The sequence below is a fragment of the Talpa occidentalis genome, unplaced genomic scaffold (genome assembly GCF_014898055.3).
Source record: "Talpa occidentalis isolate TD23 unplaced genomic scaffold, MPIMG_talOcc4v2.1 talOcc4.16, whole genome shotgun sequence".
NCBI classification, from domain to species: domain Eukaryota; kingdom Metazoa; phylum Chordata; class Mammalia; order Eulipotyphla; family Talpidae; genus Talpa; species Talpa occidentalis.
This window is the reverse complement of record NW_023601653.1, coordinates 79,702,075-79,838,484: the sequence shown is the minus strand read 5'-3', so window position 1 is coordinate 79,838,484 and position 136,410 is coordinate 79,702,075. Positions and strand designations below refer to the sequence as shown.

The 136,410-nt window shown below is 56.9% G+C and overlaps 8 protein-coding genes across 16 annotated transcripts; all 8 read right to left on the bottom strand.

The window, feature by feature from the left end:
• Positions 1–30,111: 30,111 nt before the first annotated feature.
• HOXC4 (homeobox C4) lies at positions 30,112–67,142 on the bottom strand. 3 transcript variants are annotated; one of them, XM_037514883.2, is made up of 4 exons: positions 67,105–67,142; positions 32,865–32,981; positions 31,778–32,222; positions 30,112–31,270 (listed from the first exon to the last, which is right to left on the bottom strand). In XM_037514883.2, exons 3-4 carry the CDS (start codon positions 32,214–32,216, stop codon positions 30,918–30,920), a joined length of 792 nt encoding a protein of 263 aa, XP_037370780.1. In that variant the 5' UTR covers positions 32,217–32,222; positions 32,865–32,981; positions 67,105–67,142; the 3' UTR covers positions 30,112–30,917. The 3 variants fall into 3 exon arrangements, with proteins under 3 accessions (XP_037370780.1, XP_037370781.1, XP_037370779.1); XM_037514884.2 differs by lacking the exon at positions 67,105–67,142 and adding an exon at positions 46,749–49,932; XM_037514882.2 differs by lacking the exons at positions 32,865–32,981; positions 67,105–67,142 and having other exon boundaries at positions 31,778–32,858.
• HOXC5 (homeobox C5) lies at positions 50,308–53,559 on the bottom strand. Its single transcript, XM_037514888.2, has 2 exons — positions 51,218–53,559; positions 50,308–50,546 (listed from the first exon to the last, which is right to left on the bottom strand). Exons 1-2 carry the CDS (start codon positions 51,669–51,671, stop codon positions 50,332–50,334), a joined length of 669 nt encoding a protein of 222 aa, XP_037370785.1. The 5' UTR covers positions 51,672–53,559; the 3' UTR covers positions 50,308–50,331.
• On the bottom strand, positions 53,975–70,193 carry HOXC6 (homeobox C6). 7 transcript variants are annotated; one of them, XM_054696679.1, is made up of 3 exons: positions 70,174–70,192; positions 55,885–56,230; positions 53,975–55,174 (listed from the first exon to the last, which is right to left on the bottom strand). In XM_054696679.1, the coding sequence occupies exons 2-3, from the start codon at positions 56,036–56,038 to the stop codon at positions 54,867–54,869; spliced, it is 462 nt and encodes a 153-aa protein (XP_054552654.1). In that variant the 5' UTR covers positions 56,039–56,230; positions 70,174–70,192; the 3' UTR covers positions 53,975–54,866. The 7 variants fall into 7 exon arrangements, with proteins under 7 accessions (XP_054552654.1, XP_037370783.1, XP_037370784.1 ...); XM_037514886.2 differs by lacking the exon at positions 70,174–70,192 and adding an exon at positions 67,105–67,142; XM_037514887.2 differs by lacking the exon at positions 70,174–70,192 and adding an exon at positions 65,187–65,297.
• Positions 70,194–72,511: 2,318 nt separating this feature from the next.
• Positions 72,512–75,288, bottom strand: HOXC8 (homeobox C8). Its single transcript, XM_037515383.2, has 2 exons — positions 74,696–75,288; positions 72,512–73,353 (listed from the first exon to the last, which is right to left on the bottom strand). Exons 1-2 carry the CDS (start codon positions 75,129–75,131, stop codon positions 73,061–73,063), a joined length of 729 nt encoding a protein of 242 aa, XP_037371280.1. The 5' UTR covers positions 75,132–75,288; the 3' UTR covers positions 72,512–73,060.
• Positions 75,289–81,368: 6,080 nt separating this feature from the next.
• On the bottom strand, positions 81,369–84,392 carry HOXC9 (homeobox C9). The gene is made up of 2 exons (XM_037515382.1): positions 83,686–84,392; positions 81,369–81,953 (listed from the first exon to the last, which is right to left on the bottom strand). Exons 1-2 carry the CDS (start codon positions 84,221–84,223, stop codon positions 81,709–81,711), a joined length of 783 nt encoding a protein of 260 aa, XP_037371279.1. The 5' UTR covers positions 84,224–84,392; the 3' UTR covers positions 81,369–81,708.
• Positions 84,393–93,897: 9,505 nt separating this feature from the next.
• Positions 93,898–98,993, bottom strand: HOXC10 (homeobox C10). Its single transcript, XM_037515380.1, has 2 exons — positions 98,161–98,993; positions 93,898–95,027 (listed from the first exon to the last, which is right to left on the bottom strand). Exons 1-2 carry the CDS (start codon positions 98,909–98,911, stop codon positions 94,750–94,752), a joined length of 1,029 nt encoding a protein of 342 aa, XP_037371277.1. The 5' UTR covers positions 98,912–98,993; the 3' UTR covers positions 93,898–94,749.
• A 9,543-nt stretch (positions 98,994–108,536) lies between these two features.
• HOXC11 (homeobox C11) lies at positions 108,537–110,876 on the bottom strand. Its single transcript, XM_037515379.1, has 2 exons — positions 110,089–110,876; positions 108,537–108,905 (listed from the first exon to the last, which is right to left on the bottom strand). Exons 1-2 carry the CDS (start codon positions 110,765–110,767, stop codon positions 108,673–108,675), a joined length of 912 nt encoding a protein of 303 aa, XP_037371276.1. The 5' UTR covers positions 110,768–110,876; the 3' UTR covers positions 108,537–108,672.
• A 16,283-nt stretch (positions 110,877–127,159) lies between these two features.
• On the bottom strand, positions 127,160–128,704 carry HOXC12 (homeobox C12). Its single transcript, XM_037515378.1, has 2 exons — positions 128,098–128,704; positions 127,160–127,398 (listed from the first exon to the last, which is right to left on the bottom strand). The coding sequence occupies exons 1-2, from the start codon at positions 128,702–128,704 to the stop codon at positions 127,160–127,162; spliced, it is 846 nt and encodes a 281-aa protein (XP_037371275.1).
• Between the last annotated feature and the right edge of the window lie 7,706 nt (positions 128,705–136,410).

Genomic DNA, 136,410 nt, shown 5'->3' with positions numbered 1-136,410 from the left:
AGTCACACCCTCAACCATCTGGAAGCCCATTTTCTCCAGGTGGACGATGTTTCCTTAAAGGAAAGTAAATAAAGAAGCTGCTAAGACAGTTTCTCCCTCCCCCAAAGCCAAGGTAGAGCCTCCCCCACCCTCCATTTTCCTCTGTGCTCAAGTTTGTGGCCATTAAATAGAAGAGGAGAAAGTTTGAACCAGGCATGAAATATTTATCAGTTAATTACAATATGCAGATTCTGTTCCTGGGGGTGATTTATCTTTTTGGAAATATAGGAAAAGATCCTGGAAACTTGTATCCTAATTGCTTGGCCTATTATTGTAGCAACCAGGTAGAAATTCCATTTACTATGTAACTACAAATGTTCCCTAGCTACACTAGCTGCCTCTGCCTCTGTCACCAGTCATCTGGGGACCGTACAATTTTCTGATGAGAGAGGAGCCTCTTAGAAGTTTATTCCCCTCTTTCCTCTTAGGGTCGTCCCCGTCTAAATTCTGATTGTTGGGGCCTCCCTGGTGGCACAAGGGGTTAAGTCACAGCACTAAGAAGCTATCTGCAGCCACTGCAGCATGAGTTCAATCCCTGCCCAGGGAGCTACCCACATGGCACAGCAGACCTCTCCTGTCTCACCCACTGCTCCCCTCAGCAGTATACTTCGGTCAGTCTGCCTGTTCTGCTCCCCACTCTGTCTCTGGTAAATCCTTTCACCTTCCACACCTCCGGCCTATACCCCAGTTTTTGTATGCATAAATAAATACATCTTTTAAATAAAAAAATAAATTCTGATTGTTGAAGGAAATGAAAAGGATGAGAATCTTCCAGATTCTGAGACCTCATTAGAAGCCAGTCCCAACTGACACCCTCCGTCATGGAAGCCGTGGAAGAGAGGGGGGCCCATGTACAGAAGCCGGCAGCTTCCTCTCCTTCCTTCCTCCCTTTGCTCACACACAGCAAGAGGGATGAGGCACCTCCTATGAGGCTACATATTGGCATCAACTGAGGAATATTCAGGAGCCTGGGCACTACGCCAGCTCCCCCAAACTCGAATCTCTGGAGGTGGGACCCGCACATTAATGTTTGTAGAAGTTCCTAGGGGTTTCCAAAGTGCAGCAGGAGAGGGGACCCTATCGGGCTCCTAAAGAAGATGGCTGCCTGGTAAAGGTGCTGCCTTGGTGCAAGGCTGTCGTTCTCACTCCCTTTTCCAGGTGCTGGAAGAGGCAGTTCCTTCACTTTTATTGGAATCTGAAGAGCATCCTTTTCTTTCCACACGAGAAGCTCCTCATATTAATAACTACCATTTATCAAGCCCCTGCTGAATGCTTGGATCTATGCAAATAAAATTTAATCTGATCCACACAACAACTCTGTAAGGTCGCTGGGTATGTCCATTTTATGGATGATTCGGAGAAGTGAAGTCATCCACGTCAGGCTGGACAGGCAGCAAGTGACAGGTCTGGGATTTGAATTCAGAACCCACGCCCGGAGCCGGCTTTCCTCTGCCTCCCCAGGCTGGAGGGGAAGCTTCGCAGGCAGTGTCGGAAAGGAACATTCTGGGAGCGGAAGGAATTAGAGGCAAGGACCATAGAAAAGCTACCCCTGGAGGGGTCAGGGAAGCCAGAGGTTGGGTGGGAGAAGCCACCTGTGGCGAAGCCGTGTGGGGGTGGCACCTGGTGGGGGTACTGCCAGGGAGACGTGTGGCGAAGAAACAGGGCGGTGGCTGCGGAGAAAACCGGGGTACTGAGTGGGAGCTGGCGTGGAACATCAGGACGGGTGAGGTGTGCCCACCGTGGAGCGGGCAGCTGGGTAAGGGCAGGGACCTGGGTCAGAGGAGGGGTCTTTGTGAGGCGCGGCAGTGAGGAATGCCCCTCCATGAATACTAAGGGCAAGAAGAAGAGAAAGGCCAGAGGGGGCTGGGTGATGTTTAGCGGCTGGGGTGATTAATGGGGGTGACTGGAGGGTGAAACTCAAACCCTCCGAACAGAGAAGGTGGGGAATGGTTGTCTAAGAACAACAGTGCACTGTTTCATCGGGAAAGCCAGCGTCCAGAGGAGGGGGCCGCTGGAGAGGACGCCAGGGAAGTCGCGGCTTCTCCTTCCCAAGCTCGCCCCTTGCCACCCAGCAGTAAATTAAAATATGCTCGCCAGCTCCAGAGGACCCTCTGGATGGGCTTCCTTCCTGCCTCCTGACGTGGGGGACGCGAGGGCAGCTTGGTGGGCAGACGAGCAAGAGAGATTTGGGCTGATGGCCGAGAGGACTTCATGGGCCACTCCAGGGCATGACGTGGTCATGTCCTGCCCAGCCACGGCTGCCCTGTGGACCAGGGAGGCGCTTTGAAGGTGCGTGGGGGTGGGGGTGGGGTGCGGAGGGAAGGCGGCCATGTTATTAGAGCAGCCCAGGCCTCGGGAGGGCAGGCGCCTCCGCCTTGAGAGCTGGGGGAGGTGGACAGAGGGCGCCTGCAGGCGCTGGGATCTGGTTCGTGAGCTGGGGTTGACTTGTGCTGCTCCTCTCAGTCTGGCTTCTCTCTCTCCCCAGGTGCAGCTGCTGCCTGGATCCCCCAACAGCATTTTCAGAGGGCAGGAGAGGCGGGGAGAGGGGACAGAAAAGTGCCTCACTGTGAGGGCAGAGAGCTGCAAGCTGGCTTTAGAGGGAATTGATCTTATGGGATAGGAGTGATTTTCTCCCTCCAGGCCTTTACAGATGTGAGATAACAGCCAGGTCCCGCCTTCCTACCCCCAACCGGCCCAGGGTAGGGTCCATCTTGAAGTCTCAGCCTCCTACAGGGAAGAGAAGGGAGAGCAGGAGAAGAGCCAGGTGCGTGTTTTCAGGGGACCTCAGAAGGCTGAGGGGTTCAAGCAGCTCCTTAGGGCAGGATGCCCATTCCCAGCCCCGCCCCACTGGGGGATGGTATCTGGGCATCCGGCCACCAGGCCCTCGTTCCTATCTCCACACAGAGCTTGGCCAAGCTGCTTCCCTAATTGGGATCTCACTCCATGCCCCCACTTTATCTTTCCAAGAGCCCAGCCTACAAAGCCCTTTGAAATCTGGAATTAGTGGGAGGTGGTTTATGAAGTACAAATACTCTGTGTGGTACAATATGACTTGACTGGTAATGAGGCAGCCGCTGCACTTAGGGGTCGAGTTCAAGGGCTGCCTTCAAGTGAGGCTGGGCCTCAGTTTGCTTGTTACGGGGCACAGGGGCGCGCAGAAACTGCCCCGTGCTTTACCGAGGAGGAAATAAATGTGCCCTCTGGAGAGCAATGGTCACAATCAAGTCTTAATTATGAATTAATAATTCATATTATTCCAGACTTGCAGATAAGCACAAGCCTGCTGAAATTATTTCCCAGAGAGGAACATAGTTGGAGGGGGTGGGGAGGGGACTCTAGCGCAGCCATCATTTCTAGAGGCCCTTAAGTTCATTCTTCTGCTTCCCAGCCACAAACTGAAAGAGATTCATGAGCTTCTTTGGCTGATTCCTCCAACAGCTACCAGCCCGCCAAGCTTCTACACACAGTGCCATACTGTCCTGTTCTGGATGCCAGAGGGCATCAAAGTGACTTCAGAACTTGGATTTCTGGAATCCTTCTGCTTCCTGCTGTCTGATCTGTTTATATATGGGGTGTCCTGGAGGAGAGGCTGGTGTTCCCGGGAGGTGTGGTCATCTTCCTGGCTCTTTCTACCGGGCCTTCCTCCCCTCTCATGGGGACTGCCTAGGAGCACTCATATCATGGTGGAAGGTCTGCCAACTCTAGGGAAGAAGAGAAACAGGAGCACCCCTTGTAGCGCGGATGCCACTGATTCCAGGATCTGGGCTTGTGGGGTGGATTGACCTCCTGAGAAAACATCTACCTAGCATGGGTGATGGAGCTCAGGAGGCATGCCCTGTTCCAGAGCCAGCTCTCTGCGGCTCACCCCCTCCCAGTCATTCCCACTCCAGGGTGTTTAAAACTATTTTAAAGGAACTTCAAAGAGCCACTCAGGCCCTCCAGCTGCAGGGGATCTCACTCCCTCTCTAGGAATCTGAAAACCAGAGATTCTTATTCCAAATACTCAAAAGCCTTATACCACAAAGGAGCCTTATCTTCTGACCATCAGGAGACCCTCCAACACCTTGTCTTTGTGGCACCACCACCTCCAAATGCTAAAAGGAAGAGGAGGCCATGGGCCAAGGGCCCTGGCACTAGAAATCATAATACAACTTCCATCAACCTTGTTATTTGCATCAAATAATGCATGTCAGGTTAAATTTCTGGGCTAAGGGGCCTGAAAGCACCCCTTTCCAAATCTGTGGGTACACGAGCAAGCTTGAAAAGCTGCTGCCTGGGCCAGGTGGATGACCAAACGCACCAGGTAGGCAACTCCCTATTCTGTTTCAACCCCATCCTTCACCCCAATTCTTTCTTCCCTGGCCCCACTTTTTGTCTCAAGAGGAGCATCCCTTAGCTGTGCTCCAAATTATCTAGAAAATGAACTGTGGAAGCACAAGTTTTATTTCCTAAATCCCACTCCTTTTGGCCTCCAAAGATGAGCTCTTTAACCCGCGTCCCTACCCCTACGTCTCCTTTTCCTTCCCCCTCCTCAACATACACTCCCCCAAAATGCAGGGGCGCAAACTTTCCTGCTCTCCTCCACCTGCAAGCCCTGTCCCCTCCCCCCGAAATTTGTTTTTCTCTCCTGAGCCTCCGCTCGTCTCTTCTTTAAAAAAAAAAAAAAAAACGAAGAAGAAGGAATTTTCAATAGTCCCACTTGTCAAGCGAAGACCATCTTTTAACCTTCAACAGCAGCGAGAGCCGTGTGAACTCTCGGTGAACCAAGATTGAAGCCATAAATCACGCGTACAAAGGCGGCTGCGGAGGCTGGCGCGGGCTGCTGCACCTTTAACGCTTTCTGGGGCTGACAGGCGGCGGCCCCGCTAAAGTTCACAGCGCCCGGGGAGGGCCCGCCCCCGCGCCCCGCGCCCCGCGCCCCGCGCCGCGCCGCGCCCCGCGCCCCGCGCCCCGCCCCCCGGCCGGCGCAGGAGAGGAAAGTGGGTGTGTTGGGGGGCCCGGCTATTCCCCCCACCCCTTGCTGGCCCTTTCTTCTCTGCCCCGGCCCCGCCGCTCGCTGCGTTTCAACAGCAGCTACATCCACGCGGACGCGCCCCTTTAGCCTGGTTGGTCTCTGGCATTTTCGACAGGACCCCAGGAGCTGGGCCTGCGCCCCTCTTCCTCCCTCGAGAAGAGGCGCCCTCGTGTCCGTCCACGCGGGCCCAGTTATGCAGACCCTTGGGGTGCGCCTGGCCGGGGCGCCGCGCTCCGCAGCCCGGGGGGCTTTCCTCCCTGCGGCCGCCCCGTTTCCTCTCGCCTCCCTCCCCCCGCCGCTTTTTTGTAAAGACAGGCCGGGGCCAGCCGCCGCCCCCCGCCCCGGGCGGAGCAGCCGGGTGGGGTGAGGGGCGCCCTCCCGCGAGGCCCCGCCGCAGCCCCTGCGCGCCCCCGGCTGCCCCGCGCCGGAGCCGGGACGCGCGCCCTGCCTGGGCCGCGGGGCCTGTCCTCGCCCGCCTCTCCTCCCCCACGGCTGCGCCTCGCTTTAATTAAAGTTCAGCGACTCCACTCGCCTCTCGTCTCCTTTCTCTGGGAAAGCGGAAACCTGTCTCCCCAGCGACCGCGGGCACCCCCGGGCCGCACCCCCGGGCCCGCCGCCCCGGGACGGGGCTCCCCGCCCTCCGGCCCCCCGCAGGTGGGCGCCGCTGGCGGGGGAGGGCCGGGAGGGGCGTCTCCGTCCCCGAGGCCCCCAGGGTCCCTCCAGGAAGTTTGGAAGGTGGGGGCACCCCAACTCAGGGATCCCGCTCCCCCAAACCCGTGGCTGGCTGCCCTGACGTGACAAAGGCCCGTGATGGATCTGCCGCGTGCTAATGCGCGGTGCCCTCGCCTCCAGAATTTAACTGTAAGTTAATACACACCGGAAACCACGCGCAAACACGCTCGTTAATGGGCTTAGGTATTAGCGAGCCCTAACGATGCATACAAATGCGCGCGGCGCTCCGTAGGCCCCTCAAGATTTATGGGCCTGGAGCCTCTGAAGCTGTAAACAAGGAGGGGAAAAGGGAGAGAAAGCCCGAGTCTGGGGGAGAGACCGAGGCCCGCGGGCCCCGCCGGGGTGTAGGAGAGAAGGGATCTCCACAAGTGGGTTTTTCTCTTTTCCTTTCCTCGCAGGCCGGGGGGTGTTTGGGGGGGCAGCGTGGCGTGGGCGTGCGTGTGGCTGGGCCGCGAGCGCAGCCGCCTCCCGTGCGCGCCGCGCAGGCTGCTGGAGCTGGCGCGGCCCGCGAGTGTGTGCACCCCGCGAGGGGTGTGTGTGCACGCGCATGTGTGAGAAGCCGGCCTCCCTCCGGGTCAGGCGACGGTCCCTTGCACCCGGCGAACAAAGCTCCGACAACAATCATCGTAACGATAAATAATAAATAACAATAAAAACCGTAGTTAGCAGTCCCTCCCGACCAGAATAACAGTAAAATGCAAGAGGAGGCATTTTAGGCGGGGACAGGGGAAGGAGTTATGGTCAAGGCATCCGAGGGGCGACCAGAGAGGAAGTGAGCGCCTTCCTATGCCCTTGGGGCGCCGTGGGGACCCCCCTCTGCAGACGCAGCCCCTGGGCCAGAGGACAGGGAGAGGCAGGAGGCTGTGATTTCTTGCTTCTTTTCCTCCAGCTTTTGCTTTGTGCCATCGGGGCAGGGACTCCACCTATGGGGAGGGTTAGCGGTTTGAGGGACTCTCGGGGAGCCCCTGTTTTAAAGAGGAGGCCAAGCGTGCAGGGTCTGCCGGGGCAGGAGGGACGAGGTGGTGGCCGGAGTGTGGGGAGCGGCCGCCGGCGGCAGCGGGGCCCGGAGGACCGAGCGGCCGGCAGGGACTGAAGCAGAAAAATATTTATGGCCGCGAGAGTTGGGGGGCGAGGCAGCCAGGGGGCCGTGGGCCCAGGGAAAGTGCCCTTCTGGGGTCTTTGGAAAAGAAGGGTTGGGGCGCGCTGGATCTTCCTTCGCGGGCTTGCAGCAGCGCGGATTTCCAGGGAGAAGAGCCCCAGCCCCGGATCCTCCCGCGCCCGCCTCGACCCGCCTCCCCCAGGTACACTTTGCTCCTCGTTTTATTCATTTGTTTATTTGGGGGAGGCGGGAGTCAGCGGCGGAGCGAGCGGCGCCTTTCAGAGAGGAAGCAGCCCTCGGTTTCGGGTCTAACGAAATCACCCCCTTCAAAAGCAATGAAATCCCCCCCAAAAAATCAGAAAGGAAATAAAAAGGCACGAAGTAGCCAACTTTTGAAAAGCGAAAGGAAAGATAAGAAGAGAAAAGAAAATGACCGCAACAAACCAACGTGAGAACTTTTAAAATATTTAAGTCAGAAACCTTTTCAGAGGTTTGGAGTCTCTCTCCACGGCCATTTGTTTGGTCTGAGAAGAGACGGGGAGACGCACCCTGCACCCCAGCCAGCCCTTCAGGCCAGGGCACTCACGGAGATCTAGGGACCCCTGGGGGGCCTCGCTGGAGAACCCTCAGGGAGGAGGACCCTCCGAGCACCCATCGGACAAAATAGCAATGAAAGGAAATAAAACCGGCCCGGGCGCTCCGAGAGGGCCGGGGTCTCCTTACAGTCGCCGGCCCGGGCAGAGCAGCTCCAGGCTGCGGGGCTGGGGTCTCGCCCGCCGCAGGCCACGCACCTCCGGCTGGGCCCAGGCCTCCCCAGCCCCGCCGGCCTGCAGCCTTCGCACCCTCCTGCCCGCTTGGCTCAGACGCAGGACGGCCGTTGGGGCTCTCCGGGTGCTCGGATTTGGGGCCTGACAGAGGACAGGACAAGGGATGGCAGCCAAACTCTGCTCGTTTTCCTCCCTTAGGCCGCTCCACTTGCCCGGGCCTTCAGCCACCGGGAAATGTGAAGAAGAGGCTTCTAGGCTGCCCCCCACCCTTTCCTACGCGGCCTCCCCAAGTCCAGCAGCCTTCACAACTCTCCTTAGGGCACAATAGCAGCGCCCAGGCACCTCTGCGCCCCCACACAGACAAAGGTGCTCACTTCAGGAAAATCTGAGCGAGAAGGAGAAAGCGCTTAGCCGTGTTTACATTCAGTTCTGCTGATCCTTTTCCATCTGGAGAGTTTATTTATCACCCCCACTATAACTCTCTCTGTTCCCAGCTCTGGCGGCTCTATTGACAGACTGATGTCTACAAAATATTGCTCTATCTCTAACCACACCTAAATGTGCTGTGGTTGTATTTACAGATTTATGTTGGAGGAAAATATAATTATTTCCATTGTGTTTGTGCATATACAATAGTTATAGGGGAAGATTTATATATGGGGAAATGTACGACACTCTTAGAGCCATCCAGTTTTATGGACATTTGATATCCTGACAGATTGATATCTCTGCACAGCTATATAGATAAATGCATATCGTTGGAATTATGTATCAGGAGATATGTATTTATTGATTGTGATATAGAGTAGTTAGAGCATTCACTTAGAGCCATATATGGCTGGGGAGATATTTCTATATTATTATCACTATATATAGGCATATCTATTTATAACTACGTAGTTATGAAAATAGACATAAATAATTATAGTCCTATAGGTACAGGCTAGCTCTCTCTAGAGTTATAGACACTTGCGAATATAACTCTATAGAGATATGCGTATGTATATAAGGGTGTAATTATCTCGTGATGTGTGTGTATTGGGGATGAGGCCCGTCTATCTCTGCACAGACATATTTATATGTAGGGGATGGAAGGGAGACTTGTTCACAGAATAATTTCTAGAGGACCAACTGGAAAGCTGCATCTGGCCATTGAGCGAAGGAGCTAGTGGAGTTCTTTATTTACGGAGGGACAGAATTACAAAAGGGTAAACAAAGCACAGGAAACCTCAAGGAGCCCAGGCAGATGGAGGTGATTGGGGCTTGGCAGGGACAGACAGGGAGGAAGAGTAAATGCTAGCTCCCACCCGAAGGCCGGACATGGGCAGGTGAGGGGCCGGTGAGGACAGGCCTGAGCACAGTCTTCTGGGAAGGGAGGAGTGAACAGTCCTACACCCCCAGACACCCTCCACCGAGGGAGAGCGGGCCCGGAGTCAGCCATTGGTGCCTGAGCTCAGCTCCCGGCTAGCCCCTGTCGCGTTGCTAACACATTTCTCTTGAACCATAATTTTGGGGTCTCACAGTTTCAGAGGTGACGCGATTTAGGAGGGACATGGCAGGGAAAGAGGGGAGAATGCTTTGACCGCTGCTGCTTTGTGATAACATGGCCAGGAAAGCTAGGGAAGTGGCCAAGGACAGCTCGCTTTTAGCTGTAACTCCTAGGCCCCAGGATGAATCTTCCAGAGTAGGCTGGGCCTATTCTGATGGGGGCTTCCGAAGGCCTCCCTTACGCTCTTCTCAGGGGGGTCCTGTGCCTCAGGACCCTAGTCCTGCTCCAGTGGGTCACACCTCTGTTGCTCCCCAAATTTGGCTTCCCTCTCCCCTGGGTACAGAGGGTCTCTCCAGCTCCCAACCGCCCTGCCCTGGGCCTTTATGGGGAGAATTTGACTTTAATGCAGGGAATGTGAATCCAAACCTCTAGACCTCACCTCTCCCCTCACACCTACAGGAATCTCTGCCTGCACCCCGGGCACCTCTGGGCCCAGGAGATACAGTTCTCCCTCTGCCACGGGCCCACCCCAGAGGGAAAAAAAATAATCCCAGTTCTTTCTTTCCTTTCTTTTTTAAAAAGATTTGTTTATTCATGCATACAGGAACCGGGGCACAGGCCAGAGGTTCAGGAGGGCGAGAGGATTCACCAGAGCCAGAGCGGGGAACAGAACAGGCAAACTGACAAAATACACTGCTAAGGGGAGCAGCACGGAGACAGGAGAGGTCTGCCGCGCCATGTGGGTATCTCCCTGGCCCACTGGGATCAAGCCCACACTGCAGAGGCTGTGGACAGCTTCACTGTGCTGCGCTCAACCGCCTGAGCCACCGGGGAGGCCCACTTTCCTTCCTTTTCTTTTGCAAACAGAGTCTCAGGCACCTTTGCTGGATGTTTGTATGAAGGGGTTTCCCTGCATTGGGCCTCAGTGGCCAGCCAGGCTTCCAGGATCTCAGGACGCCAGGAGGGGAGTAGAGAGCCCGGGGTCGGGATGCAATGCCAAGCGCCAGCCTCCACGTACCCAGGAGAACAGACTGGAGCTCCTCCAGGGCAGGGACTGGCTGCTGCTGGCACAGAGGAGCTGCCCAATTGATTGCCAATCAATCCAGAAGTATTTGGTGGAGGGAGTTTCATTCTCCGTGGCCACCACCCAGCTAGTAAGCACCTGGGTACCCCGGCTGGAGCCAGGCTGGCATCCAGGCTGGGCATTACCCTGTGACTGACTCCGGTAGTGCTTGCTGCTGGGCAGTGGTTAGTGTCCTGGTGAGAGAGCCGTCCTGTCTGAGGTGGGAGTAGAGGTGGAGTGAGGCACATGGGGCCAGGAATGGTGAAGAGGATAAGGCAGCCTCTGACTCCCCAGTATGCCTCTGTCCATCGTGCCCGGTCTCCTGGCTCCCCAGGGCCCCAAGTCTGTGAAAGCTAAACCAGAGTGAAACACAGGCTAGGGAACTGCCTCCAGCCTAAGAGTCTACAGGGGTGCCTCTGCTTAAGAAATACACAAGTAAAACAAAAGTAAGTCAGCAGAGGCCAGACAGCTTGGCTGGGAAGTCCTCTCTGTGTCCCAGCCTTGCTCTGAGGGTAACAGTGAAAGTATCAGAATAATGTTTAAAAATATTAAAAATTTTTGGGCCTCCCTGGTGGCGCAAAGTCTCAGCACTATGAAGCTATCACCAGCCACTGCAGCACAAGTTCGATCCCCAGCCAGGGAGCTTCCCACATGGCACAGCAGACCTCTCCTGTCTTGCCTGCTGCTCCCCTCAGCAGTGTATTTCAGTAGATCTGCCTGTTCTGCTCCCCACTCTGCCTCTGGTGACTCCTCTCACCCCTCCCCCACACCTCTGGCCTGCACCCCAGCTCTTGTATGCATAAATAAATAAAATAAATCTTTAAAAAATATGTATTTAAACTTGTTATAACTCACAAATATTTGGATGCAGTAATACCCCTAGTTAGATTGTTTCAAATGGTTATTTTTAAAAAATCATTATTTCCTCCCCCCTCCCGCCAGTCTGGTCACCATGGAGTAGCGCCTTCTCATAGTCTCGGGACAGCTGGTCACTGGCAGGGGGCAGACAGGCAGCTCTAGGGAGGATCCTGGTGTGCAGGGGAGGCTTGGCATTCCCTCCTCCCATCACAACTTGAACCTAAATTTGTTTCCCCCCCCCACCCCCACCCCAAGGATCCTTAGAGGTGAACAGCCCTGTGTCCAGTGAGGAACGGAGCTCCACAGAGCGGGCTGGGTTAAACCCGGGTTCTCATTTTAAAGGATCCCCCCCAATAAATACACCACTGACAGCTTTTTCCTCAGTTGCTTCCAGCCTTTCCCTCTCCTCTAATACCTAAAGCCCCAAGAGAAGGTGGGTGCTTTCCTTAACTAAATGCTGATAAGAGCACTGGGGGGGCCTGTATTTACATGTTTGCCTGAGCCAGACACGGGGCAGGTGTCTGAGCTACAGCCAGGAAGAAGGTGCAGGGAGAACCTGGTTATAAACCTCAGAAGATTTGGGGTTCAGATAATGATTATTCTTGGTCAAAGGAAGAGACACTGGCCATTCATTGCTGAGCTTAGAATACGGGGTTCCTTTGCCTGGGTCAGAATGACTCTTAGCTGTTTCGGAGTCCCAGACCCCTTTGAGAAGCTGATTAAAACAATCTGCCCTCTCCAGAAAAATGCAATCTTGTTGAAAGTTGCTGGGATTATGTAGACCCTGGAAGCTTAGAGTCTCCCCAATATTGGGAGTAGATTTCCCCCTTCTTTCTGTGACCCATCCCTGATCGTTGGCCTTTGCTTTGCCCTCTCTGAGTCCCCTTGCCTGGGAGTCTGGAAGTTCTCCCCCAGGGATGAACCCTGCCATGCTTGCAAACCTTCATTCTTCTTCCCTCACTAAAGCAGGTCCCCGGGCAGAGGCCTCACTTGCTTGTGCTCAGACTTGACCTGCCCTTCTGCAGAAGCCAGGAAGGTAGCTGTTGGCGGAAGCCCGACTATACTGCCCCTTCTTCCGCTCCTTCCTGGAGGTGGGCAGAGTGTGGAGCCTTCCACGGCTGTAAGGGGACCAATTCCCATCTCTATTGGAAACTGGGATGCAAGGAGCAAGCTGCAATTGCTGCACCAATAGTCATAATAATAACAATAATAATTTATTTAGCATATCATTAGATGTGTATTTACCGTCTTCCCTCTGCTTTTTTTTTTTTTTTCCCCCACAAGCGTCTCCTAAGGAATTCTCACAACACCCAAGGGGAACAATAATCAGCTAATTACCGCCCTCCTTTTCCTCCTTCATCCGCAAAGCCACCCTCTCAGAGATGGCGTGTTTGCAGAACCCTCCGTGTTTTACACCTGCTTCATGCAGCCCCCCTATTTCTAATTCTTCCTCTCTCATCCCCAGTTTTATCCATCCCTGTTAGGAAAGTTTCCCCATCATTTGGAGGAGGAAACATTGAGGAGGAGAGTAGCTGAGGCCTAGAGTGATTGGCATTAATAGCATTTCCCTGACATATTAATGATATTTAGGAGAATGTGGGAGACACCAAATTCCTACTTCTGGTTGCTCCACTGGGGACAGCAGCCCCCCTGGAAGGGTGTGAGGTTAGAGAGGAGCCTATGGCTCCATGATGCCCACACATCTGAGGCAAGTGCGGCCAGTCCTGCAAATGCCACGTCCACCCAGAGGCTTTCAGATCGTTTAGGCCAGACCCCGGAGATGCCCTGCCTACATGTTTCAGTCACCTCCTTTGGAGATGGGAAGGAAAGAAGAGGGGGAGGGAGGCGTGTGTGTGCATGTATAGAGAGATACAGATTTATACACTTAGTCACAACATATTTTCTCCTGACTGACAACTATGACAATGAAAATATTCATTTCTTCCTACCCTTAAATAGAAATTCATATCTTCTCAGAGATTATAATTAAAACACAAACCAGACACATGTTCCTAGATGACAGATTCTAGGTGGACTCTTGGACCCCTTAAGGGCCGCAGGGATGCGCAGATCATGCCCTTAGCTGTCCATTCCCTTGGCCCTGACCGAGGGAGACGTCTTGACCATCTTGGTCAGAGATAGCGCTGCTTGGCCTGTCACTGGGATCTTGGGTTTTGCTGCTCAGACACAGAGGCTGGCTCTCCACCTCTCTGACTGAGCAGACAATTACTCCTAGGAGGAAGCCCCTCCCGGGCCAGAGGTGGCCTGGGGAGTTGGTATTGCTTGGTGGGTCCCATGACCCATTTCTGCCTTCTACAGTCCTCATGTACATTCTTTCCACTATAGGCCTCTGGCCCTTTGTACCCTCAGTCCTATCAAATCTTGTCCTGAGTCCCAGTCTCTGTGGGATAACAGCCAGGTCAGAAAACCAAGGCACCAATATGTTGACATGCATGTTCTCCTGGCAAGCTGTGCTTTGGGGCGGTGGCCTTGCAGAGCCCTACCCAGGCAGAAGGAAATAGTTGTAATGATGGAATTTCAGAACCATGGCAGGTGGCATGATATAAATTTGTATGAGGGTGGTTCATTATTTTTCTTAAACCATATCATGGAGGCAGCCACCATCCTGTCTACGAGTAAGACTATTCTTGCCCCAAACCTGAGATTTCCAGGCTACCTGGAGGGGTCCAGGACTCTTTCTGCTTCTACTATCACCGGATATGGAGCAGCCAAATTAAGTTAGGTAAGAAGACAATATGCATTGATTATCAGGGTGGGCTTCTGGTTGGTTCTGGACATGGTGATCATGTATTCCACAACTTCCTTCTAGTTCATGGACAGTGTCCTGAAGCTCCCTGAATCCTCATAACTGTACCAGTTTCCATTTATAACAGACCACCACATGCCAGGCACGTTATACTGAATTTGATGAGGAAATGTAATCTCAGAAAGGTTAAGTCACCTGCCCACGTCACATAGCCAGGACTGAAACCCAGCTGTGTGTTTCCCCAGCTGCTAGGTTTTAACACTTCCAAATCCTGCTTCTTGGGTTGGATAAACAGCAGATAACTGTGGATGTGAAATTGATTTTTTTCCTGATCTCCTGACTCCTGATTTCCTGTCTCCGGGAAGCACTTCCATCCTGCCTTCTAGAGTGGCCCACCCAAATGCGTGTACTCTCTCGGAATTTTCATCTCCCTGAGTTCAGTTTTACTGGCAACTCATGTGATTTTTCAGCATGTGATTACCTTCGCCACTTTCCCAAGACATGTATCCATAGTTCATGTGTTGTTTCTAGGGGAATCCTTGAGCTCCCCACTTCCCCAGGCAGAGCCTAGCTTACTCACAAGGGTCAGTCAGTGTACAACTGAGAAGTATCTAGAGATTAATCTTCAGAGCCCCTCATCTGCCTGAGCATCTCCCCTAAGCACTTCTTTTCTGGTTCTGTCCTTCTTTGATAAAGTATCCCAGAGGTGCTTTTGTATCTTAAAGGATGTGATCTGCAGAGGACTGCACTTAACACCATGTGCTCTAATGGTGGAAGTTAAGGCATTTCCCTGGCAGGATAATTGGGGAGGGCGGGGGAGCAAAGCCTTCCCAGGGGCTTTAAACTGCATCACTGCATAAGGCTGATCCTGCATCTCATTATCCATTAACTTCAGATGAAAGGTATAAAATCGGACCCCTTTATTCTCATATTTGAAACTAAACAGAGAGTGGGGCTGATTTCTCTGCTTTTACCTGACTGCTGGCACCCCCAGACTCCTTCCCTTCACCCTGCCCTTGTCTTAGTCTCCTTCCCCTCGGGGCCAGGTCCTTAAGGGAAACAGCCCCCACACCATGGTGTGTCTTCAGGAGCCCAGGGAAAAGATTGAGTTGTCAAATGAGGAGGCACCACCGCTAAAACCCCCCTCCCCACCCCCACCTCCAACTCCTGAATGAAGATGGAGAGTTTTCTGTGCCTGGTTTGGTTCACAGAGACACATAGTTCATCATTTGATTTGCTACAAAGAAGATTCCTTCCCTGCCCCCCAGCATCCTCTAGTTTTTGCTTAGCTTCTCAAAGCTGGAAGGATCTTAGTGATAACCTAATTGAACCCCTTCACTGTGAAGGAAGGGAAACTGAGGCTCAGACAGGCCAGAGTCTGATCCCTAAGCCAGCATTCTTCCTAACACCAGGCCGCACCTGGCTCTCTCTCTCTTTCAGGTGGATGTGCAACAGGGAACCTCCCCCTTTCCTGGGGACCACCCTGTTGCAGATACTTTGGAACCGTTCCTTTCAAACCCTAGGATCTAAGCTCGCTTTCGTGGCAGAGAACTCTGGCACCAACTTCGTGAGAACGTGGGCCCTCCTGCCAGTTGTGGCCACCTTCTGGCTCAGCACACTCACGCCAGGCTCCATAGTCCACTGCAGTTCCTCTGTGGTTTCTGTGAGGTTTGAGGGCCTCTCCTTTCTGCACTTCCATGTCTGCTGACCTCAGTCTACTCTGCATAGCTGGCCAGGGCTTAGAGGGGGGCTGAAGGTCTCAGGGCGTGGAGCATGGGGGCAAACACAGCTTTATTGCCTCTGATTTCCCCACCCCCACCCTCAGATGAGGAGAGAAAGAGACTGTCTTGACTAGAAAGTTTTCCTTAATAGGTTATCAAGCCTTCTTCAAGCTTCAAGGGGAAAGCTCTCTTACTGTCCCGTCCTGAGGACTGGAGGCAAGAGGAAAGGGCTCGGCCTAACATGAAGAATGTAGATAATATCTAAGAAAGAACTTGCCAGCCACGAGGATCCTGGGACACCTGTGTTCTCCAGATACCCCAGGAACGTTCTCATCCCCCTGAGATATTCAAGACAACATCACAGGGTTCCTTCTAGTCCAAATATTCTGGTTAGAAACTTTCTGTTTCCCATGTTTGGTGATCTAATTCCTGATTTCTCAGATGTCCTCACTCAGTTTCCCACTGGGAATTGGCTTCAGGAAAAAAATTTTTTTTAAGATTTATTTATTTATTTATACAAGCACTGGGTACAGTCAGAAGCGCGGGAGGGTGAGAGAAATCAGCAGAGCCAGAGCAGGGAGCAGAGCAGGCAGAAGGACCGAGGTACACTGCTGAGGGGAGCAGCGGGTGGCAGGAGAGGTCTGCGCGCCATGCGGGACCCTCCTCCGGTGGCCGGGGAGCAGCCGGGGATCGAACCGGCGCTGCAGAGGCTGTGGGCAGCTTCACAACCCAGCGCTCAACTGCTGTGCCACCGGGGAGGCCCAGGAAAAATTTTTTAAATCTATTGGCCCTCAACAACTTTCCCATCCCTAAAAATAAAATAAAAAACAAACCAACTAACTAACTAACAAGCAAATAAATGTAAAATTAGGAACAAAACCCACCACATCACTTGTAGTCTGATACGGGCACAACAGCAGAGCCTGGGTGTGTCTGAACTATGTCCTCCCAAAATTCCTGTTGGGCCTCCCTGGTGGTGCAAGGGGTTAAGTCACAGCACTATGAAGCTATCTGCAGCCTCTACAGCACAAGTTGGATCCCCAGCCAGGGAGCTGACATGGCGCAGCAGACCTGTCCTGCTTTGCCCACTGCTCCCCTCAGCAGTGTATTTAAGTCAATCTGCCTGTTCTGCTCCCCACTCTTGTCTCTGGTGAATCCTCTCACCCCACACCCCTGACCTGCACCCCAGTTCTTCCATGCATAAATAAATAAATCTTTAAAAAAAATTCATATGTTGAAGTCCTACCCCCAATACCACAGAAGGTGGCTGCTTTTAGAGACAGGACCTTTAAAGAGATAATTAAGGTAACATGAGGTCATGGGGATGGGCCCTAATCTAATATGACTGGTGTCCTTATAAGATGAGATCAGGACACAGGCTGACACAGCAGAAAGACCATGTGGAGACCATTTGTAAACCAAGGAAAAAGGCCTCAAAAGAAATCAACCCTGTTAACACCTTGATCTTAGACTTCCAAATTTCTGTTGTGTAAGCCACCCAGTTTGTGGTACTTTGTTATAGCAGCTCTCACAAACTAATACTATATCTAAATTTGTCTCAGCCATTCACTTGCTATGTGACCTTGAGCAAGTCATATAAAAATCCTGAGCCCTAAGGTCCCTTTAATCCAGAACATTCTGGGGGCCTCCCTCGTGGCCTAGGGGTTAAGGTTCAGTGCTACCACCGTGAGAGCCACCGCCATGGCCTGAGTCCTGTCCCCCAGCAGGAAGTTGACCCACTGGGCGCAGCAGACCTTTCCTGTCTCACCAGCTCTTCCCCTCAGCAGTGTAGTTAAGTAGATCCTCCTGCTCTGCTCCCCACTCTGTCTCTGGTGAATCCTCTCACCCCCCACACCTCTGGCCTACACCCCAGTTCTTCTACACAAAAATAAATAAATAAAATCTTAAAAAAAATAACATTCTTGGAATCAATGTCCCTGGTTATACTACACACCTTTTACTTTCTTACCAACAATGTTAGTTATAAGTGAACACAGTTCCAGAGGCAGGTACTCAGACAATCACACACAGCCTGTGTCACTACTTTGACCTTCTCATCACACAGTCACTTACACAACGCCTTCCCTGCCCCAGGCATTAGTGAAGAGCCACCTTTCAGGCAGGCACACCTGGGTCTCCTGACTCCCAGCTGGTATTGCTGTATCTCAAGAAACGGTTTGAAAAATGAGAACATTTTAGTCAGTTTACTGGTGTGGGTGAACATGGTTCCAAATAGCTCCACTGGTATCTCTCTACTTAATTGATGTATCTTTTTTCAAAATTGTTGGATTCTTGCATTCTTTTTGATTCGCAATCACTCTGTGGCCATGTAAGGCCTAGACAACAACGTGACCCCCTCGTTCCCATCGCTGTTATTCCCAGAATTGATCAGCGTGTTCATTTGCCAGAATCAAACCCAGACACCGGACACGGACTCACTCAGATCTCGAGAACGCATTCGTAGGTGATGTCTATGTGATGCCAAAACTCCCTTGTGGGTCCAGACATTCAGTAAAAAATCAGCCCAACTTAAACCTGTAGCACAGGGGCCTCCCTGGTGGTGCAGGGGTTATTGACAGGGCTATCAAGCTACTGCCAGCCACTACAGCATGAGTTCGATCCCCAGCCAGGGAGCAACCCACATGGCGCAGCAGACCTCTCCTGTCTCCCCGCTGCTCCCCTCAGCAGTGGATTTCAGTCACTCTACCTGTTCTGCTCCCTACTCTTTCTGGATCCTCTCACCCCCTGCACCTCTAGCTTATACCCTAGTTCTTGCATGCATAAATAAATCTTAAAAAAAAATAAACCTGTAGCATGGAGCAGGCAAAGTAGTGCCCCCTTTTCAGCCTAAGGTGACTTTATACATAGTTAGCGCCCAGTTGGCTTGTTAAGACAAAGAAGTGTGTGGGCCCCCCTGGTGGGGCCGGGGTTAAGTCTCAGCACTATGAAGCTATCTGCAGCCTCTGCAGTTTTCACCAATATTTGGCCCTTTTGATGGGGTAAGAGGGAAGGGGTCAGGTAGAATGGGGTTTGGCCGTGTTAACTAGTTGTGAGCAAAAATGGCCCAACATGTATTTGCCTGCCTCTGGGCTTTTGCATTTGGCTTTTTATATTTTCATTTCCAGACATGCACATGTGTGTCTCTGTGTCTTCACATACATCTGACTGTTTGGGTTCGTGTCTCTGTTTTCCCACATGCCTGAGTTTGCTGATATGTACTGACACATTTGCATCTGTCTCTGAGTACTTGCATGCGTTTGCACGTGATATGTGTATGAGCAGGTGCATTTGCCTGTGCCCCTACCCATACCTCCTTTCAGGGGATGCTACAACATGTGTCTGCACATCTTTGGAGATCAGTGACTCCAATGAGACTTCAGGCATCTCTCAAATGCCAAGGATGAAATCTGATGCTGGAGAATCGTTGGGCAGGGCCTCCCTTCAGAGCCCGTCAGGTTCAACAATTATTTTCTTCCAAAATAAGGTGTGTAGTATCTTCTAGGGGCCCCTTCTGACTGTTTCCCCCACATCCAGACCTCCACGATTCCTTCTCAGTTCATTTTAACGGAACTAATGAGTAGAAGGGAGTTTCTAGAGGTGAACTGGGATTTTAAGATGAAAATAAAAAAGGAAACTTCATCCTTTATTCCCCATTCTTATTTCCCTTATTAACATTCATCAACCCTGAGCATGAGGCACAGGAGAGTCAGCTACTCTACATTTTTTAGACCTTTATCACTCTTTAGAAACTGAAAAAAATTTGCGAAAATTTCTTAAAGTAGGTATGATACTCATATTGTGGTTATATTGTTTAAAAGAATGTCTTCCCCCCTTAGAGATATTCACTGAGTTGTTCACAGAAGAAATATGTTGTTTCGGATTTGCTTGAAAATATATGAGGTTGGGTTGGGATCATTCTAGAAAAAGCACGAAGGCTGTGGGTTGATCAAGCATCCCTGGTGGCGCAAGGGGTTAAGAGGCAACCTATGAAGCTTTCCGCAGCCACTGCAACACGAGTTCGATCCCTGGCCAGGGAGCCACCCACATGACACAGCAGACCTCTCCTGGCTCGCCCGCTGCTCCCCTCTGCATATGCTTCGGTCAGTCTGTCTGTTCTGTTCCCCACTCTGTCTCTGGTGAATCCTCTCACCACCCCCCATCTCTGGCCTGTACCCCAGTTCTTGTATGTATAAATAAATAAACCTTAAAAAAAGAGTACAAGAGTGTTTGATTACACTATCCTCCTTAATATTTCCATAGCAGAAATGGATCAAATTCACTCAGGCATCTCCTACTCTTTCCCCACTGTACTCCCTTCTGGAGACGGAGCTGAGATTATAATGATTTCCCCCCATTATGTGGATGAGGAAGTGGAGGCTCTCACTGGGTAAGTGATTTGCTGATGGCTACTGGGAGCAGAAAGCTCCGACTAGAAGGATTCAGGCAGCCTGATTTCCCAGCGAGAGTTTTTCTCATTGGATCCTGCATAAACATGAGCCTCGTACAGCTATAATATAGAGAATTTGTGAATAAATACCTATCAGATTAATGAAAGAACCGAGACTCCAGTTGCTCATACATTTTCATGGGGCTCACCTAGACAAGTATATGGACGCCCAAGGGTTCCACATTTGCATCTGCAGAGATACACACAACTGCGATTTCCTTGCTCGCACACTTGTAGATCACATCTTTTGAAAAGTGTGTTAGACATGATAGACAGTGCAAGAAGAGGGTTCAATCATTACCCGCCGGCAGGCCCGCGAAGAAAAGGCACCAACAGGGGACCGGAAGGGAGATGTGTCCCTGACAGTGGACAGGTCAAGCCCTGGACCACAGACACATAGACATTTTGGTGAGGAACAAAAACACTGATACCTGTGTCGCTCAACAAAAGTGTGCCTTTGCACGCAGATCCGAGCTTTTACTCCCGACACATAGACACGCTCTGATAATACAAGCATCACTCATGCCCCTAAACCACTCGTGGCAGGCTTGTGCCCAGCTCCCGGCTACACGCGAAGCGGTCGTATTTCTAAAGGAAGGGATTCTGGGCAGGTGAGCACAGGTGAGTGCTGGACTTAGAGGACAGGGGTTCTAGTTGTGGCGAGCATGTCATCTCCCACAAGTCACACCACCCCTGCTTTGTCTCAGTTTCCCCTTTTGAACCACAAGACTGATATTCAGAGCTAAGCTGCACATCTCCAGCAATGCTAACTATATGAAATTAATTTTATCAGTAAATCTATATTTTATTCTATATATTGATGTCAAAAATAACAAATATGCACCTATGACATATGGAGCATATCTATGAACTATTTAGTTTTTTTATGAGAGAAAAATGGAGGAATTTGCCTAAGATAGCACAATTCAAATACGGCATGGAACAGTGAAATGATGGTGGCTTTGGGGTTAGAGGCATTACTTCAGAGATAAGACGGTGTCCAATATAATTTTTTTTTTTTTGTGGGACCCTCACTGGCAGCCGGGGAATGAACCGACGCTGCAGAGGCTGCTGGCAGCCTCGCAGGCCAGCGCTCAACCGCTGCGCCACCAGGGGAGGCCCTCCAATATAATTATTATGGAGTGGCTTCTGTTGGTTATCTCTTTGGTTAAACCAGCGGTTTTTAAAGTATGGTCCAAGGATTGGGGCTCACAGAGACTCTCTCAGAAGCTCTGCAAGGTCCTTCGTCTTCCAAATATGTATCCGCAAGAGGGTATATGTAGTCCATTTACCCAACCAAAATAGCATACCACAACAAATGCAGAAGCAGACATGAGAATCCTGTGTCTTTTATTAAATTAGACATTAAAGAGCTTTGTCTAAATGTAAAATAATGGCATTCCTCTCATAAGTTGTTTTGGAAAATATATTTTTCTCCAAAAGTTAGTTATTATTATTAGTTATGTAATTATTATTAGCTATATAGCAATTATTAGTTATTGTTATTATTTTTAAAATATTTTAATGTATTCTTATTTGTTATTTAAAATCATTTTGAAAGGTTTCAGCTTTGACTTCTAATAAGGTGAACACTGATAGATATAACCAATATAAAGAAGGATTTTAAGGGCCTCCCTAGTGGTTATCAAGGGTTAAAATCTCAGCGTTATCAAGCTATCACCAGCCACTGCAGCATGAGTTCGATACCCGGCCAGGGAGGTGACCCACATGGCGCAGCAGACATCTTCTGTCTCCCCACGGCTCCCCTCAGCAGTGTATTTCAGTAGATCTGCCTGTTCTGCTCCCCACTCTGTCTCTGGTGAATACTCTCACCCCAACCCCTGCCCCGCACCTCTGGCCTATACACCATTCTTCTATGCATAAATAAATAAAAATAAATCTTAAAAAAAAAGAAGGCTTTTAAGAGTGTAAAGGGGTCCAGAGACCAAAAGGTTTGAGAACCACTGGGTTCAAACCTGTTGTCAATTGGAACAAGGTCCTGCCGAGCAGCGAAACCCAGGTTACTCTAGTTCCTGCTTCCTTCCACCTATGCCTTCCACACCCTCACCACAGCCCCATGCTAACAGCCAGTGCCCATGTCCAGCACCAGCAAGGCGCTGCAGCCATTTGGGCACCCACTCTGGGGTCCTGGCTCTGCCTGTGGCATGCTCATTGTCTAAAATGAGAAAACACCAACTTCCTCACAGTGTTATTACCAGCTGGAAGAGTTAATGAATTTAGCACAGTGCCTGGTATGTAGCAAGCCCGTAAGAAAATGCCTAGCCTTGTTAACAATCACAATAGATAGCACTTACTGAAAACTTACTGTATGCTGAGCGCTAACCTAAGTGCTTTTCATACATTAGTCCATTTAATTCTCCGGTGCCCTGACAACCTTAGGAGATAGTTACTCTGCAGCTACTGCTGTTTTGCGGTGGTATTTGTTTCCTAGGTCGTGCTCATGGGTATAATAGTATAGACTGGAGCGTCAGAGAAGTGTTTGTGCCTTAATTTAACTTTGGCATAGAAATGAGAGTGGTAAGTGAAGAATCTGATCTTCCAGAGGCTTCTGACTCCCACCTCCTAGCTACCCCAGGCCTTTACAGCCAAGTTGCATGATGAAAGGTGGGTCCTCAGGTCACATGGTCTGTAGCAAAGGGGCAGGCCTTCTAGAGCAGTGCAGGGGGGAAAGGGACAGCAAAAGCTTCTGTCACCTATGACATCGTGGTAAGTCAAAGAACCTACTTCACAGGCTCTCTAGCCAGGGTATTATTCTCTGTCACTCATCTCTCTCACACACACACACACACACACACACACACTGCCTTCAGCAAAGTCACCTACCCATGCATTTATGAACAGAAGAAATGAATGAGATCCTTGCATGCATGTGTCACATGTGTTTTGAGGGTTTGCCTCTAGATAAATATGTGTAGGAAGAAAGGACTGTATGAGATTATAGACAAGAGGGAGGGACTCTCTCCCCTGTATTCCCTCTGCCATTCAGACTAATTAGTAAAGATACTGTAAGAAAATGCAAACACCTATATCCTGTATCTTTCTTAGGTCAGATTCCCCCAGGGAATATTCTGTGTAGTCTAGCTCTGTCCAACAGGGTTAGGGTAGACAAGGGAGGGGGAGGCCAATGCTCAGTTACCTCTTATTGCTATGGAAACTGAGTGGCAGGGGAGCATGAACCTGGGGTTCCTGACCAATCCCCATTCTTCAAGGAGAGAAGAGAGGGCAGGATCCCAGGTAGGACTGAATCTCAGCATAGCGCTGGAGAGAAGGGAGGTGAGTAGGGCTTACTCTTCCCTACCAGTTTTCAGCTGTAGGCTCTCTGGTGAGGGCCTTGGGGTTCTTGTAGTCTGCTACCCTGGGATATCAGGTGGGTTCTCATTCGAGACAGGTCTCCCAGAGTTTGAGAGTTTTGGACCTGAATTATTGAACTCAGACATCACTGGGTTGACTAAGTGGGGGAAAGACAGGCCGTTGTCTATTGTGTTTATGTTTACCACCCACTCCTTCCAGCTTTGGAGACCACATGTTCCTGGATATGAGTGAAGGAAGGAGAAAGCAAGTTTCTTTTTTATTTTTTGCAAGAAGATTAGAGAACCTCCAATGTGCAGGGTGGACACTGCTTTGCACACACAGAAGGTCCCAGAAGTCTGGAAATGGGAGGCAGTGTAACCTCTCAAAAAGTGACTTCACCACCAAGGGATGGGGCAGGAGAAGGTGATAAAGAATGACCCGATAGAGCAGTTAGACAGGACCATCTCTCCTCTAGGACCAGAATGTGAAGATATATTCAAAACCTGGAGCCCAAAAGAATCTAGCAGAGAACCAGCTGGGGATGGGGGAGGGGGAGGGGATAATCTAAATAATTCAGCACCAAAGCTTTCAATCGGATTCCTTGCTTTTACCTGAATTTAACAGATAACTGTCCTAGTAAGAGAAAAGACTGGTCTTTGGAGGCCAAAACTCCAGTTGTGCAATTCCAGGATACTCTCCAGCGGGAAGAATGACATGGAAGTGACTGGGGGCTGAGGCAGGGTCTCCGGGTTTGTCTTCAAAGGTCTCTGGGCCTGAGTTAGCAGAACAGCCTAGAAACCAGAGTCCCTCCATTTGGGGGCTTCTTTGACTGCTTGAGGTGCAGGAAGGGGAGTAAAGGGGAGAAGAAGGGCGTGGGGGGAGGGGCAGGCAGGAACAGATGCTTCCAGATCTAAAGAAATAATTTGAGGGGGAAAGGCAGGATCAAACGGAGGGGAAGGAGGGGGAGGGGGGAGGAGAGAGAACAAAGGTATAGAGGGGATTGGAGCCTCTTTGGTGGAGGAGAGATGAAGGGGAATCCGGGTGACATGGCTAAGCCAACATCTGCCCTGGGCTGTAAAACACTGTTCTATTTGCTGTGGCCCAGGGGCTGCTCTGGCACAGTCAGATGGGCCGGTGAGGTGGCTGGGACTGGAGGCTCAACCAGGAACCTTTGAACTTAGCTCTTCCTCCCAGACTATCCCCCACCCCCACCACACACACACCTTTTGGTCCCTCTTTGTCAGTTGGAAGGAGCTTGAGGGGGACGCCGGGGCTAGGGGTTGTCCCAGAGCACTGCTGCAGGATGAGAAGAGCCAAGAAACAAGAATGTAAGGAAAGTTGGAACACAGAAAGCAGCAAAAATGCTAGGCACAGGCCTGGAAACTACTGTTCAAAGACAGAAGAAGCTGGAGACGGCCACACTCCAAATAGTGAGAAATCATGGGAAAGGCTGAGTCCATGAGAAATAATTTCCGGCTGGGAGCCCACATCTCTCCATGTCCCCATTTGAGCCCCATTAGGCAGGGTTAGGATGGGGGGTGGGTGCTGGGGAAGCCCACTAAAGGCCGAAGCACCTATAGGTCGGGAACAGTCCACACCTCTCCCACTTCCTCCTTCCCACAAGCTGCCATGCTCCCCTCCAGAGAGGAGTCGATCCCTTCGTGGTAACCTTGTTTTCCAAAGTCTGTTCCAGCTGAGCAGAGAGACCACAAGTGCAAAGTTACAAACACCCTGCTATTGCCCAGGGGACAGAGTCACACAAAAGAGCCAGGTGATCATCATGGGGTGGGGAGAGAGCGCCCTAACAAGACCAAACTGGTTGGGGGACATCTCCCAAGTGACTCACTCCCAACCCCCAAAGGCTAGTCAGTCCCTACCCTCAGATTAGAGGATGTCTTTCCCCTCCTGCACATCTGAGCCCTCACCCTGGCCTAGCACAGACACAAAGGCAGGGCCTAGAGAGGCAGGTTTTGCTGCGGCTGGGGGTGGTGCTGGGGAGGGACTTCTTGGCCTGAATTGGCCTGATGGAGGAAACTGCCGGCTTGATGGTCTGGGATCCCTCAGAGTGGCCGAGTCCACTTTGGAAAAGCTTCTACTAACAACTGGATCCCGCCTCCCGCTCCTTCCCCGCAAAAATCCTGAGAGGGTTCCCGCTGCCTTATTCTTCTAACTTGGAGACAACTCTCCTTGCCTTTCTCAACAAGATGAAATCTCCGCATTTTGTGGTTTGCGGTGGTGGAGGAGCTATTAAGAATCTGCTCAATTTCCACACACAAAAAAAGGAAGCTGGACCAGGGGAAGGAAAGGGAGCTGGGGCTCCAGCGAGCAGGACTCCCGAGGGGCAGCGGAGTTCACCGCCCCATGAACCCAACCCGCCTGGCCACGCACCCCTCAGTCCCGCCCCAGCCCTATTGTCTGCGGCCTGAGCCCAGGGTCGTGACCCACTGGAGGGGGCACCGTGCCCGGAGCTCCTCACACTGGAACCTTCAGGAGGAGCCGGTGGCGCTGGCAGGCTCACCTCCGATCTGGGATCTCTGACCTCCTCACTGCCAGCACTGGCTCCCCTTCACCTTCTGGAGACCTCCCTGCAACCCGAGAAGGGGAGCTGGTACCCCCAGATGAGGGCAGCTGCGTTGAGCGCCCATTCGCTCCTACTCGCTCCCACCCCCGCTCGGGTGGTGTCTCCTTCGTGTTACTTTTAAGGTTTCAGTGTTTCTCCACCTGGAAGTTCAAATACACTCCCGGCTCTCAACCTCCGGTGTTGGCAAGACAGGGTCAGAAAGGAGCGAGGAGAGCTGAGGTTTCTTTTGCCTTGACCCTGGCTCCATAATGGCTGGCAGAAGAGACCCAGAGGATCACGCGATCCGGGGAATCTGGCCATTGCTGATGGGGACTGGAATTTTTAAATTCCCCTTCCCATGTATTACACTCTGTAACCCTTTGCACCCTCAAACATTCCGCAACCCTCCCTCCCCACCCCGGCTCCTGCGTCTCCTGACCATCAGCCAGCAGGCCTGCAGGAGCTGGGAAGCGGGAGATGGAGCTGCACAGGCCTCACCCCTGCTCGCATGAAGTGGGTCCACCCAGCGCTCAAAGGAGCTGCAGAGCAAACACCAGAGAAAAGACAAATCCCGAGGAGGAGAGGAGGCAGGGCCAGGCCCCAGAAAGGGCTCAGGGCTAGAGGGCAATGAACACAACTTGGGGTCGCTTTTAGGTCTGCTTGGTTCCCCAGTTCCAAAAGGGATCTGGAGCTGCACAGATTTTCAGGTGTCCGAAGGGCCCCTTCAGGCCCCAGCTTCAAACAGTGTCCACTGCCATTTTTAATTCCCAAGGGGCAGCTGAAAGTCGGATACCCCAACACAGCCACACGCTGCAGAAGAAAGTGTTGCATGGGGCTAGCAATAGGTGTGCAGAGCAAGCAGGCCCGAGGGGGTGGTCAGTTCTCTGAGAAAGACAAAGCCTCCTCCCCACCCAAATCCCCCAAATGTTTGTTTTGGTCCCCTGCCCATCCAGATAAATCAAGCTAACAGATTAGGAAGTTCATAAAATTGTATTCTTGGGTAATGATCTCCAGAGAGGTAATAAATATTCCCTCTGCTCTGGTGGCTGTTGGAGTTGGGGGTTCCTCCGTCTCTTTTATCAAGCCTGGGGAGGGTCTCTGGAAAGGGGATTATTTTAAATTACAATTAGCTTTCCAAGATGGGATGCCAGATAAGGCTGATAGAAACCACCAGCAGCGGCTGTGAAGGCAATGCCTGCTCCCCAGGAGTGGCAAGAGCCAGGGAAAGATGGTGGATTGTCCTAGCACCATGTTCCTCCCATCACAGCACCCTGGATTTCTCGGCTCCCTTAGGAATCAGTCCCCCCTGATCACAGAAAGGCAGACAAACAGGCCCAGCAGGGGACATCCCAACCCCAAGCTCCGAGAACCCCGTCATTGTTCTGTCTTCCCTGCCACTTCCCCAAATACACACATCTACACGCATCTACACGCATCTACCCGCAGGGAGAGGGCTCTGGGTTTCAATCCACAAGTCCACACATGAAAAAAGCTGATGCACCAATTGCAGAGAAAACTTTGTAAGAAACTTCACACAAGCAGCAGCAAGAGGCCCTGAGCAAATCGAAGACCCCAGGCCTCCCTCCCCCTCAACTTTCCAGGCTCTCTCACGCAAAACCCCTCCATTCGTGATGAGCGCCCCGCTTCCTCCCCAAGATGGGGAGGTGAGACAAAAACTGAATGGCGAACGGAGGGGAAAGTGCGGGCGCCTCATCCCCAGAGCAAATGGAGGACTGACTACTTACACGGCAAGGGGTTTTGGGTGTGGGGCTCTCCCGGTGCTTGAAGAAGGACCTGGAAGGTTGGCGCTGCATTTCCACCCCGTCTTCTTTTTACTTAGCCATTGGCGAGAGGGCCTTACAATGCCTGGCAGGCATTCCTGCGCCTCGGCTCTTCCATTTCTCTGGGCGAGGAATCCCAGCCCCACAAAAGCAGTGGTGTCCTATCTGGAGACCAGGGGCTGAGCCAGGGCTGGCTCGGGAGGGTCCGCGCTGGGGGTGGGGGAGAGGTCAGAGGCGCTGCCGAATATAAAGGCGATGGGAGAGAAAATGCTGTGTCCTCCCCGTGAACCTGGGCTGCATCCTCCCCGCCCCCCCACACACCAGCCTCTCCCCACTGCTCAACCCAACTTCAATAAAGCCTGCCCTCAGCTTCCCAGGGAGGCTGGAGTGGCCCCGGGTGGAGCAGAAGCAGCACAGCCAAGACTGCAGGAGCCCAGGCCTGTCCCGGGTTGGCCCCCACTCCCCACGCCGCCCCCACTGCCTGATCCGTCCCAGCCGCCAGGTCCAGGCAAGGGAGCTTGGGGGAAAGAAGGGGATGGGGTCTGCTGGGGGGAAGGTCAGGGCTCAGCCCTTCCAAAACTCACATATGAGTGTTTAGGATTGTTTAATTCGTCGAGAATTCTGGCTATCTGATCTTTCCCCTTTTCAGACCAAGAGGGACAGAGACACCCACAGAGAACGTGTGTGTGTGTGTGTGTGTGTGCAAAGAGGAAGGAGAGACAGAATCCCCTAAAGAAGGGGAAATAAAAGACTGTCCCAACCCCTTTTTGCTGCTTTTCCTGAACTAAAGCCTTCAGCAAGTTCAGAGAGACGCTTAAAATACAGTGATTTCCCCCTTGCTGGCTTTCATGTCTTCCACTTTGGGGAGCAGCAGGGATAAAGCCCCCTAAAACTAAAAGTAAAAACTTAGGAGAGGACTGATCCTCCTTCCCTTCCATTTTAGCTTCCTTACAGGCTTGACAAGAAACCCTGGTTCACCCCTCAGACTTTCCTCCTCTTTTCCTAAGCACAACTAGGCACCCCCTCCTTTTCCTGAGTCAATTGTCTCAAGATGATAGGAGCTACAGTCAGGTTTGGCCCCTAACTCACTAGATTACATAAAGTGACTCCGGTGATTGCTGGCCTGCTTCCTCACACTCTAGGCAGCATGTTTTCTTGTCTCCTGGGCACCATTGAGCAAGGAGAAAGTAGACCTGCAGGATCAAATGATTCTCCCCAACACACACACACACACACACACACAACCCCCTCTAAGTACCAGCCAGCCAGTGATTCCAGTGGAAATAAATTCACAGTACATTACAGCAAACAGATTCCCACAACGTGGTTCTGTTGTTGTCTTTCAACAGACATTTGGGGAGAGAACACAGGGGTATCCCTGGCTCCCCTACAAGTCCCAGCTCCCTATTCCCTCTCTTCTACTTCTGACAACCTTCCCTGCTGAAATTTGGGTATATTGCGTGAGAAACTGACCAACTGCCCGCCTCTCCTACTTTCTCCCAAGGAACAAGCAACAATTTGAGCAGGCCTTACTCAGGGCCTGGCCTTAAATAGCAAAAGGATTTGAGAGTCTTTGGTTTAAATTAATCTTTCAGGTAACCCAGGCCATATTTTCTTATTTATTTATTTTTTAAATTTAAGCCCCGACAGAATAATTAAAAAATGTATTTTTTTTATATTGCCAGAGCAGCTTGTTTATGCTGTCCCCCAGGCCCCGCTGGGTGCTGGAATATTATACGAAGAGGGTACTCCCTGCCTCTCCCTATGTCTCTTCTCACCTGGAAGGTCCATGTTAAAAGTTAGGGGAAAAGAATAAAAGTTCTTCATTCTCTCCAGGCGCAGGCTTTCGGGCCTACCCAGGCTAGGGGGCCTCCCAGGCCTCTGGCCTCCACTTCACCCTTCTTTCTCAGTCTAAACAAACAGAGAAGCATCCTGACAGGTCACTTTGCTGCCTCAGAACCACCGTTCAAAATATTTTATCTTTTTAGGAGAACAGGCCTTTGAGGGGACACCTTCCTTCATTTCTCACCCCAAAAGAGCCCTAAAAGATAAAACTCTTCTCCTGCCCACTCCCTAAACTTGCCTTCTGGTCTGCAAATTAGGCAGGCCTACCCAGCAGAGAGAAGGGAGAAGCGGGGAGAAAGAACTAGATAAAAACACAGCATCACACCTAAACTAGAGCAAAGTGAGTCACCTCCCCCCCAGCTCTACCATAGGTTCTCCCCAAGAAAGTCTGGCCTCTCTGCACACTCAGAGGGAAGAGACAGCAGGAACCAGCGCTAAGCTTCTACATCCTTCTCCTGAAGATCCCTTGCTGGTTCTTCTAAGGTCACTGGAAAACTGGAGTGGAGAGTTCAGACTGGTGTGTTTGCTCAGAGTAAACTTAAGCAACTATAGCAAAGGTGGGATGTCACTAGGCCAGAGGAGAGGGGGGGATAAAAAGAAACCATCAGACATTGACGTAAAACTAATTCACATCCACTGGTTTATTATTGATCACGGGGCATTTCACATCGACACTAAAATTCTTTATTGCAAGTTTTACAATAATCAAGTAAATTCAGTCCAAAGACACAATAACCACGACGGGGGTGGGGGTGGGGTCCTACCTATAGCCTGCCTCTCTGCACTCAAAGTTCATTTTTATTTTCTTTTGGCTCTCCAAACCAACAGCTCTGAGAGGCTCTCCAGATGCATTTAGCTTTGTCTGCTGTCTTCCCCCTGCGCCTCCCAGCCCCCCCCAACAATAATACAAAAGAACTTCATAGCTTTGTTCTCCTTAAAATGACTTCCCCTCACTAACCTCCCCTGGTGCATTTTCAATGCAAACGGCCTAAGGAAAGGGAGGGGTGGGGGGGATAGGAGGAGGAGGAGAATTGGCTTAAAAATCTCTTTCCTTTTTTCTTTTCCTCATTTCCCCTGAAATCCACCCAAACCAGACCATCGCACCTGGCAATATATAATTTTTACAGCTTTTTTTTTTCCTTAAAAAATAAATAACCCCCCAAAATGGCCTTTAAAAAAAACCCAGCAGGTACCATGCTAAGACAATATCACATGCTCACAAGGGGCCTTAACCGTGGAAGGGAGACAAGGGCTGGGGGCTTGTTTGTTTATCTGTTCTGTCTGTTTGGAATGGACGAGGGAGAAGGTGGCAGGAGGAGAGAAAAAGAACCAAAAATATATATATATTAAATTCTATAAATAAGAGTCAATTTGTGTGTGAGGAGGGGACCGGGCAGGGGTGGGGCAGGGCGTGAGTTATGTCTTATAACCTGGTGATGTCCTCTGCCCGCGGCTCCGGCGGCGTGCTGCTCTGGGAGGGGTCCTCAGAAGTGCCCGGCGTGGCCGCCGACAGGGTGCTGGGCGCAGCGCCGGCCGGGGGCGCTGACCTGACTTTGGTGTTGGGGAGCCGGTGGTCCTTCTTCCATTTCATGCGCCGGTTTTGGAACCAGATTTTGATCTGCCTCTCAGAGAGGCACAGCGAGTGGGCGATCTCGATGCGTCTCCTCCGAGTCAGGTAGCGGTTGTAATGAAACTCTTTCTCCAATTCCAGGACCTGCTGCCGGGTGTAGGCTGTCCTCGAGCGCTTGGGTTCCCCTCCGTTATAATTGGGGTTCACTGGGAGGGGGGGAAGCGGGAGAGGGGGGAGAAGCAAAGAGTGGGGTTCAGAGGCAGCAAGCTCCCCGCCCCCCACCCGCACCCCATCCTCAGCTCGGGGGGCACCGGAGGAGGTTGGGGGTGGGGGGGGTGGAGATAAAGTCCTCAAGCTCGATGGGTGCTAAAGAAGTTGCAGGAAGCCGGAGACTTTGTGGTGGCATAAGAGGGGAATCCTCATTGTAACGACACTGAATTATTTATGCGCCCTTAGAAAGCGAGCATAGTTTTCACACATACATAACAGATCGCAGCACATGGCTCGGACTGCCCAGAGTAGCTAAGCCATAAAATTTATGGGGGATGTAATTACCCATTCTCGCTCGTAAATCCAGTTCAATTGTGCTAACCCAGAGTCGCTCCTGGAGAGAGAGGGGGGCCGAGGAAAGGAGCACCGGGCCAGAGGGGGCCGGGCGGGCGGGTGGGGGGCGCCGGGGAGAGGGAGGGGGGGCAAAAAGCAAAGTTGCCTACCCGTGCTAACGTGGATTTTTTTCATCCATGGGTAGACTATGGGCTGCTTGCTGGCGGCGCTGGAGGGGTGGTCGGGGGCCGGCTGGCTGCAGGCCGGCGGGGCTGGGGACGGGGACGCGGAGGCGCCTGGCAGGGGCGCCGGCTCGCAGAGCGGCTGCGATTTCTCGGGGTGGTGGTGCCCCGCCTGGGCCGGCCCGTGGCCTCGCGCGGCGCCCGGGCCCTGGAGGCTGGTGCAGCTATACTGGCGCTCGGGGTAGCTAGGGCGCGGAGGCGGTGGTGGGTACAGCTCCTGGTGGTGATGCTGGAATCCCGATTCCCTGGTCCGGCCGTAATATTCCGGACTGTGCTCAGGGATGTAGCTATTTTGCGAATATTCTTCGCATGGAGGAAATTTCGGATCGATGTAGTTAGAGTCCATCAAATACGAGCTCATGATCATTAATTTCTGGAGTGGAAAATAATTTTTCTCGCTTTGTCGTTTTTCTGCTCCATAAAGCCCTCCTACTAGCTAGCGACCCTGTAAAGTTACTTTCACCATGTGACCGCGCCGGCCAATCACACGGAGCAACCCAGTCCCCGGATAAGGAACCGAATCGCTTTATTCAAAATGTATCCAATTTTTTTGTGTGTGTGGTGGTGGTGGTGGTGCTGGGGTGGGGGGCGGTGATGTGGGGTGAGCCGGTAGGGGCCGGGGTGCCCTCGGCCGACGCCCCGCCGGCTGACAACCCTCCCCTGCAAGAGGAGGAGATGGGGAGCCCCCAGCCTCCCTCCAAAGCCTGGGCTTTGGGGGGCTCTGGGAAGGCTGCGGTGCAGCCCCTCTGCCCAGCTCTCCCCTGCGGCGTCCAGGGAGGCCCGTGGGCCTCGGCTCCTCGGCTTTGCCCGAGGCCTGCGGTCAGGCCAGCCCGGCTCGGTGTGCAGCTCACCCGGGCAGCTCCCCTCTTTCGCAGGAAGAGGAAGTTGGAGCAGGACTGGAGTGGAGGTTGAATGGGGAGGGGCCCAGGCTGAGCCCAGGAGGCTGGAGAGCCTGGGGGGGCCCCCTCCCCATCCAAGATGCCAGAGTCCAGCCCCCATCCCCAGACACACTCACCCAACCCTCTGGCCATGGGGCAGGCGAGGCTGGGTCCCAGCTGGACCGGGCAGGTGGAGGCAGCGGGATGCAAATGATTCTGACGTCATTTCTGGAGGTCTGGGGGTTGAGCCCCCGCTGAAGAGAGACAGGAAGTGGTTGGCAAAAGCAGAGTTCAGAAATCGTGCCCTCCCCCCGGTGCCCACTGGCCCTCCCGGCCCCAACCCCAGGGCAGGGGCTCGTGCACCGGCCTGCTGCTGGCGCCCCAGGAGCTGGGGGCGAGGAGGGGTCGGTGCCCTGCCGTGGTGCCCAGCCAAGGCCCTGGGAGTCCTGCTTCCTCCATCCCCCACAGAGGGCAGCCCTGGCCGGGGCTGGAGGCCTGAGGGGGAGCCTGCTCGCAGGCAGGGCTTGTATCCGTGTAACACATGTGTTTACATGTAAACACACGCTCCCCAGCGCCAGCTCCAGGCTGCCTTCCAAAAACTGAGGGGTGAGCTCACCCCACTGGGGAGGCTGGGGGGGCTCGGGGGCTCTTCAGCCCACTCCCGTGCCCTCCCCAGCCTCTCCGCCACCCACCCACAGAAGGCCTCTCGGAGGGGTGGCAGGGTCACGGCGCGGGGAGGAGCAGGCAAGGGCTACCTCCCCACCTCTCCCCAGCGAGGGGTGGCCACCTCGGGCCACCGATTCCAACGACCTGATTCCATAACTCAGAGTTGGGGGGTGGCAGAAGGGAGAGCCCAGGGAGGGAGCCGGGTCCCCTTGTTGTACTTGATAACAATTATAGTTTAAAATCATAGCTTGCTGGGGCTCGGCTATATTTTACTTGATAACAATAAAAGTGACACATAAAGTTAACTGTTTATGTTTTATTTATTAGACTAAATCTGCCAGCGGTGGTAGGAGCGCTTGCCTCGTCGCTACAGCTTTTATAGGGCTGTAAAACGTCATAAATCAGTCTCGCGGAATCGCCCGCACTCTTTGTGTCGGCGGCGCAGGGCTGGCGGCCGCTGGCTGCCTGCTCCCTCCTTTCCACGAAAAGTCGTAATGTGATTTTTTTCCCTCTGATTTTATTATTATGATCGCCGCCGTGATTAGTCAATCTACCTTTAATTCGCCGCCCTACGCTGCCTCCTCCCAGCCCAGCCTGGTTGACACTTGAATAAGTACCTTTTAAAACGGCATAACAACTATTTGAGGGTTTAATTAGAACATCTACAATTAAGGGAATGAGGAGGGGAACGAAAAAAAAAATAAAGCCCTTGCGAGAGGGAGAGGAAGGCGGGAGATTTTCAACCTGTCTCTCCCCACCTTGGGGCTGCGCAGAGGCTCTGGCTTCTAAATCAGGGCTCGCCCTGAGGGCTGGAGTGAAAGGGTGGGCTGGGCCCTCGCCACCCTCACTGCTCCAGCACTCAGGCCCCCCCCCCCAGCCTCACCCCAGCCTCAGAGTGGGTGCTGAGGGGCAGGGGCTGTCCCCATGCCCACTCCCCCAGAGAACAGTGTCCTGCCCCTCCTGCCCCCAGGCTGGTGGGGGAACAGGAATTCCCTGGAGGTCAACCAAATCTCACAGGAGATCCCCAAATTTCCAAACTTGTCTGAGAGAACCCCTGTCCTTGCCCGGCTGGCCTGGGAGGACTGGCTGGTCTGGTCGGGAGAGGGGCTGGTGAGGAGGGCACGGTGGCTGCTTGGTGGACAGGGGTCTGGAGTGGGTGAGGGTTTTGTTTTTCATCATTTTCGATAGTGGGGGTTGTTAGTTACAAGTTGCTAGAAGAGGCCGAGGGAAACCGATCCTGAATGCTGAGTGCTGACCTAAGGAAAAGGACTGCCAGGTGGGGTGAGTCAAAGCTCCAGAGTGCCCAGGTAGGGTAAGGAGAGGGGTGAAGAAGGAGGTGGGAGCCCTCCATGTGCACCCCAATCCCCAGCCTCACTTCCAGGCCAGCACCTGGATCAAGCCACTCCACCCCATCCTAGCCTAGAAACTCTCCTTCCCACCTGGGCAGGTGAGGTCTTGGCCTGGCTCTCCCCGTCCCAGCCCTCATGGCCACCTTCTACCGGTACAACCCCTGCCTCAACGCCCTTTTCTTCTGGCTCTTTACCTTCTTGGGCTCGATAGATAGATCTTCCCAAAGCTTTGCCCACCCTAACCCTCACTCCCCAGGACTCTGAGATGCTGCAGGTGAGAGGAAGATTCAGGAACAGCAAGCCCACTCGTAAATAGGTGCGGAGAGGTCAGATGCCTCCAACCCAAATGTCAAGTCTGTCTTTAGTTATTACAACTAACAAATACATCTGCATGCAAACCATTCCTATTTATCAATATATGAAATGCCTCCTTATGCAGTCATACACATGGGAGGTCCTCATCCGGGTTAGCACAGCTAATTCAAGACATCCAGAAAGTGAGATCTGGGAGATCCCCCTAATATGCCCACGCTCATCTATATCATTTACCCAAAAAACTCTCTTTGGGCTCCTATAGCTTAATAGCAGGGAAGCCGCTTGTCACATGGGGAAAATAGCAAGCCATGCTCCACCACACACACACACACACACACACACACACACACTAATATTTTCACCTGGATATTTTTGCAAGCACAGAAATAAAACCCTTTGGAGGGCTCCGGCACTTGGCTTAGGTGGTGGGGGGGGGCACCAAGTGACGCTTGTTGTGATGAATCCTTGTATCTGGTCCCCTCTCCTTTTGTGCTTCCCCTCTTGCCTCCTGCCTTGCCAGTCCAAGGCTTTCCACCTCCTCTCTGCCCTCTACTTCTCTCTGCCCCAATTTTAATTTTTATTTTTTCTGACCGCCCTTTGCCAACATGCAAACACTCTCTGAATGCCACCCCCCCACCCCATCTCCTTTCTAAATCTCGATCTGGTTTCTCTTTCGGAAACATGTTTCAGTACAAAGCGCTTCCCTTCTGACACCACTGAAGAAAAATATGTGTCCATTGTGTGCGAGGCCTTATTGTGCCCGGATTACCATACTGACCGTTGGATAACCCATATTCCCCCTCCGCAGTAACAAGCTGCCGACTGAGAGACCTCAGCGGCTCCACAGATTCTGTGCTGCATTAAAATCTCACCTCCCAGGCTCCCTACATTTTCCTAGAGAGAAAAATAGATGTGAGAACCAACTCAGGATTTGGAGAGCAAAGGAAAGGAAAATGAGGGTCATTTCTTTCCCCACTCTCCAAAGTGCTGGGTTTTTGTGTGTGTGCGCGCGCGCGTGTGCTGCTTTGTTATTGTTTTAGAGATTAAAAATTGCAACATGTCTCTTTCCTCTTCCTCAAATAAATTGACTTTTAAATGGAATGCAATAAAGCAATTTATTTCAATTTTATTTTTTTCTCCAAGCAACTTGAAACTACCAAACTAAGGCAAGACTCTTACTCCATTTGTGTCGATGTCTCTCTGTGCGGGTTTGTCCTTTCCAACGCCAGCAGGCAGGGCTAATGTATGCAAAGGCATATGCAAATGCTTAATTGATTTTTTTCTTAAATCTCTTGTCAGTAAAAGTAATGAATTGTTCTAAAATGATTTTAATAACCTGGACATGTCACCAGAAAATACTCAACCTTTTTTCCCCTCCTGGATTCGCTTATAGTCTCAAAAAAAAAAAAAAAGCAATCATGGAATGTTAATTTGTCCCCCTTTAAAATATTAAAGATGAATTTCTCTTGTTTGTTCGGAGACCATAGGCAAGGTCTTCTTGTGGATTTCCCCCGCCTTGCTTTGCCTTCCTTGGAATTCAATTTTCCTCAAATCTCGTTTAAAGTGGCTTTTTAAAAAGTGGCCGCATTTTAATATTGGTTAGACAGAGTGACCTGCATTTCACCTCGGGTGTTTGACTTGTTCCAATAGGTCACTGCCATGGGGTTATTGATGGGGAAACTCCATTGAAATTTGTCTCTTCGCAAATGGCCTTTAGATCTTCCAGCGAGTTCAATAACTAGTTATAATGTGGAAGGGGAAAAATGAAGGCCCTGGGCTAACGAATTTGATGTTTCATTTTTATGCTGGAGAAATTGTTAGTTAGAGGTTGGGTTCCCCACCCCCTCCTTAGCACATCCTCGCCTCACAGACCCCTGCTCCAGTCCAAGCCTGCTGGATTGTATCCTCTTTAAAACTTGGGCTGGGGTGGCCCTTTGGTGCAAACTTCAATTCTTATCATTGTGAATTTTGTTGTTGTTATGGAAAATTCTGACTTAGCCGCAGGAACCTTGCACTGCTGGAGATTTCTAACTTGAATTTTCCTGTTAGAGGAGGGAAAGACCTATTACTTTTAAGGAGCCTAACTGTAGTTTTGGAAGACCTGGGAATGAGGCTGGCTTTAGAGCAGTTCATGGAGCGCTCCATGGCCTGTTGCTCCCACAGTTGAGGAGAGGACAAGAGTCTGGGAACCCTTTAGAGGTTGATAAGGGCACCTGAAGATGCCTTCATCTTAGTGTTCTTGGCCTCTGAGCTGCCAGAGACTCCTGGGATCAGGCATCCAGGAGCACCCAAGGCAGACGCTGGGAAAGGCTGCAGATAGAGGGAGAGTTACAGGGTCAGAGGCAGGATTCATGGGGATGCGGTCGTGACCGCTTGACAACTGCTCCCTTGTCAGAAGAGCGTTCCCGGGAAAGCCCAGCCCCCGAAAATGGCGAATTTTAGAGGAAAATAATGGGCAGCAAGGTGGATTTGATAAGGTTCACCTTTTTCTGGAGTTGACAAGGTATGGGAGGGGGTGGGGTGGGGGAGGGGGGGAGGTCTTTACTTTACTCTTCCCAATTACAGCCAAGTTGGAGAGCCCCGGCGTTCTCCCCCGAAGCTGCCCTGAGCACAGGCTGCGTGGGACTCTCTCCCAGCTGGCCCAGCCTTGCCTGATCATTAGCATCACTAACCTCAATAACAACAAGACGATCTCTCCCTCACTAAACAGAACTCCCTGAGGGCCTTATTTTCTTCTTCCAGGAATTGTTCTCTCTCCTTTCCTGCCCCAAAGTGTCCAGTTTGCTCAAGCCCAAGTTTCCCCTTTGCTATGCCCACCTCTCCTAACCCCTTCCTGGCCCGGCACCCAAGGGAGGGAGTCCTTCCAAAGGCTTACCTCAAATCCTGGGCTGGGGGCATCAAGGGCATCCAGGCAACATGGAAGTGCCTGAAACTAGGGTGTCACCTCCCTCTCACCCCTCAAACCTCAGAGCAGCATCTTGGTACCACTTGGGCTTTCAGACAAACTTGCCCAGGCAGCTCCGAGGCACCACTGGGATCCCGGCAGCCACCTGAACCGCACACCGCAGCCCCATAAAATGGGGGAGTCCCAAGAATGTGCCATGGACGACTTCAGGGTTAGGCCCGAGTGCACCCACACCCTGCTCTTCCCAGCCAAACGGGGATCCACAGCGACCAGTCCCCAAGTTCCCCCGCAGCCCCTGGGGCTCCCTCCGCAGCTGGGGTACCCCTTCTCTGTCTCGGCCTGCGCACCTGGGCCGGCTCCTCCGAACCCTGGACCCCAGCTTCCAGTTTCACCCTCTCCCCGTTTTAATTACTTGATTGATTTTCGCTTTGGCCGCGCAGGGACGCCTCTGCCTCCGACTGTTTAAATCTTTCGCTCCCTTTCTGGGCTTCCGAGTCCCGCTGACGAGCTGTAATTCAGCGCCTGTCCCCCGGGCCGGCCGCGCGGGTCCGGCTGCGGCCTCGCCCTACACTCCAACGAAATGGTCCCCCCAAGGCTTTCGGCCCGGCGGGGTCTGCAGCCGCCCCACCAGGCGGGCCGCGAGCCCCTGGCCCTGCCCCTTCGCCTCCTGAATTATTTTGTGCTCCATTCTTCTCTGGGGGAACAGGCTCGGGGCCGGAGCAGAGCCTCGATGCCTGCGCCGGGGGCCGCGCTCCTCGCGCGCGGTGCTTTCTCCTCCCCGAACGAGGTGCGCGTTGGAAGGTCTGGATGGAGCCCGAGGAAGCGCGACGCCGGGCTCCAGGCTGCGCCGGGGCGCTCCGGGCTCCCCCCGCCCCCCAAGACCCGGCCGAGCGGGCGGGGAGAAGCGCCCGGAGAAGCAAATTCAGCCACAACTTTACGCCACTCGGAGGCCCTGCGCGCGCCCCCCGAAGTCGCGATGGGGGTGATCTGCGCTCCCCGCCCGGGACCGAGGCCCCTCGCCCGGCCAGCCCAGCAGGCACCGGAGCCCCCAGGAGCCCCGGCGCGCACGTCCAGGCCCCGGCGGCCGGCGCCGGCAGCGGAGCCCGCACTGGAGGTGAGGCGAGAGGGAGCGCAGAGGACCTCCGGCAGATTTGGGGTGGGGGAGAGGCAGGGGTCCCCGAAATCCGGAAAATAGCCCCTTCTTCCCGCGCAGCCGGCCTTTCTCTCTCCTCCGGAAGGAAAACCTCCTTTTCCTTTGCAAACCTCGGGTTTTCCGCTTAATCGCTCATCTGTTTACAGCTAATAAACAGTCCTCTGCTGACCCTCCCGCGTCCACTTCATTCTTTGGTTCTTTGCAACGAGGCGAGCAATAGTTACTCCTAGCAGGGTTTATGGGAATGCCTTCCCCTTGGGGAGAGCAGGGAGTGGGGAATGCCTTTCTCACTGGGGAAGTTCCGGGAAACTTGGATGGGTCACAACCTGCTGCCTGTGCTCGGGCAGAGGGCACCCCAAACTCGGCTCCCTTAACCCCCTTCTCCGGCAGCAATGTTGCCGGGTAAATAAGAGTCCGCCCGCCTGGCTATTAGGATGCTGGAGACGTTGGCATCTGTAGCAATCATTAGTCAAAGCCGCGGAAGCCAAAGGAGCCGAGGAGTTGGACAGAAAAAATCTTGGAAATGATATACAGGAGCCGCGGACGCATCAATCCCAGCCGATAAGAGGGCGGCTTCGGCCGGCGAGGCGGACGCTTAATTGGGCCCTGGGTACCAAGAACCACTGGGGAGGCGGCACCTATGGGCCTGGATGTGGCCCTGGCACCATTTGGGCACCTTACAAAAATAGCTGGGGACTTCACTACCTTTTTTTCAAAATTTCAAAGGCTCAGGGTTTTGGGGGGAGCCTGGGGGAGGATTCTTTTAGGCCTCTGTCTAGCACCCACTTGGGATGTACTGCAGGTTTGGGAGCCTGGGCGAGGACTTCAGGACCCAGGGACAGCCTGGAGAGAGTCTGTAGTCCCTAGAGAAGGTCTTCAGCAGGCCCGCTGGATTTGGAGATAGCAGCAGAATCATTCGCTTTAATAAGCAGGATATCCAGAAGGTGTTTGGTCCCTGTCCCCACTCACCTGATATATTTATAAATCACAGAGAAAGAGGGGGGCAGTAAGTTATAGCTTTTCTAGAGGGAGAGCTATGCCCCTACCTACAAATATATGCATGATGGAACAATCTCTAAACATGTGTTCAAATATTTAAGTTGCAGCAAAACTGCAAAGTCTATAAAGATCTCCAAATACGTAACTTCAATAGGTAGCTATTTTATAAGTGGACACCCTTGTGTGTATCTAAATAACAGTTTCAAAATAGAAACCGTGCAACACAACGTAGTTTTTTCTGCGAAAAAAAAAATGCTCATCTAGATATTTAGAGAGAGCTGTGCCAAAACATCCCAGTATATACATCCAGCTACCTTGGAGAGATTGGTAATGTGCACACAGGAATTCAACAGAGGACTGTTATGTTTACTGTGGATCTACAAATCTAAAGATCTATAAATCTGCATTTAAATGTTGAGTAGAGAGGGAGGTAAAACATACACCCTGTTTTTAGACATAGGGCTATCTATAAATAGGTTTTCACATATGCAGCCAGAGGAGCACCCAGCTCTCCTCAAAGATATGTGTATTTGCCTGGAGACCTAGGAATGAGGGAGATTCTCTAGTGTTTGTGGATTTGGGATGCCCCAGCCCAAACTTCTCTGGGAAATATATGAGGATAAACTGCACAAGTGCCGAGGCCCAAGATTTCATATGATGTACAGTCTCAGTTCCAGCACAGGGGGGCATTTCTCTGGATGCCATGGGTTGGAGCCTTGGTGTCTGGGCCTGAAAGCATCCTGACTTGGGGTAGCCTGGTCTGCACTGAGCCAGAAGTGGAGGCTTTTTACTACTTTTCCCTCCAGTTTCCCAGCACAAGGCTCAGAGGAGGGAACGAGGGGAAGCTGGGGTGTCTTTGGGAGGAGAAAGCTCATTAATATTACACAATGAAGCCATTTAGATAAAAATAGGATTTTGTTTGCCAACAGTTTGGTGAGAGCGATGTGAGGAGGCTGTGAGCTTCCACATCACCCCACAACCATCTTCATTCCATAAAACCCCCATTACAGACTTCAGAGAGTTCTCTCCACTCAGACATGCTAGGTGGGGTCTCTATGCGGCTCACTCCTGTGCCCAATCTTCATGAACATTCCCATCTACACCTGAACTCCCGCCTTGCCAAGAAGGAGCTTGGGGCTAAGAAAGGGATCGCGGGGAAACAGCAGCCCCAGAAGTAAGTAGAGTCCTCGGGAGTCATGGGATCTACCTCCAGGCTCAGAAACTAATTGCCCTCAATGTTAATTCCTCTTTCATTTAATTGAGAGGTTGGGGGGACCGAGGTCTGCATAGGCAAAGAAAAAGAAAGATTACACAATTTTGAAATCTGGAAGCTTGAGGGAGAAAAGTCAATGAGCCCTTTTCTTTTTAGAAGTCGAGGATTTGGGGAGCCTGGTACTTTTTTTTTTTCCCCCTTTGGTTTACTGGGGAATGGCAGGCAAGGAGGGACCCCAGGTGGGCTTGGGGAAGTGCAATCCAATCTCGCTGATCAGCTTAAGGGAGAGTGATTTACAAAGCAAAACCTCAGATGCTACTTCCTGAGAAGTCACCAGATCAAAACAGCCTCCTCTAGGCTTTTATGACCCCGTCTACTCCCAACAGGAAAAGCACCCTCAATAAAACCTCCACCGCACCCCCATCCTCTACTCAGAGGAGGTGGAGAGACACAATCAAAAATGAAGGACCTGACCTCTCCTCCTTTCATTCACAAGCACATGCACAACCCCCACCCCCGCCACACACACATACACGCACTGCGTTTTCCAGGCAGAAAGTTGACTTTTTAAAGAAATATTTACTAGACAAGAGTTTCCTCTACCGTCTGAGTAAAGACGCACACCCAGGAGAGTTGGAATTTGAGGCTGGAACAGCAGGTTCCAGGGGGGATTTGATCAGATAAGATCAGGATCTGGCTGTGGCTCTGCATTGCCTTCCAACCCCCACAACTCCAGAGGCCAAGAGACACCAAAGGTCACAAGAGTCTGGCTGCTGCCATCTGTGGGGATGCTCCAGGCTTGGGTTTTCCAGGAGGCAGAAGGGAAGAAACTCAACTGTTGTCCAGAGCTGGAGGGGCAGGGGCCGGTGGGGACAAATGGCCTCCTGTGGGCAGCACAAGGAGGGGGACGTGGCTCACTTCTGGTTAATTGTGTCCAGCTTGACTTCTGGCCACTTCCTCCCTACCGTGTACATACGTGTGCTTCTGCATGGCTAGGTGCTCTGTGCTCAGGACTGGGGGCTGGGAGAAAGTCTTACAAGGGCCTCACCTCTCTGACAGCAGCTGTGGTGGCACAAGCAGCCTAAAGCTAAGGGCCTTCAGATCCCACCCAGCTCATGTGGAACTGCAGATAATGGTAGATCTTTCTCTGCATATATCTGAGGCTCCCCAGCATGCCCAGAGCCTTCCATTAACCCCTCATTATTGCTTCTAAGGCCTGGTCATCAGAGGCTGAATATGGTCAGCCTTATTTTCCTAAGTTTCAAATTGCATCCTATTCCTCCCTCACACACACACACACACACACACACACACACACACACTGATTCCTTCCTCCTGGGTATCTCTGTTCCTATTTTGCCTTTCAGTGAGCCTTAAAAAATGGGAGAAGGAGATGAGTCCCAGGATTCTATAGTGTTCAAGGATAAAGAGGTGTTTATCACTCCAGATCTTTAGTCCAGACTCCTGGGCTCCAGAGAGATATCAGAGTAGACATACCATTCTGGGTTATAAGGATTCAGTACAAAGGGATGGAGGAAAGGGATGTGATTTCTTGGCCCCTCTAACAGTCTAGTTTCTTCCTTAAATTGAATCTCTAACCCCAAAAGCCCCAGCTTAGGTTTCTTCACCTCAAAGCATCTCTAGGCCACCAGCAGAAGAAAACACAAAATTGAAGACCAGGACAATGATATTTCAGCTCAAAAAGCAGCCCAAAGCAATTCCATGCAGACAGGTAAAGTCAAAGAAGCAGCTAAAGTTTACTTGGCCATTGGGAGGGGGTGAGGCAAGAAAATCTCTCCTCCTGGGGCCTCCTCATCCCGTTTCCTCTGCAAGACTCCCACAAGACTTGCCAGGGGAAAATAGGTGTGTGTTATCACCCTAACTCATAGAAAAGGTAAATGAAGCGGTGTGGGAGAAGGTGAGTGGGAGCGCAGTGGTTTCTGGGAAGAGCTGCCCTCATTCTGGCTTCTCATCCTAATCCTTCCCACCTGGCCTGGGGCATTGTCCCCAGATCAGCCCTACCTAGAAGACAAATAAGCAGGGGGTGTTGACAAAGCCCAGCTCACACTGGGTTACCCTTCCCACTGCTGCACTCTGGATGCCCCTGACAAAGTCTTAGAGGCCTGGGTGGCACAGCCCATCAGACCTGCTTCCCTGAGTCAGCTCAAGGAGGGCTGGAGACCAGCAGAAGAAGGGGAGGAGGGGAGAGGAGCTCAACCAGAAAATCAACCCCAGTACAAAGCCCTGGGCACTGAGGGGTGGGAGGAGCCATGTCTGGGTCTGGACCATGAGTAACTTGGCTCAGGGCCCAGCCCGAGTGTTCAGGAAACACAAGTACTTGTGTCATAACATGCACACTCCCTGTGACACGAGATGCTCTTGCTCAGAAATAGTTTTTTACCCAAGGCTTGTTCTTACTTCACCCATGTAAACACAAATGCCAAACCCACACCTTCAGTGCTGTGTGGTCTGATACTGACCAAAGAACAGGGTCATCACTTAGACCGCCACCATCACTACCATCACCACCAGCACCACCACCACCACCACCATCATTTTATCTTGTTAAAGACACGGGAAGGGGTTAAACAAATGTGTCAACTATTTGGTATGGGGAGGGGAGTCCTGATTTTCTGTGCTCACAAACCTTTTTCAAAATCCTTCTTTCAAGTAGTTCAAAATTATTCAATAAACTGAAGGTAACAAACACAACTTTTACTCCCTTTCCCAACCATACCTGAGGCAGTTTGATAAAGCTAATGCTTCCTGGAGCATTTCCAGAAAGAAATCAAAGACATCTTTTCTAATCATCCCACCTGTTCTCATGTGGCTCAGGAGGGCATGAAACATGCAAGAGGTAAGTGTTTGGAAATAATTGTGGTCAGAATTTGAACTCAGGGCTGGAGTTCATAGGCATACACCTGCTCTATAGTCTAAAGTCCAGAATTGGGGAGGACCATGCTGGAGAATTAGGGGAATAATTCAGAGGATACCACCACAACTTCAGATATCTGTACAGCTGAATTTGACCTTAAGGTAGAACTTTCTTAGAACTAGAGGACACACATCAAAGACTCCTCAGGGAGTTCAGGGTTCAGAGGGAGAAGGCTAAAATAGTCCCAGCATCTAGGGCACACCCAAGAGTTATAAAGGGTGATGGGGAGACGGAGACCCAAGTGCTTTTTTGACTGATTGGTCAGTGGGAACCATGTGATCCTCCCGAACACATTCCTGATTGGTTACCTGGCTTCGGGTAGGGTTGAAGACTTAGCAACAAAATTAAAAGCTTTCCAGGTGGGCTGGGACACCTTGGCACCTAATGGACTGTTCACCCTCCTGCTCTAGGGCTACCCCAAATATTTGCTGGGGGAGGAGGTGGGAAATCAAGAAACTCAGACCACTGTTTCTATCTGTCCTACTTCTGTTGGTAACTGTCCTACAAAACAGTACCAATAATAATAATAATAATTTGAGGGGGAAGATGGCCTGTTATTGCCAGGTGGGAGGAAGAGGTGATCTCTAAATAGACCTTTTGAGCCTAGGAGACAGAAGAGGGAATGAGGACGTCATAGAAACAGCCCTCCAAGAGGTGCTGTGGAAGTCTGTCAAACAGAAACACACTCATTCCCCATCACAGGCACGAAGGGGGTGAGGCTTGCTAGGGTTTGGGGAGTCATGGGGTCTTGTCTGGCAGGGAAGCTTTGGCCCTTGCTAAATTCTTGGTTAAGACCATCAAACTTGCTCCCTAAGGCCCTGGGGAGGGAGAAGGAAGGGAAGAGTCAAGTCATAGACCAGGGGAAACGCCGTTCTCACTACTGCTTCCTGGGAAAGTTCTCAGAAACCCTCAAAATCACAGACTGCAGGGGAGGGGAGAGTGCGGGACAGACAGGGAGGAAGGGAGAAGCTGGCAGTTAACTTTTCCAAAGGACTGTTGGGGATCCTGGGATCCTAAGGCTCTCCCTCCCACCAATAAATAAATAAATACTTAAAGGAGTGGGGAGAGGGTCAAGGCCAAGTCTTGAAGCCAAACTGAGCCCCTGGAGGGAAGGAGGCCACAGGGCTGCTGCTCACTTAGGGGCGAGATCGCTGGAGCAAGGGATGGGGCACTGGCTCAGAGGCCTCTTAGCCCAAGGCCTCTGCCACCCCTCACACTCCCAGAGCCTGGGCTCTCCAACTCTGCTCCCTTCCCTCTCCTGGGCCTCCCTTGGAGGGCAGGGGGCACGCTGATATTGCCCTTTCCCCATCCCCCAACCAGCCGCCCCTCTCCACCAAGCCAGTGCCCAGACCCCCGGGTATTCCCAGCCAACCCCTCCTCCTCTGGGAAGGCACATGCCCCCTCCATTTTCCTCCCCTTCTCCTCCCCACCCCCAGACCTGGACGAATTGCCTTCCAGAGTTCCCCTTTCACCCGCCACCCTGCTTCTGCCTCAGTCCCTGGGGTTCAGAGTCAGTCCTTCAAGGAGTTCATTAGCTGTGGCTTTCCTGCCTTAGGTCCCGGTGAAGTTTGGGGAGAACACACTGGAAGGTATGGAGGGCACAGCCTCCCACGCCCCAAGCCTCTGCTGCTCCTTCCTAGAAACCTGAAGGAAGCCCCAGGCTGAGAGGGGCCCCAGGGCACGGTGCCCATACAGGCCCTGTTGGCTCCTGGCCTACAGGCTCTGCTCTCTTTGGACTGGGGACTTCTCTGGCCAGCCTACTAGTGACTGTGCTTCCAACCCCCACCCATTGATCCTCCGCCCATAGGAGGAACCTCTAGGCTTCCTGGGTCCTAGTTTTTCCGCAGGCTAGGCCTAAGGATGCCAGGAAAGACCCCAACAGTTAGAGGGCACTGGCCCCAGACAACTAAGACCCCAGACTATGGAGGCTGAATCAGCTGCCCACCCCAGAGCTCAGTCAACTACTTTTCAGATGCTTCTGCCTTTTCAGGTCACAGCCTGTGGCCTCAGAAGTCCCAAATCTCCCCATCCCTGCCTCCTTCCCCAACTGCCTGCCCTGCCTGGGCTCTGGGCTACCAGCCAAGGACTAAACTGGCCCCTCCCTGGATCAGGGGCCCCAGAGGCACTTTGCGCTTGCGCCTGGAGTTTACAGGCTCCTACAAACAAAAAACACCCAAGCGCCTCCCAACTGAGGAGGGAACAGCGGTCAGGAAGTCCTAACAGATTCCTGAAGAACCCAGGCCTCTCGGTGCCCCAGTGGAGCTGCAGCTGGAGGGACTGAGGGGCTGGGAGGAGCGGGCTGGTCTGGGAGAGGCAGGCTCCCCTGCCCTTCCAGTTCCCAGCGGCTTCTGCTCTTCCTCTGCCACCAGCCTGGGCAGGCCGAGGGAGGCCTTCCTTCCCGCCCCTTAATGAGTGGGAACTGCCTCTAACCCGGAGAGGAGATTAGGTAAACGGGAGAAAGGGTCAGAGAGAGAAAATTAACTTACAGCATTCGCCTGGGATTCATTTGCGAAGATGTAACCTCTCTCACCACCATCCCCAGCGCCGTAATCCCCTCTAACTGCCAGGCCCTCTGTCCTAGCATTAAACCTCACCAGCAGCTGCGTGGCTGGACAGTTAAGATTATATATGATGTAAATATATTGTGGGTTTGTCAGCTCTCCCTACACCATAAAACTTGGTTTAATGACATCACGTGGTCCCCCAAGAGCCACTCACGGCCTTGCCTTCAGGCCATTCACATAAATAACCTCCAAAAGTTTCAAACTCCTAAATTCACATAGAAGCCATGCGTGTTTCTCTAATGCTCAGTGACACTAAAAAGCCCGGGTGCTCCTCCTTGCCCCACCCCCACACCCCCCCTGCAGGGTGGGGGGGGAGAGGGTGGATCCTTATTTATTTATTTACTTACTAACTTATTTCCATAAGGACCTGTCGCCTTCGAGGTCGTGTTGATATTTTTTTCCTCTCATTTTTCTCCTCCTCTCTCCTCTAATTGCTCAGAGTGGGCGGTGTCCCCCCTCTGCCCACTCCCCCAGGAAGGTAAGTCACGCTTCTTCCCCTTTTTTCTCAATACCAGAGTGGGTGGGTTTCAGGGCAGCGTGAAGAGGTCTCCCTGGTCTCTGTTTGGGACTCAGAAGCCCCTCCACTAACTTCCTCAGAGCAGTTCCAAAGCCTGGAACTTGGAGAGTGTTCTAGGAGTCTGGCTGGTCGGGAACCACCCCAGGCTGCAAAGCAGAGGCCTTTGCTCAGAAAGGAAGAGAGGGTGTGGGGGCCAGACCGACTCCCAGTGCTTGGGGCAGGTCGGAGGCCTCTGCCTAGGCTGTGGCCGCTGTCGCTGCGGAGGCAGAGGCTGGGGCCTGGGCGCAGGCCTGCAGACTGTGGCAGGAGTGGGAGACTGGCAGGCAGGACTGCGTCTTCCCCTGCCTGGTCAGTGAGTCAGTATTCCAGCTCCTCCAGGAAGAGAGGGCCCAGACCCTGCCAGGAGGACACTCTGAGTGCCTGGCAGGGCCAAGGCGCCCTGCCCAGTGGGTCTGAGCAACGTTGCCCTTACCCCTGGCACAGCCCTCGGTTCTTCCGGGGCAGTGAGTGCCCTGGGGAGGAAGCGCAGGGTCTCCGCAGCCAGGGAGGCTGGCGCGGGCCGGTCTCAGCCTCTTTCTTAGTTAACTGTTACCCATTGGAGACTCCAGTCCTTCTCCTCGCTTCACTGCCTGCCCAATAGTTTTACTCAGCATGGAGAAAAAATTAAAATAACTCCCTGAAGAAAATTACACATTTTATTAGAGAGGGAGGGAGGGGGGGAGAGAGAGAGAGAGAGACAGAGAGAGAGAGAGAGAGAGAGAGAGAGAGAGAGAGAGAGAGAGCAGGAGGTGGAGATGAGTTGGCTGGGCTGACTGCTGTGTTCAGAGCAGACAGGACCATTACTGGCACCCTAACCTTTGCTGGGTGCAGTGTGAAAGGGGAAGGGTGGTGGCAGGGGGCACAGTTCAGTACACAGATGTGGCGAAGTCCTAAGTGTTAAGCAGGGGCTCAGGCTGGCAGGTCTTTTAAAAAAGGGCAGCTGGGAAGCTTAGACAGTGGGATGCAGAGAAGTCAGTCCTTATAATAAATCCAAGGAACATCAGCATTAATAATCATAAATATTCCCCCTGCCCCTCCCCAGAACCTCTCTGCTCCCTTTCCCTCTTGCTGCGGGAGCAGCCTTCTAGCCAGGCTCCTGAACCCTCCCCCCAACCAGTGTGGGGGGCCTAGGCTTGGCTCCAGGAAATTACCCCATTGTGGGAGGCAGGAGAGGAAATGCAGTAAAGTTTTATGGACCCTTCCCACATTTGTTTCTCCTATAAAGTACTTCCTCCCCCACCCTGTCCCAGGAGCCTGGAGCAGAGCAGAGCGTGGGCCTAGAGCAGCCTCGGGCACCACCTGAATTATCTGCCTTTCCCCTTCCCTCTAGGCCACCCTCCCCCTCCGCACAAAATCTCAGAGACTGAGATAAATGACGGTGAACAGACGACTCAGGCACTGGTCTATGCAGTTTCATTCCCAGCTAATTGTCCTGCATAGCCCTAGGCCCTAGAAGGTGGGGGAGACAGTCTGGAGGCCCCCTGCTAGACAGGTACACGTTGCAGAGTGCACTCCGTGCGCCCCTCTTACGCATCATTTCAGAAAATTGAGACACACCTCCATCCCCCAGCACCCTCTCAACGGAACAGTGCCAGCTCTTTCTGAGGGTCCTTCTGGGACCAAAGGGACCCTAGGCTGAAGGATCAGCCCTCCCTCTCTGTCCAGTGAAGCCCCACAGGCACCACCCAGTCCTTCCAGACACCGAAAGAGGCCCAGAAGGGCCTGACTCAGAGCCCTGCCCTGCGGAGCCACCACCATCCCTGGCAGATGCACGCTGGCAGGCCGTGGGGGCCGCTGCCAGCCTAAGAGTCTGATATACGCAGCCAAGGTGGGAAGCGGGTGTGGGGCCTGCTGCCTTGGCCAGCGCAGCAGCTCGGGGGGCCTGCACAGATGGCTTGGGCGCCCTCCCCTGCCCCCTATCCCAGGGATCAGGAAAGAAGCAAAATTTTAGTCCCTCTTCTCAACTCCTAGAAGCTCCTCAAAATGCTCTTAAAGGAGAGGCTCTAAGGCTGTGCGCCTCCCCCTGCACCCCTCTGCCCAGGTAGCCACTTTCACCCAATCCGTGCCCCAAACAGAGAGGAGTCCTGTGTCTTTCGTCCTGTTCTCTCTTTGTCTTTATTTGATATGACAAAATATAGTTTCAGGAAAAACCCGGAGTCAATAAATAGTTGGACAACAGCAAGGGGGCAGAGGACAGAGTCGTGGCGGGGACTACTGGGCAGCCAAGAGTCTCTAGGACCTCTTGCTGGGGTTCCGTGGCAGGGAACCCCAGTCGTTGAGCTAGCTAGTGTTCTCAGGCTGGGGAGCAGAGAGGGCATGCAGGGGGCGCAGGCCGGAGGGGCTCCCGGGCTCCTGGAGGGTGGGAGAAGATTGGAGGGCTTGGGGCGACCGAGGGGGCCCTAGCAGAGGTCCAGCCAGCTCCCCCTTTCATATGCAAATTATTAAAAGATGAAGATTGAATTTGGTCGCTACAATGCAGCACCCCGAGAACCCGAGAACCCGCCGACTCTGCCAGGCACCGCCAGCCTCTCGGCAGCCGGCAGCCGTGGCGACCCGGCCGGCCAGCCGCGAACAAAGGACAGGGCAGGCCGGAGGGCCGGGGAGCAGGCCGCGGCGCCCCGGGGCCCACCTGGACTCCAGCAGCCGCGCGGGGCAGGGCGCCCGGGGGGCCCGGCCCTGCTCGGGGGCTCCCTCAGCCCCCGCCCGCCCGCCGCGGCCCTCCGGGGCGGCCCCGCCGAGCGCGCCCGGGGCCCGGGCCGGGCCGGGCCGGGCTGGGGGGAGCCCCGGCGCGCGGGCCGCCCCGCGGGAGCCTGGGGTCGGGGGTGCGGAGGGCCGCGGGGTGGGGGGGCGCTCGGGTCCGCGAGGCCCGGGGCCGGCGCCCGCGGGGCGGACCCGGGAGGACGCGGGAGAGCGCGGCCGGCGGGCTCGGGCGCGGCCCCGGGCCGGCCTCTAGAGAGCCTCTTTGCTTTTCATTTTGGAATCTTTCTTCCACTTCATCCTGCGGTTCTGGAACCAGATCTTGATCTGTCTCTCGTTGAGACACAAGTTGTTGGCGATCTCTATGCGCCGGCGGCGGGTGAGGTAGCGGTTAAAGTGGAATTCCTTCTCCAGCTCCAGGGTCTGGTAGCGCGTGTAGCTGGTTCGGGACCGCTTGCCGTCGGTCTCTGGAACACAACCCCCCAAGCCCGCAGGGGTGAACCGCGCGCAGCGCCCCCGCGCCCCGCCCGGCCGGGCCCCGGCCCCACCCGCGCCGCGGGGCGAGCGGGCCGGCGGGGAGCGGGCCGGGCCGGGCCGGCCGGGGGGCGCCGCCGCCGGGCCGCGAACTTGGCGCCGCGGCCTCGGCGCGGCCGCCGGAGGGGCTGGGGGGCTGGGGGGCTGGGGGGAGAGGGAGACCCGGGCTCGGACCGAACAATAACACCCTCGAGATCCGAGCACGGGGGACCCCCCTCCCGCCCCTCCCGAGTCTCTGGAATCCTCCGGCGCGGCCGCGCCCGCCGAGCCGACTCCGCGGGGGAGGGAGGGAGGGAGCCGCGGGGGGATCCCCGCGCCGGAGCCCCGCGCTCCTCACCCTGCAGATCCCTCTATTTTTTTAACTCCCTCCCTCTCCCCCAAAAATTGAATATTGCCTTTTATACACGTTTTGTTCCTATGATCCAATTATGTCGTCGTAAATTTGGGCGCACACAGCCTCTAAGCCTTTTAGTGGACAGTTTTACGAGCCATTGATGCCTGGATCGTAAAATTTATGGCCGCAGGTTTTTTTTCTTTATTTGCCCCGCATGGCCTATAAAACCCAGGCGGACCCGAGCGCGCAAAATGAAGTCCTAAAGTTTACCGTGGCTCATGTGCAGTTTGGTCATCCACGGGTAAATCTGTGGCGGGGCCGGTGGCTGGCTCAGTCCGGCGGGCTGCCCTGTCTGCGCCTGCTCCTCTTTGATCTCCCCACTGCTCTTAGCTCGCTCCTCCAGCGCTGGGCGAGCCGCCTTCTGACTGTACATCCCGGGGTTCAGAGGAGCCGCTTCGTCTCTGCCCAGAGCGTGTCCCGGAGCGGCCGCGGCGCTGCAGGCGGGGCGGTCGGGGTGAGCCCGGGGGTTGGCAGCCATGTCTACCCCGTGGAGAGAGTTGGAAGGCGCAGGCGGTGGGAAAGTGATGCTTAAGTCCAATCCGCCGTAGCAGTACCTGGATGCCTGCACCTCTGAGGCCGATCCATAGTTCCCACAAGTTTGCATGTTATAGGCAGGGATATTGGGGCTCTGCTTATAGAATGAATTGGCTACGTAGGAGCTCATGGCGGGGAGGGCCCAAAAAAAATTTCTGCACCCTTTTTGATTAAGGGTGATTTGTGACTCTTTGAAGTTGAGGGGTTTTTTGTTCTCCAAAGTGCACAATTTATAGGTGGAGATATCTCTTTCTTTATCCTATGCGCTCTTCCCAAATAAGGGAGCCTTAAATAGAGTCACGTGACTCGAGCGGCCACTCATAAATTTGGCTTGATGACCTCCGGGAGGTTAGTGATGGAAGCCGGCGAAACGTATCTTGATATGTTGGCAAAGCCCAACCAAGGGGGAGAGGGAGAGAGAGAGAAAGAGAGGGAAGGGGGAGAAGAAAAAAAAATGGTTCTTGGTATTGGGGGGTAGCCGGGACAACGAGCCCACAGCGACACCTGGTGTCTGTTTGTAGGAATTGCAGCCTGGCGCGCAGGCTCGCCGCCGGGCTCGGCCCTGTAGAGGAGAAGCTGGTTGCTGCTGCACCAGGGCCCTGCAATGGGCTTTTCAGCTGCAGTTAATTTTAAGGAAAGAGGAGGCGTCCTTTCGGGCTCACAGAGGGGATTTTGGTAACGGAGAGCCCCACTTTCCCTACCCCCAGGGCCTTCCACTCTCCAAAAACTGGCTGAGGGCAGGGGATTTTGGTAGGATAAGGTCCCTGCCCTGGTTGGAAAAGGTGTGGGTTCACCTCAGATTCTCTAAGCCAAGGGTCTCTAGGTCCCTTCTTTTCGGAGGCCCCAAGGCCTTGCTGCTGATCAGGAGGTGCCTGTCAGTCAGGGAGAGTGAACCCAGCCTCTGGAGAGGTAGAAAAGAGGCTCAGGAGGAGGGGTTCTGGGGGGGCAGAGCTCGATTGGGGGGGGTCATGAGGCTGAGAGTGTTGACTCTGAGATGTCTGGAGGTGAGGACCCTCGCTGGTCCCCCACTCCCTCCTAGAGTTAAATAGATCTCCTCACCATGCCAGGGGCTTCAGAGTGACAACAAGGCAGTTTTCAAATGTGTGTGGGGGCGTGGGGGGGTAAAGAACCAGGCACGTTCGCTGGAAGAGCGCTCGCGTGCCCTGCGTGGCCCTTGTGTGGTGCCTGTGGCACACGTGGGACCCAAGCCTAGATTTTGAATAGGAAAGAGACATTAACTGGAGGCCTGCAGAAGCAAGACTCAAGCCTCCACAAATATTAAGCAGAGCAGGGCAGAGGAAAAGGCTTGTTTTGTGCCCTTTGGGGAGAGGCCTCTGGACCAGGGTCCCAGGGACCTGGATCCACAAGTTTCACTGGAGAGCAATTTCTAGGCTATTTGAAGGCTTGGAAAGGACCTGGCTGAGGTGGGGTGGGGGATGGGCAGGGCAGGCGCCTGGGCAACCTTCACAGCCTGCGGCCAGGGGCTCCGCAGCCACTGGCCCCTTCCTGATCCTCCTCTGGTAGCCCCAAGCCTTATTCTTTCCTGCCTGTCTTTCCCCAGGAAATCTCCGCCCCTGCCAGGAGCCCCCTCCCGCCCGCTGGCGGAGGCTCTGGAGGGGGCGCTGGCGGGGATCTGGGAGGTCTGGGAAACTCTGGCGATTTTTCCCCCCTCGGGGAGACCCCTCGCTGCCTCATCCCCTGGGGCCACTCCAGTTTCTCTGGCGGCGCTTAGGGGAAGCAGGCCCAGGCCGGGGAAGGGGTCGGGCCTGGCTGCGCTCCTCACCCGCGAGTGCGAGGGGAGAAGAAAGAGTCGGGAGCCAGGCGGGGCCTGGGCTGCAGGAAGGAGGCATTTTGTCCCGGCTCCGTCCGGCGTCCCAGGGCAGGCGCGAGCTGGGTTTCTGTTTGGTGATGTCCTTGAATCGCTCAGTCCCGGCCGCAGGCTCCTCTCCAGCCCCGCGGCCTGCTCTCCCCTCGATCTCCGCCTCCGCCACGTTTCGCAACAGTCGTCCTGGCGCAGGCCCGGGGCTGCTCGCGCGCGCGCCCCCTCCGCGCGCCGGGGAGTGGGCCCGGGGCGCAGGGAGGGGGCGGCGGGGGGTGACCCTGGTGCTGGGATCATGCTTCTTTTCTGGCCTTTTGGGGCTCGGGGTCCCGAAGCCGAGGACCCCAGATAACCACAGGCAGGAAGAAAGGCCTGTGTGGGGCTGGGGACCCAGCCGGCCCAGCCCGGCTCACCCCCGCCCCCCCACGAAATCCTAGGCGGCCTCTTTTGTGGGGTGAGTGTGCAGCTCTGCGCAGGGCGCCCAGAGAGGCCTCCCGGCCGCCCCCCTCAACCCCAGAGCGGTCGCCAGGAGAAGGGGGAGGCCGGACTCCACGCCCCGCGCCGGGAAGGCGAGCCCAGGGGCCGGGGCGGGCAGCTGCCGAGCGCGCCAAGCCTGCTCCAACTTTCACCCCAGGTCGGCGGGCGAGCGAATTCACAGAAATCCCGATATAAACTTTTAAAAATAATATCAGTTTTATTAAATATTCGAGAACGGATCCAGAGGTCGGATTTATACAGGAGGGTAACACGAGGGGATTTTTTTAATTTATTTTTTCTCCTACTGGCTAAACAAACGTCATTCACTTTTTTTCTCTCTTTTTGTAATTTTCCCTCTTTTTTTTTTTTTCCTTTTTCAAGATGGGCTTGGGACACGGACGGTGCTAAACATAAATATAAATACAGAGACCACAAATACAGCTAAAAATATTCACACAGAAACGGTCACAGTTTGTAATATGCCATAATGACCCCCAGGATTCTTTAAATACAATTTGCCTGGGCTGGGCATTTGCTGGGGCGGAGGGCAGGGGCTGCGGCTGGGGTGGGGGGCGGGCCGGGGGTGGCTGTGGGGCCACGACTCGCCCTCCTCGGGCCTCCCGCCCTCCCCGGCGGCCTGGCCGGGCCCAGAGGCCCGGAGTGGAGGCCCGGGACCCGGGACCCGGCTCTCTGCGGGGAGAGAGGGGGGCGCCGAGGGGGCTGGAGGCCCAGGTCTCCTGCGGAGGGAGACGGGGGCTCCGCAGTGAGATTCAGGGGCCGACCCCCGAGGCCTCGGCCGGGAAGGGGCCTGCAGACAAGCCGAGCGAGCTGGGGAGGGAGCAGGGAGCAGGAGGCGCGTGGTGGCGAGAGTTTGTGCGGAGGGGGGGTCCAGAGTTGACTTTCAGGTCCACATCTGCCTCCTCAATTTGGTTTTAGGGAGTCAAAACACAGCCATTGTGCCAGTGATAAATACGGAGTGTGTGGTTCTGGAGGGGTTCGGGGCGAGGGGCGGGTGGCGGGGCGTCCCGGTCACTCCTTCTGCTTCTCATCTTCTGTCTCTTCCCGCTTCTCCTCTTTTCCGCCCAGGCTGTCGGCCGAGGCCCCTCCGCCGCCCCCTGAGAGCGTGGACGTGAGGTTAGATTCTTTTTTCCACTTCATGCGGCGGTTCTGGAACCAGATTTTGATCTGCCGCTCGGTCAGGCAGAGCGCGTTGGCGATCTCGATGCGCCGGCGCCGCGTTAGGTAGCGGTTGAAGTGAAATTCCTTCTCGAGTTCCAGCGTCTGGTACCGCGAGTAGATCTGGCGGCCGCGCCTCCGGTCCGCTCCGTAGCCGACCCCTGGAGACCCGGGCACAAAACACACTAAAAACAATCAGCGAGGCACCCCCTGCACCCGGCTGCGCCTCGCCCAGTCCTGACCCTCCCAACTTAGCCAGCAGTGGCGGCCTCCCTCCGGCTCCAGCCTGCTCCCCTGCCCCGCCCCACCCCCACTGGGGCGCCGCCAGGAGCCCAACTTCATTCAGTCCCCCACAGATGGGGCGATTGGGGGGTGGGGGGGGCCGCAAGAGCCTGGCTGAAAACTGTGAGCCTAAAAGCTAATTTTTGCAAAATCCCCAGCCCTGGGGATGAGGGCCCCGTTCCTCTAAGACTGGGCACCCCCACCTCCCCCGGCACCCTAGCTAGCTCCTGGGAAACTTCTCCCCACTTCTGTGCCCTCTCTTCTCCCCCGCCCTTCTCCCTTAGCCTGACTTGACTTTGGGGGGCTCCTCCACCCCTGCCCCCTCCCCTCACCCCCTGCCCTGCTCCTGCCCCCTCAGCTCGCCCAGAGCCCTCCAATCCGTCAGGGGCCGAGGGGGCCAGGCTCCTGCGAGCAAGCGGGAGGCGAGCGGAGGGGGCAGAAGAGGGGCCCTGTCTCGGCGTCGGCGGGGAGACGAGCGTGATTGTTTTTATGGGGCCATAAAAAACTCTCTCCGCCCGTTCTTCTAGGGAAGCCGGTCATAAAGCCAGTTCAGTTTATTTAATTTATATCTCGGAGCTGTAAAACTCACCACTGTGCGAATTCATTCGCTGCATCCAGGGGTAAATCTGGATACTGGCTTTCTGGTCCTGGGGCGCAGTCCTGCCCTGCTCAGAACTAAAATCCTGAGCGATTGAGGTCTGTGTGTTATGTCCTAAGGTGTTTTGTCTGCAGTTTGAGAGCATGTCTTTCTCCTGGTAAAAGGAATTAGATCCATAGTCATACGGCCCCCGGCTGGAACTGAACACGACATTCTCCTGTGGCGAATAAAAGGGAGTCGAGTAGATCCGGTTCTGAGCAACGGCAGCTCCATAGGTCGAGAAATGCCTCACTGGATCATAGGCGGTGGAATTGAGGCCGACGCTGGGGAGAACGTCCTGGCCCCCGGCGAGGTGGCAGGATAGGGAAGGGTTAGTGAAGTAGGAATTCATCCCTGTGCCTTTACCTGGTCGGGCTATGATTTCTTTAATATTTATTTCTGTCTCCAGTTTGTACTCGGAACTAGATGGTTATAGGGACGGCTCCAATCCAGGACAGACAAAATGACAAAGTCAGCTGACCCTCTTGCAGCCAATCGCGAGCCAGATGTCAAGAAGGGGGAAAAAAATCGCTTCTGCTTCTGTTGATTCCCTAGTTGAGACTAAGTGTGTGCTTTGAAAGTAAGACTTGGGTTTCTTTTTTAAAATATATATGGAAGAGAACTGATTTGGAGGTGAAGGAAGGGGGACCGGCGGCGAGCAGGGCCCTGCGGCCAAAGGCAGGCGAGCTGCACGCCCAGGAAGTCCCTCAGCCCCAGCAGCTAACTTTGCTGTGCTGTGGCCAGAGTCAGGGCTGCAGAAACCCCTGTCTGTATTTTTTTTTTTAATCTGATTTCATCTATATTTCCCCCCTTCTAAAATCACACCCTGATTTCTCTCTGGGAGGAGATCCCTCCCTACTCAGGGGGACCCCCAGAAATCCTACCAGAAATCCTGCTTTGACACTCTTGGAGTGATCTTCATCACTAAATCATTTCCCAGCAATTAAAAAAAAATCAAAAGTAGAAAGAAATGGAATAAAACGTGGCTTTCAGCGGAAGGAGAGTGTGACTGAGAGTTTGGGGTACAGGAGGGATGTGGGAAACAATGCAGACTAAAGGGGTGACAGTGAGACTTTGAGGTGCAGTGGCAGAGCTCAAGTGGACACACAGGCTATACATTTGCTTTCCTTTTCCTCCTAAGCCCCTCTGCCTCCTCAGGACCCCCGTTTTTTTTTTTTTTTTTTTTTTGGTGGGGGGAATCCTACAGCATTTTTGCCTACAAGGGAATAATGTACAAAAATACAATAGAAAAAGGAGAGAAAGCAGTAAAGGTGGGAGAGAGAGAGAGAGAGAGGAAGAAGAAAGAACTCTGAGAGTCTTACTAGACACATCAACTCCTGTTTATGTTGGTGAGAATTTATGATTTAGAGGCAGCCAGGGCTGGTGGGGTAATTCACAGGATCCTGCCAGAGAAGGCTGGTGGGGCTCTGATGGACAGTTAGGCTAAAGCCCCTGCACAGGTCAGAAGCCCCCTGGCCCCTCCAGACCCTGCCCTGCCAAGGGAGGCGCCCCAGGACCAGAGCTCTGGGGCTGGGAGATTCCAGCCAAGGGCTCTCACCCAAGGACCCGCCACACCTGGTGGGGCCCAGCCTCTCAGCAGCCCCTACCCCCATGTTTTCCACCTTGGGGCTGAGAAGAAGGAAGAGGAGGTTAGGGAAAGGCAGCTGAGGCCGAGACTTCTCAGGGAGCCGCAGGGAGCGAGCTGAACCAGCGGAAGGTGTGCAGATGGGGTTTTTCTCCTGATTAATCCAAACTTAATTTGATATCGTGACATAGGCTGAAAATGCTTTGAGTTGACAAAGAATGGGCGATGGGGCGAGGAGAGGGAGCAAGCAGTGAAAGCTCATATTTTCCCCTCCCATTTTTTTTGGGGGGGACTGGCTATAACAAGAACCCGGATGTCGCCGGATTTTATGATCTTTTCCTTCTGTGTAACAAAGCGGAGTAATCAATGGGTAGCAATAAAGCCATAAACGGGACTACGCTGGGAAAAAACTCGTTTATTCATCTTCTGTAACGTTAAGGTTTCCCTGGAGTGTCGCTAGGGGGGAAAAATAAAGTTTTGAACCCAAAAGCAGACAATGTGTAGGAGCTGGTGGAGACAACATGTTAGTTAATACATGAACCTCGTTATGGAATTGAAGAGTCTTCCTGCCAGACGATTTGTGTTGTGTCTTAAAACTACATCCCCCATCGTGCAGCAAGGAGGGGAATTTGTTGCCATTAAAAAGGGTGGGGGTGAGACCCCTATAATTAGAAAGGTTCCTCCTCTTAGACCATACTTTGTTCTCCCCGAGGAGATGAAGGTAAAAGGGTAGAGAAGCTTCTTAAAATAAGAGGGAAATTTTGAGATGTTATCTCATATTGGGGGTGACATGGCAGGTACACAAACAGACACCAGCGTGAATGGCTTTTCGGTCTCGAATCCAGCTGTCCTCGAATTCATGGCATGCCTGGGCAGAGGTTTCCAACAGCTGGCTGGGGCTCCAGGCCCCCTGGAGGGCAAGATGCAGAGGGAGAGAGAGCTGGGCGAGAGAAATCCCAGAGGGCTGAGCTAAGGAACAAGTCAGTGCACCCCTGGACACAGGCAAACCCTCTCAGAGCTCCCAGCCTCATTTCTGCCCTAAGGGGGAGAGGTAGCATGTGTAGAACAGGCCAAAAGAGAGAGTAAATTCCACCACCACCACCCCCATTTCGGAGAGAGATTGCTAGAGGGATAAATCATGTCAGTGATATTTCCTTCAAGATATTAAATTGTTGCAATGTTCAACAAATTGAATGATGGAAGATAGGATGCCTTAATGAGGTTTTGCTTTCAATGAGTGTTGATTTTCTACGTATTTTTAAATCTCTTTCATGGGTGGGTGGGAGAAGGAAAGACCTGGGAAGAAAGAAGGGGCTTCTGCTGCAGCTCCCTAGCAAGGATGCCTGGGAGAGGGGCATCCTCCCAAGCCCAGTCTGCAGGGAGAGGGGGCGGCAAAGTTGGGGAGAGTCTCTTTTGGGGCCTAAAGGCACTGGTCGTGGGGGTGGGCAACCTGAGGAGCAGAATGTAAGTCTCAGCCCCAGAAAGTTAAGTGTTTTATGACGTCCCTAAACAGAGGGCAGAGACCGAAAGGTCTTGCCGGTTTATAATGAACAGAAACCAGCTGCTGGGGGAAAAAGGCAGAAATGCTGGAAGGGGGAGACAAGGGGAAGCAGAAATACAAATAAATTCCCCCACTACTTAAAGACTCAGTAAAATTAATTTCCAACACATCCGTCCCCCTCACCTTCGGCTCATGAGGAAAGAAGTCTCCTCTTTCAGTTACATCTTTAATGATGCAGCTGAAATGTGCTGGCAGGATTCGCTCCAAGGGGGGAGAGCAGGTCAAATGAGTCCGATCTTCCCTCTATAGGGTTGTATTTTCCTTTTCTTATTTCACGTTAATTCTATTTTGGGAGCAAAAGAACCACTTTCTATGGGGGGAAAGCTAGGATTGGGGCTTTTAAAAATATATATTTATATTTTCCTGTTAAATTTGTCTGAAAACAATTATGGAAACTCATCAGCAGAAGCAAGAACAGATGTTTTATTAAAACTGCAGTTGAGCTCTGTAAATATGCTCAAGTCCTGGCGGGTGTGTGTGTGGGGGGAGAACTTGTTCTTTGTTTCTATAAAATGAGCCAAGAGAAATCAGAGAACACCCCCCATCAGGCCCGCAGGTCTCTGAGTTGCTCTGCCCCTTCGGCCTCCCAAATCAGGCATTAGGAGGGAACTGGCGGCAAGAGCAGATTTTTGCTTTCCAAGTTGTAATTAGTGGATTCAAAAACAGAATTCTAAAAACACAGAAAAGGAATAAAGGGGGGGGGGAGTTGCTGCTAGCTGCTCCAGTTTACACCCCCCCCATCCAAAACACATGCTTTTCTTGAGCACTAATTATAGGAGAGGAACTCACTGCAGGCGCCATGGCCTGAGTGGGGAGCAGTCACTGGCCTGGAGTCCCCAATGCTGAGGGTTGCCCTGGACGCTGGACACTGGGGGTTTCCCGGGGCAAGTCTCACTGTTCCTGCTCCAACCTCACCCAGCTCCTGGCTCAGGAGCTGGGGCCCTGTGTAGCTCTGAACTGAGGCGGAGGTAGCAGGACTGGCCTCTGGCCCTGAAGGGGTTTATGGACAGGCCTCACCTTGCCTGTCTTTGCTTTCTACTCTGTAGTGGGAAATCTATCAATTTCGTGGGGAAGGGTGTCTGATATGAAAGGGAGGAGATCTGGAATTTTTATTTGGCGTCTGTCTTTTCTAGAGGTCCCCTTGGTTTGCCTTCTGGTGGTCTACTCTCTCTCCTAGATCCCCCAACTCTGCGTGGACGCTGTGACTCACCCAGCCTCGCACACAGAGAGACACCATTCCTGGCTGCCTGGCTGCCGGCGCCACCAGCAACAGCCCGCAGCCTCCGGAGGCAGCTCAGGGGCTCGGACACTGGAGCTGCAGAGCTCAGAGGTTGGCCTGGGTGCTTAACAGCCTGGAAGCCACTGCAGCCACATACCCCTCTTCCTAATTCTGGATTTCAGGGCGGGGAGAGGAGCGACTGCCCCACCGGCTGGCCTTTTTTTGTGCCACTGGGTGAGGCTGAAATCCCTTTTGCAGAGAAAGCCGAGTTTCATTAATTGTTCAGCTCACCTTGCAATCGCACTGTTTGATTTAGGCTTTGCTGTTCTAAAGCAACTGCTCAGTTGGCCGGACTGGCTTATGATTAGATGGTTTTATTTTAAAATTAAAAAAAAAAACCTACTCTAAATGCCTAGTGTTTTGTGTACAAGATCCTTTGATCTCCACAGAATCCTGAGTAAAAGGATTACAGAGTCTGCCAGAGAACCTGAACGCGGGGAACTGGGTCTGCTTGGAGCTACCAAAGCACAGCTCACCCAAGAAACCCCCAGTTTTTCATACATTTGGTGGGGGAAGTTGTCTGAGCACCTCGCTCCCCATACACAAGCTGCATTCCAAAAAAGAACATTCCTCTTTTCAAAGTTCAGACGTGGTGGACACACATGGAGAAAAATGAAATTCAACATATCCAACCTGGCAAAGGACCCCATCTGGGGCTGCTGATAGTTTGGGGACAGTATCAGAGGCTGGCCAGCTGAACAAAGTTGGGGGTCAGTGGGCAGGGGGGAAGGAGGAAGAGGCCAGATGGGGCATGGCAAGTGCCTGAGAACTGCCCCAACACCTCAGAGGCCTGGCTGGGACCCATCCTTTGAGCTGAGAGCTTCAGAGGCTGCTCTAGCTGCTTTTACTTTATTTGCAATTAAACAGAGAAGAAAGGTACGTGGAAGGCGCTGCTAACTCCTGTCATATTTTCTCTCCTCCCTCTCTTTCCAGATTTCTGCCCGACCTTGCCTTACAGCCACTCTACTTAATGCTGCTACTACCATCAGCAGACACAAACGGCCACATCACACTGGCATTTGTTTGGCTTCTCAATTCACTTCTCTGACCGAAGGTTAAAAAGTAAAATAGGTCCCAAGCACTCTGTCCCAGCCCACTCAGCCTGGGACTCTTAAGGCTCCCTCTGGGAGAAATCATTTCTGGCTTTTTGGGTCCCCAAGCCTCCCACCTCTACCCCAAGTAGCTGAGGATCAGCTGAGGAGAAGGCTTGCGGACAGCTTTGGAATGGGGAGGGAGCTCAGACGATGAGTGACTCTCGGGGATGCAAAGCCAGTGGTTTTGCTGAGGCAAGGAGGAAAAAATTAAAACCCAGAATATTCAAAATATTTTTGGTTCCCAGAATGAGGCCTCAAGAGAGTCTCAGATGAAGAAGGAAAGGCAACCCGGGCATGATGTTCAGTGCTGGGCTAAGGCTCCCCAACTTCCTGGCATGTACTACACCCCTGCACACAGAGCTCGGCTCAGACCCATCCCCACCTTGGAGGGTTCTAAGAATTGCAAAATTCAAGAGCGAGGCACTTGTGACGTCACAGTGAGTTGTCAGGCGGAAATTGTAAATGTCATCAAAGTTATATACAGCAAGAGTTTTGGGTGCGGGTGCCCTGCTCCCCCTCGCTCCCCCTCCCTTCCCCCTTCTCCCTCTGGTCTAAGTTCTCCCACTTGAAAATAAAATGTTATTATGTTCTGGAACAATAAGCTAACAATGAAACATAGTCCTCATTTCCCTATAAATAATTTTATCCTTTATTGTTTGCAGATCTGAAAGAACCATTTAATCTGTGCTGGCGAAAGAGGGAGAAAGACGGGGAGGGGGAATTAATTTCAGAAACAGGAATATGACTTACTTCGATGATACTCTTTTAGATTTGATAGCCAGGAGCAAAATTAGAGGCGAACAGCGGCCTCTCCGACTCTACACCTGGCGGGACTGAAGATTTATAGGATCTTTAGTGAAGGGGCAATTTAATTTTGTAGGATTTGCTTAAATTCACTGCTATATTGGGGGGCTGAGGAGAAGGGAGGGCGAGGGGAAAGCGATATGCTTTATCTGGCTTTGTGAATCAGCCAACATTACCCTGATTTAAAACCCAACAACCTGTATCTCCCAGACAACTCCTGGGGGAACGGGGCAGTGAGGGGGGCTCAACTTTCTCAACGACTGTGGGGGGGCCCCCCAACCAAGCAGTTGCAAGGGGGTAGGAAGAAGAAAAACCCAGGCAAGAGGAGGGCTGCTCAAGTCTCTCCACCAACAGGCCCCCTGGGGGTTTATGGTGTCCCCATAATTCCCCAACCTTATAAACAGCTGCCCTATTTTAGGACAATTTCTGCTTCCTTCTCTTGGAAAGGGAGAATGAGGGAGGAGGTAATGGCGGGAGCGGGGGTGCCGGAAAGGGGAGGGAGTTCAGGATAGCGCTGCACTTTGTTCTCCTGGGTGAGTTTGCTGGTTTGGCGGGTTTCTGACGCAGGGTGGCAGCAGACAAAACAAATAAACAACTCACAGACACAATAAACAGGGGCAGCTGAGGCACTGTAGCAGAGGCCTTGGATCCGGTGAGGGGTACAATTTGGGGGTCATGTCACCCCAGCACCCCTGGTGGCTGAGGTCCCCAAGCCTGAGAAGGTCTTTAGTGTCTGATGGGCAGCAGTGAAGAGAAGGCAGAAGAATGCTGAGCGCCTCAGCACCAGCACTGGCACCCCCAGCCTTTCTGGACAGGAGAGCATTGGGGGGAACCCTATGGCCCTGGAGTCAAGGAGAAGCCCCAGCCCCTCTCCTGTCCGTCCTTTCTTTCATGGGATTTTTCACGGACATTTGTATCCTCGCCTTCCCATCCAGTCTGCCTTTCCCTGACTGCAGAAGGGAAGGAGGCTAGGAAAGGTGCCGGTGAATGCCCAGTGTTCACACCCACCGAGGTCTGCGGGGTCCACAGGCCACTGACTCAGCTTCTTCCTGGCACTGACCGTCTGTCAGCCTTTCCCCCATTTAGGTAGCAGGCAAGAAAAAACACAGTCGCACCAGTAACCAGATCTGGGTATTTGGGGGAACTTAGAGAGCCCTTAATCTGCTCCACAGATGCAGGCAAATCTGAGGCCAGGCGAGCAGCCAGGGCGAGCAGGGGTGGGGGATAGTTGTTCTCCGCACCCCTACACATTCTGGCTCACCTTCTCCACTGGCCTCTCCAAGCACCCTGGCTGGCAGTTGCCCCAGATCCCAGCTCAGAGGCCACCTTATTAACAACTCCACTCCCCTTCACTACGCCAGCAAGGCTTCTGGCACCAGGACCCAGTCAACTGCTCAGAACCGCTTGAAGGCCCATCGCACCCACAGAGAGACTTTCCACAGAACTCACTTTCAGTACAACTGGGTTCCCCCTGGTGAAAACAGTCTCCAAGTTGGGGAAGTTTGGGGGGAGGTGTGGAGAAAAAACAGAAGATATTCAGTATTTCCCCAGACAGCTGCTTGGGCAGCGGAGGCAATAGGTCTGAGAAAGCCTTTGTGGCATCCGTTGGTTCCTGGAACCCGCATACTCCGATTCCAGCAAGCACACACTTCCAACAGAGCATGCAAGAGGGCCTTCCTGGAGTGCCCAGTGCCTCCTTGAGCTCACTTGCTTCTATTGAGAGCTAACAAAATTTCACATGCATATAACACGGTGTTCGAGCGAATATAGGCATGGTAATACACAATTAACCACCAAGGAAATATGTATCTGCATATATTCGTGCGGAAGTCTGCATCTGTGCATTTGAGCCTGTATATAATAAATGCAGAAAGCTACTAAGCCTGGTTTTGGAACACAACAGCCAACACAACAGGCCGCCTTCTCCAAACAAGGTCACATTCTTCGTGGGGCTCACAACTGTCAGACCAGGGAGAGAAAGGGTTTGCTCTGCCCATTTCTCCTTAGCTAGGAACTGGCGCATGAAATACAGCTGATGGCAGGGCTGACAAAGCCGTAAGGGGCAGTCCGAGGGTGCCCAAAGGGTGGGTTCAGAGGGCAATGCTGGGGGCCCTGGGCTGCAGGGAGTGCTGCAGACCCTGACCCAGAGAGCCCGTGTCTCTGCCCAGCATTAGCCCTGGGTGTGCAGAGGCCTTGAGCCAGATTCTATTCTCAGCACCCTGGCTATTATTAGATAATCACAGCAGAGCTCCTCTGCACTCAGGACCAAGTCTACAGGGAATTTGGCCTGCAAGGAGGCTGAGGGTTGCCACTGGTGGCCCCTCTTGTGCTTCTGTTTGAGCACCAGAAAGGGAGAGAAAGAAGAGAAAGAAAATCGAAAGTAAGGAGGGAAGGTGGGGGCTGGCGTTTGGGGCCGGGTTTATCCCTTGGCCAGAGTAGCAAACTGGAACACCAAAGCCAGCCACTGCTGCTGTGCTTTCTCTGCCTCCTCTGTCTCAGGAGGATGAGCCCAGGGGTGAAGGGCACGGCCTGCAGCAACCTAGCCAGGAAGGGACAATCAACTGATAAAAACACTACAGACATTTCAGGATGATGTCTCGAATGCATCAACCCCAAATCGAGCCCTAGCACCCTGGCATTTCCACAGCAGCATATTAAATCAGATCTCTGGAGGCCAAAGGAGGTACCCCAGCCTCGCCAGGCCCACCCCTCCGAAGGGAGGGGGGTCCTTGTAATATCCCAGGTGAATCCCCTGAGCGTCCTTCTGCAGAAACTGCGTTCCTATGTGTGTGTGTGGGGGGGGGTTGAATGGGGGGCGGGCGAACAAAGGATATTCGTGCCCTCCCCAGGTCACTGCAGCCACTGCAGGGGCGGGGGCAGAAAGCGGGGGTCAGACAAAATACACGCGAAAGAGAGAAACAGAGGCCTCACCGGTCGGCGGCTCCCACATTACGCCAGGAGAAAGGTCCCCATTTTCAGGTCTCCGGGCCCTGCACCGGCCCGCTGCAGCCCCTCGCACTTTCCAGGTCCCGCAGCCTCGGGACGCCGGTGGCCGCGGCCTGGTTCCTCCCGGGCGCCGCCTGGGCCGCGCAGCGCCGGGAGAGCCGCGGCAGCCCGAGCAGGCGGCGGGCTGGGCCCATTTGGGGAGAGCCGGGCGCTTCTCCGGATCGTAAACAAGGAACGCGAAATTAGCCCCTCGGCAGCCGCCTCTGCCGACACTCAAGCCCTGTGGGGTGGGGGGCGGGCGGGGGAGGGAAAATGCCATTTCTTCCCTCGGGAGAATACCTCGGAGGCCTTTATGTCGGCTGTGAGCGGGGAATTTTGGGGGGGCAGGAGAGGAAGGAACGGCTTTGCGGGGGAGGGGGCGAGATTCGCCGTCGACCCGGGCCTAGGGGGCTTGATTTGACCGCAACCGAACTCGATATTTTCAGAATTTGATGAAAACAGGTTCTCCGCTCCCGGCCCTCCCCCCGGGCGGCGGGTCAGGGTTTAAACAGGAAACCGAGGAGCGCTCCCCTCCCCCACCCGGCCCGCGGCGCCCGGACGCGCCTCTGGAGAGCCCCGGGGGGGGGGCGGGAGCTCCGGGCCCGGCCGCAGGGGAGCCGGGCCCCCCGACTCCGACCTCCCCGGGGACCGGCGCCCCGGCCCGGCTCGGGCGCGCCCGCGCGGGTCTGCGGGCGCCGCGGCCCGTGCACAGCAGCGCCCAGGGCGCGGGGCCGCGCCGGGCCGGGCAGGGCGGGGTCATCTATCAGGCGGCAACACATTCAGGGCCACGTACATTTGGAAGAAATTAAGCCACTGTGTTAGGGAACCACATGTGTCAGGGCAGGCCCCGCAACGCGCCTTTAGCACCAATTATCAGGGCGATCCCGAGCGCCGGGACCCCCCCGGCTCCCGGTTCCGCCCTGCGGCCCCGCGAACCGGCCGCCCGAGACCCCTCAGGGCGCTGCTCGCCCGGGAGGCCCCCTCCGCGCGGCCCGCGCCGGTCCCCACCCCGCGGGGCCTCCCCGGTGGCCACCGCCGGCCCGCGGCGGCCGCGGGGGGCGGGGGGCGGCCCGGGAGGCGTCGGGGGGCGGCGGCAGGTGGGGGCGGCGTCCGGCCCGGGCCGGGAGGCGAAGCGGGCCCGCGCCCCGGGCGCAGGAGGGCTCGGAGCGCCCGGCCCCGGCCCCGCCGCCCGCCGCAGCCGGCGCCTCCCACCGCTCCCCGGCGCGCGGGGGGCGGGCGCGGGGCGGGGGCGCGCGCTCCTCGGCTGACGCGCACCAGCCAGCGGCCTCCCCCCTAATTGCCAATTAACAGGCCGCGCCGGCCCCGCCGCGCCGCCGCCGGCCCGCCGCGCGCCCGCCCGCACTGCGCATGTGCGAGCCCGGCCGGCGCCGCGCGGAGGGAGGGGGCTGCGCGCGGGGAGGGGCGCGGAAAGTTTGTCGGGAGCGGGGGGCGACTCGGCGGGGGACCGCGGGGCGGCCCGCTGCTCCTCGCGTCTGCCCCGCGGCGGGAGCCTCCGGGCCCCTCGCCCCCGTCCCACCGCCCGGAGGCCGCGGCCCTCCGACAGGTGAGGACCAGGTGGGTCGGCGCGGGGCGCCCCGGCCGCAGCCCCCCGGGCGCGGCCCTCCGCCCCCCCGCGGCACCCCCAGCCTCGGCGCACGGTGACATCAGGACACACACTCCCCCACCGCCATCCCGCGGCTTCGCCCGGTCTCCCCCACCCCCAGCCCCCCACCCCTGCGCGCGCCCACCCTCTCCACGGTCCCCGCTCCGCCCCGGCCGCACCAGCCGCGGCCGCCCTTATCTCGCAGCCGCCACCAGCCACGGACCATTAGTTACGTATTTGAACCAATAAGGAGACACTTACCGGGCGCTGCTGTCACTCGCCCGCTCCCCCTCTCTGCCTCTCTCCCTCTCTGTCTGTCTCGTCTTCCCCATCCTGGGCCGCGGCCGGGCCTGTCTCGGCTCCACACACACTTACACTTTATGGCAATGCAAAAATAAAAAAGAACAGTCCCAGCCAGCAAAAAGCCAAATAAAAGCAAGGCGAGGTGCGAGCCGGGCCCGGAGGGCGAGCGGGCGCGGGGAGGGGCCGAGGCGGCCGCCGCGCCCCGGGAACTCCTGCTCCCGCGCCCCGCGCGCCCCTGGGGGGGCTCGGGGGTCGGGGAGCGAGAGCGCGATTCTCAACTCCTGCCTCTCCCCCAGCCCCCCCGCCCCGGGTGCCCCCAGCTTCCGGCGACGCCACCTGGGAAGAAAAAAATGAAACGGGGGGAGAAAATAAGTATTCGTCGGATTAATTAAAAAAAAATATACTGGGGAGGAAGGGCGCGCCGCGCAGGTTTCCCTGGCAATGTTAGGCGCTTACAGGGAGGACGGCTCTGCGGAGCGCTCCGAACGGACAAACCACAATAAAAAGTTCACGTTCATGGATGGAATCCACATGACTCCTCGTGGCCAATCCAACTTGTGAGTCGATCGTAAACTTTTATTACTCAGCTGTAAATTTTCTGCAAACAACCGGGAATGCGATGCATTTGTGTAGCGTGTGCAAATGGGCGCCGCGGTCGCCATGTTTACCCAATTCTCCGGGCGAGGGCGCATCCCCGACCCCCACCCCCACCCCACCCACCCCGCTCCCCACGGACCCGCGGCTCGCGGCCAGCGCCGAGAGGGCGCAGGGGGGCCGAGGGAGGCGGCCAGGAGGATCCCAGCGCCGGGCCGCTCGCCTCCCCCTGCCCAGCCGAATTTTCAATATTTTCCTTAATAAATGGGGTAACAAGGTTGGATGGGGGCATGACCGTTGGGAGCCTTACAGAGATTCGTGGCATTGGGGCAGCGAAAGCCGGCGGGTGGAGGCACTGAAGTGGGGCGCACCCCCTACCCTACCTTTGTGTTTAGGGAGAGAACAACGTCCTTCCAAATGGGGTGCCCTGGCAGCCCCCACTCCCCTCCGGCCCACCCCAGACAGGAAGGCGCGGAGAGACAGGCCTCTGGAAGCCTTGCAATCCAGCCTGACCTAGCCCTGGTCTGAAGAGCAGGGCGGGCTGGCACCGCCCTGGGCAATCCTGCAGAGGCAGCAGCAGGGGTGAGAACTGGGGGGTGAGGGCAGCCTCCAGAGCCCCCAGTTCCTTTCTTGGAGAAAATGACTTTTTTTCCCCCCCAAGAAGGTCCCTAGTCTCAGGCCTCCTCCTCAATTCCTAAGTTCAGACGGCAGCTTACTCCCAATATTTTCAGAATTAAAAACAAAACTAAGGCCCCAGACCGTGGTCCCCACGCCTTTCTCCTCTGGATGCAAGGTGATTTGAAGCCTTTTCTGCCTTGTCGGGTTGCCCCCACACACACGCGACTGCCTTTTACAGAAAAATCCCAGTGTCTGGGCATCTGGGACACACCTTGGGGTCCCTGAAAAAATAAAAAAAAAAAAGCCTCATCCCTTCCTGAATTCCACCTCTGATACTACATTCCAAGCACCTGAGGCACCTTTGCTTTCACCAGATTTCTGATGCTGGTGACCATGCGGGGTGGGGGAGCCCAGAGTCAGTGCGCTCACAGAGGCTATTTGCCAGCCCCTCTCCCCACCAGCCAGAGATGTGAAGGCCCAAAGCCCGCCCCTGGAAGGGGCATCGAGCTGGTATGGGGACTTCCCGCAACTGGGTGCCCCACCCCAACCAACAGGGGGCCCTTCACCCCTCCCCAAACTTCCTGCACAGTAAGTGAAGTAGTTCCCTCAGCCGGATGCAGGGACCTCGTTTCTTTTACAAACCCACCCATAAATTTTATAACAGGTAGTTAAAAATTACGACGAGGAAGCCCTGGCCCTGCTTTTCACAATGGGCCGCAGGGAGAATGGGACAGCGCTGCGGGCAGCTCACCGGATATTTTGCCTCCAGTCTGTGGCACAACCTGTCCCAAGATCGCTGGAGCGGGGCGGGGTGGCCGTTCTCCAGCCGGCGGGCCGCAGCCGCGGGGGCATCGCCTTTGGGGAAATGAGGCTGGGGAGGCCAGTCCACTCTCCCATCTTAGGGTTCCCCCAAGAAGCCCTTTAGGGGACACACCACCTCCCTCCCAGCCCAGATCCCCTGCAGGCCCCGCACCTCCCCTGGCCTCTGCCATGAAGGGAGAAAATGCCTGCCGATCACTTTTTTTAAATCCAGAGAAACGAATTTGCCCCCCAACTTAATAGCTGCATTATCCCGTCTCTATGGTTGAGATTAGAATAATAAATTCAAGGCGAAATGAGCGAGATGCTTCAACTCAGCATTTTGAAAGATACTATTTTTCACAAATCACAAATAGCTTTCGGAAGCCACTTTGATTGGCTAATAAAAAAGTAAAGAATGGGAGAAAGTCCTATCTGCTGCAGCCGAATGGTCCCCATTCCGGTAATGGGACGGCGGGAGCATTTGGGAGGACGCGTTTCTAAAGAGAGCGCATCCCGCTCGCAATTAAGTTCCCCCATAAAACGGATTTTACCTCCTTTTCTCTCTTAACGAGCAAACAGAGGCGGTGGGCAGAAGGGGTGAGGGAGCGGGTGCTGCAAGAGGGGGCGGCTGGAACTTTCTAGGCTCGGCCCATCCGATGTTTCCCATCTCAAGCGATGCCGGCGGCAGAAGCACCCCACCCCACCCTCCGACGCCGGGCTTGGGGCCACCGCTCCGCTGAGCGGGACCAGGGACGCGCGGGTCATTCGTGCGGGGGGGAAATTCTGCGAGGTCCTTTGGAGCCGCCTAGTAGGGGGCTCAACCCACTTGGCCACGGGGTCAGCGATTTTTATTAATAGCAATAAGAATAATTCCACGGTTAAAAACGAAACGTCCCTGAGCCAGCCCTCGGAGTCGAGAGGGGATGCGCCGAAGGCCCGAGGTCGCGGCCAAACACGCTGTTTCTGGGGCTCCCCTGACAGGCAGTGGGTGTCTCCCCAAGCAAAAGGGGTTACCTGGCTGTCGCAGCAGCTCGCCCCGGGGACCTCAGATCCCGAAAGCTCTCCCCTAGAGCGGCTGGAAGCTAGCTACCCGGAGCCTGGGCTGCCCAGCCACAGCCTCTGCGGACCCAGGAGCCGCCTGTCAACGAGGCCGGAGCCGAGCCAGTGCTACGTCCAGAACCACTTCCAGGGGGACCCGGACCCAGTCGCGAGTGCAATCACACAGAACAAAAGTCGGCTGGGCCTCAGTCTGGGAAAATCATTGACCAGAGGTGGGGGGTTGGGGGGGAGAGACAGAGAGAGAGAGAGAGAGAGAGAGATCTGGCCTCAAAAATATTTCAGCCTTTGGGGGTCTGGTTTTAAGACCAGAAGATCCCATCACTTCCCCTTGTGCCCCTCTCCTGGCTGAGTGAGATGACTTGTATCTCTGGAATTTGGTATTATTCCACCAGAACCTTGCTGGCATAAACAGATTTCTGTCTACCCTCCAGAGTGGCGTGGACACCCCTTTGCCCCCCAGAGTCCCTTAGCCTTTGAGCCTTTAACTGGGGGGAATAAGAAGGTCAGTGAAGACTCTCCTTGCCCTGCTGTGGCAGGGGCAGAGGACTGTCCACTCAGAAGGCCACTCCCCCCCCCCCAGGTCAGTGGCCTACACTGAGGGCAGGCCAGTTGCCAAGGTGAAGCTGGGAGCAAGCTTGAAGCAGCTAGAACAGAGGCTGGGGTGGAGGCAAGTGGGCTGCTGACAGTTGATGGCTCTGTTCCTGCCAAATTCCAGTTTCAGAAGGTGGCCCTAGGCTGCCTGACACAGCAGTTCCTTCCCCTTCCCCTCTCTCCCCCCAGGCTAAGGCTTCCTCGCCCCCACCCTTGGCAACCCCCTTCCCCAGGCATCTTCCAGCCAGCTGCCTTGAGATTCACATTTCTCCTGCCCTGCTCACTGTGCTGGTGCTGGTGCTGGTGCTGGTGCTGGTGCTGGTGCTGGCTCAAGGGCTGGCCCTGAGGTGCCTGTGGAGACCAGAGTTAACCCCATGACTTCATCCTTAGCCCAGGCCCCAGAAGGAAAGGCCCTAAATGCAGGCGGGGTAGGGAGAAGATTCTTTGTCTGTGCCTACCCTGGGATGGGGAGGAAGGTGGTTATTAAGTGGGAGATGCCTTTTCCCCACTGGGGTCCTCGCATCCTCTGGAAACCTACTTTGTCTGGAGCTCAGGTTCTCCCAAGAGCGGTTTGCTCTTCTGCTCGCTCTTCTGCTGGGCTCCCTCCCCCCATCACCTGCCCTCCTAGCCCAGGCTGCTCCCAGTTCCTCACCCTCACCCTCGCCACGTGAGCTCCCCCCCACCTCAAAGTCGGCTCCGTGGAGACCTTTGTCCAGGTGTGGAGAGGGAAGGGTGCAGAGGGAAGAGGGGGCAGGGAACTCGGGAGTGGGGGGCGGGCATGGTGAGCAAAAAGCAAGTCATTCCAGCTTCAAATATTTTTTCTCCTTTTTTTTTTTTTATTATGACTCACGTATACAATACAAAGTACTTGGACCAGGAACAGGGCTGCCGGACACAAAATCTACATTCATAGCTGGACATAAAGACAAATGACCAAAAATTATTATTATAGATATATCTTTAACATTTTTTTCTTTCGAGCACATTGCATAAACAGAGGATTCAAGACAGAGTTAACTATACATTCAGTGCAATTTAGTTCTACTCTACTGGGGTTAGAAGCACAATAAAAGCGCACAGGACCGGCGGGCTAGGCAGTCTTAGTTGTTGGGTTTTTCTTAGTGAAATAAGCAGCAACAAACGACAACAAAACGGCATTACGAATACTCTCAAAGCAGGATTTCTCTCTATAGGTAGTGATAAAATACGCTGGAGGTTTCTTTCTTTTTTTTTTTTTTCATTTTCTTTTTTTTTCTCTTTTTTTCTCCCTATGAGGATTTTTTTTTAAATGTCTCTTTTTTTTTTATTTTTTCAAGATTATTGCAGGTTCCCTTTAGGTAGTATGTTAAAGATTTATTAGCAGTATTATTATTATCATTGTTATTATTACGTTCATGATTAGGGTGATTTCTGAGCGCTCACACTAACGCGGCTCAGAGGAAGCTGGGCCCAGCAACAGAAATCACACAGCAAAGGGGAGCAAGGCAGGGGCCGAGTGGCCGTGGGGGGCTAGGTAGGATTTTAGCGGTGGCTGCAGGCTCCAGAGCTACTCAATGGGAGGGCGAGGGGAGGGAGAGACCCACTTCTCTCAGGTTTCCATTAGGTTCCTAGAGAAAATCCAGGGGGTCTTTCTGAATGGGGAGCCCCAGGGAGGGAGAGGGACTATTTCTTGCCATCAGGTTTGTGTGATGGTTTGTTGTTGTTGTTGTTGTTGTTGAATTTCTTTGAACATTTTTCCCTTTTCCTGTCTTCACTTTTTCTTCCCTTTGGAAAAGAAAGTAAATCTAGATCGTCCATCCTAGCATAACAACAAAGCCAGGAGAGTCTTCATCCATATTTGAGGGGCTCCCCTCTAAATAAATACCAGAGAAGCAGGGAGGTGGGAGTGTGTCAAGAGGGGGCCGAGGGGGTGAAGAGGCCACGTCTCAGACCTTCGAATCCTGGCAGGACTGGGAAGGGCAGGGAGGGACAAGTGTGACCTGGGGCCAGGACTGAGACAGAGTCCAAACTTTCCGCCGTGTCTGGGTCTCCCCCCTCCGGCCCCCAAACAAATGAAGATGGGGGAAGTCCAAAGGTAATAAAATCAGAGCTGCAAGTATCTGACAGGTAGTTAGGGTTGTGAGTGTCATTCTATTCTCTATAAAAGCAAATGACAGTCGTAAACTTCTCAATTTATCCGCTACCATAAAACGAAACTTCAAGGGAGTTGCTGGGGGGGGGGGTCCCTCTTTTTTTTTTTTTTTTTTTTTGCTTAGTCCTTGTTTTCTTCCTTTTCCTCTTCTTCTTTCTCCTCTTCCTCATTTCCTTCTTCCTCCACCTTCTCCTCGTCCCGGGCTCCAGGCAGTTTATCCTTGTTGTTCTCCTTTTTCCATTTCATCCTCCGGTTCTGGAACCAGATCTTCACTTGTCTCTCGGTCAGTCCCAGGGCGTGAGAGACCTCAATCCGGCGCTTCCGTGTCAAATAAGGATTAAAGAGAAACTCCTTTTCTAGTTCCAAGGTCTGATACCGGCTGTAAGTTTGCCTTCCACTGCGCCGCCCCGGAGCTGGACAGAACAGAACCCCAGTCTGGTTACGTTCGGGTGGGGGCTTGGCTTTCCCTTGTCACTCTTTTCCCCCTGGAGTCCCCCCCCTGAGCTCCCGGGTTCCCTCCCTCCTGCGGAAAGGGCAGAAAGAGCGGAAAGCAGGCAGGGGCAGCAAAGTTTGGGGGACTGTCTGCTTTGGCTTCACCTTGGGAGGTGGGGTGGGGTGGGGGGCAGGGACTGGGGTCTCTCTGGAAGCTCGGAGATTGCAGGGGGCCGGGGAACACTGCAGAGTACCCCCCAGGCCTGCAGTCCCAGGAAGCTGGCCCTTGCAGCTTTGTTTACGAGTGCAAAGTGGCATTTGGTGAGCAGGGCTGGGGACAGGGTCTCCTTCCTAGAAAGGAAAAAGGTCTTGGGGGTGGGGGGAGAGGAACTCTGCTCATCGCCCCCTCCTTGAGGCTCTCTGCCTAATGCTGTTGTAGTAAGAAAAGTCATTGATCTCCTGGAATGTATCACCGGCTTGGCCTGATGGCTAACTGGAGACCAGCAAATAAATCACAGGCCATCCCCGCTGGAACTTGTCGCTTTTTCTCTTCCCCTTTTACTTCGAAATTGGGCCACGAGGGGCTGCCTTAGGACCCTGAGCCACTCTGAGGGTCCTGGGGAGACCCCACAAGCCTTTGAGAGGGGCCCCGTGCCTGGGGTCCTCTGGACCCCAGAGCCTCCTGATCTGTGTGGCCTCTCTCCAGCACTCCTTTCCCTCCCCTCTGCCTCTCCCCTCTCCCCTGGAGAGAAGTGAAGGAAAGTTAGGGGATGGCCCTGAGGCGGGCTCCCTGCGAGGAGGCAGTGGGCACCCCCAGAGAGCTGGAGCACCTGTCCTTGGGGGTCTCGCCACCCTCTGAGCCAGCTCAGGGAGGGAACCAGTGGTCTCCCTCTGCCCCAAGACAGCCTGGCCCCTGTCCTGGACGCAGCCTGTCTGCCTTCTGGAGAGACTGAATTGCTCCCAAGGCTGGTCACCTCTGGGCTCTCGGCCCCTTCCCAGCCAACTCCCCAAGTCTGACTTGGAGAGGGCCGGAGGGAGCCGCAGACAGACAGACAGACAGAGGGGGAGAGAACGATTTTTAACCCTTTGCGCCTAGAAGCCACCTTCTCCCCCACTTTCCCCCCAGCCCCCCAAATAGCCCAGGCAAGCCCCGTGCCCCACCCCCAGCCGAACCTCCCAAGCTGGAGAAACCCACTCAAGCCAGGGTGGGGCAGGAGAGACCCCAAAGCCGGGAGGGAAGGCAAGGGCAGACAAAAAGGAGGCGAGGGAGGGGGAGACCCCGGAGCGCGGGAGACCGAGGGGGAAAGAGAAAAGGCTTCTCACCGTGGGGTCTCATCCATGGAAACATGAGGCTGGGAGACGAGTTTTGATTTAAGTGGCCTTGTCCTTCGCTACTGTTAGTGTTGGCGGAGGATTTACAGTCGGGATATTGCACCACGCTCGCCTCTTGCTGAGCCCCATAAAGGGACTGTCTGGGGAGCGCCTCGTAGCCATAGAATTTGGAGGCGTCTCCGTGGCAGCTCAGCGAGCACGGGTTCTGCTGGTAGCCCGAGTTGGAGATGCCCGAGGTGCCGTGGTGGAAGAAGTCTTGGACGTGGTGCGAGGCGTGCTGGAAGCCGGGCGCCGAGCCGCCGGGCCCGTACACCAGCGCATGGCTCCTGCCCACGCCTTGGGGGAACCGGCAGTCGTAGTAGGCCGGCTCCAGCGACTCGCCGCCTTTGTACTTGGAGAACAGGGGGTTGACGAAGTAGGAGCTCATGCTGGGCACATGAAACCCGCCGCCCCCTCCCCGCTGGCTCGCGACTCCCCCGCCCGGTACCCCCGAAACTCCCCTCCCCCCGGAGCGAACCCCGGGCCGGCTGGCGCCCCGGGACCGGGCGGCGCTGGGGGGCCGGGGCTGCGCAGCTGGGGGCGCGGGGTGCGGGCCGGGCCGGCTCGCGGAGCTCCCGGGGCTGGGCGCGGGCGGCGGCGGCGGGCGGCGGGCGGCGGGCGGCGGCGGCTCCTTCACTGGCGGTAGGTAGAGCTCGCGCCCTCTCGCTTAGCGCTTTCCTTTAACAGCCCAGGCGAATTCCTCAGACTCCCGGCGGTGGCGGCGCTTACACGCGATTCGCGTTCATCAATCCACGACATGAAGACAGGCGAGAGCGAGAGAGAGCGAGAGAGAGCGAGAGAGAGAGAGAGAGAGAGAGAGAGAGAGAGAGAGAGAGAGAGAGGGAGAGAGAGGGAGAGAGGGAGAAGAGAGGAGAAGAGATGGTGGGGGGTTGAGGGGTTCAGGGGCTGGGGGGACCTGGAGGAAGGGAGGGGGCGGCCAGGGGGAGGGATGGGGGTGTGGTGTATGCGTGTGTGCAGGGGGGTGGTGAGCCAGCCCCAGCTAATGGCTGGGGCCAGCTTTTCCAAGGTGCGCATTCAGATTTGAAGGTGCCCCCCCTTTTCCTGCCTCCAAAGAGAGAGATACCTGAGCCAGCAGGTCAACTCAGGTTACCTCAACAGGTATAAGACCCCTGAGGTTCGGTGCCAGCCAAGGAGAAGGAGAATTGGTCTCCAACCTAAGAGGCAGACTCCCTAGGGGGTCCCTAAGTCTGGGGACTTGGAGAAGCACGTCACATCCCTAATACTTGGGGCTTCGGAGCCCTCTCTGTCTCTGCCCCCCCACCAAGGTGGGAAACTGCCTTGGCTTTCCTCCATCTTTAAGACTCCCTTGCCTGCCAGCCAGGGCAAGATAGAAAAGAGGGCAGGAGTTGGGGGCACTCCATACCCCAGTCCAGGCTACACTGCCCCTCCAGACGCCAGCCCCTGCCTGAGGCAGGATGCCAGGCAATGGCCACGCACGAGCTTGGCTGGGGGTTCTGAGAGCAAAATCTGCTCCTTGGGGTAGAGGAGAGGGCCTCGGGCAGCCCGGGCTTGTTTCTTCTTGGGAGCCTGCTTCTGTGGGGGTTGGAGGGGACGCCACAGGCCCTCTGGGTGTCCCCACAGACCCTAACCCCATAGGAAATGCCAGCTTTGCCTGAAGGGGGCCCCTGGCTTCACCCCCCCCCCAGGTCCCCAGGCAGGCAGTCCAAGCCAGGATGTGGATGGGAACTGTCAACAGACACTCTTTAAATATTTACCCACACTTTCTCCGGGGGGGTTGTCACCCCCCAGCCCAACACTGGGCCAACTCAAGTGAATTCTAATGGCGACAAGAAACCTGAGCGCACCCTTCTCTGGCCAGCAGCGTGTGCAGCTACCCGGCTCGGCTCGCACAGGCGGAGCGAGGAGAGGGCCAGGGGGCCGAGGCTGCGCGTGCACACGGGGGAAGGGGAAGAGGATTAAGAGTGATTTTCCTGGTCCTCCCGCTCAAGGGCGTGTGAGGTGGTCACACCCGGGGTAGCCCCGGGCACACTTGGCGCACACACTTGGCAGACTGTATGCGCTACTTTCTGCCCTGAAACACATCAGATGCTCGTGAAACTACCAAGCATGTCCGGGAACACCCCCCGCCCTCGACGCCCACAGACACCGCACACAAACGTGCAGGGCCAAGCCCACGCCAACGTGCCACCTGACAACACAGTATCCTCAGCTCGTCACATCGTGGGGGGAAGTGCTACCTATTTTCCTGCCACATCCTGGAGTTTCAGGGTTGGCTGAGGAAGAAGGTGGTTAGAAAATTAGATCTTTTTCTTCCCCATCCGGAACCAGCTCTGGGGATGGAAAAGGGGGGGGGCAGTGCAGGGGCGGGCGGGTGGTGGAGAGAGAACAGTATGACCCCTCCACACACACACACCCCAGAGGCCCTCCATTATCTAAACAATTGCTGGGGAGAGGGCCATCCTCAGCCAAACCCCTAAAGCAAAGTCACGGGTGCCCCAACCAGAGAAGCTGCCAGGATCCCCTGAATTTGGAAGAACCTCCCCCCCATCTGGCTTAGGGGCTGCCCAAACTCTGCAATGCTCAGAACTCAGGGCCTGGACCTGCAGGAAGGGAGGGCGCGCCGCAGACCGCCCTAGGGTGGAGTACAGTGAGGGGGGCAGGCCAGGGGCGGCTCCACCACCAGAGCCTAGTCCAGTTTTGGTTCCAGCCCTGCCTCCGCCGAGCTGCTCTGCGGAACGAAGCAGAGGGAGGTGAACTCCAGGCTTCCAGCATCTGGGCCACTGGGGACCGTCATAAATACTTTCCCTTCTCCAGCCTGCAAAGAGGACGCTTGGCAGGCCCGGTCCTCTCTGGGGCCTGCGCCTTATCTTTTAAGGGGTGGGGGGATATCTCGACATTTTATGGTCCAGCGAAAACCCTGTCACGGAGCTTTTCTTCCAGGCCTTTGTGTCTTGGAATGCGTCTGTCCCTAGTGTGCCGCCGCCAGCGCCTGCTCTGGGAGCCGAGGAGTCCCGAGAACCCCTGGCTGGACTTGGTTTACCCCTTTAGGGCTCCCTCGCCTTCTCTTTAACGCATTTGTTTTTTGGGCTTTTTTTTTGTTTGTTTGTTTGTTTGTTTGTTTGTTTTTCTTTTACACCTCTCTGCTTGGGGTCGCTCCTGGAGCCTGGAAATAAAGGAACAGCAAGCAGCCATCCTCGCTGGGGCGTCTCTGCCCCTCGCCCCGAGGCCTGCACCGCCCTCCTAGGTACCACGGATTTATGTTCGTTTGTCCGGGTCATGCTGCCTTTTTGTGTTAATTACACGCTGCCTGCTTCCGGCTTATCTCCTCCACGAAGAGATTATTTTGCACCCTCGCCCTCCCGAGTCGCCCGAGCCTGCTGCCAGCGCGAGGGCCCAGCTCCCGCCCGCCACTCGCGATTTATTTACACCTCGCAGGTGAGAGGATTGATTTGCTCCGTCGGCGGGGCCGGGCCGGGCCGGGGCGCGGGCCTCCTGGCAGCGGCTCGGGGCGGCCTCAAGTGTCAGCGCGGCCCGGCGGCGGGGGCGCCGCGCCTCTAACATTGAGCAACAGCGCCACCTCGCGTCCGCGCGCGCCCCTGCAGCCGGCCCGGAGCCCCGGCCAGGAGCAGGTCGCAGGCCCGGCCCCAAGGTGGGACGCGAGGCGACCGTCCCCGCGTCGGGGCGCGCGGGCCCCCCGCCCCAGGCGCTCCCCGGGCGCGCGCGGGCCCGGCTCTCCCGCCGTCTACGTTCTCGAAACAAGCTGGCCGAGGAGCTCACGCGCTTCTCTCTTTGCCACCCTCGCTCCCTCCCCTCCCGAAGAGACTGCACCGCGCGGCCGCGACCCACCGCCTCGGTCCCCCGGGCAGACGCATTTCTGGGCGCCGGGCACCTCCGCCCTGGCAGATGCGCGCCCCGAAGCTCCACCACCTGCTGCCCGAGGCGCGCGCCCTAACGTCCTGGCTCCTCTTACCCCGCTGCCGGCTCCGCACCGCCTGTCCCGCCGCCGCCCGCCCGCAGGACTTTGGGGTGGGCCTCTGCCTTCTCCGGCTGCAGCCCCCGGTTCGTAGCCATGCCGCTCTCTCACGCGCGCGCTCGCCCCCTCTCCCTCCCGGCCAGTGAGGGCCTGTTCTCCGTGGGCCATAGACAAAACATTCCTATAATCCGATTTCAAAGGAAAGACTGTCCACCTTATTTAAACCATAAAACAATTAAGCCCAGACGTCTAGCCAGCTCCGCGCTGCTGTTTTGTTCGGGCCCCATTCAGAATCCAGCGCAGGGAGACAAACAGCACCATAAAAGTGGCATTTCGGGGCTGCGGAAATGTACCTATCCGCTGCCTTCCCAAGTGGAACAACCTTTAGGGTTTTGTGATTCTGACAAAGGAGCAGCGGAGGGACGGGAGGGGGAGAGGAGGGCCGGGGGGATCCCGCCAGCTTCTCCTGCCCCCAGCTCTTGCTCCTTTCTCCAGATGTGTCTCGTTTGCGTTCACAAATCATAATAAAGAAAAAATCAAATCCCATCCTGACCCGCAGGCCCGGAGCTGAACTGGTACCGCGGGCTCGGCCGGCTGGGCCTGCCGCATTCCTGGCTCCGGCCAGGGCCCTCCGAGCCTGCCCGCCTGCGGCCTCCTTCCTGCCCGGCGGAGCCAGGCCAGCCTCGCCGGCCGCAGGAAGCAGGCCGCGCTGACAGACGGACGAGGGGAGGCGACAGGGCCTGGGAGCAGGGGCGGGGTGGAAGCCCGGAAACGCCGGCGGCCTCGGGCTCGGCTGGGAGGGACCCTCAGAGAGGAGGCCAGGCGGTCAGGGCCGAGGGACAGGGGTGCCGGCCCCTGCCTGTGCCGGACTCAGCCCTCGGCCCCAGCACCACGAAATGACCAGAGCAAACGCTAGGCAAAGCATCTTTCCCCCGGACCCAGAGAACAATCGCTCTTGGAGCTGGGGAGGAGGGTTCCTTAAGCCGGGAAGTGCCAGGGGGCTGCAGCAACTGGGGACCTCGCTGGCTGTGACTTGTGATTGTCCTCCGCCAAATATTATCAAAACAAAACGCTCCTGTCTCGCCTCTCCCCACTGGCCTCCAGTCTCCAAGATGGGCGGACTTGATGCAAAGGGAGGGCATGAGCTTCCAGGGATGGGGCAGAGGCTGGTCCCTGCAAGTGCCTCACCAGCCCTGGAGGGGGATGCCAGGGGGGCAGCTGCGCATGGATTGGGGTCCCCCAATTATTTTCTTTGATGGTGGTATTCCCCAAGTATTCAGAGCGACACCCTGCACCCTTGCCAGAATGGGCAGCCTGAGATATTAAAGGGCTATATTTCAAGCAGCCTGAGTTTAATAGTTTCCAGATTGGGGGATTTCCGAGGAAGGGGGCACCGAGCTGAGGCAAACCCGGCAGCGAGGGTCTGCTTCTGATTAGCAGATGGAAACTGCTGGGTCTGGGCAAGGCACTCTGGGGTGCGGAGCCACTGACCAGCTCCACCGGGCATTACACACCCATCCCACACCCTTGCACAGACATCAGGACACAGCCCACTCTCCCCCCCCCCCCATCCCCGAGCCTTCCTTGGGCCCTCAGCACACCATCCCCCAGAAATGCAGCACCTCATCACCCCCAGATCAGCATCCACCACGCTGACAGATCAGGAGAGATTGAGAAAAGAGGGAGCGAGATGGAGAGAGAGCCAGAGAGAGACAGAGAGGAGCTGGGAATGCACTGACAAGCAGAAACTACATCCAATTCTGCCTGGATGAGCTTTGCCATCTCCCCTCTCCTGCCTTCCTTTCCTCCCTCCTGCCTCGCGCTGCAGCTGCCCTGTGGTGCTCTCCACACAGTGCCACAGTGCCCGGTGCCTAGCCTACTCCTCAAGGCCTGCTCAGCCTCCGCCCCCCACCCCCAAGTCATCCCTCGAAGCACTGGTGCAGCCAGCCAAGAATCCAGCCCGGGCCCTCACCCAGCACCCAACTTTCATCTTCACCTATCTCTTCCCTCCGATCTCATGTACTCGTAAATTATTACAATTAATTACAGCCAGGGAAAACCAGTCATGCCCTGCCCCTACCCCCTAGACTTCACTGAGCTACCAAGAAACTCACAGCCAGCCGGGGCAGGCGCTGGCCGGGCCTGGGCCTCAGCAGCCTCCACTCTACCCCCCTCCAGGCCCCCTCACCCCCCACCCCACCCCGCCCGGGCAGGCAGGGCAGGCACTTGCCCTTCGGAGGCAGAGGGGGTCCCTCGTGTGCCGCCAGCCTCCCCCGAGGGACCTGAGCACTTGCCTCCTCCGTGACAGCAGGCTGGGCGCCACGGGGAGGAGAAATAACGAGAACTGGATGCAGTTGGGTTTCTGGTTTTTTAAGTGACTTCGATATATTAACACAGAGCTGCTCTACCATAACAAACAGAAGCACGTTACAGGACGGACGCTGGGGGTGAGGCGACAGCGCTATGTACACCCGAGGCCTGGCGCGGCCCTCGCTCCTCAGCTCCTGGGCTGGGGTCGTTATTGTGTATGTGTGTGTGTCTTTTTTGTACAAAATCTGCACGCAGCGCGCCCCAGGCCTGGGGAGGGACAGCCCGGACCGAATACACACAGGAGAAAAATAGAAATATAGCGATTCAAGTACTGGCTTCTCTGAAGAAAGGAGAAAAAAATCACATTTGCGTGTCATTTATTTCAGTTGCGCTGGGAGAGGAGAACACGTTTCTCTCCCCTCCTCCTCCTCCTCCTCCTCCTCCTGGCGCCGGGTAGGACTAACTCTAAAACACCAATTTCTCAACACTGAACCCTCCCCAATTGCAAGAGTTTTCCTTTTCCCCTTGCTTTTTTTTTTTTCTTTTTAGGCAGATGGGCTTTTCTCTATCTTGCTCTTTCCTTTTCTTTTTCTTGCTCTCTCCCGCCTGGGTTGGGGTATTTTTGTGGGGTTTTTGTTTTGTTTTGTTTTGTTTTGTTTTTTCCTCCCTTGACTGTGCCGTGCAGCAGGCCGGGCAGGGCTTAGGATTGCTCCTTGTCGGTTTTCTCTTTATTCATCTTTTTCATCTTCATCCTCCGATTCTGAAACCAGATTTTGACCTGCCGCTCGGTGAGGTTGAGAACCCGGGCCACCTCGTACCGACGGTCCCTGGTTAAATACATATTGAAGAGAAACTCCTTCTCCAGTTCCAGCGTCTGGTACTTGGTGTAGGGGCAGCGCTTCTTCCTCGTGGAGCGGGCGTGGATCCAGTTAGCCACAGGGTTGCCTGCAGGGCCAGATAAAGGCAGGGGTCAGCGAAGCCCCTCTGCAGCCCCGGACCCCTGCCACCCCAACTCCAGACCTAGCCAGGCTTCCCAAACCCAATAATTGAACCTGAATTTGGACACATTTTGCTCGAGCAATTTCCCCCCCTAACGCCTTCTGCATGCTGCCCCCTCCCCACCTGCCCTCCCTGCAGTTTCCAGCACCTCCAACTATAGGAAATCAAAGCTACCCCAGCCCCCCCACCCCAACCCCAGTCTGGTCCTCAGCTTCAAGAGTAGTAATTCGAGAATATCCTCATAAAAAGTCCAAATTCCCAACCGTTTCATAGGCCCATAAACGCTTTCTCTCTTGTTTTTTATTTTTATAGTGAGGGCTCTCTCCTCCCCACTTCCCTCCTCCTCTGCCCCCTCCCACCCTTCCAGCCCACGACCAAGTCCTGAAATCTCAGCAGTTCTGCTTCCTGACCCTGAGGGCCCCCAGCCCCTCGCCCGCTCGCCAGCACCCGCCTCCGCTCTCAGAGTTCAACCCTGCTGAGGCGAATTCTCAGGGTGATGCTGGGATGGGAAGAGCCTTTCTCCTCTCTCCCCCCCTGCCAGGGCTGCTAGCCTTGGGAACAGGCTCCCCTGGACCTCAGCTTCCCTGCTGGGCTCCAGTGCCCCCCTCCTGCCAGCCCCAGGACAGGCTCTGCAGGAGCCAAGCCTCCAATTTCAGGTTTATGGGAGTAGCTGAGGGCAAGAGGAAAGCCTTCAGAGGGGTGTAATTAGGCCCTGGCCCCTTATGGGGCTGCAGGAAAGGATTTCCTGCAGCCCCCTCCTGAGACTCCCCCAAAACACTTCCTCACACCCAGGGGGCCGAACCCCCTCTCCTGTGGGTTCCCTTTCTTTCCCCTTTCTCTGGCCCTGCAGCTCCCACCTGCCCCCCTTCTTTGCAATACTCAGAAGGTCGCTGTCTCCCTGGCTGGAGTGTGAGAGTGTGTGTGTGTGTGTGTGTGTGTCTGTGTGTGTGTGTGTGTGTGTGGAATTCTCTGTCCAGGGGACTTATCTCTCCCCCACTCCTCACCCCGGACCCCCATTCTCAACCCTCTTCCCTGCAGACCCTCAGAAGAGGGTTCTCAAGTTGAAGGAGGCGGGGAGACCCCACTTGTCTCCCCCAACTCTGCAAGTCCTGAGCTATCCAACTTGCCAGGCTGGGGACTCCTCAGCCCCCTCACCCCAGTGCTCCTGAGGAGGGAGAAGCCCCTGGACCTTCTGGGGTCTCCTGGCTCCACTGGGGAGGGGCTCCCCCAGGCTGGCTGGGAAGTGGGGGTGCCTCTCCTCCCTGGGGCATTTCCTCTCCGTCCCCAACGTCCTCCTCATCCCTCTCCCACCTCACCTCTCGCCAGAAACGGAACCTCGCCCCCACCCCACGCCTGGCCCTGTCTGCATTTCTTGGAAAGTAGCGCCCGAGCCAGAGAGCCCGGGCCGGGGGCGGGGGGCGGGGGTCTCCCCTGCAGGCCAGCCCCCGGGCGGGCGGGCGCGGCGCCCCTCGGGGCCCTTCCCCACCCCGGCTCCCCACCCGGGCCCCCCTCCGCAGACCCTCCTGCCCCTGCGAGCTCCCAAGGTAATTCGCTTTTATTGGGTCCGGCTCGCCGGCCCTCGCCCCTCTCCCGCGGTCCCCGGGCCGCGCGCGGGGCTGTGATCCGGCCGCCCCCGCCCGCCCGCGCCGGTCGTAAAGGAAAATTGCTGCCAACTTACTGGGGTCCAGGTCGGCCTTCTCCTCTTTGTGCTTGCTGCCGGCGAGCGCGTCCGCCTCGGGCGAGGGCAGGGTCTGCGGGGCGCGGTCGCGCAGCTCCCCGGGCGAGCCGTACATGTAGTCCGGGTAGCTGCGGCCGTCGCCCGGGCCGCAGTCGGCGCGGCGCCCGGGGTAGGCGTCCGGCTTGAGCGCGTAGGGGCGGCCGCCGGCCGGGAAGCTGGGGAAGGACACGGCGCCGGACAGCGGCTCGAGCCAAGTCCGCATGTAGCGCGCGTCGGCGCCGAGGTGGGGCTGGGGGCCGTACGGGTGGTACACCACGGGCGACTGCGAGGGCACGGGCGCCCACGACGTGCTGAACACGGCCGGCTTGGGCGCGAAGCTACAGGACGGGAAGTCGCTACAGTCCGGCACCAGCCCGCTGGGTCTGGCGGCCGCGGGGTGCGCCCCGGTGGCCGGGAACCTGGACGCGAGGAGGTCCTCATTGTCGTGCGAGATGAGCGAGTCCACGTAGTAGTTACTGATGGGCCCCGTCGCCGACATCGTACCGGGGTTTTACATACATAAGATTATTGTATGAACTGTATATGTACTTTTTATCTGCTCCCAGAACAATCAAGGCAGGTAATTATTTTTCCAGCCTTTTCCGCGCCGCCCATTGGCTCCCCGGCCCCCACGTGATCGTATTTACCCAAAAATACGGCGCGGATCAATGCGCAGGGGCTTTTTTCCCCGGCGTTGCCCCCTCCCGCCCGCCCCCCGCTCGCCGCGCGCCCCGCGACACGCGCTTTCCTGGGGGTGCGCCGCGCCCGGCCCGCGGCGCCCGGGCCCCCTCGGCGCGAGTCGTGTCCGCGCAGAGCAGCCCCGGCCCGGCCCGGCCCCCCCGCCCCCCCTAAGCAGAGGGCCGCCCGCCCGCCCCCCCCGCGGCAGCACCCCCCCCGGGATTTCTTAATGGGGTGACCAGGCCAGGCCCCCCCCAGGCCCGGGCGCCCGGACCCCCGAGGCCGCGGGCCGGCGCCGGGGGGCGGAGAGGCGCCGAGGTAGGTGGAGGAACTATTTCTTGACGTAATCCGTCTCTGTCGCCCCGACGCGCCCGCAGTCTCCGGGCGAGCGAGCCGGGTCTGCGATTGTCAGTTCGGAACGTGGCTTTTAAAAATGCGTTTTTAAATAGTGAGCATGTACGTGTCTCCCGCGGGCGCCGCGGCCCGCGAGGGCGGGCGGGTGGGAGGGGACTGGCGAGGCCGGGTGGAGGGAGGGAAGCCGGGGCGCAGAGGGGCGCATCCTCTGCCCCGGGCCGGCTCAGCCCCCCAAAGCCGGGGGCAGGGGAGGCCCGGGGACGGCGGTCGCGGCCGGGAGAGTGGGACCTCGGGACCTCCTCGGCCACCTCCAGCGCCACCGGTTCCCCCTGCGCCCTGACACGGAGGCAGGCGCCTGATTTTAAATTTATTGTCTGTATCTATTTCTCCTTCCTCGCCAGCTGGGAGAAGTGGCGGCGAGAGCTGCCCAACTTCAGGGGGGCGTCCCCAGCCCGTCCTCCTGCTCACCTTCCTGGGCCCCCAACGCCACCTCTGCGACACTCGGGCCCCCCCAAGAAGTCCTCCTCGAGGCTCTGGCTGCAGAGCGCCGGGGTGAGCGCGGGGAAGGCGAGCGAGCGACCCCGGTCGTGGGCAAGTAGCTTGTTTTTACGTCCTTCAATAAAATTTTTATGAGGATCATTTGATTGTTCATAAATGTGTCTTTCATTAAATAAAATTGTAGGCTGTTTTTGGAACGGGAAAAAGGCAGCGGAAGGATGGGAGAAAGCGGTTTCTTGGGGGTCGGATGCAGGGATTCCCAAGGGGGCAGTGTGAGCTGAGGAAAATCAGGCAAACTGGGTTTCTCTCCCCACCCCCTCCAGAAGTTGGCTGCTACTCCCCTCCTTGAATTTGGGGTTTGCGGCCCAGCCCTCTGCTTTCCACCAGACCGTCCCCTGCTGGCTTAGCAAAGGTGGGTGAGGCGGGCAGGACACCGAGTGGAGGTGCGAGAGGAGGCAGGGGGATCGGCGGGGGTGGGGGGGTGGAGAAGGGCAGGTGTCATCCCCAGAGACATGACCCACCTCAGGCCTGGCGGGGCGAGTTTGAAGGAAGGGTGCAATTTCAGGGTCAGGAGGGAAGAGCCCCAGTGTGCGCTGGGGAAGCCTGCAGGGGCTGGGGCTGGGAGGCAGCCTCCGAGGCAGGAGGGAAGGACGAGGCTTCGCAGACCACAGCCGCCTGTCCTCTCCACTCCTGTCCCCAGGAGGAGCCCAAACTGGGAGGGGGGAACTGAAGGTCGGTTTTCTCCTGTGTCTCTGCTGACCTGTCCCCTCTGCAGTGGGGAAGGGCTGGAGAGGGGTGTCCCACAGAGTGGGCTGGAGGGAGGGAAAGTTGGGGGAGGTGGAGCAGGTCAGCCGCCCAGAGCACAGACTCCAGCTAGGCTGACCCCCTCCCGGGTCCCTGCTGCTCCCCCTCTCGGTTCTTCCCTTTTCGGTCAAGCGGGGCTGGGATTTCAATGCACAGGGTAGGGAGGAGAAGTCTCTGCCTGGGGAGAGGCAACCAGGGCCTCCCAGCCCTCGGCTCCAATTGTCTGCCTCCCCCGGACTGGACCCGTCTGGGAAATCCAAATTACAAGCAACAGAATATCTCTTTGGCCTTGATGGAGTCAGGTTAGCTGTCAATCAAAAATTCCCCCTCACTAGTTCAAGGAAAAGACAGGAGGTTCCTGTCCCCCTGCAGAGGCTTTTTCCAACCCCCCCTCCCAGGGCCGCCAGCACCTCCCCCAGCCCCGGCAGCTGGGGACCCTGCTGCTGAGTCCGGGCTGCTCGCGGCCAGGCAGAGCCCAAGTCGCCTTCAGCCGGCCAGGGGCCAGACTGTGACCAAGGGGACACCAGGGGACAGAGCAAGAGATGCTGCGCCCGAGACAGCCTGGGACCTGCCGAGGGAAGCCTCGCACCAGGCCCAGAGGAAGGAGGGACCGAGGGAAGGAGAGAAGGAAACGGAGGGGGGGCGCGGAGCCGCGGGGATAAAGAGGGGGGAGAACCGAAGAAGAGAGGGAGGCGAGATGAAAAGCGCCGGGGAGGCAGGGAGGCAGGCGGCCGGAGACCGAGGGGAGCGGCGGCGGGAGCGGGCGGCCGGGCAGGGCGGCTGGCGGCGCAGCCGTGGCATTGTGCAGCCCTGCTCCTCGCGGGCCCTGCCGCCCGGGCCCCGGCGCCGCAGCCACTTCTGCCCGGACACAAAGGAGGCAGGGGCCTCCTCTCCTGCCCCTCCCAGGAGACCTGCTTGGGTGGGGACACTGGACCGCCCGGATAAGGAACCCCAGCTTGGCTCAGGCAGCTGCCCAGCCCGCTGGGGGGCTGAGCTGTGCTTCAGGCGAGGAGCAGAGAAGACTTAAGGGAAGAGAACGTTTCTCTCTCACACACCCCCACTCCTCTGCCTCCGCCCCAACCTCGGTTCTCCGGGTCTCCGAAAGGTTCTCCACAGACCCTCTCCTCAGGACCCCCTGCTTGGGGAAGCCCCTCAGCCCCAGTGGCTGGAAATAGATGTCCTTTTCTCTCCCTGCCCCTCTCCAGCCAACCTTCTTTTCACCTCCTGAGCTCCTGCCCCTCCGGCCTGCCCACTCAGCAGACGCAGCAGCCTGGATCCCCGGGCCCCATCCCTGCTGCAGTCAAGTCCCCAGTGAAGCTGATGGGGGAGACTGTCGCCTTCGTTTGAGAGCTGAACTCAGACCCTCCCCACTCAGGCACAGACACAGCCATGGATCAGCAAGCAGGCCTCGCCCACAGCCCCCTCCCCACCAATGCCCCGTTCCCTAGGCCTGCTAGAAAGAGGGAGCCCTGGGGAGGGGGGCGCTGGAAGAGGTTAGGAATCTGAGTCCACCAGGCCGAGGTCCCTCGGGTTGCACAACTGCATCTGGGTTGCACCCCCATTCCCTGCATTTGGAGATGGGGTGGCAGGTCAGGGACTGAAGCAGCCCTTCAGGCGCTTACCCATTCCAAGTGTGTAGGAATGGGGGCACAAAGGATGTGGGGGGCACCAAGAAGGAGGGGCTTGTCTTCCCAGGTTCAGCCATGCCTGCTGAATCTCCTGTCAGACTCCAAGACTCCCCCCCCCCATTCCCTTCAATTTTTCCTCAGCACTGTGGGGCAAACCCCAGGGACTGCAGGCCACTGGGAGTCCTGTTGGGGCGGAGGGAAACCCCAGCTTCAGCCAGCAGCTCTGCATTCACTCTGGTTCTCTGAGCTCCCTTTGGATCCTAAAAGATTTCACTGGACACAGAAGAGCCCCCCCCAAGGGGGAGGGGCGCTCTTACTCCATCACCTCAAACGTGGGCAGCTGCGACCACAACCCAGCTAGCACCAACGTGGGAAGGACAGACAGACAGACAGACAGACAGACAGGTTAGCCGCAATCCCTCCCCTCGCCCTGCACCTCCCAAGCAGTGATTTAAATTCCCCCCGGTTCAGTCCACACCGTCAAGTTCGGATTAAATTTAAAAGAGGCCTTCCCGGTGCCCCCAGCGGGCCATCCCCCCGCCGCCGGCCCTCAGCACCCGCCGCGCGGAGGAGGCCGAGCTCCGTTTGCTTTCATTTTCCTTCTCCCCTGAAATGGGCTCATTTCACCTCCCCGCGCCCCTGGCCCCCTCCCCCTGCCTCCTCCCGGGCGCCCCTCTTCTTTGCCCGGGTCTCTCTCCTCGCTCCTCTTTGTTGGGGAGACACCCCCGCACACAGCCCCTCTCGGCCCGGCCCGCGCCGCGCGAGGACGGGGGTTCCCCCGGCCGGCCGCGAGGAGCCCGCGGGCCGCCCCCGCCCCCGGCGGGGACCCGCACCCCGCCGCCAGGAGCCGGGCCGCAGCCGGAGCCGCGAACCCCCAGGGCCGGTGAACGTGGCCCTCTCAACGCCACGGCCTGGCTCCCGCCGCCCCGCCCGCGCCCGCGCCGCCGCCCGCGGGGCCGTTTCCGGCTCCCCCAGCCGCGCCCGGCGCCCCAGCTGGGGAGTGGCCGGAGGGGGGCGGCCCCGGGGCCGGGGGTGCCCAGCCCGGCGTCCCCCGGGCCCCGGGCGCCCTGTTACCTGATCTTTGTGGGAAGTGTGTGTGGTGAGGGAATGTGCAGTGACTTTGGAGCCCAGACTGGGCGAGCCGAGGTGGCGAGGGGAGACAATACGGGCCGAAGTGCCATCAAGGGGCCGGGGCCGCGGGGCTCTCCCCCGCCCGCCTGGCCCGCCTGGGCGCTGTCTGGCCGCGGACCCCAGGGCCACCCGAGCACCCGGCGCCGGAAACCCCGCCCGGGACGACGCGAGCCGGAGGCCCCGGCATCCAGGAAAGCGCCTTCCAACTTGGGGCGCAGCCGCCAGCCCCGCGGAGGGGCGGAGGAGCCAATGAATGAAAGGGCACATTCCGACGACTTCCCCCCGTTTTCCCGGCCTCTGGAAGAGGAGCCAAGGGCTTGGGACGCCTCCGCGGGCAGACAGACAGACAGCCAGCCAGCCAGCCGGCCCGCCGCACCCCGCCGCAGACAGACCCACACATGAGTGCGCGCCTGGCACCGAGGGCGGGTTCGCAGCCCCGCGGCCGCGCCGCGCTCCTACCTTCCGTGCCGCCGGGCGTGGGGCGCCCCCGGGCCGCGGCGCCGCTGGCGAGGTCCAGTCCCGCCTCGGGAAGCGCCTCCGGTACCTGCTCCTCCGCTCCCCGCGGCCGCAGAGCGGGGCCGCCGCCTCCCGCCGGGGGAGGGAAGCCCCGGCCACCGCAGCCGCCCGCCCTCCGGCCCTCCCTCCCTCGCCCGCCCTCCCTCCGCCTCCCTCGCCCGCCGCCGCGCGCGGGCCCTCCCGCGGGCAACCTGTCCTGGACCCGGGCCAGGTGTCTCCGCAGCGAGAAAGACGCGAGCGCCTCGAGCCTGGCCCGGGCGGCCAGCCCCCCGCCCGCCCGTGCGCTCCCCCTCCGGCCGGCGCCGGGCCTCGCGCCCGCGGCCCTGCCCGAGCCCGGCGCGCGGAGGTGTGCGGGGCCCGCCGCGCCCACGCGCCCCCGCCCCGCGCGGACCTCGAGGGCCTTCGACAGACGCGACCCCCGGCGGCCCGCCCGGCGCCCGGCCGCCCCCCGGAGCCCGCCCCGCGCCGCCGGCGCCCCAGCCCGCACCCGTCCACCTTGCCGTGCCGCGTGCCGGCCGCGCCCCGCCCGGACGCCCGTCCCCTCCTCCGCGCCGGCCCCACACAAAGCCCGGGCCGGGCGCGGCCTCGCCCAGCCCCAGCCCCAGCCCAGCCCAGCCCCCCGCCGGCCGGCGCTGCCCTTCACCTGTTCCCCGAGGGGCTGCACTTCCCAGCCGGGCAAGGTCGCGGGCCCGGCGGCGGGAGCCGGGCGGCGGAGGAGCCCCGGAGGCCAGCGCGGCGGGCCGGGCTCCGCCGACCCCCGCAGCCCGCGGGACGCCTCGGCCCCGATCCGGGCCGTCCGGGCGAGCTCTCGCCTCCTGCGCCTTCTCCCGCAAGTCTCCCTCTCACGCGCCGAGAGTTCAGCTCTATAAATCCTGCGCCTCTTCCCCATATCATAATTAAAAAAAACCAGTAGGGGAGGTTTTAACTTTTATTGCGATTTCTGGAATTGGGCTGCGGAGCATATATTAAGTTTACGCTTATGCGCTCTCGGCGGGGAGGGTCCTTTCAGAAATAAAAATCCATCTTAATATCCGCAGACGAGAGAGATAATTTTTTCCCTCCTCTTCACGCTGTTGCGACTGAAGACTCCCTTCCAGCGAAGCGAATAAATAATCACCCTCGCCTTAGCCATGATCCACGGCTGCAGGGCCCAGGGGTGGGCTCCTGCCACCGGACTGGTCCTCACCTTGGCCTTAGGAGAACTCGCCCCATTCCCCCGGATTTGGGGAGGCGGCCTCCAGGTCTGTGAGTCCGTGGTCACCCCCCACGAGCCACCAACTCTGAAACATCAGTGGGGGCAGAGAGACCCCAAGCGCAGAAGTCGTTCATTGGTGAATTTCGGCCCATCAGGGCCACTGCCTCCAGGCCAGGCGCTCCTGGGCACCCCGCCCCGCCCCGGGACCCCCTTCACGCCACTCCAACTGGCTCCCAGCTTCTGACAGCCCGAAAACTCAGAGACGGCGAGGGGCTCCCCGACCACGGGCGCCCCTGCCCGCCTGGTACCAGCTGGTCTTTCTCTCTGGGAACCTCTCCCTGTTCCCTGGGAGCCAGGGAGAGATCAACTCCAAGGGAAGAGATTCTCCCCCCAAAAACAGGGTGGGGAACGCACAAGACGACCAATGAACAAACTCGACGGGGGAGAAGGAAGGCTCTATTCCCATTTTCTCCTCTAGCCTCCTTGGGGTCACAGAAATCTCTTTTCATAAGCTCGAGAAACACACATGGGATGTGCATAAACGTATGCAAGCGAGAGCCTGGGTTTTGAGAGAGGCTGGAGGAGACAGACATGCAGACACAGAGACCCACAGGCGCACAAGGTCACCTATGGCCCCCTCCCCAGCAGACGACCGCCATAATAGGGAACTCCATGTCCCTACTTTGTGCAGGGACATGATTTGGTCCCTCGGTGTGAAAGTTTCTCATGTTTTAATGACCACAATTCCAAAGAGAACCAAGAACCTGGCCACTTCCTTCTGGCTTTCTCTTTGCCAGCGTCTCTGAGAACAGGGGTGTATTTCCCCATTCTCCCCTCGCCCCCCTCCTCGGCCCCCATTTTTCCCCTAAGGCAGAGAAACCTCTTTCCAGAACCTTCTCTGAGCAACTAAGACCAGAATGGTTGTGGGGAGGGAGGGGAAGAGGCTTTGCAAAGTTTCCCATGGCTCGTGTGCCTCCGTACCCCTCTATTCTCCCCTCCGCCCCCTGGCATTAGCCAACAGCTTTCCCAACAGCATGGTCATGGTGGACGCTGGCAGCCTTGGTCCACCCAGACGTCTCCTCACAGCACAAAACAAGCAACTGCCTGACAACCACAGATGCAACAGACCAGGCCCACGGGCCACAGACAGAGACCAGAGCCAGTTCCTGCCCTGAGGTTTCCCAGTAGGGTCTGTGTGTGTGGGGGGTGTTCTACTTGGACTTGATGGCTTTCCTCTAACCTGCTGACACCCTAAATGTGCCCTTCTCCTGGGGATGGAGCTGTAACAGGGGAAAGGGAGGTGGCGGTGGCGGAGTTGGTGCTGAGTTTCCCAACTCTTGGGACCCCCAGGCACCCCACTTGTCTAAGGGGAGACTCCAGCCCAAGCTGCTGAGAGGCATATTTTCCCTTGGAGGTGGCGGGTGCGAGGAACCAAGCCTTGCACAGGCCCCCTTCTTTTTCTGGGCTTTTCTCTCTCCTGATGCCCCTGCCCCACCCTGCTCCCCAACGGAGGGGCCTCCAGGCCACCTCTCCCTCAGATCCCTGGATTTCCTTGGAATTGGCTAGACCGTCTTTGTCTGTCTCCATCAGCTGGGCCCAGGAAACAATAGCTGCCGGAAAAACTCCTCTCCCTCAGTCACAGGAACTGGGGTAGGCTGAGGAGTGGACAGCAGACGGCGGGGTCCTCCAGACCCATCCTGCAGCTCCCCTCACTGCTGCTCTTCCTCAGCCTGTGGCCGCTCTGCCCTGTCCGGGAGGGGCGCTGGGGCAGTCCAGCTGGGCGGGAAGGCATGGGAAGGTGGGTAGGGGCCCTCGACGAAAACCGGCTGATGTAACTCAGGCAGTTTCTTGTTGCCGAGTTCCAAGCTCAATCCCAACAACATGAAACTACCTAAGCCACAGCTCAGCTGAGCGAGCAGGGCGGGAGACCCGGCTGGGCGTCTATCGAGGAGAAGGGAAGGGGGTTGGGGAAGGAAGAAATTCAGCCCCGTCCCCCTCTCCGCCCCCAGGACCTCCCTCCGGACTGGCGAGCAGACCGGGTGGCCGGGTGGGTAGAGGGTCCGGCCACCTCCTCAGCTTCTGCTCTGGGCAAGCTGCTCAGGGAAGATCTGGTCTGGACCTCCGGGCACCGAACCCCCGCCCCACCCCCAGCGCCACAGCCACGGCCAGTCCCCTGCCTCCGGCCCTGGCCCTGGCCCTGGAGGAAGCTGGCGCGTCCTTCCACTCTGAGGCTGGGTCCTCTGCCCTGCCCCTCTGGCTGGCCCCCCTGGACTCTCTCTCATCCTCGCCTTCTCCAGCTCCACGCCGGCGTCCCTGTGTCTGTGGATGGCTGAGCCACATCGCCTGAGCGCCAGAGCCTCTTCCAATCAGACCCCTTGCCTGGCAAAGCCCCACGGCCAGGGCGGGTGGGGACGGAGGGTCTGGAGGAGGCTCACATCCAAACCACACAACCAGCAAAAGATAAGCCTCGAGCTCCAGCCCTCTCTGGCTCCTTCTCCCCCTGCTCCCGCCCCCAGGAGCCAACCAGACAGAGCGACAACCAGACCCATGTGTCAACCTCGAGGCGACCCTCAGCGCCCTCGCACAGAAAGAAGCCAAAAACCTACCAATTCACCCCTGACGCGCCGAACCCCAAGGCAAGGGGCCGGGCTGGGGAGGCGAGGACGGCACAGCCACTGCCCTCCTCCGCCAGTGGCCGCCGGCCAGCCTGGGCCGCCCGCGAGCCCGGACCGGGAAACACCTTCCTCCCGCTCTGCCCGCCGCGCCCGGGCACCTGGGGATGCCGCCGGTCCCCACGCCGCCGCCAAGAGAAGAACAAGAAACCGCTTCTCTTACCTTGTCGCCGCCTCCTCCTGCCGCTGCCGAGCTTCTGCTGCTGCTCTTGAGGGGGGCTGGCTGAGCTCCTCATCCCCCTCCGGCGGTTAAGTTTATTCCTCTCCTTGGATAGGTGGGGGGCTCTTGGGGTTCCCCCCAGCAGCGGTGGGGTGCGAGTGGCCCAGCACCCCAGGCAGTCAGATCCGTCTGCTCCTCAAGATTGCAGTTTGCTCTCTGCCTCTCTTTCCCTCCTCCAGTCACCTTTAAATGCATCTTTTACTGCAGCACCACATTATATTTGCAGATCATAAAATCCACCTCTCGCGCGCACCAAGACCGTCCTGACATTACTGTTTTATGACCTTGACTTATTGTGGTCACCTGGATAATATTTAAATCAACGTTATGGTCTCTCACTTACATTAAACCCGCCAAGAGACGTTCTAGAAAGGCTCTAGGAGATGAGTCAAACACAAAACACACACATCCACACACTCAGCCTCTTTGGGGGTGGGGGGTGTCGCTAAAAAACACTAAAAACAAAAAAACCACCCATTTGAGGATTACGATTCTGGAAATTTATTTGAATTTTTTTCTCCAGTAAGGAAGCTACATGCAAAAGATACAACATACAGAATATCTTTAAATAACACAACTCCCAGACAGAGACAAGGTGAGGGGCGGGGGGGCGGGGGTTCTGGCTGGGCTTTGCTAGGGTCTAGTTTTAATATTTAATCTTTTTGTTCCTCTGGATAGAATTTCTGAGCCGGCAGTGGATTGGGGGGGGTGTGGGGTGCTGGGAGGAAGGGAGAGGAGCAGAAAGCTGTACAAATACGAGACTTCAAGCAGATTCTCAGAGCGACTGGGAGGTACAGACACCGAGAGGGCTTGGTGGAGGCGCTGGGCGTTACAACAAACACACAAACACTAGCCGAACTTTCCAAAAACATCTAGGATTCTAAGGAGGAAATGCAGCGAGGAAGGAGCGCGTCTCACTGAGCTCTGCGAGATCGCAGACCGGCTCCGGTGGATTTTTCCCCTTGGTTCCCCCCCATCGTCGGGTGGATTCGACCTTAACTTTGCATGGAGAACATGATGCTGTGTGTGAGTGGGGGTGAGGGAAGGGTTGACGCACACACCAGCCACGCTCCCACCCTCCCCTAGGTGGGCACCCCCCATCCGCACCCCAGCACCCCACTTCTCATGCTTTAGGTGGTTGGATCTTCGCAGCACGAACCACAGGTCCCTTGGAAGGAGAGTCTGAGGTCTTTGCCTTTTTTTGCAGGCGCGTTGCATTTATACTCAGGGAGGGGAAAAAAAATATACCACCAGGCACAAAGGGAGGAGGGGCGGGGAATGGAAGGGGGGGCGCGAGGGGCGGGGGGGGGGGGGAGGGAAGGTCGCCCCTCAGGTGAAATTAAAATTGGAGGTCAGTTCCCGGATCCGATTCTCTCGGTTCATTTTCTTGAGTTTCATTCTGCGATTTTGAAACCAGATTTTGACTTGTCTGTCTGTAAGGTTAATGGTCTTGCTAATCTCCAGGCGGCGCTCTCGCGTCAAATACATATTGAACAGAAATTCCTTCTCCAATTCCAGCGTCTGGTGTTTAGTATAGGGGCAGCGCTTCTTCCTTCCGCTCTTTGCTGTCAGCCAATTTCCTGTGGTGTTTTCTGCCTTTATCTCCTCTGTTAAAAATAACATTATTTACATAAGTATCCCTCGAAGAGGCAAGCCCTCCAGCAGGCTGCAGCCTTGGCCAGCAGGCTGTGGGGCGGCTGAGGGAGCACAGGGGAGCTGTTCTCGCCCACAGGCCTGGCTGTTGGGGTCCTCTGGACTCAGGGGCTCTTAGGATTTCTCGGGGGTCTGGACTTACAGGGGAGAAAGACAGAACGCTCTGGCCTCCAAAGCATTTATTAAATTCTAGTCACCCGCAGCCCACCTTGACCTAGCAGAGGCTGAGTACTCCCGCGCTGCCTCAGCTGGCTGACCCTGGTGGCTCCTGGAAGCCTCACCACTCTCCCTCCTCTCTGCTCCACCCTAGTTCTGGAAAAATCCAACAAGAAGGAAAAGTATTGTTCAGGCTCCAGACAGTGTTGCGGGGTCTCCCTGGCCTCTAGAGCAACCCCCAGAGAGCGTTACCCGCTTCAGTGCAGTGGAGAGAGGGTGCCTCAGTGTCGTGGCCAGAGGCCATTGCAGCTGTTTCTGCACCAGACCCCCAACCCTTGCTTCCAGTTCAAGTGCCAGCGTGACTGCCCCACCCCATCTCCCACTGCCAGCTGCTCCTCTCCCTGCATTCTCCCCAGGTAATGGCGGGGGAGGCACGGGAGCTTGTGCAGGCAGCAGACATGCTCAGGGGTCCTCAGACCACTGTCCTGGCCACAGGACCTGGGGGCAAGGGAGAGAGATAGCCTGAGCAGACCAGCCTCCTGGAGGTCTCCTGCCTGGCCTGTGTAGGGATGTGTGCCTGCTTGCATGTGTGTGTTCCTGCAGAGGTGCACACTCTCACACGTATGCACACAGATACATTTCTGTTTTCAGGAGGACGTACTATGAGTATGGTGTGTCTTTCCCACTACCTTTCTGACAGTTTCTCCCCCTGGCACACCTTCTGACTAAGATGGACCACACTTGTTTCTCAAGCAGAAGGGACCATTTTCTAGAGAAAAACCCAAAGTCCAGAGATCTGAGAAGGGGACCCAGCGAAGGGCTCCGAGGATGGCTCTGTGCCTTAGCTCTCCCTGTGTGAAATGAAAGCCCAGGTGCCTGACCCTTGTCTTGAGGGGGAGTGGGGTGGGCGGGGGACCTAGGTGGAAGCAAGACACACCAGGAAAAAAATCCAAACTTGAGGCTGTAGTTTAAAACATCTCAGTGTCCTTCATTCTGTTCCCAGCTCTGCACCTGCAGCCTCCTGTCCGATTGTTTAAAGACTCTTCACATCTAATTCTGTCTTGCTGATTTATTTATTTATTTTTACTGGAGCTGTTGGATTGGCGGGGGTGGGGGGAGAGAACTGACAAGTGGGGGAATCTGACTGAGAGCCCTCTTACCTGGCAGAGACACCAAAATGGGAGGGAGGAGGTAAGCAGCTCAGGCGAAGTGCAGACTGAGAGGGGCGAGCTGGAGTTGGGGGGCTTAGGTTGTTTTGGGGAGGGCAGGAAAGCAAAGGAGGGTCCACCTATAGGAACAGTGCCCGCGTAGCCAGGAGGTTGACTTGTTAACCTTGACTTTGCTCCTGATGAGGCTAGAACACAGCCTTCCCTGCCTTAAACCTGCGCGCCAACCAGCACCAAACCTGGGGAAGGGGTATTAAGAAAAACTTCCACGTTGCACTGGTGTCGCAGGAAGGCATCGCGTGGGGAGGGATGCGCCTCAGTCTCCCCGTCCCCCTGGAGAGCCAGCTCCTCTTCTGGCCAAGGGAGCTAACCTGCCACCTTTGCAGAGGAGACCCCAGAGGGGGACGCTCTGCCCTTGCCTGCCAAGAGAGTGCCTATGCGTATTTGAGCGGGCATGCGTGAGTGTGCGCCGAGCATGCGAGAGGGGTGTGTGTGAGTGTGACACAGGTCGCTGCCAGGCATGCGTGTGCGCGAATCCATATACAAAGCAGCACAAGATCACAAGATCCCTGCTGCCCCAGACGGCTCGGCTCTCCGTGTCCATCTACCCCCACAGCCCGCGAGTCCTTCCACACAGCGCCCGGCAGCCAGAGCCTCGGGGAGCCGGTTTACCGCCCCCTCCCCATGGGGCCTTTCCTGAGGCTTTTTGAACCAACTTTTCAGGAAAAGTCGTTCTCCTCAGCCTCCTTCCATGGCTTGTGTCTCCTTCACAGTTTTTTCTCTCCAGGTGTCAGAGAGCCGGAGAGAGCCGGAGAGAGCCAGAGAGCGCGGCGGCCCTGGGGGCCCCCAGGTCCAGCAGCAGAAATGAATCTTGAACCCTGAGCTTGACCTCTGGCTAGGGGTCTTCTCCCCAGCCCAAATCACAGGAAATTCAGCTGAAGCCACACTCCCTTTAGGAGAAAACCGCTTGCCACGCACACAGAAATCCCCAACCACTCATTTGTAAGCTGCTTTCGGAAACCAACGAAAAAAAATTTTTTTTTTTTTACTGGAAACCAGAAGAAAAAAATTTAAAGGGAGGCAACACTCCAAGTGCCCTGTTCCGGCGTCGTCTCCACGCCAGGCATCTGGGGGAGGGTTGGGGCCCCCGCAGCCCTCACCTCCACCTCTTCCGGCCCCAGCCCAGGCCGCCCGTCTGAGGCCCCCGCCGAGCCACAAACCGCAGAAACCCAAACCACAAGCACTGGTTCCAGACCCACACACAACAAAGCTTCCTTTGCAAGAAACAATTCTCGACTGGGAAAACGCAGTAAAGCCAAACCCTCCTTCTGCCAAGCATTCCCCAGCCCCTGGCCCAAGATCGCCATTTTAAGCTTTTTTTTTTTTTCCTTCCAAACCTCTGACCTGAGCGGGGGACATCACTCCGCCCCCCCAACACCAGCGCAGCAAGCGAACCACAGCCAGCAGGCTCCCGTCCTGGGCAGCTCCGCGCGCTGCAGGCTGCCCGGGCGCCCACCACCCCCGCTCTGGGCGTCCAGGGCCGCCGCCTGCCCGCACCTCCACTTGGCCGCTCACCTTCCCGACCCGAGTGACAGGCCACCCACCCGCTGGGCGCTCGGCGGGCGCGCACAGCAAGCCGGGGCCGCGCTCCCGGGGCCATCGTGGGCCTCCTCGGCCCGGCCCAGCCCGCCCCCGTCGCTGTCCCGAGGCCTCGAAGCCCCAGAGCCCGCGCGTCCCAGGCGGGCGGCGGCCCGGGCAGCCTTACCTTTCGCTTCGTTGTCCGAAGTGTCCGGGCTGGAGTCGGCGGCCTTGGCCCGCTCCTTCTCGCTCTCCAAGGGGCTGCCTTTGGGCCCCCCGAGGCTTTGCTCGGTTTTGATCTCACTGGGGCTGGGGGTCTGGTGGTCGGACTTGGGGGTCTCAGGGAAACTCACTTTGCCCCCGAGCTGGGGCGACTCCAGGGGCTCGGCGCGCGGGTGCAGCCCGGCCCGCTGCTCGAAGGGGGCTTCGAAGTCGTTGGCCCCGGCGCAGTGGGGCGGCTTCTCCAGCGCGGAGTAGCTGGGGCTGGCGCGGTAGTAGCTGGGCACGGGCACCTCGTGCTCGGAGAGGCAAGCGTCCTGCAGGGGGTGGGGGTAGAGCGCTGCCTCGGGGCCACCTTTCGCGCGTTTCTCCGCGCTGTACATGCAGCAGACATTCTCCTCCTTGACACTAGGTGGGTAGGAGCAGGAGGACAGCGGCCTGCCAACAGGTTGCTCCAGGCGGTAGGCGGCCTTGGGGTCGCCCCAGGAGTCCAGCTGGGAGAGGTAGGACGGGTAGGTGTTGAGGGCCAGGCTGGGGCTGCTGCCCTCGTCCCTCTTGGAGAGCGAGGGCGCCAGCCCGCAGCCCCGCATCACCCCGCAGCTGAAGTCGCCCCCGGGCTGCATGTACATGCCCGCGCCCCGGCCGTAGCGCTCGCCGCCGCCGGGCGCCGCCGCGGGCTCCGCGAGCGGGGTCGGAGTTACATGGCGCGGGCATGTCATTTTCAGCGCGAGGGGTTTTTAAGGAGCCACACTACGGCGGCGGAGCTGACATCTTTTTTTTTTCCCCCCATCCGGGAGGGGGAGGCCGCGGCGGGCGGGCGGGGGGGCCCGCGGCTCCCCGAGTCTCCGCGCGGCCGGGCGCGCCATGTGACGACGAGGCCAATGGGGTTTGAAAATGGCCTTGATGATTCAGACGGCCGTGACGTCACGGGGTCAAGTTGCCGGCGCCGCGGCGCGCAGCGTGGAGCAACAGCGCCACCTAGCAGCCGCCGCGGGGAGCGCCGCCCGCCCGGGCCCGCGAACAAAGGAAGCGCCCCCGGGCCGCGGGGCCGGGAGGGGGGCCGGGGTGCGGGGGGACGCCGGGGAGAAGGGGGTTGGTTTGCCCCGGCCCGCCCGCCCGCGCCTCCCGGGGCGAGGGGCCGCGGAGGGGCGCGGACGGGAGAGCGGGAGTGAGCGAGGCCACGGGGGCTCAAAACAGTCCCATGCAAATTAAAAGGTCAAGACGCGGCTCAGGTACTGCTCCCCGCTCTTCGCCTCCCGCGTCCCCCCGCTGGCCCGCGCCCCGCTTCTTCCCTGGGGTTGGGGTGGGGGGGTCTGGGGGAGGGTTCCAGGGGGCAGGGAAAGTTAGGGAATCCCGCACAGAAGTAAAGTTTCTGCCCTTCTGCGTCCTCCCCAGGCGGGCTGGGCCCCGGGGCCGCAGCGTGCGGGGACGGCCTTCTGGGGACCCGCTGGGGGGCTGGTTCCCTGCGGGGGCCCGTGGGGGAGCTCCAGTGTGGGGGTGCTTGGGGAGGGGGTCGCTGTCTGCTCAGGGTCGTTGGGGCGCTGGGGGGCAGCTGGCAGTGGATCTGGGGTCCGGGGAGGAGGGAGCGGGGACCAGAGGCTGCGGCTGTCCTGCCCGAGGGTGCAGCCTGGGCCTGGCCGGGCGGGCGCCCCCGGTTGCCAGCTCAGGGGGGGACTTTGGCCTTGGAGTCGTTGGGCCGTTTTGTTGCAGGGCCCTGGCGGCCCTGCCTTTCCAATTGACCTTGCCCCGCCGAAGGAGGGAATATTCTCGGGGAGAAGGACGGACCCGGCGGGTTTGGGGGAGTCGAGTATCACATGGGAGACCAGGAAACCGGAGGCCACAAACCCCCCCCAGAGAAGTGTCCTTCGCACCACGGAGCAAGCTCGGGGCAGGTTACCGAGAACCACGAAGCTGGGTTTTGGCTGTTTTGTAATAAAGGGAAGTGAAAACTAGGGCCAAGGTATGTTTCCAAGAGTTCTTTCCGTCTGTCCACCGCCCTTCTCCCAAAGCGAGCTAAACTCTCCACCCCTTCCTCAGGAAACGGAATCTGGAGAATAACTTGTCTTTCCAGTCGCCCCGCATTTTCCCCGGGCCGGAGCCTGGGGTTTCCACCCTCCCAGAGGCGGGATCTGGTGGCAGCAGGACGCGCCCCGGCGTGGGGAGAGGCGGCCGTGCGGCTGGTCTGGAGGCCCGGGCTGCAGGCTGCCAGGAGGGGCTGCGGGGAGAAACCCGCCAAATTCTTTCATCCAGGGCATGAGAGCGAGGGCGCCGGGGTCCCCGAACCCAGGGAAAGCTGGAGGAAAACGTGTCGTGTGGGATTTGCTCGCCAGAGCAGCCGGGGAGGTTTGCAATGGTTTTGTGTTTTCATTTGCAGGGGTCGCCGGGGCTGGGCACCGGGGCCGGCCAGGCAGGTTCTCCGGCTCGGGCCCGGAGGAGACGGGCCTGCCCGAGGGGCCGTCCATCCAGGGAGCCATTTGTCCCACCGCCCACCCTGCGGGAAACAGCGGAGACTTTATGGCCCTGTGTTTGTATTATCTGCATAAGTCTCTCCCTACCAGTTTGATCGAAACTGTTCGCTTTTTATGAGGACCCAACGAAAATTCCCCGTCATATTTATCAGCCGGGGATAAAAATTTAGTATGGGAACTGATATTTCCTCATTTATGGGGCGATGAAATTAAAGACCAAAGCAATTGAGAATTATATGGCTTTGGGGGGTTCCTCCCCCCTCTTTCACATCTCCTTTATTTTCCTGCCTGGTGTGCCTGTCCCTGGAGTTTGGCGTCTCATTCCCCAGCCCTAGCTCCCGTTTGGGGGGCTGCTGGATTCTCTCCCCCACGCCCAGGTGCTCCTCGGCCACCTCAGCCTTCCCCAGTTTTACTCTGGGTGTTGGTAGCTGAGGGCCGGGACCAAACTGCCAGAGCCTCTGCCCAGGCCAGGCAGAGCGCCCGCTGGGTGGTAGAAGGTTTCAAAGAACCACACGGGGGAAGGGTCTGAGCCCAGCCGGGGAGGAGACGGGAGAGGCAGCGGCGGAGCAGGGTGAAGGAGACACAGTCCAGATTACCTCTCAAAGCCAGCAACCCCCAAGGCTTACCCTGGCGCAGCAGCGGGAGAGGAGCAGAGTCACTGGGTCTCGAGACCTGTCTCCCCCTACCAGCCCGGATCCCACCCCAAATTCACGGTGTACCTCAGTCACCGGAAGGGAGGGAGCCCCGGAGAATCCTTGCCTTTATTAAAGGAAATAATTCCCCCGGGAGAAGGAGCCTCCCTTCTCAACTCCCCCCTCCTCACAAGAACAAATAGTGTTTAAAGTTGAAATAATTAGAAGTATGATAAACACGGCCCATTAATGAAAAAAGAAATCAAATTCATCAGCCTAAGTGGGACCCCCGGTGGGACAAATGTTTGCGTCTAATTACGCAGGACGAACGCAACCCGGAGCTGTTACACGCGGCCCGAGCAGACGCAGACTTGAGTCACTTGTTGGGTCTTTGCAGACTTTGGGATTCTGCCCCCGTGGAGGCAAAAAGGAAGGAGGGCCCCGGGGTGAGGATGCCAAAGGGCAGGAGAGCATTTGTGCGGCTCGCGGAGAGTGCAGCTGGATGTGGCTCCAGCCCTGCCCTGCTGGGCCAGTCTCTCCCGAGGCCACGAGCAAAGGCCGGTTCAGTCCTATTGTCTGGGCCTGGCGTTCAAAGGCATTCAGGCAGCCACGGCCACCGCCTGCCGCCGCCGCTGCTGCCGCCGCTGCACCCCTCGCCCTGCCTTGCAGGGACCAGACCCTCAGGCTCTCACCCCTAGGGAACTGGATTGGGGTTCAGGAGAAGTCTATGCTGCTAGAATCACCCTGTGAAGTCATTTCCCCAACTTGCTGAGAGCCCGGGGCGACCTGCACCGACGCCTCAGTCCCGCGCCCCTCTCTCACTTCAACTTGAGGATTTGAAAATCCAGAGACTGCAGGCTTCACCTGTACATGGACCAATCCTGCGGCCCCCCAAGAGAGCCCGGGCCCCTGGTGCCCTTTCTCCAGGCACCCAGACCCTGGAGGGGCAGCAGGCGTGCGGGTTGGGGCTGGGCCTCCAGCCACCTCTGGGGGCTATGAGCAAGGGAGATCGGGTGCCCCTTCCCCACTCCTGGACATCCGGCGGGTCCCAGAGGGCAGGCCTAGGGATCCCCATGTGAAAACCAGAAGGAAACAATCGTGCTCAAGGAATAGAAAGGAACTTCGGCTATTTTCCGGGCTCCAGACCTCCAAGCGCCCCCAGAAAACACCCTGATTTCTCCAAGAAAAATTAGTGGAGTTTCCCCCAAGAGGCTAAGGAAGTCATCTGGGAAATTCCAAAGGCGATAAAAAAGTAAGTGTGTCTCTCCCTTTGGGGTAAAATAATAAAAGAAAATACTAATAAGGTGTGTGTATGGAAATCTCTTCAAGCAAAACGGAAAACAAAATCACACCAATAGTGAAAACTGTGCTGTTTTCCCCTCTTGTTTTGGGGGGCCCAGAGAAACCATTCTCTGCCCAAAACGTAAAAAGGGAAAATTTGTTTTCCTCCTTTGGCAACACCGGGCCCTGGCCCAGCTAAATTGGGAGGAGGGAAATCCCAGGCAAAATGCGGGAAGCTCTGAGGCCCAGCCAGGGGACCCTCACACAGGTACGGGAGGAAGGAGAGAGGCCGAGGTCTGCCCCATCCCACAGCCACTCTGCAGCCCGGCCAGCACGGTCGCGCTCCCCTGGACCTTGGACACATTTGCACCCCGAAGCTACGGCATTGACCATGGACACAGGTGTCTAAACGGTGCTTCGTGCTGTGTCTGCAGCCACAAATAATCCCCTTGACCGAGCACCGGTTCCCCGCGACGCCGGCATCCTGAGGTCTGCGGGTCCGAGCGCAGCACCTCAGCTTTCTGCTCTGCCCCAGTCGGCCACTTACTTAACTTTGCCTCCTGAATCGAAACCAAACAGCAAACACCTCAGAGAGAAGCGCTGGGAGGCGGAGAGGGACCAGAGGCTGTTTGGGGGGGGTGTGGGTGGGAGAAAGCCTGGCTCCCCACTTTCATGGTTTGCTTCCAAGTTGCCCCAAGTCGGCGGGGACGGCAGCGGGACCGGCGGTGGCAGCGCCGCTCACCCCGGGGAGAAGCGGCTCCCGCGGCCTCAGCGCTGGCCGCCCTGCAGGGCTCTGCCGTTCGCCTGCCTCTCTCCGTTCCTTCCCGCTTTCATTTCCTCTCTCCAGGCTTCTCTCTCTCTGTTCCTCCTCCTTTCTCTTTATTTGCTTCCTTCTCTATTTTTCTTTCCTTCCCTCTCCCCTTGTCCACGGTTCCCTCTGCTCCTCGGTCCTCTTTTTCCTTCAGTCACTGGCGTCCTGGTCCCGCTTGCTGCTGCTTCCCGCGCGCTTCATTCTTTGCTTTTTCCCCCCGTCCTCAGGGCTCGCTTCCCTGACTTTCTCCCCGGCCTTCCTTGGGTTTTTCTGTTTTTGTTTTCCGCTGCGCTGGGCTGTGCGGGGAGAGTCAGGCTCCCGGGCCTCGCTCCGCAGTCCTGCCCCTGGGGCTTGGAGTTGACCTTCTCCGCTTCAGCGCTCACTCGGCCGCTCGCCGGGCAAGGCGAAGTGTAGGGCAGCCCCAGCCGAGCCCCTGTGGCCATGGCCATTAGAAAGCAAGAAAAGCGGGCACTGGGGCACCCCCATCTCCTCTGACTCCGTGGCTGCCTCCAGCACCCACTTCCAAGGCTCAGGTAGCTTCACCGCCACTGCCCCAACGGAGCCTTGTCCAACAGGCCTGTCTCTGGAGAAATTTGTTCCATTTTTGTCCTGACCTTCTGGGCACAACATGAAAATAGCCTGGATTTGAGCCCAAATGGGTGCCCCCAAGGTTGGAGTCAAGGCAATGAAGGCCTGGGGTTCTGTCAGTCCCAGGTGGGGGCAGATTCACAGGTCAGCTGTGGGCAACCGTTTGTAGCCCAAGGCCAAGGCCCCAAATTGGCACCTTTGTTCCCTGAGCTCCCAGACTGCAGTCTGCTGGCCCTCTGCCTCCCTTGGTCCTGCAGACACTGACACTGCAACCTCTGGGCAGGAATTTCTTGGTGTTATAAATTCTGCCTTTCTTTAAACCCATAGGGGACTTTGCAGGAGGCAGGGATTCAGGACAGTGCAGAGCCTCTTCCAAATCCTAAATCCTTGGTCTGAGTCAAGCTTATGGGTCTCTATTTTGTGCAGTAGGTTGAGGTAGAGGGTAGGTGCAGAGCGCGCTCTCTCTCTCTCTCTCTCTGTCTGTGTGTGTGCGCGCGAGCGTGCATGTGCGCGTGTGCATGTGTGTGTGCATGTGCGTGTGTGTTTGTGTGAGAGAGAGCGGGGCGGGGGGGGGGGGAGCTGGCAGGATAAGAGGACACTCTGGCTGGTTGACTGAGATGGTCTGGGGGGAGTCTCCAAGGGTATCTGTCAAAAGCAGAGTAGATGGACCTTCCCGAAGGCTGCAGCCTCTGCAGGCTGGCAGCTCCCAAAGCTGGGTCTGGCATGGCCCTCGGGAAGGACTGACCCCATCTCTGAAGATGGGGATTAGCCTTTGGCAGAGGGAGCAGCCCCAGATGCCACCCTCCTGCTGGGGCCCCTGAGCCTCTCCCCAGCCTCCCAACGGTCCTGAGAGTTCACTCCGTGGCACAACCAAAACTTTAAGTTTTAAAAAAGGGGAGGACTCTTGTAAAACTTTTATGCCAAACAAAGTTATAAAAACTTCCGGGCGTTGCCTTTTCTGAAGGTTTATATGAATAATAAAGAGCAAAGTCGCGTGCTGGGGTTCTGGCTCTGGGGGCTCTGAGCAGGGGCTCTCAGCAAACAGCTCGTCCAGCCCCGGGGGCACCAGAAAAGCCCGGAGGCTGCCCGCAGGGAACGCTGGCCCGGAAAGGGATTGCCCTGCAGATTGCCGAGAGGGGCGGGGAGAGGGAAGCAGAGGCGCCCTTGACTCTCCTGAAGTTCAAAGTTCTTCTTTGCTCCCGTGAGAAAAGCCCGTTGGGTCTTCAACCCACTCGAGAAGTGCCCCGAGAAGGTTCCCCCTCTCCCCCGAGACCTGGCTGCAGGTACCTCTGACTCTGTCCACCGTGCAGACACCTGGTCTGCGAGGCTCTGCTTCTCCCAAAGTCAGGCTCACCATCCTCTCCCCGCGGGACACCCAGGACCTGTGGGCTGCCCGGGGGCGCCGGCTGGGGCTCCGTGACCCCTCTCCCAAGGCCCCCCGGCCTCACCACTGCCCAGCGGCCCAGGCGCCTGAATGACCAGGAGAGCCCAAACTCCGAGGCTGACCCCCGCCCATCACTCCTTTCAAAGCTCCCGGGTCCCCCTGCACCCCCAAAGCTCCTAGCAGGAGGGGGAGGGGTCCAGAGTGCCTGCTCTCAGCCCACACCACTTAATACCCTTGTAAACTCCCACGTGCGCTATAAACTTGGATTTTTACAACCAACATTCCTCCTTAGCTCCGGGAAACTTTGAACTCGGCCTCGGGTTTATTTACTGGGGAGGGGGTTGGGGGCCTGGGAGCTGAGAGAGGCTGGAGGAAAAGAGGGGGGAAATGCGGGGCCAGGGAGGAATGGAGAGGGGTCTGGGGTGTGTTGCGGGAGCCGAGACCGCCCGAGACTGTCCGCGGTGGGTTTGTTTACTATTTAGGGCGGAAGTGTTTTCTAACACAGGCCAGACTGGGTCGTTAAGGGCGAAATGAAACTGGGGTTAGAGGCATGGGGGGTGCTTTATGGCGGCGTCTAGACGAGGATCTTTTGTTCCCAGGCGCACCAGGGCTGGAGGGGATTACCCAGAAAGGCTGAGACCAGAGTGCCTCTGATCAGTAAGGGGGCGGGGGGCTGGACAGTCTGGGGGCCCTAGGGTGGGTGTGTGTGGGGAGACAGAAACCCCTTTTTCTCATTTTGCAGGGTTACCAAGGCCTGCCACAGAAGCCTTTGTTTTTCTTTCATTATGAGGCTGCCACCCCCCAGTCCTTCAGAAACCCCTTTTGGAGCTGGGGAGCTTTCCTGGGCTATGAGCTGCAGGAACAGTGGTAACTGTGGATTTAAAATATTTTCCTCCAAAATCAGGAGCCATTCGGAGATTAATATTTTGCTTTATAAACATCTCCATCTCATCTTATCGGAAACCTGGCCAGCAGGCCAATATCCCTTGATATGATGAAAGGAGAAACATCATACCTAGAGAAGGCTCACCCCCCCCACACACACACACTGCTGACAGCCACTAATCCCTGCCAGTGTCCCACACCACGGAGGACACAGCCCTCCATGTGGGCAGGTCTACTCCACTCTACAGGCAAAATCCTACACGTCACACTCACATGCTCCCGTGGACATACCGCCTGGGTTAAAATACCTGGGCGTGGGCACATGAGGGACTTGTGGGGCTGCACAGACACCTCAGTTTGCAAATTTTGCCTCAAGATCCAGTCTCAAATCAGAGATTCAGACACCTAAGCCACAGGGACCCCGTCACTAAGAACAAAGATGGAGCCTGGACACATGGCCCCTCGCCCAGTGCTTATTTCCTTCATTGAACAGAATGTAGCGACAAAAACATCGTCTTTGAATCACAGAAGAACAATTCCAAAGAGAGCCGAGAGAGGAGAGAATTGGCCCCAGGTCTGTGCCCTGAAATAAGGAGTCTGGAGCAGAGTGCCCTCACTGAAGGTGCTGCCAAGACCTGGTTATCTTTACCCGGAGGGAAGAACAGCGAGTATAGATGGGTGTGGCGCTCGGCCCCGGCGCCCCTGTCCTGCCAGCCCTCTGCGAGCAAACCTCTGGGGCTTTCTACTGGGGATACCGAATTTATAAACACTTGGGTGGCCCCGGCATAGGGCCTTGTTATGTCTGGAGGAGCCTGGCCATTTGTGCTGGAGGGGAAGAGGCCAGCCCCACCTTCCCACCCTCAGGCTGGCTGAGGTGAGGAAAGGGAGGGGGCTGGTCTCTCCTGCTCTCCCATCCCTCCTCAGAACTGTACATAAAAATTCCAATACCGTCTTCTCATAGGAAAAAAAAAAAAACCCAAGGCCCTACCCTCAACCTTCCACTTTAAACTGCGACAGACGGAGACATCTGGCGGGAGGGTGGTGGAGCCAAGAAAATTCCTATAAATTTAAATTCGATGATGGTTACAATTAACTCCACAACAAACGTGTACTTAAAGGGAAGGCATTGCTGGGGCACTTGGGCACAGCTCCGGAACTGCACGTGAGAAAGAACTTTCAGAGTGGCAGTGGAAGGTGTTCGGCTTGGGAGCCAGAGGAAGCCGGTGCCACACTCCTGCGCTGCCCCTGCCAGGGCAGCCGGGCACAGGCCCTGCAGCCACAGCCAACATAGCCTCACCAGCCTGCCCTCTCCACCCGGCCTGCCTCCTCCTCCTCCTCTGCCTTGGAAGCATGGAGGATTTTAAGAGGAGAGGGGCTAATAAAAGGGTCACATAAAATCATAATATTGAACAGAATGAAATATCTTTATTTGTCACAAAAAAAAATTCACAGCAATCCCTGCGAGACAGGAGCGGGTGGGATTGCACATGGACACGCACCGGCGCACCTGGACAGAGAGAGGTGACTCAAACCTCACTCGAGGCGCATCCTCCCCATGCCCTGGGGAGAAAGAAACGCTTGAGAAATTTATTTACAAAATTTCAGGCCCCAGCATGGGTCAGGCGGCCAACCCCATCTCCCCACTGTCTTGTGCACCCCAATCATTTTTCCTTAAAAAAAAAAAAAGGAGGTCACAACTGCAGACTAAAACTAGAAATCCATGGAGTGGGGCACGGCTTGGAAAAAGGTTAGGAGACCCCAATGCACCAGTTAAGAAGTTTCATGGAGGGCTCGACACGTTCACGGGACCGACGACGAGGCTGGGTGGGGCCTGGGCGCAGACGGAGGTAGGACACGAACTTTGCACACCTAACACCGGGGCGAAGGTACAGAAACTTCACAGCAAGGCAGGATCACATTTAGCTGCCCCCCCCCCCCCCCGAGCGGCGGGGCGAGGTGGGGCGCGGGCGGGGAGCCCGAGAGTCTCCCCCGGCGGAAACGGCGTCTTAGCAGATCTCGGAGCGGGCCGGGCGGGCTCCGGCTCCTGCTCCGGCTCCGGCTCGTCGGCTCCGGCGCCCCCGACGCCCGCCCCTTCCCCGCCCGGCGCGAGCAGCGAGACGCGGTCGCGAGGTGTGTTTCCTTTTAAATAAAGAGTCTTGGCCTCGGGGCCGGCGGCGTCCACCCGCCGCGGGCCGGACACCCCCCTGCACCCCCCGGCCGGGCCCGGTTCCCGGCCCGCAGCGACGGGGCCCGGCGGGAGGGGAGGGCGGCTCGGGGGGAGCAGCGCGGGCGCCGGCGGCGGGGGCCAGCCCTGGCCACAGTCCAGTTTCCACTCGCTGAAAGGAGGCGAGTTAGAAAATAAAAAATAAAATAAAATAAAATAATTTCCCCCTCTCCCCCCCACCCCGCCCCCCGAGGGCCCGGGCTGCGGTTACAGCAGAGGGTTCCCCGAAAAATACTGCAGCCGGTCTCTGCTCAGTTTTTTTTCTTTCATCCTCCTGTTCTGAAACCAAATTTTCACTTGTCGGTCAGTCAGGTTCAGCATCCGGGACAGCTGCAGCCGCTTCTCTTTGTTGATATACACGTTGAAGAAAAACTCTCGCTCCAGCTCCCGGATCTGGAATTTCGAATAAGGACAGCGCTTCTTGCGGGTGCGGGGGGCGTCTGGAGGGGGAGGCAAGTGCGAGGAGAGGGAGAGACACGTGAGACCGGGCGACCCCAGCCCGCCGGCGCTCGGGCCGCTCTCCCAGCCCCTCGGGGCGCCCTCCCGCCCGGCCGGCCGGCGGGGGCGCGGGAGGGGGGGCGCGGGCCGGGGCTCGAACCCCGGGCGCGGCCGGCTCGTCCTGATCCCGGGCGGCCGCGAGGCCCGCGCCCCCTCCCCTCCGGCGAGAGCCGAGGCCGAGGAGTCCGGCGGAGCAGGAAAGCTGGGGGCCCAGCGCGCCCCGGCGGGCCCCCCGCCGGCCGAGCCGCTGGCCCCGGCCCCGGCCCCGGCCCGGCCCGCGCCGCCAGCCGAGTGGCTCTGACACCCCCCACCGCTCCCCCAGGGGTCGGGGGGCGGCGGAGAACCGGCGCGAAGGCGGGGGCGCCGGGAACGTGGGGGGGAAGCGAGGAGCAGGCTTCGGAGACACCCCAGAGCCGCTTCCGGGGGGCCCGGCGCCCCGGGACGCCCGCCGGCCGCGCCTCCGTCTCGCGCTGGGCCGGCGCTCGGGCCGCGGACGGGGGGGGGGGGGGGGGACGCCGAGCCCAGGCCGGGCCGGGAGGGGCGCGCGCGGAGCCCCCTCCCCGGCGGCGCGCCCCGGGCGGCTCTGGCGCCCGCTCCGGGCCCGCAAACGCGTGGTGGGAGCCGCGCAAAAAATAGTTTTGGAGAGCGGCGGAGCCGCGCGGGCGGCGTCCCGGCCCCGGGTTCCGCTCCACCGCCTCTCCCATCCCCCCGGCTCCCCCGGTCTCCCGCGCCCTCCCCTCCTCCCTCTGCCCTCCCCCTCCCTCCCCGGCGGGCCCGGCGCCCCATCCTTCCCTAAATGCTCCTCTAAGTTCACGATCAAAGTTAATATCGCCCGAGATGGTGGCGCTTTTGAAAATTTCACAGACCAAGGGAGAGGACGGGAGGGGGGTCGCACCCGGCTTTTCCAAAGAGCCTCCCTCCCTCCCCACCCCTTCTCCATCGTAAAAAGTCGAGTCGTTGGAAAGAGGGCTTTGTAGGTTATAATAAAATCCTTTGAATGCTTATAAAACTCCACATAAAATCGGACCGACCCAAAACACGAGGCCGCCCGCGCCCCGCGCGCCCCCGCGCGCCCCCCCCGCGCGCGCCCTCGCGGGCCTGCAGCCTCCCGCCGCGGCTACCTACTGGGGGCGGCTCCCTTGGCCGGCTCCTTGGTCGCCGCCGAGTGGGCCGAGCCGGACGAGCTGGGGTTCGTGTTCTCCTCCTCGGCCTCGGCCTCGGCCTCCGCCCGGGGCGCCAGTCCCGAGGCCGGGGGCGCCTCGGGCTCCCCCTTGGCCTCGCCTTTGCCCGCGCACGGGGGCTCGGCGGGCGCGTCTCCCCCGCCGCAGTAGGCGTTGTCGAAGAAGCGGTCGAAGGCCTGGGGCAGGACGCTGTTCTTGTTGACCGAGGAGTAGAAGCCGGCGGGGCCGGCGTGCGGGGCGCTGGGGTGGTGGTGGCCGCCGTAGGATCCCTCGTTCTTCATGAGGATCTCGGTGACGGCGGCCGGGGGCAGGCACTCCCGGTGCATGAGCTCGTCGGCCGCCGCATAGCAGGAGGAGTAGCTGTTCCGGGGGTGCCACTTGCCGGAGGGCTCCAGGCCGTAGGACACCTCGCGCACCGGGGGCACTTGCGCCGAGTAGGGGTAGGAGATCTGGCGCGACGGGGCCTGGGGCAGGAAGGAGGAGACGGTGGAGAACTCGGGCACGTAGTAAGTGCAACTGGGCAGATAGAGGTTGGAGGCGCAGCTCCCTCGCTCGCCGAATTCGGCGCCCCTCTCCTTGCGCGACGGCGAGCAGAAGTTGCCCAGGTTGACCGAGTTAAACATCGTTCTCTTCTGCCGGCTCCGGATGGAGGTTTCGGACCCGGTCTAGCGAGGGGGGAAAATTTGGGAAGGCGAGATGACGCGTTATCCGTCTTAGTCTCTCTCCCTGAGCACGTGATCCAAAGTAGATATTGTCATATATCAGTTCGGAGCACTTCGCAGACGTAGGAGGGGTTCTCTCTTAGGTAAGATGGGGACGTTCAGGCGATTGGTTTGCAAACACCGCAGAAACATTATGAAAATCAATTGCAGATTTGTATTCCTTTTTCTCCCCTTGCTCTGCTCCGCTCCATTCCACAGAGCCAGCAGAGGAGAGAGAGGGTTGGGGTGGGGTGGGCAGTGGGATGGGCGGGGGTGGTGGCTGGGTGTGGGTAATTGGATTTTTTTCTAGCTGCTGCTCTCCTGCCCCCCCCCCCAGGATTGGGGAGTAGGAGGAGGGAGCTCAACTATGGGGAGGGGAGGTGGGGGCGCAGCACCTCCCGTGATCAGCCAGCCCCTGGAGTGGGGATGAGCACCTCCTTCCCCACTGTCTGATTCAGAGATGTGGCTCCTTCCCCCCCCTCCCCAACTCTCAGGGACGCTTACCCCTGCGCCCCTCGCAGAGGGTCAGCACCAGTTTGCAAGTTTGAAGAAGTCCGTTCTTCTCCAGGCCAGGGCAGGGTGTCACGGCTCCTTCTGCAAAGACTCCCCGGAAGAGTATTTGAAGTTTCCCAAAGGTGAGGCAGCCCAGCAGCAAGCCAGTGTCCCAACTTTGTCTGGCTGGCTGGGCTGCCGGCGGCTAGGGACTCAGATTAGTCATAAATGAGTGGTGAGCAGTGCGCCAGCCGCCCAGCCGGTGCCTGGCGAAGTCTGGGAAAAACCTTCTCTAATGTTGTGTTAAATATTTAGTATGAGTGAGTGGCCCTGGGTGAATATTTCATGCCTGCCTTTATTGTCAATCAATGCGCAGAAAGCTACATCCACTGTGGATTTTTAAATCTCAAACCCCAAAGAAAGAGCTGGGAATGGGCACCACGCATCTCTCTCCTCTGTCGGGGCCCTTTGGGTTGGGGGCTGAGGACTGAAAAGCAGCCGGTGTCAGGATCTAGGAGGGGTGCACTGGGGGAACGAGCTTTGAGACCCCCTGCCCTTGGATGACTGGGGGGCTGTGAGGTGGGCAGCAGGGCCAGGTGTGGCCTCCGGGACAGACCAGCAAGGCAGCGGAAAGGGTGCTGAGGAGTGAGGTGGGCAGGGCGGGCTCTGCGATCACTCCCTAGTGGAAGCCCTCACCCCTGCTCCCAGGGACTGCAGCCAGGCCTGGGCGCCTCCTTTCTGTTTTGCAGCCCTGCCTTGCCCTCTGCCGCATTTGCCAACTTCCTCCTGGATGGCGGTGACCCAAGGGGTGGACTCAGTAGTTCTGCCCTCCCCTGCCTCCCATCCCTCCGGGCACCACAGGACACATCTGGGCAGCTGAAAATCACTTTATTGAAAGGTTCTGGACTGGGCCCAAGGGGCCAGAGTGACTGCCATGAGCAGAAAGCAACCTTGGATCCAAAGAGCAGCGGCCAGATCACAGTTTGTTGGGTAGGAGGCGAGGAAATGACACCCCCAAGGACTCAGCCCACTGCGCTCTCAGAGGAACGCCAGAAACATCCCAGACCCTCTTTATACGCCTAACACTCGGTTAACATTGGTTTCCATTTTTAAAAATATTTTGATTTCATTTTCTTTGCTGAACATATGTACAGACACCCCAAAACCAGATGGAGAAGAAACAAAAAATGGTAACTTGCCGGCAAGCCCAGCTCCCCAGACCCACCCCTGCTGGACCATGTGCCTCCGCAAATGTGCTCAACCTTTCCAGCAACTCCTGGGGTGGAATCCGCCTCAGCCTGCAGCCGGTGGTTAGGGTGGCTCAGGAATACTAAGGGGTGGCTCCCCCGCACCCCGCTACCCATTCTTTGCTGAGCTCTCTTTCCCGAGCCCTCCTTTAGTCCTGCTCGGATCTCAAGTGAGGGAAAGAGGAACAGATCTGGACTTGGCTGAAGAATGGGGCTTCCCCATCAGTGGGCTGCAGAAAGGAAAAGCTGTTGCTTTTTCTCTTTCCTCTACTTTTTATAGGGTGAATTGGGGCCAGCATTTTTAATTATAATGACAGAGAACTATGGACTATGGCTTTTATGGGGTTCATGCTGACCTCATTAAACCTGAGTTTATTGGAGGCAAAAGCTCCCCAAACAGTGATAGGATTGAGCAAGAGGAGGTGAGAGGCACCTCTCTCCTTTGCAGAGGTGTGGGCGAGGGCTTAGTCTCAGTTCTGGCTTTCCCCACTCCTCGCCCCGCCCCAGGCCAGTTTCTTTCCCTACAGAGGCCCCCAGGGTGATTGGGGCACAAGCCCCCAAGGCAAATTCTGCAACTGCCAGGGCCATTGGTGGGGAGGGGGTGCGCTTCCTGTGAGGAGACAGCTGTGGGCCTGAGCACTTGAATTTGACCACCAAAGTTTATTCCAGGACCACCATAAAAGTGAGTCAGGCGGCAGCAAGGGGCTGCCGGCGGCTCTATTTCCTTAAAACAAAAAAGAGAGGCAAGAAACAGTATCAAAGGAGTTGATGTCCAGGGAACTCTGGCCTCTCCCAACAAAGGTTTCTGAGAATTCATATTCTTCCCCTGAAAAGTAGGTATAACATTTCATTTGTCTTTCTAGTTTAGGTCTGCTTTGTAATTTCATATCAACTTTTAAAAAAAAAAATCCCAGCAACTGGAGGTTGCTGCTCTGGTCAAGAGAAAAGGCCTTGGTCACTGTGGTCAGCAAGGCGTTCACGGGCAAAATAACCCATGCTGGGAGCTGGTGGTGTCTCTGCCCAGCACTAGGTCGAGGCCACCCCAAGGCATCCACTGAGCTGCCTGCCCCAGTGCGTGGGGTGCGTCCATTGCCATGAGACCCATCTGTGGCACTGAATTGATTCCCCAAAGTCCTGGCAAAACCCTACCTCCTGGTGTGAAGGCAGCTTCTCCCTCCCAGTCCCGCCTTGCCCCTGAAATCCTCTGCTGTCAGGATCCTCTTGCCTGTCCCGTCTGCTCTGGCCCTCCCTGGCCTCTGTCAGCAAAGCCCGCTGGCTTGGTGGCTGCAGCCTGGTCTGAGCAGCTGTGCTGGTAGCCTGACCTGGGCCACGAGGGACTGTGGCATCCTTCCTTCCCACACACATGGACACCAGAGGTGGCTTCAGAAGGGGGTAATATCTACTAGCCTGGGAGACCCCCAATGCAGCAGCCACACACACACACACACACACACACACACACACACACACACGCGCACACACACACACACACAGAGCACTGGGGCTGCCTTGCAGCTTGTCTACCTCCTCCTGCTGCCCTGGGCTCTAGACTGTGGTAGGAAGGAAAGGGGCCCACTCCACAAATCATGACCTGAGAGGAAGGAAACCCCAAGGAGAAGGAAGGGGGGACTGTTAGAATTCTGGGGGGCTTGGATGGAAAGTTGAACCCTGTGCATAGTCAATCACAAGACAAAAGCTCACAGACACCCTCAGCTCCTGGAGGCTTGGCAAGCAAGCATAAGCGAGTGGAGTCCTTGTTAGCCATCGGCTGGCACCTTTTTGCAAATCTTTCTCTCATGCAGTGTTATCAGTGCAGTGATAACAATGCACTGAAAAATCCCTTTAGCCTTGGAGATCCCTTTACTTGGAGATTTTCAGACCAGGGCTTTATCCTACACCCTGGTTGCCTCCCACACATAGCCAGGGAACTGGAAGGTGGTGGCATTGCAACTCTCCATGTCCACCACTGCTCCCCACAGCCATCACCCCTGCCCACGGCCCTAGGTCAGGTCACCCAAGATGGGGAGGGGGAGCTGCCCTGAAGTTCCACAGCCCCTCCCCTGGAGAGGGAGAAGGGCAGCTTGTTCACCCCCACGGCCCCACCCACCTTCTTCCACAGAGGGGTGTCCCAGAGGCTAGCAGCACAACCCGTTTCCCCCAGTAAAAGTCCCATTTTATGAGCCATTTTCACTGGCCCCCTCACCAAATGCTCTAAAATGAAGGAAAGGTCTTAAAAGCTGTCTGCAACCAACTGAGCCCCTCCACTGGGCTGGGTGGCAGCCACAGCACACACAAAAAGCCTCTCCTGGGCAGGGCTGCTGTGCCGGCCCACCCGGAGATCTGACCTCCCGGAGCCCAGCGGAGGCCGTTGGCCCAACCGCCATTCCCGGCTTCAGCGCCTACTTAGGCTCGACCCAGTCCACCGAGATCAAAGTGAGCTCGCGGCATTTTTATGAGATCGACTTCAGTGGCTCTTTCCTAGTGATCAGAAGCCTGAGTCGAAAATGCAAAGGGAAACAACAGCCTGTCAACCCGAGAAGGAAAAGGAGAGCGAGAGAGTCCTCCTGGGCTGAAAAACATTCAGGTGACACGCACAAGCCCTGGCGACCACCAACAAAGGCCCTCTGCTTCCAGCAAGAATGGCGTGTGGGTCTGTGCCAGCCTGCTGGCCCTGCCACCCCCTGCATATCTGATTTCAGGGAGCCAGGAAGCCTGGCTCTGTGTTCCCAGAAGCCCGATGGAAAGCTCCCCCAGGGCAGACGCCCCACGTGGGCGCGAGTGGCCGTGGCACCCTCTTGCCCCAGCGGGGAAGTCACCCTCTGCTCTGTTTTCTAAGTCTCCCATTTTGCCGCTTTCCCTTCTGTGGTCTCCGTGGTTCTCCAGTCACTGTAGCCAGAAGTTGAGTTACAGGAAGATTCGCCCGAGATTTATAGCCTGGCCCCAAACTTGGAGAGCCTCGTTGTCATAAACAGCCTCCATTGTCTAGACTTTTATCTCCGGGTATGGATTGTGCATTACTGAGGCTCAGGAGACAGGGGCCTGGCTCTGGGGGGTGTGTGCAGGCAGCGCTTGCCCACCGGCCTCCAAGGGTTTCTGGGGGTGGACTTAGGAGCTGTGCACAGGTCGAGGTGTGCTCCGGAGGTGCAGAGGCGTACCTGAGCACCCCCGGGGGCGGGGGCAGGAGGCGCAGCCGCTTCTCTGTGCCTGGGAGCACCCGGGACATGTCCTTGTGTGCAGGGTAAGAATTCGTCACGGCGAGCTTTGTTTCTGGGGCATTTTAAGTGTCTGGGCTTTTTCAGATTTTATTAACCTGCATCCGCTTGGCTAGTTTATGTCCCTTCGAAGCAGATCATCTGGTGTTTTTCAATATTGGGGCCCATCGTGTGTGTGTGTGTGTGTGTGTGTGTGTGTGTGTGTGTGTTTGGCTTCTCTGGCCAATGGATTTGGGTGATACCTTTCCAGTTTTGCTCGTCAAATTCCTCTTCTCCCCCTAAATGCCACCTCAGCCTCCGCCTTCACCAGAAGAGTGACTCTGATGCACTCCCAGCAAGTCCCGAAATCTCCCAAGGGGCTACCAATTTTTTTTGGTAACAGGCACAAGAAACACAATTTTGCAGGGTGAGAGGTCTGGCCATCTCTGTCTTTCCCACAGAAGGGAGGAACATACCAGGCCCTAACCTCTCTTGCTTGCTGCAGCGCCCCTTCCCAGAGCTAAGGGGAACACCAGAAAGGGTCTCCTCAGTCCATCTGGACCTTTTCAAATACTCTCCTCAGCGACCTGCATAGTGAAGAAGAGGCCTCCCACCTCCTCCCTGGGGCTTCCTGGCAGCAAATGTCCTCACCCCGGCCACCCCCTCAGTCCCTTGAACGCAGTCGGACACTTGCCCAAACTAAATGTGTGTGGGAGAGCCACACAGCACCCCAGATCTCAGGGGCGGAAGACGTTTCTGAAAGCCTGGATCCTTTAACACCAACAAAAATGATCAAATCCTCCCCCTTTGTTTCTCAGCCTCAGGATGCAGAGTGGGAGGGCTCTGAGGGCCCGCAGTTCCACCCACCACCCCTGCTGCTCCTGGCTGCTCTCACCTGGGGCCCGGGGCCAGGTCCAGGTAGGTGACGCGGCCCCTGGGGGCTGGTGTTCCAGCTGGGAGGATGGAGTCGATGACAGTTAGGGGCTTGCCGAGCAGCAGATCAACCTGAAGTCCCATCACTGCCGGGGCAGCATCCCTCCCTCGCCCTGCTGGAGAGGGAGAGCCGCCGGCGCCTCAGCAGCAGCGATGGTGGGGGCTAAAGGGGACTCCATAGGTGCAGGGGGAGCAAAAACGCAGCGAGGTCCAAGGAAAAGGTGAGTCCTTCACACTCGCAGTCTCTCTCTCTCTCTCTCTCTCTCTCTCTCTCTCTCTCTCAGCTCAGATCTCCCTGGGGCTCCCGATCCTCTCTTCTGCGTCAGGGCGCCAGCAGCAGGCAGCCCCGCGCCGGCCGCTCCGGAGCGCTCTGTCCCCGGCAGGCCGGCTGCAGCGCGGCCTCCCTAGGTCTCCCCAGCCTCCCTCCAGCCCTGGCCTCTCCCGCCTCTCGGACCAGCAGATAATCTGACGCCCGTGTCTCCCGCCCCCCAGGCCGAGGCCCGCGCGCGCTGCCCGAGCAGCGGGTCTTCGCGCCGCGCTTCGCTCGGGCCCGGGGCCGCAGCCTCCGCCGCTGCTGGGTGCAGGATCCACGCGCCCCGCCCGGCCTTCCTGGTCCCCGTGAGCTCCCCCACCCCTGCTCTCCGCCTCCGGACCTGAGAAAGAAAGAAATGCCAGCCGCTGCCTCCGCCCGCCCCGCTGGAGCCGCCTCACCTCCAGGCCTTACCGCGCTCCCCGCCCCGGGCTCTGGAGGAAATCTTAAGAGACCCTTGGGCTGGGCACGCACTTTTCTTTGTGGTGGTCAATTTTCTCTCCGCCTCGTGGTGGGAGCGAACAGACGCAGGGAGAGGCAGGTCCAGAATTACCGAGAGCGCGGAGAGCCGGGGCGCGGAGAGGCCGGAGCGGCGTCGGGGTGGGGACAGGCGCGGAGGGAGGGCCAGGAGGGAGGGGGCCGGGCGGCGGGAGCGGGGCCAGGGACAGAAAAGGAGAGAAAAGTTTCCCGGAGTCTTCATTAGTGGGCGCGTCTGTCTGCTGCGCCCCCGGCCGCTGGAGCACACCCCCCGTAAAGGAAGGAGGGGGGTCTTTATTTTTTTTTTAAGGCCCCAAGGAGCCCAGTGTTTACAAGACCAGAAATGCCACCGCCAGGGCGCTGCAGAGAGAAGGGCTGAAATGGAGGCCGGCGCCTTCCTTATAAGGTACGATGCTAACTTGACCTTCACTTTGTGGCGCCCCCCGCCCACCCAGGCTGCGCGCCCGCCGGACCCGCTGCCTCTGGCCCTGGCCCTTCTCCCGGGAGCCTTTCTTCCGTGCTTTGTTGTTTCCTTTTTCCTTGTCTCTCCTCTCTCCTCTTGCCTTTTCTTCTTTTGGCTTCTGCCTTTCTCTTTCCATTTCCCTCCTGCCTCTCCTGCCCTGTCCCTTCTCTTCCTCTCGTCCCTTTTACTCTTGTCTCGGGGCTTCGGGCTGGCGGCCGGTCCCCCGTGCCTGGCTCCACCACGGTCTCCCCCGAGGACTTCTGGTCTTTTGAGTCCCGGAAACAAGAAAAAGTATGTGGTGTCCTCTCCCCGCCAGCCGGCCTCCCGCGCCCGGGCCTGGCCGCGCGCCCTACCCAGGTTCCCAGGAAGGTCTGAGAGGGTCGGGGGGGAAAAAGGCCCATTTAGGGTCAGAGGGGGCGTCCCTTGGTGCCCGTGCCCACTTGGGGATGATAATGAACTTGGTTTTGGTTTTCCTTTCGCTTCCCTCGCCTGCTAAATTTCTGAGACCCTTGTGGTCTCACCAGAGGATGGAGACCTAGACTGGGGGGGGGGGTGGCAGGAGGAGACAAACCACCGCCCCCAAGACGAGGGGAAGATCTAGGCTCCAAATTGTTATTTGACCCTCTCTGAGCTTTCAGCCCCTAAAAATCTTAGCGATTTCCCGTAAGACATCTGGGGGGAGAATTTAGAGAATTAGGGCTTTCTGGGGACTCATGCACCCATGAAAATGGGAGTGAGAAAGACTACGTGGGGCCTCTCTACCTTGCTTCTTTCTGCCTCCTCGGCGCCAACAGTGCCTCTGACATTAATCATATCTTGTGTGGTTGTAAAATAAAGTATATTATCGACACCCCTATAATTATCTATTATTTGCTTACTTGTGATAATTGCAATACTGGATGAGGCAGGTCTATACAGACAAAGCGAAGCTAAGCAAATATCCTGGAAAATTACACCGGATCACTGAGGCCTTCAAAATCGTGTCCCTTCTTCAGTTATGCTCAGATGTGTTGTTAAATGTGTTGTTAAGCTTTTGTCTAGGGCTTCCTTGGTGTAGGGGTACCCCTTTGTAGGGGATAGTGTGATATTGGGAATCCTACCATCTCCTTCCCCTCTATATCCCACAGACTCTGGCCTCTTCCTCCTGCCCTGTGCTGCCACCGTGGAGGATCAGACAATAAAAGGGAAATGCTCTCTCCCCCTACAATTATCTGATAATTGCATGAATTCGTCCTAAAACACTGCTCTGTAGTCAGGGCCGGGGCTTCTGCAGGAAGTGCAGGGGACGGGATTCCACATGGGGAAAACGGAGCGAGTCCCGCGTTCTTACATTCCCAGACTTTACGGTTGTGTCTAGTGTTACAGGGTTTCTTCGGGCAAAGATCTTTGCTGCTTTCAGTCATATTCGCCCTTGCCTTCCACTTCTTTCTCCCGCCCTCCTTTTTTTTGGTCCCTTTAAAGGAGACTCAGATGATCCTCTGCTCTTAATAGATGACTATAAAAGTAAAATTAATTCCCCCCTGCCCGTTCATATCACTCTCTCCCCGCTAAGTATGCACATCGGTGAGAATACACAGAATTAAGTGCTGCGACCCAAACCAGCAATTACACCCAAGTTGTTTTGAGGTTTTTTTCTTTCCTCCACTGGGTCTGGCTTATCTGGGGCTGTTCACTCCGCTGTGAGATAACCAGGGGGTATTTGCATTATTATTTTTTTTTTACAAGCTCATTGGACCTGCGTCAGCACCAGCCTGGTAGGAACAACAACCGTGGAGCCAGAGAGAGTCAAAGGAGGGAGGAGGAGCAGAGCGCCAGGCAGAAGTGAAAGGGGAAGCCCGCGGAGAAAGGCAGGAAGAGGACATGGCAGGTTCCGGAGCAAACTCGGCAGAGGGCAAGACTGGCAGGCGCGGACAGAGGTTTATATATTTGTATCTAAAAAAGATTTCACATTGGGGGCCAGATGAAGGAAGGGGGAAACTGGGCAAAGGAGAGCAGAGGAGACACATCGGTGTCTGGGAATGAACGCCCCAGAAGGGGAGGAAGCTACCTCACCTCGAGCTGGCAGGAGAGCAGCACGGGCGCCGGGCCTGCCCACGGACTGCTGGGCTGGGCCCTGGAAGCCCCCCCCTCCCCTCGAGGCCGCCAGGGCCTCCTCGCTCTCCTTATCATCTCCATCTTTATGACGAGGCTTGTTAACAAGACCAGCGAGCGGGCCACGCACATCTATCTCAGCCGCTCACGCTCAGCCAAGCAGCGGCCGGCGGGGGGACGCTGAGGCGCTCATTAATTGATTCCTCTGGACAGTAAAATATGGCCGCATCTACACAGAACCTCACATCTCATAAACAGCACCTAAACACCTCACATCTAAACCTCACATAAACAGCACCTCTGCTGGGTGTGAGCGCATTGTCTCAAAGAATTTCCCCCCAGGTATGTGTCACCACGCAGTCTGGATTTTTAAATGCTAAAGACAGACCCAAGTGGGACTGATTTTTAGGGAGTCAAAACAGAGTCAGCTCAAGGCCAGAAATGCTTTCGGTTATTACTATCTTTCAAAAGTGCTTGCTTTCTTCTTCTTTCTTTCTTTCTTTCTTTCTTTCTTTCTTTCTTTCTTTCTTTCTTTCTTTCTTTCTTCTTTTCTTTCTTTCTGCTTTTAAAGTAAAGCTTGCATTATGAAATAACCTTCCCCTGTTGCTTGTGTGAGCTGGACAACACACTTAAGGATGGCAACTGGACCTGGAGCTGAGAGTCTGGGTAGGCCAGAGTCCTTTCTGCCCTGGTGGACAAGGAGGGAGTGGGCTGCTCTGAGAATTGAGAGGGGCATGTGCTTCATGCTGCCCTGTGGATTCAAGACTAAAAATAAATTTAAAAAAAAATTAACCTAAGCTTTCAGGAGCCCCTGAGTGCCCAGCACTCACCCAGATCTGCCTGTCACCTCGACCTGCCTGTCACACACCAAGCCAACCAGGCTGGTGAGCTTCCTCTCCCAGCTCCCTTCCCTGACTGGCAAGCCAGAGCAACTCTATCACGAACTTATACTAGTTTTAGAAGAACACATCCTGAGCCACAGGGGTAAGCTAATTATATGAAGCTAATAGGCATGATTATGCGATCAGACCCTGCTACAAACAGGACTTAGCTCTCTAAATATAGAGCCTGACTTCTGGCGAGAGATGCAACAGGGAAAGAGAGCTAGGAGACCACTTATATAAATAGTCCACGTAGACATGGAAAAGGTTCTAAAAACAGAAACAATAGACAGAAATACAGGACAGGAAAGAGGCTCAGTGACTGGAGACTGTCACTGCCAATGTTTTAGCGTCTGCCTGTTACTGTTTGAAAAGATCACCAGAGAAATGTATATTTAAGAACAATAAAATGTGAACCTACAGAATGTAATTCAGTGTATTTAGTGCACACACCATAGATGTAAGCAAAATTTACAGTATTTATTTTTCATACATTGGGCAGATATGCATTTTGTGTGTATGTGTGTGTGTGCTTGCCAGGCACCTTGAAATTTGGATTTATTAATATCTGGATGTATTTTCTATGCACTATTTGTATGCCCCCCCTCAGAGTATATGCACCCATGTAACTAAATGGACTAGGGACAGTAATTCCGGATGTAAAATTCATGCAAAGGTGCTGTTTATAGATGTAAATGACCTTTTACATTTAGTGGATTATGCTACAGTCACTCCTTGCCAGTAGGTTCCTTCCAGACAATAGATAAATTTGTCTCTGTGTGTATAACTTCTAGGGAAATGTATTTGCCATACACAGAATGCAATGTAATGTAGCTCTATCTGTGCATTTTCGGCCCTTTCAATATATTGCCCTGTGGACAGTACGGCCAAGTGTATATTTTTTATGGAACGTGTTTTCTCCACTTCCAAGCGGACCTCGCATCCTTCCCAGGGCGCTTCCTCAGCAGGCCCGCTGGTGGCTTCCATCCGCAAAAGACCTGTCCTTGCAGGCAGTGCTGCCCTCCTGGCCAAGGAAACTGGCAAAGCCAAGACTTGTCTCCAAGTTCCCGGCAACTGACTGGGGCTCAGGTCGGGGAATCACCGCGGGGTCCCCGACTGGTCTGGCTGTGCGGGTTCCGAAGCACAGTCTCTGGACTCCTGGAGCCTCCGGAACCGAGCGCCGAGCGGAGCGCCGAGGTCAGGCTGGAGGGCGGGTCCCCGCCGTGGGGACTCCCTGGGCCGGCAGCGGGAGGGCCCACAGGAGCAGGGCCTGCTTCCCGCCGCCCCGCAGCGCCCCGGGTTCCAGAGCGGTTCTCGGAGTCTCCCGTAAACACTGGGGCGCGGGGTGCTCGGGTGAGGGCTGGGAGGTCCGGAGCCGGGAGAGGCAGCGGCCACTGCTCCGGCCAGCAGGGTCATACGGTCCCTCGCGGGGGCCAGGCGGCCCCGGGACGGCGACCAGAACTGCCTGCGCGGTGGGGCGCGGTGGGGCGCGGAGCGGCGCTGCAGCCGGGCGCGGGCGCAGGGTTCCTCCTCCCGGGCGCTGGGCCGCGCCGCGCGGGGCCGGGATCGGCAGGAATTCGGCCGAGTCCCAGGGCCCTCTCCGTCCCGCAGGGGCTGGGAGGGCTCCCGTGGGCTTGGGGAGCGCCGCGTCCTCCCCCAGCGGCCCGGCGCCTTTGTCTGGGGTGTCCCGCGCGCCGCGCCCCCGCGACGAGGGCTTCTCCGCGGGAAACCCGCGGCTCTGTCTCCACGGAGGCGCACGGGGGCGGCCGCTCGGCGGAGAGCTCGGCATGTGGGTGGCCGGGGCCCGGAGCCTGCAGCCCCGCGCCGAGCAACGCCCCCGGGGCTCCATGTGCTCGCCTCGCGGCGAGGGTGGGGGCTCCGGGTTGCGCTTCCCGTGCGGACCCGGGACCTAAATGCGTCCCCGCGTTCCCGGCAATGGCGGAGGATGGGCGGGGGCTCGGCCAGTCCGGAACCCGAGGTCCCAGGGGCTCGCTTTGTTCTCTGGTGGGGCTGGCGGTCCCTGCTCCGCGCTGGGCCGGAGCCATCGATCGCACCGGGTTTCCGCCCGCATTAGCATCCCCCGACCCCCGGCTGCCGGGCCCAGCTCCCGTCCGCTCAACAGTGGTTTTAAATCCTCTGGCTGCGTCTATGCAGATCAAAGAGGATAGACTCGACTCTATCCTCTGTCAAGAAACACATCTCACTTGGTGATATAAGCGTGTGCGCACACAAGGCCGAATTATTTTCTACCTGAATTATGCAGAAAATTCTCCCCCTCTCGCCCTTCTCGACACCCAAGGACAGACACAGACTGCTTTGTCTTAGAGTCAGCGGGTAAGTAGCACGAGGGCTAAACCAGACAGAAAGTTGCAAAATTGATGCAAATCCTTGCCCAGATCCAGAGCTTAGCTGCCCTGCGCACAGCATTTAGGCTGAGCTCCAACCATGAATCTTTTTGCTGAGGGGAGAACCAAGGATTTGTTTTATCAAATCCGCTGGAAGATTATAGGATTTCCTTCCCTGGCAGCGTCCTAGTTATTGAATCTCCTGGCCTGCGTAGACGCTACCCAACAAGGTGCTTTCTCAGATCTGCAGGGTCTCACATACATGAAGGTCAGCTCTTCCTGACTCCCTAATACCCTCTCCTTGTAGCCAGAAACACTTTCTCTGCCTCCTCCTGTGTAGATGTGCTTCAAGAGGGTGTCCTCTCTAGCCCTGATTCATGGATTTAGACCACACTTCCTCCTTTTGTCAGGCCCAGGCACACACACACCCCCCCCTCACTCCTCCAGCGTACAGCTGCCAGCCCCCAGCTCTCCAGTCCTCCCCAGCCTCACCTGCTTTCTGAGGTCTTTGTATGAGTAGCCCCAGAGGCTGGGCTCTCCTGCCTGCTCATAGCCCTCAACTGCACAAGACAGTTGGGAAGGAAAGGTTTGTTTTAACCCTGCTGGGCTTTCTAGTTGCAGGACTGCAGCGAGGAAGGGAAAAGAGAAAGAAGGATTTCAGGGCAGGAGGTGTGGCTCCGAGGCTGGGCTTGGGGCGGAGGAGCCTGCTATTCCGGGAGCAGGCCATGGAGATTGAGGGGAATTTGGAGGAAACTCCATGATTGGAGCCAGGCTGTGAGAAAGGGAGTCTCAGGGGCCAGAGGACCATGGGTGGAGGCAGAGGCAGGGTGTCCCACCCAGAAGGAAGGGGTAAAATGGAGGTGCTGAGAGTTCATGGATGCAGCTGGGACCCCGACACTGGCTTGGACCTTGGTGGCAGTGATGCTGTGGCAAGTCCCAGAGGGGATAGCTGACTGCGCGGTGGATGGAGCCCATGTCACCAGCTTGAAGGGGTCTTCAGTCCCCTCTCCCATGGTCATGCAATGCAGAAACCTGCGCTCTCAGAGCAAAGCCATGGAGGACCATGGGGTTTAGGTAGGACCCATCAGCCCCTGCCCTTAACACTCAGCTCCAACCCGCTCAAATCCCGCCCATGCTTAGCTTCTTGGAGATCCTGCATCCCAGGTGTCCTTTTTTCTGGCCCTGGAGCTGGTTTCAGCCTCTTCTACACTGTCCACGTTATTTTCACGGTGCTACAACTGGACTGCTCAGATCTCCTCCTCCTCCCCGATCTACGGTTCCCCAGTTTTCTCTCTGCTAGCAATGGTTGGGGCTGGAGTTGGCAGCTCATCAACAGATCTTAGTTGCTCATGTATTTTTGTTGTCCTGCAACCGCCCTTCCTTTATTATGACACACCTGTTATTTTTACTATTCACCTGAGCTGGAGAAAGTACAGTGGGGACTCTCGGGAGGCTGGAGGTCCCACTCTTTCTGGGCAGAGGAGATTCGGTTTAAATTTCTTTTTTTCTCAAAAAATCACATCATCATACAGTCATGTTTTAATTATTATTATTCATATTAATATGGTGAAGCAACTCTGTACATGGACTATATAAAGGGGAAAACGTGCTAAAGACAAATATTTGAACAGGAGGGCACACTAGAGAGAGCTGGGGAGGGAGGAAGAGAAGGGACTATGCCCACAGGGATCACACAAGGTACTAGCAACAGACACAGAATAGGACAAGGATTGACAGAGAAGCTCACAGAAGTCAAGTTTAAAGCAACAGGAGATAATATTGCATATCTTTGTCCCCTCACCCCTTTTGGAGTGCTCTGGTCTCTCTTATCTATGAGGCTATAGGAGTCAGGCTGGAATGGAGAAGCTCAAGTCCAGCACCCCAGAACCCAGGAGGTCATAGGAGGGTTGCTATGAAGGGGTACATGACCAATTAGGCAAAAGGAGGAGTGCCTCTCACCCAGGGCCAGTCCACAGGGGAGAGTGCAGACAGCTGGGGTGGCGGTGATGTCTGTGAACTTGTCCACAGGTGAAACAAGTTTATGTGGGGGGAGAAGTATGTCAGGTGTCAGATGCCCAATGGGGATAGGGGATATGGCTGTGTGGTCACTTGGTGGGACTCTATTTGGGGACAGGAGACTGCCTACTCTTCAGTACAGGAGGGAGAGTGAGCTGAGCCAGTGGTATGCCGGGCTCAGTGTCTGGCCACACCTCCACACCAGGCTGTACAAGAACTTAAGCTATGTGCTAATGGGGAGAGTTGGGGAGCTCTGTGGATTGCTTTTGGAGGGTGTGCTCAAGGAGACTCTGCCCAGGCTGGAAAAACCTCAGGCCAGGAGGTCAGTTTCACACTGTCCAGATTGAGCTTAACTCCCATCAGTCCCCTGCTTTTTACCCTCTTGCTCCTGGCAAGGGTAGGTCAGCAGATGGTAGGCTGGGGACTGCCACCAAGAGGGATAAAAATGGAATTCAAGGAAGGCAGGTGGGTCCTCCACTGCTCTTCTCTCCTCCGCGGGTCTAGAATCTACTGGGCTGGGACCAGGGCTACAAGGGGCTTATGAATAAAGGCCTTGGGCTGGAGAAGCCACACTGATCTCCAACCAGTTCTGGGAATCAGTCCCTCCCTCTGCGCTGGTCCCTGTGGCTCACTGACCCGGGAGGTGGAGGCCCTGGATCCTGAGACAAAGGGTGACCACGGGGGGCGGATGTAGTGGGGGTGGGTAAAAGAGAGAAAGGAGTTAGGTGGGGGGCTGTAGTGCCCCCTCCTTCATTGTCACCAGCCTGGGAAACCCAGCTGAGAGGGGGCCTCTACAGCTAGTAGCCCCTTTTAGGGGTGAATTCTCCTCCAGCCTCGTAAATTATGCCAGTCTAGCCTTTGGCGGCCGTGACCGTGAACGCCATGGGGAAAGGGAGAATCAACCACCCGCAGCTGCCAGAAACTCTTCCAGCCAATCAATGCTGCGCTCTGCAGCCCCTTTCATAGCCTCCTGGGCTTCTGGGAGGGCCCGGTGGGGGTTCCTGGGTGGCTACTCAACCTGAGGCTGTGTCTGCTCAGTCATCAATTCCCTGCTTGGGGCTTCCGGGCCCCTGCAGCGGCCCAAGCAGCAGGAAGAGTAGATGGCAGCACACCTGTGAGTGAGTGGGTGGGTGGCAGGGGACTCTGGAGAGGGCTGGGGACCCGGAGGCCTTTGGAGAAGCCGGGCCCAGAGAGGACACACGGTTGCTGACAGTAGCGCTGGCAGCTGGGTGCGCCAAAAGCCCCTGATGCTTCTGCATCCAGGCCTGGAGGACTCACACCCTAAAGGCTTGGACACCTCTGATCATTCTGTTCAGCCAAATTGCACTTCCTCCCAGGTTCCTCTGCATCCTCCTGTCCTCCCAGAGCTAACCTGATCCCTCCACTACCTGCAGGCCTCCACGCTCATTCCCTCCCCTCAGCCTCTCCCACCCCCACGACTGCAAGTTGGAGAGCCTGGGTTCTGTGGTCCCCACCTCTGCCTACTCCTTCAGGCAGACACACCTAAGACCCCAGAAGGATAGGGGTGAAAGGGGGTGCCTGGGGTGCCTCTCCCCTAGATCCTCAGTCAGAGGCTCGGCAGGCAGCGTCCCAGCCCACCTCCATCCAGCCCCTCCTCGGTTCCTCCACCGGCCCTGGCCCTGCCCCGCCTGCACTGTGGACTTGCTCTCTCCCCTTCTCTCTGGAACCAGGCAGGGCCTGCTGGGGGTGTGTGGAAGGGAACCACGAACAGACAGACAGGAGGACACCAGGGGGGGCCTGCCAGAGGTGCCTGGCGTTCCAAGCGGGGACTGCATCCCAGGCAGCGCCCCCTCTTGCTCTCTGCCAGGGACAGGCTCAGTCTGGGGCTGGCGCCCTTGTCTCGCCCCCTAAAAGAAGGAGAGCGCCTGCTCCCTCAGCAGCAGTCTTTTCTTTTTCATTCTCCGGTTCTGAAACCAGATCTTGACCTGCTGGTCGCTAAGATTCAGGCGGTCTGAGAGCTCCCGCCGGCGCTGCCTGGTGATGAATTCATTCACGAGAAACTCGCCCTCCAGCTCGGCCAGCTGCAGCTTCGAGTATGGCTTGCGCTTCTTCCGCGAGCGGCTGTGGATCGGGTACCAGGGCGCCCCTGGGTGAAGACGAACCAGCAGGGTTGGCCAGGGGACCGAGGGGTGACGCGCCCGGCGCCCCCGGTCCTCCCCAGTCGGCTTCACTTCGGCCTAGCGCCGGGCCCTGCCTCTCCTCGCCTGCCTCTCCGGCGCGAAGACCTGCCCTGCCCGCCAGCTCGCCCCTCCACCTCTCCGCGGCTCCCCGCCTGCTCCCGCCGCCGGGGCGCTGACCCTGCCGCGCTCGCCTCCCCTCGCCCTCCCCAGACCTCTCCTTCCCGACGTCCTGGTCCCTTCCCCGCGTCCGCCAACACGGGCCTGTTAAGTGAGCGGGACTGTGCGAGTGGCAAGACTTGCCCGTGCCCGCTGGCATTTCTTAAAAGATAAAGGACACAGGTCATGAGGCCCGTGGGAAGGCAGGGGCACCCAGCGCCCCGCAGCCCCCACCCCGGCCCCCGGCGGCCTCGGGGAGTCGTCCGCAGCCCACTTCCCCCGGGCTCCCCGCCCCCAGGCCGCGCGCGACGCCGAGGGGAACGTCTCCAGTTCTTTTATGGGGACATTTACATGTTTACAGGGCTCCCCACCTCCGGCGCTGCTTTCCAGAAAGAAGCATTTCCTTCTCCTCGCACGCTCCGCCACCCCGGCGGCCCGTCTCGTCCCGCCCCGTCCGCCCCGTGGACGTCCCGTCCGGGGGCCGCCTCGCGGGCGCGTGGGGTCCTTACCGCTGGCCGAGAGCCCGCCGCCGGGGTTCAGGGGAGACACCAGGCTGCCGGGGTCGCCCGCGCCGGCGCCCTTGTTGCCCTCGTTGAGCAGGGACGAGCTGGAGTCGGATTCCAGCGACTGGCAGGAGGGCGGGTCGTGCGGGGGGCCGGTGCCCGCGTCTCCGCCGCCGCCCGGCGCGTAGTCGTACTTGAAGCCGAGCGCGGGCGGCCCCGACGGCTCCAGCGGCAGGAGGGCGGCCCCGGGCCCGACTCCAGGGCCCGGCTCGCGCCCGCGCTCCTCGCGCTTCAGGCCCGCGCCGCCGCCCTCGGCGCACGGCTCGCGGTAGTAGCCCTTGCTGTCCTCCACGCGCGCCAGCTCGCACGTGCGGCCGAAGGGCGGGTTGAGGGACACGGGGCTGCCGAGGTAGGGCTGCGGGTAGCCATTGCACGGCTCCGCCGACGGCCAGGGCAGCGAGCACACGTTGTCGCGGCGCGGGTAGGACAGCGACGGCAGCCCGGGCAGCTGCGCCCCGGACGCGCGGAAGTTGGGGAAGTAGAAGGTGTCTCCGGTGTGAATGTTCACCAGCGGCCCCACAAACCCGGGATTCAGGAGATTATGCTCGCCCATTTCCGCGAGGCCGGACCGGCAGCGTCTACTTTATTGCTAGCTGACATTAAACATAGTTAAACCTGCGCCCGCCACCCATTGGCCGCCCGGCTCACGTGGGCGCCGCCGCCAGGGGGATGGGTGGGGACAGCCAGTCCCCCCCACTCCGCACCCATTCCAACTTCCCCCTTCCCCAATCTGGGGGTTGGGGGGGGCGACACAGTGGGTGCGGATTTATTCGCTGGATTCTGGTTTTTTAAAAAATCACATAAAACTTCACACAGCTAGCGAGGCAATCGCTCCACACAGGCGAGAGGGAAAAAGTCACGCCAAAAAATACCAGCACATTCAGACCTCGCACCCTGCACCTACACCCCCCCCCAGGATTATCTTCTCACCAACAGCTGGTCCAGCACAGCCCTTCCCTTTTTAATTAGCTCCTTTATTAACTAAAACCGTTGGAATTTACAATATCTCCCCAATAAATTACTATTAGATATTGTGTCATATAAAGTTTACTGGCTGTTTAAGGAGACGGATGAGTCCTTTGGCTCGCGGGTTTATTTACAGTAGAGGCGAAGTGGGGGTAAGGACAGGTTTCCCTGCCACTGTCTCTCCCAGCCCTGCGCTGGCGGCTGCACGCTGCTTCTTCGTTCTCTCACCTCCGGGATTTGGGAGACACCTGGGGTCCTCTCTTCTAAGACGGACGAGGGGAATTATTGATGCCGACCCTTTCTTCGGAAACTCCAGCCCCACACCTTCACTCACATTAGAGGGCAGAGGCTGAAGAATCAGAAAAAGGAGGTGCCTGCTCAAATTGGACCTATCTGCTTGCTCCTGAAAATCTGGGGGTGCAAAGTACTCTTCCCCGTGGATCATAGGGGTTTCTGGGAGGGTTTACTGGAGTCTCTGAAGCAAGAAGTTCTGAGATCCCCGTAGGGCTTGACTGGTCTGAGAGGCTCCTGATTCCCACCCCAGAGAAGGGGGAACTCCACACCCCAGAACTGTCCTGGTCTGTTGTTGGGGTCATCAGATAGCAACATGAGGCCAGTGGGTATGCTGCGAGTGAGGGAAAAGACCCTGGAGAATTATCTTGTTGGGGATTTGAAATTATATTTATCACGTTACCCTCATCAGCGCCTTCTGGAGAAGAGTGAGAGCCTATTTATGACCGCTGACTAGTTTAGTTGGCGTTTGGAAACCACAACCCTATCTCGGCTACCTCCACAGGACACAACCAAGCGGATTAAAATGAAAAAACAAAATCTGCGGAAGCTAGGTGTATTCGATTGTCTTCTAGCAGACAAAATACTGGAATTTCTATGTGATTATTTCTATCCCATCCCCTATCCAATGCATGACTTTAAGTAATACAATAGTTCTAAATGTCAAAAAATGAATAAACATCAGAAGAGTTAAAGAAATTAGAGACCCAGTGAGTCTGAGAGAATACAAGAGAAAAAAACCCATGTAGGTGAAAGTTAAATATCTGTGAATGAGCAGAAGCTACAAAAGCAGACCGAAGCACAAGATTCTCCCTCTTCTCTGCAGGATGCAGCAGAAAGAAATGTGGATTCTTTGAATTCCACAGCTCCCGGGGCGATTTCATATCCCAAACTATAGCTGCTCCCTCCCATGGAAATATGTCGGCGCGGTGGCGTCCTGCTGCCGGGCACAAGCTCGCAACTCAGCCAGGTCCCTCGCCTCTGCTCTGCTTCCCCTCTCCGCACCCTGGCACGTCTGGCCAGGTCCCTCGCGGGTTCAGGAGCCCACCACACTTGGAGCCCCGGTGCGGAAAGCGATGCCAAGTAGTGGGATGCCAGTGTCCAGTGCCGCGCAGCTAGGGCAATCCGAACTGCTCCCCGGCCCCCATCTCCCAGGAGCGGGCAGGAGACCGCCTGGGTTGGCCTTTTTTGTGTCTAATTGATTAAGAACCGCCCGGCTGCAGAGAGGAGCATCCCTTAGCTGCAAATTTCAAAGTCACAACATCCCCAACATCTGACTTATGCTCCTTTTCAAGATGCACTCATTTAATTTTTTGAAATAACCTGGGGGTTCCTTTGGCCCTAAGGATAAACAGGGAGTGACTTAACAGAACAGGAAGCCTCGGCTGGGTCGCCGGGCCTCTCCACCGCGGCTATTGTTGGCGTGAGGGAGGGCCAGCTTAGCCCAGTAACGGCTAGTCTTTGTGGGAGGGAGGCTTCTCCCCACCCTCTTTTCCCCTCCAGATGATTTCTATCTTCTGGAAAGGTGGTCTGCAGAGGAAGAGCTCAGCTTCTCCCCATGCCCCTCTAGCTCAAAAATCTCAGTCCCGGCGCGTTGCCTGCTGCCCTCCCGGACCAGGCCAGGCCGCTCGGCACACAGAGCCTCGGCCACAGGGCGGCAGATGCAACGCCAGGGAATGCGGCTGGAGTGAGGGCGTCTTTCTTCCCAAACGCAGTTTCACCCAGTCCAATTTCACCCTATCAGGGAAAGAATATATATCATTTCCCCCAGGTTTCGGACTCTGCGGATACTGGCACATGCACAAACCCCTATTCCTTTTGTGCGGGCGCCCCAGATTCTTCTCAGGACGAGTTACGCGAGAACCATCAGCACAATTTGCATCCCTCGTGTCCGGCGCCTCCAGGCCCATTGTGAGCCCCGGGGTTTTCAGGGAGACCCAGACAAACGAGGCACCCAGCTTCCCCCAGGACTCCCGCGGTGCTGACCGCCTTGAAGGCTCGCCGCTGCGCCCCCGCCGCCCGGGCGCCCCTTCCTCAGCCCGGCGCGGGCCAGCAGGCCCGGGAGCGCCCCTTCCAGCCTGGGTCCCCGGGGCCGGCGGGAGGCTCGGGTGCGAACCTTCGCCTCTAAACCCACGCCGGGGAGGGCAGCTTGCCGGAGCGGACTGGGGCTGGGTGAGGAGGCTAGAGGGACGCGCAGCCCACGGCGCTGGGCAGCCTCGCCAGCCGGGCGATCACGCGGCCCTGCGCAGCCTGCACGCAAAACCACCCGGCCAGCCCCGCGCTCTGGAGCCGCGAGGATCTGCGCGCCACGCTCCCCCGCATTCATCAAAGCGCAAGGTTAGCAGAGAGAGCCCGCCCGCGGGTCCCCGGGCCGCCGCGCCGGCTGCAGCTGGCCCGGCTCAACCTTGCTCCGCTCATTAACTCGGGGGTTAATTAAAACTGAAGGCAAGGCGGTGGCCCGAGGTTTTCCTTGAAGACCCCCGGCGGCCCTGCTGCTCCAGAGCATCCCACAGCTAAGCGCGGCGCCTCCTCTGCCTGCGTCTCCACCCCTCGCGCGTCCTCGCGGGCGCAGAGCGGGGACCCGGGTGCAGCCCCCGCCCGGCCCCGCAGAAGATGCTCATTGCAAAATCTGCACCGCCCGGGCGGCCGCGGTCACCGCGGAGCGGCTGTGCGAGGCTGTGCTCGCGCCTCTCCGTCGACCAGAGGTCGGAATAATTGGGCGCGGCGCTGCTTCCCTCTGGCCTGTCGCGAGGCCCCGGCAGCCCAGTTCAAGGTCACTGCCTCGTCTCCCCGGAGCGGTTCTGCGCGTATGCAAATGAGGCAGGGCCGGGCCCCGGGGCCGCGAGGAGCCGGGCTGGCGAGGGGCGCGCGGGGGGCGAGCGGCGCCGCGGGGGGACGGGGCCTGGGGCCGGCGCTCGCCCCTCTCTAGGTCGCCCCTTTGTCTTAGGACAGGATCTTTGTCCAGTTTAGACGAGGCCGAGGGTGTGCGGCGAGGTTCGTCCCCTCTCGAGGCTCCACTAGCTCCCGCAGGGATGGAGACCACCTGGCTCCGAGGCGCCCAGTCCAGGATCTGAAGGTTGGGAGGCCCTTCCCCAGACGCTCCTTCCTCGGCTTCCTCTCCAGGTGCTCCCTGGAGGAGGGGGGCTGTTAGAGAACTTGGGGAGTGGGCCCAGTCCAGCTTTCAGGGTCACAGCAGCGGCCCGGACTCAGCCACAGCCTCGCCTCCTGCAGTCCCCCCGCGGATCCTCGGGCCCCCACCAGACCCCAGGCTGAGTCTCACCCAGAGGAGGGGGGCGAGGTAGGGGCTCCTGAATACCCCTAAACGGATATTCCCCATGTTCTCCGTCCCTTTGGCGGCGCACTAATAGTTAAAGAGCCGCGCGGCTCTGACATTTCCCCCCTCCCGCCAGCAGAGGATCTCCTCCGCCCGGGGAATTACTGAGCGTCGGGAAAGGTGTGGGGACCAAGTCAAAAAAAAAAAAAAAAACACACACACACACACACCCACAAAACCAAAACACCACACCCACAGCTCCCGCGGCACCTCGCGGGCCGGGGTCTGGTCTCCGCGGGCCTCGAGGGCGGCTGGGGACGAGCACCGCGCGCGCCCCGCTCCTGCGCCCGGAGGCCGGCCGTGACCCTGGCCTCCCCGCAGGCCCGGATCTGAGGAGGCGCGAGACCTGCTCGGGGTCTGCTCCCCACAGCCACCCAGCGGCGTCCCAAATTCAAGCCACCCGCCTGGGGGTGGGCGTGGAGGGGCCTGCGTGGGGACCAGCGGCCCAGGAGGCTGGTGGGAGTGGAGGGCGCGCCGCTGGCCCCCCAGGCGGCCTGGGCTGGCCGAGCGGGGTCCACTTACCTTTGGAGATGGAAGAGGCTCAGAGGGTGCGGGGCGGGGGAGGCCTCAACCTCCGCGAACCCTCGGGGTGTCCCCTCCCCAAAGCCACCCTCAGGCCCAGCCCGAGGTGCCTGCGCAGGGCGGGGCGGAGGAGGCGGAGGGAGCGGCCAGCGGTAGGCGCGCGGGAGCCGAGTTGCCGAGCATCTCTGGAGAGGCCGCCTTTTATGGGCGTTATTAGCGCCCCTGTCTAGACTGGAGACGACACCTCCTCTGTGTGTAAACGGAGGCGGCGGGCTCTGGCGAGAGGGGGTGGCGCGCAAAGGGGGCCAGGCGCCCTCCCCTGCTCCGGCCACCGGAAGATCAAGGCCTGGTCTCCCCTCCCCCCTTCCTTGGGCTCCCAGTGATGTCAAGGTCAGAAAGACCTAGTCACGGTCAAGGCTAAAAGGGGAAGCGCCTGGTTGGTTGCGAAGAGACTCTGGTCCCCTCCTCCTCCCAGAAGCCCTTTGCTCCCCAGAGCCCCTCAATCTTCCCCCAGTGCAAGTCTGGATACACTTCTGCCTGAACGGGCACCCGGAGTTTTTTGAGGGGTGGGCTCCCGACACCATCCAAGCTGGACCCAGGTGGCTCTGGGGCGTGGGGGGAGTTCTCTCTGCCAGGAGGGGGCTGCTGCAGAATCCCCAGCTCCATCCCTTCCCGTGGTGGCGAATGTCCCAGGCCCCGTCCCTGCCTTGCACCCACGCTGGCTGCTGAGCCAGCTGCCCAAGGATCAGCCCAGGAGCAGATGGTCTGGAGACAGCCGTGAGGGATCTCCAGAGAACTGCTGGTCAGGTGGGTTCCTGGCTAGGAGACTACCAGCTGCAAGGCCCATTCTGCTGGGCCTGGGTCGGGGGAGTGGGCTGTGGGCAGGGAGGCACCCCCCCACCCCCATCTGAGCCCTCCCTGGGAGCCTGGTAGAGTGACCTTCAGATGGAAAGTCCTGTGAGTCCCCCCCCCATCCTGATGCAGGAGGGAGAGGGACCAGGAGAGCCATCCATTATGAGAAAGATAGTGGGGACCTTGGTTCTAGGGGAGAAGGGCTGTCTCTGTTTCCAGGGAAAGCCTCTGTGCTCACAGCCCTTCAGACCTCATGGATCCCCTTGCACCCTAATATTATGGAAGCCTCCCTCTCACACCAACACTGGGTTATAGATTTGAATAGAGAAAACAGACCCTGCACCCCAAGGTGAGCGCCTGCTGACCGCATTCCTACTCACACACATGCACACGCAGGGCTGGAAAGGCTGGGGAAATTCTCCGAGGGTCAAAGGCGCTCTCTCCTCCCCGAGCCCCGCACACATGGACACACGTGTGTGTCTGCACACACACCTGCCCAGGAGTATCTCAGGGTCCCCAGTGAAATGCCAGCTCTTGGGGATAGGGAAGGGAAAGTAAGGCAGCAACATGCCAGTACATTTCCCCAGCTTCGCCCCCACCCCCCAACACACACCCACCCAATACCTGTCTGACACGGGAGCTTCATTCACGCGCTTGTTCACGCTTACGGGAGAGATGGTTCCACACCTAAGCAGGTCTGTTTAGCCAGCGCACGAGAGGTTCCTCAACACCCCGGCCCACAGGCTGGGGGGAACTGCAGTCCCTGCCTGGGTTACTGGTGTCCCCTGCAGCCCTAACGAGCCTGCACAAGCTTTTTTTTTCTTCTCCTTTCCATCACCCCCTTCTGGGCTTTGGGGTGGTTCCTTAAGGAAGACTCTCTCATTTGACCATGTGTGGGTTTGTATGCAGAAAGAGGGATCTCTCTGATGGCTGCAGAGGACTCTTACCCCCACTGAGTATCCAGTGTGTCCACAAGGTGTCATGGGGCACCCCAATGCACCCTCAAGTAAAGAGGGGTGGGGGCCCACGTCCACGAAGCCCCAGTCTCTTTGCTTATTCAGTTCCTTTTTCAGACCCAACACATACATGTAATCTCCAACTCTCCACCTCCGGGAGTTTTGGAGAGAGGTTTGTGTGGTGGGTGGTGAAAGGGAACATGGAATTAGGAATGAATCTTCTTCCTGGGAGATTCACCTATTTCCTCCTAAATCCCACTGCATGTTTCTTTGGTAGTGAGTTCGGAGTTGAGCTGGTGGAGACCGGACAATGGTCGAGGCTGCAGAGGGTGAGTTCTCCAGGCTCTTTGTCTCCCAGCCTCCGTGTGTGCATGCGTGCGTGTGTGCACGCGTCTGTGTTTCACCCGCAGAAACATTTATTTAAATTAAATTTTGAAAAACTTCAGCCATAAAGGAAAGGACTATTGGAGAACTCTGATTTCCAACTCAATGCCTCCAGCCTTTCTGTGTCTCAGCAGACAAAAAAATATTATAAATAAAAATTGCCGCAGTAAAGATTTAATCTGAGATAACATTGTTTTAGGCTATATTGCTTTTTTAAAGTCTCTTAACCTGACAACTTAATGATCTCATTAACTCTGCCAGATAGGGAGATAGGCACCAGGACGCGACAGGGAAAACAAATTAGTGGCCTCGTCTACAGGGCTCCTGATTGCCTGGAACACTGGGGTCCCCGGGAATGCTGGGGAATAAAAGCAGGTTGGTTTAGTGGGTGGTGGCCCAAGAGGTCCTTGTGGGCTGATCTCCCTGCATAGGCAGATGGGGAAGAAGGTGCAGCAGGGGGTGCTGAGCTCAAGGCAGCCCCATGGCAGGGCAGATTCTACAGAGTCCTCCCCAGCTCCAGTCCTGAACTGACTACCAGGGGTCTGGGCCCCTCTGAGGGCAGTAGTGCCCCAGGAACCTAACATTAGCTCCCTGCCACTTCCAGCTCCCAGCTGGGGTCCTACCATCTCAGCCCTCAGATCCAGACCTGAACCCCAACTATTAGCTGACGTGAATGGAAACATACTTTGCTCACTCACCTGCTTGCAGGCTTAGCAGTGGCCTGTGACAGCTTCCTCTCCCTAAAATACACCCATCCACTCAGGGCATCAGGATGGGAAGGAGTGTTCCTCCTAGATAGTATCAATAATCAAAAAAAAAAAAAAAGACACTGAAAAAAACATTTAAATGGAACAAAATATGGATTTGGGACCTACCCAGACAAGGACGAGCCCTGGGCCCTTCCTCTGCCCGTCCCGGCCGAGTCAGGGCCCTGCAGACTGAGGGCCGGTGGAC

Bases quoted from the DNA above. Each gene is read 5' to 3' on its own strand.
- HOXC4 (XM_037514883.2), bottom strand. From the start codon at position 32,216: ATGATCATGAGCTCGTATTTGATGGACTCTAACTACATCGATCCGAAA. The intron at 31,271-31,777 runs GTAGGCAACTTT...CCCCCCTCCCAG, and splicing joins AAAAATCCACGTTAGCACGG to TGAACCCCAATTATAACGGA.
- HOXC5 (XM_037514888.2), bottom strand. From the start codon at position 51,671: ATGAGCTCCTACGTAGCCAATTCATTCTATAAGCAGAGCCCCAATATC. The intron at 50,547-51,217 runs GTAAACTTTAGG...GTTGTGTTCCAG, and splicing joins CAAACTGCACATGAGCCACG to AGACCGACGGCAAGCGGTCC.
- HOXC6 (XM_054696678.1), bottom strand. From the start codon at position 56,284: ATGAATTCCTACTTCACTAACCCTTCCCTATCCTGCCACCTCGCCGGG. The intron at 55,199-55,884 runs GTGAGTTTTACA...GATTGTTTTTAG, and splicing joins GCGAATGAATTCGCACAGTG to TGTGTTTTGTGCCCGGGTCT.
- HOXC8 (XM_037515383.2), bottom strand. From the start codon at position 75,131: ATGAGCTCCTACTTCGTCAACCCCCTGTTCTCCAAGTACAAAGGCGGC. The intron at 73,354-74,695 runs GTGAGAAGCCTT...TGTTCTGTCCAG, and splicing joins TCCATGGATGAGACCCCACG to CTCCGGGGCGGCGCAGTGGA.
- HOXC9 (XM_037515382.1), bottom strand. From the start codon at position 84,223: ATGTCGGCGACGGGGCCCATCAGTAACTACTACGTGGACTCGCTCATC. The intron at 81,954-83,685 runs GTAAGTTGGCAG...CTGGCCCTGCAG, and splicing joins GAAGGCCGACCTGGACCCCA to GCAACCCTGTGGCTAACTGG.
- HOXC10 (XM_037515380.1), bottom strand. From the start codon at position 98,911: ATGACATGCCCGCGCCATGTAACTCCGACCCCGCTCGCGGAGCCCGCG. The intron at 95,028-98,160 runs GTAAGGCTGCCC...TATTTTTAACAG, and splicing joins TTCGGACAACGAAGCGAAAG to AGGAGATAAAGGCAGAAAAC.
- HOXC11 (XM_037515379.1), bottom strand. From the start codon at position 110,767: ATGTTTAACTCGGTCAACCTGGGCAACTTCTGCTCGCCGTCGCGCAAG. The intron at 108,906-110,088 runs GTAGGTAGCCGC...CTCCCCCTCCAG, and splicing joins GGCCAAGGGAGCCGCCCCCA to ACGCCCCCCGCACCCGCAAG.
- HOXC12 (XM_037515378.1), bottom strand. From the start codon at position 128,704: ATGGGCGAGCATAATCTCCTGAATCCCGGGTTTGTGGGGCCGCTGGTG. The intron at 127,399-128,097 runs GTAAGGACCCCA...GTCTTCACCCAG, and splicing joins CGGCGGGCTCTCGGCCAGCG to GGGCGCCCTGGTACCCGATC.